Below are 129785 nucleotides of genomic sequence, written 5' to 3'. Positions count from 1 at the left end.
TCTAGCTTGCTTGCTAGCATATATATACCTACCCCTGGAAATTTCCACTACCTGCGTCTGACGAAGTGGGTATTCACCCACGAAAGCTCACGCTCCAAAATGTCTGTTAGTCTATAAGGTGCCACAGGATTCTCTGCTGCTTGTACATTTAATGGAATCCAGTGGGGTTTTCTGCTTCCTGTGTGCACCACTGCTCAAAGGGTATCAGCTGCATTTTGCACTGGCTTTGGCTTCTGAGTAGTTCCAGCCTGCCACCCCATGAAGAGACTTGTGTTTATATCTTTCCTCATTAAAATATTTTAATAAAAGTTTCCCTGTGTTTCTAATTTTAACCTCACCAAAAAAATGGGAGACAGAATGAACAAGTGAAAACAGCCAGTAAGAAGATGACATAGCATCAAGGAATACTATTTATAGTGCTTTTCCTGTCAGGAGACTAGCCGATTATCAAGTCTGGGAAGGTACGTACATAGACTTGGCAACGAACATACAGTTTGAATAACGTACCCATCACCCTGAGCACTATTGAGAAAGACAGACACTGCTCTTTCCAATATGTTGGTTAAATGTGTAGTTTCATGGTCTAAGATAGTAAAAATTGTTTCTCCTATAATTATACAGACTGGTTTATTTTGGTCAACTCCCTATGGTACTGTGGACTCTGCTTGCCAGGTAAGGAACAAAGTCATGTTCAATATCCTAAACTGTTTGTTCTACAGCATGAATGCGCTGCATGGCTGGATATACCACAGCTCTGAGATACATTAAAGAGTTGGTTTGTAGTGAGCAGCATTTAAAGAAAACAAAGAGGTGAGGCTTATACAAGATCCCTGTACCTAAACGAATTAAAGCCCTTGTTAAAGTATTGCTGCTTGAGCACAGTGAATGGAGGAACTGTGCTCTAACAGCAACACATTTATGGACTGAGGAAGGTCCATTCATCCTGCTTTTCAAGGTAAGGAGTGAAGATTCATAAAACAATTGGTGAGATTTTCAATGTACTTTACCTGGAATTGAAGGAAAATAAAAGAATGTAGGTGTTTGTCCTGGAACATTACATTGGAAGGAGCGGTGAGTTTATGAGCAGGGCTAATATTTTCCAGGCACATGGACTGAGGATATAAAATAGGAGACAGTGGCATCATGCTTTTACCTTTCTCTTCCCCCACTTATACTGGAAGCAACAAAAATACTGGGAAGACAAAGGTTTGAACTGAGGAGACTGGTCCCAGGTTTAAAGGGAAAGCCTGTGTACTAAAGATTGTAACCTACCTGCAACATCCAGTGGGGTGAGAAAAACTGCGTGATCCAAATACTGCTTAGTCTAAATAAGGTTTAGATTGCTTATTTTCATTTTCTTTGGTAACTATCTCTAACCTTTTGTGCCTACCACTTATAATCACTTAAAATCTATCTGTCTTTATTAATACATCTATATATTTGGTTGATGTACTTGGAAAATCTCAGCTTAGTTTACAAACGCTAGTGTGTGTCCTCTCCATATCGAGGGAGGGGTAGACTGGGTAATAAACTTACACTGGTCAGGATTCTGACCAAGACGGTACAGTTCTGGAGTGCAAGGCTGGAGGCTTGGGAGATTTGCTGGTGCCTTTTTCTGTGTGATTCATGAGTGCTCAGGTAGCATTCATGCAATCTAGCTCAGTATGGGGTTCCATATGCTGTTGTGCTGTGTGAAAACTGCACCTGGAGGGGCGTGCTGCTTGTCACTAGCAAAGCATTGTGAGACACGGCCCAGGCTGGAGAGTTAAGGGTGCACAGGAGTACCCTAGATCCAGGTTGTACCCTGGGGATCCCGTCAAGGATGTATATCGAATTATAACACAATAATCCTACTCTGAGCTGTCTGTTTACACAAGACTGTGGAGAACAAGGCCCAAGCTGTATATAACGGACTGCATCACAGGCCTTGGCTGGCTAGTTATGCAGGGGATTTCCCAGTATAAGCAGAGCAAACAACTGTAAGCTGCACTCTACACTGTGCATTTCATGCTGGTTCAAGCAGGGGTAAACTATCAGTGCAAGCAGCAGCTTTGCCTGCCTACACTATGGGGTTGCTGCAGTGCAGTTACACCACTGTCTGGGCATCGATGGTGGTAATTGGGGCAAATCCCCCGTGCAGACAAGACCTCTTTCAGGCAGGATTTGACAGACCAGCTGGTAGTATAGAGAAGGTGGAAATAATGAGAGGAATGATGGTCCCCTGGTGAGGGGGCTAGCCTGGTACATAAGAACCCCACGTTCAATTCCCTACTCTGTTATAGACTTTTTATGTGATCTCTTAGTAGCTCAGTTCCTACATCCTACCCTCTGATAATCAGAGCAGAGAGTAGCAAAATCTCCTTGAAGAACCCCCAAATCAACATTCTCCACCCTGACTCTTGTGAAAGCTCCTCCTGGGAAGCCAGGCTTTACAGCTGTTTGGAAACAGACGGGGTATGCAGCCACAGGTCACAAGTAGTTTTCCCTCTTTCACAAGTAGCTGGCATTTTGTGGTAGCTAATTTTAACGTGGACTCATTTCCTAGCTGAAATCCCCCACGGACTACCTGCTAGTCAAAATGGCAGGAATACCCCTTACAAAGACTGATCTCCATTGCCACGAAGAGAGGAGATTTTACTGCAGCCATGACTGGAAACAGCTTGATAATGCAGCTCCAAAGGAAACCAGGTTGCCATGGGACAGCTGGAATTCCAAGCTCTTGGCCTCAACGTTGATGCTTCTGATCTCCATGTGTGTCCCAACATCCACAGGTTTTGGGGCCTACGCTTTGACTAATTCCACCGAAGGGGCTAACTCTACCCCTTTATAGAAGGATTATGAAGAAACTCAAAAAGGAGACGCTTATAGAGTTTCCAAGTCCCTGTGTTGGAAACCCACCTATAAATGCAAGGCCAGAAGGGATCGTTGTGATCATCTAGTCTACCTCCTGTATAACACAGGTCAGATAGAACATCCACAAAATAATCCCTACAGCATATTTATTTTATTTTTTTTTTAGAAAAGCACTCACTCTTGATTTTAAAATTGTTAGTGATGGAAACTCCACCATGATCCTTGGTAAATTATTTCAATGGTTAATTACTCACTGTTAAAAATTTACAACTTATTTCCAGTCTGAATTTGTCTAGCTTCAGCTTCCAGCCATTGGATCATGTTATACCTTTCTCTGATTTGAAGAGCGCATTATCAGCTATTTGTCCCCAATGTAGGTACTTAGAGACTGTAATCAAGTCACCCCTTTACCATCCCTTTGTTCTGCTAAATTGCTACACTCAAAGAGCTCAATCACTGTAAGGCGTGTTTTCTAATCCTATCATTTTTATTGCTCCTCTCTGGACCCTCTCCAATTTATTAACATTCTTCTTGAATTGTTGACACCAGAACTGAACATAGTATTTCAGCAGGGATCATACCAGTGCCAATGCAAAGGTAAAAGAACCTCTCTATTCCTACTCAAGAATCCCCTGTACATCATCCAAGGATCACATTAGCCCTTTTGGATACAGCCTCACACTAGGAGCTCATGTTCAGCTGATTATCAACCACAACCCCCAAATCTTTTTCAGTCATTGCTTCTGAGTCCTCCACATCCTGTAAGTATGGCCTATACTTTTTGTTTCTAAATGCATACGTTACATTTAATCATATTAAGATGCATATTGTTTGGTTGCACTCAGCTTACCCAGTGACCCAGAATGCTCTGTAGGAGTGACCTGTCCTCTTCATTATTTATCACTCCCTCAGTTTTTGTGTCATCTGCAAACTTCATCAGTGTTGATGTTATGTTTTCTTCTAGGTTGTTGATAAAAATGCTAAATAGCAGAGGGCCAAGAACTGATCCCTGTGGGACCCCACTGGAAACACACTTGCTCAGTGATGATTCCCTGTTTACGACTACATTTTGAGACCTATTCTTTAGCCAATTTTGAATCCATTTAATGTGTGCCAAGTTAATTTGATATTCTAGTTTTTAAATCAACATGTTATATGGTACCATGTCAACCACCTTACAGAAGTCTAAGCCTACTACAGCAACACTATTACCTTAATCAACAAATTTGTAATCACGCACACAAATTAGTTTGATAGGGTCTATTTTCCATAAACCCATATTGATTGGCATTAATTATATTAGCCTCCTTTATTTTAAAAAGGGTAAATGGAATGATCCTGGTAATTATAGGCCTGTCAGTGATCATGGGCAAGATAATGGAGCAGCTGATACGGGACTCAATTAATAAAAAAAATATTGTCACAACAGTGGTTTTCTTCCAGTCTTCTGGAACTTCCCCAGTGTTCCAAGATTTATTGAAAAATCTACATCACAGTGATCCAGTGAGCTTCTCAGCCAGCTCTTTTAAATCTCCTGGATATAAGTTATCCAAACCTGCTGATTTTAAAATATTTAACTCAAGTAGCTGGGGCTGTTTGGAACTGTCTCCAGTGCTCTTGGGATGCTTTGGAGTGTTACTATCAGAGTGGGTCTATGTTTGTACAGGTCTAATTCTCTTATTGACACAGAAATAGTGTGAGGCCACTTTCTGGCAGATAGTGGAAGATTGTGTTTTACTTGTGCGTGACTGGATTTAGTTTTGTAATAAAATCATTTAAGAAGGCCTTGCCTGATGCTCATTTTTGGACTCTTAGAAAAGTCTATTTAAACTGTTGCATGACATATTCGCTGACTGCATTTCATAAAACCATAGAAGTTAGGAGAGAAAAAAAAGACTACAGATCATCATCTTTAATCCTCCTCAATGCAGAGAATACTCTGCACCGTATTCTTAATTAGTTTGTCCAGTCTAGTTATAACTACATATAAAAAGAAGGAGCTGTGTAAGGACACAACTTTGAATGGTGTAGAATAAGTAGTGCATGCTAGACAAGTTTATCCACTAAAACTATTAAATCTCACGCACTCTGCTGTGCAGTAGAAGCTCAGAGTTACGAACACCTCAGGAATGGAGGTTGTTCATAACTCTCAAATGTTCGCAACTGAAAAAAAATGTTACGGTTGTTCTTTCAAAAGTTTACAACTGCACATTGACTTAATATAGCTTTGAAATGTTACTATGCAGAAGAAAAATGCTACTTTCCCTTTTTTTTTTAGTAGTTTACATTTAATGCAGTACTGTACTGTATTTGTATTTTTAGGGGTTTTTGGGGTCTCTGCTGCTGCCTAATTGTTTACTTCCAGTTCCAAATGAGAGGTGTGTGGTTGACTGGCCAGTTTGTAACTCTGAGTTCTACTGCAATTACAATCTTACCATTTTTGAGTTTAAACCAACTCTCAGTGGCACTTCTGGTGAATTTAGTTAACTGTTAGTTATGTCCTAAATCAGGAATGGAATCCCTTCTGGATCATGTATAGTATGTATCACTGACGATTACACATTTGTGCAAGCTACATGAAACCTTTGGCCTGTCTAAAACCACACACTACACAGTAATGTCAATTAAATCATTTTCTCTGTATTCCTATATTTGAGCAAGTTTCTTTACCCACATGAGATTATCACAGTCCCACCTAACACGTTTGGATCACAATTTAAGTCCTACTCCAGCTCTAAATGGGGAGGACACAGCAACCACAGTGACTGTTGCAACAATGAGACTGCAGTAATGGTCACAGAGGGTAAAATTTCAAAGAGAACTTCATAATGGGTCATACAGGCCCCACACAGGGAAGGAGGAGTTAATGACAATATGTGGACCTAATTGGCCTTGGCCAGCTACACTTGTAGCAGATGTGGAGAGACAAGTTAAAAAGGAGGAGACGTGGCTCAGTTTAGGGTTAACCAGGAAGAGAAGCACAGATCTACTTTTCTCTTGATGAGGAAAACTGATTTCAGCCAAGAGTCTGGAGTTTTGATAAGTCTCACAATGGATGGGAGTCTGAGACAACCAAGCCCAGGAACACTGGCTGTTTGAAAACAAGCCCCAGGTAGAAGAATGGAGTCCTGTTGAACCCTCTTTAGGTAACATTGGTTTTGGAATCATAGTATTCCTTTATTTTTGGTCTTCAATACCCCAGAAGGGGGGAACTTAAATTCTGACCTGGCTGTAGGGTTGAGTCACAGGAAAAGGTGGATCACAGGAGAACTAGAGCAGCTGTTGGCAGGAGAGCACTCCTGGCAAGGCCAGCTGCTGACGCACTTAAATATTTCAGGTGCTGAAGTCCCCTTTTCAAAAATGACTTACGACTTAAGTACTTTTGAGCACTTTAGCTCCACTGTTTGTAGTTTCTGAGTGGAGGAATCTGACAAACACCCCATGCCCACAGAACAGTGCTTACTAGGCTATTGTACAGAGCCAAATTTTGTGTGTGTGTGTGAGAACCTTCAACAATTGAGATTTATAATGGAAGACCTGAGTCATCCTGAATTAATATGGCCACTATAACATAAATGCACCTCATTTACAGTAGTAGAACAATGAAAAGCCTTGTGACCATAAATATTTTTTCAACATAGCATCTCCTGTGAATGGGGGTAAAATAATATAAGCACAATCTTGGCATCATAACTGGTGCCACTCTAATGTCACATCGCATCCATAGCATAACTGAGAAAACACAAATATTTGCATAGCCATTAGACAACCATTATTAGTAACAATTAAATGCTGAGCAACTAGGACTCACACCAGTTATATTCAGCTGTCCCCTGCTTGTTCTGTAAGATATCACACTGACTCATAGTTAAAGAAATCTATAGACTACTTTGATCAACATTTTTCATTTACACCTTCAATATCTAATAACTTTAGGCAAAAAAAGTTTGCTTCTTAGAATTGTTTGGGATATATGTAAATAAAATAAAGTTGGAAAAACAATTATGTATGAGTCCCAACTTTTCATACAGTTATTTAACTGATGATTAAGGATTGAAACAGAAGAATCTTTTAAAACAAAATAAAGAAATTGCAATTCACAAAGTAATTTCTTTGTCTGATTTAAAGTTGAATTCCTCTGAGGAGTCCAACGTAAGTTTCTCATGTATCAAAAGTCTTCTATATCAAACTATCAGGCAGTGGAAAAGCAACGTGCTTGTTGAATAATACCAACACCACTAAAAAAGCAAATTTTTTTCTGATCACTTACAAAAGGTTTTTCCTGTTAACTGACAGAAAGGTAAAGATTTCAATGCTTAAAACTTACTTTACTTTTGCTTTTCACTTCCTTTATCGCTTCCAGTAGCAACATGGGGCATCGATTAATTTTTTTTTTTTTTAAAGTACCACCACAGTCCTCTTTCTCTAGGGTTTTTCAGATTGCCTGAAAGAATAAGGAAATGTAGTAAACTTTAATCTTTGTAATCTTGCTTTATGAACAATCTTCAGGTTTTCCTGTTGATTTATCAACAGGAAAACCTGAAGATTGTTCATAAAGCAAGATTACAAAGATTAAAATCAGCCTAACATTCAAAAAAGATGTATGAAAGAAAAAAAATTATATTAACTTGAAAAAAATAAGAGATGATAGGTATGTAAAGATAATGTACATTACTGTTTCTATATTAATAAAATCCTGATCTAACCTGAAAATATAGTTCTCTAGAAAACAGAGATTAATAGTTATAGTGAAACCGATGAGGGCGATTCTTCTCAAGGCAATTTCCAATCTTACCAGACTGATCCAAAGTATTCTAAAATATGCTGAGTGAATGGTTCTGCTCTTAGACTGCCACTACTATGAAACAACAAGCTTTTTGTTGAGCTCTTCAGATAGGTCTTAATCTTGTTGAATAATTCATTACATCCAGCCTGGCCCAGCTGTGTTAGTGGCAGGTGTGAAATAGGTTGGTTATGTCAGTTCAGAGTCAAATATACTAGTAATCACATCCCAAAAAAAACACCACTCCTGCTGTGCCGGAATTAATAACACTCTCAGCAAAGAGGCAAATGGGCATGGAGAGTGGATGGCCTTCTAGCTGGCTATGCTTCTTCCAGGGATGAGTATACTGATGGGGTAGCAAGGAGAAGTTTGCACTGCTACTGCTTGAGTTGTACCTCATTTGTATAAACACAGGAGTTCAATTTCTAGATATCAGTCAAGCACCTTTCACATACACTAAATTCATTTTAAAGTGCTAAAGGAATTAAATGAAAAATAAGTCATTAAATGTTCATAAAGCTGCTGGTTTAAAGTACAGCACATGACCTGCTTAGTGGATTGATTTTTATCTCACACAGGTTTAACTTAGCAAACCTGAAAACATTAGACCAATGAAAGGTTTTAGTATGCCTTCTAAACAGACAGCAAAGATAACCTTGTGAACTCAGCTGTCTGTCTAGAGTTGCCTCACTAATGATAATTAGCAACACATTTACAGCATAAGGTAGCGGAATTTGGACACTGTTTATTTGTGCTAATTGGAATGGCACAATGCTGGAAGTGTATGGGTCACAGTGGGAGCGCTACACCTCAAAGGTACAAGTAACCTACACCCAAACAAGACAATCTCTCGTTCATAGGGTATAACCAGCCATCCAACAAAAAAGGCTTGTCTTTTTCTGGGAATAGCAGATTAGGTAAAGGTCATTGTCTTTTCAGGATTTATCCAGAGTCTCAACATGTAACTATGTTGCTACCCCGATTTTACTGAGAGTCTCATGCTGTTTGGAGGTTTTTCTTGAAGACCTGCTCCTGAAGTCCTATGATTATGTCCAATGTTAAACGTTCAAAAATACAGAGCAAATCCAAAGAACCCCAAATGTATCATTATTTTAATCTCATGGATTTGGAAGGTCCTGACTCATGGTTTTTGAACATTTGAGGTTAGCAATGCTGTAAAGGAAAAGTTCTCCTTTTCTGGGGTTCAAGGTGGAAATCAGCATTAGGCAAGTCCAGGTTAACTTTAAATCATCCCTGTTATAGACTGATATGGCTTCCTTTCTCTGGCACCACATCACAACATCTTTCCTGTCTAGAAGCACTGGGACAGATTCCCTACTGAGCCTAGAAGGGTCAGTCCTCATTCAACTTGAACTGTTACTGTTGAGTGAGGTGAAGCACAACCACCCTCCACGGGGGGCTGAGTGTACTATCTCCATGGTCCTCATAGCTCCTGCGGAGCTGACAAACAAGAAATAGACCAGAAATCAAAACCAGGTCTCCCACATAGCAGTCAAGGTCATCATTCCACTCATCGCACCCAGGCATTTCAGCAGATTAACATGCGGTACACAGCCCACACTTTCCATGCTCTTAATTTGTGTAGTTACCAGTGTGCTTATACCTACACAGAGATGGCCCCTTTAAGAGAGGGTTTAACATGTGATAGGTAAGCAGATGTAAGATATCATCAAGAAAAGTATAAATGGCTTTAGTGGCCTGAAAAAAAAATTCAGGGTCTAGCATTGATTTTCAGATGTGATTCATTAGTGAAAAGGACCGACAAGGTAGGTGAAGTAATATCTTTTCTTGGACCAACTTCCATTGGAGAAGCCTTTAAGCTCCAGAGTTGTTCTTCAGGTCTTCAGGGGAAGTCATGCAAAACCTCCTTAAAGCTACAGATTGAGATGAAAAGAATGATGTAATACATTTAGCAGATATTATTAAATACAGAAAATATAGGCCCAGATCCTGCAATCAGATCCAGTAGACCTTTGTGCGGAGCATAGGGCTCTATCAGGTGCAAGTGTCCTTGGGGGAGAACCTTAAAGGGGAGGAGAGGAACTTTCATTGCTTTAGGGCACTATCTGGCAAACACTTGCAGGATTCACTTTTCTTACAAGCTTCTTCAAGTTTGCTTTTCTTTAAATCCCAGTTCCGGGAGTTATGTGACTATGAGCACAGCTTTCATTTTTAAAAAATTAAGTTCCTAGCCCAAATAGTTGCAATTAAAAGTTTGGTAACATTAATCTTAAAGGATCACAAACAAAAGCAATAAAACAAAATGTAGAAGAATTCTTCTTCTAAATCTCGTTATTCCAACCCAATCTCATGATTTTGGGGGAAGTCTGACTCCTGATTTTTAAACCCTTGGAACTGGTGCCTTCACTGAAAGTTACTGAACATGGGAGGTGAGGAGATATTTTGGGGAAGGAAGTGGGGATAAGTTTCCTTTGGCTTCTCCATTAGGAATAAATGGATTAGTTGAGGCTGAGCAAATCCCCTGAAACAATTACCCTAGTGACTGTTCTTGAATTAGTTACAAGCAGCCTATTTAAAGCAGCAAAATATGATTTTTCTGGCCTTTGAAATTAAGATCCATGTTAAATTCACGACAATTAGCTGACAGAAGGGATGTGAAGCTCTTTGGTGCCTGGCATGTCCATGACACTCTCCAGCCAAGTATTAATTAGCGATGATAATTAATCTTCTCAGAGCTGCTGCTGGTGCAGGCAGACAGTGAGGTTGTTTTGTCCAGACGCTCGCCCCTCTCTCATACCCCCAAGCCCCAGCCTTTTCCTCCCTCTTGGCAGGGCGGCGTGGCTAATGCGGGAGGTCTAACCAGAGTCCCCCGGACCCCAAATGCCGATATAGCGGGGACAGGGAGAACTCAAGAACCATCCCCAGCTCAAGAGCAAACTCAGCTACTGCAGCAGCACCAGCAACTATTCTGCAAAGAGCAGCTCCAGGGCCAGGCGGCCGCAAGGGCACGTGACGGCTCCTCGCAGCCAGCCCCCGGGGCTGGTTGGCTGGGGCTCGCCCGCCGCGAACTCTCCGGTCTCCGGCATTGGGAGGTGCTGCTGCGCCCGCTGCTTACAAAGGCGGCTGACGGCTCCTGCGCCCCGTGACTCCGCGCCGCCCTCTCCTCCTGCAGGCTGCATCCAGACGCCTCTTGGCAGGTGAGACGCGGGCTGTGGCAGCCTGCTTGGGACTGGGACTGGGGCGCAGAGCTAAGCCAAGCAGGCGAAGGGCGGCAGGAAGGGAGTGAACGAGCCCAGTGCTGGGTAGCAGATTCCTGTATATTTCTGGAGTTCAGGGGGATGGGATGTGCACCTAGGGAGGGACTTCCCGCTGATCCCCGTCCCCGGGCAAAGGGAACCCCGGCATAAGTGATCTCTTGAGCTTTCCCTCCGCACAGCTCAGAAAAATACTGATCTCTGTGTGTTCGTACTTGCACAAAGCCCCCTTGTGCCCTTCTTTGTTTTTGTCACAAAAATTCCAATTTGTTCCATTGTACCCTATATTGATCTGAAATAGCGTATCATAAAAACGGTTCAAAAATATATTGAAGACAACTAGTAAGAAATGGATGTAACCAGCTGTGATAGATAATAGCTAGCAATCTAGGAAATAACTTCTTGTATTAAATGGGCAAAATATGCAACAGACTTAAGGAATATTTTCCATTTATTTAGCCTATTAGTATGCATCTATATACAGTAGGTGGCCTGTCTCTGAAAAAGAAATGTATTGTTTAGTTCCACTTTCTGACTGTTTTCTACTCTTCCTTAAAGCTCTCTGCCTTCTCTGTTCTCTAGAAGTCAGTGGCTTCAGAACAGGCTGTTGTTCTTTAATCAGGAAAAGTTAAAGCATAAATCTAAAAAGCACTTTTTGAAAGTATCAATAGCAGGCATAAGCAGACTCAGTATGAAATTTGAAAAATGAAAAAATGGTAACAATTTTTTTAACTAATCTGTAACAGTTTGTTTTGCAGTTTACTATTCTAAAATTGGCTTACGCTAAATTAACTCTATGAAATAATGTATGTTGACTTTGGAGTGAAACATGTTTAGTGAAGAAGTATCCCTGCGCACTCGGGAGGCGGGGACAGAGAACTTTGTCACAGTTTAACTTCTGGTTCTGCACAAAACTGTGCCAACTTTTCAATAATGTGAATAAACTTTGGTAGCTCAGTTGAGAACAATCAATAAACATTATAGGAATTTAATGTAAATATACATCTTGGTTAAAAAACAAACTATGTATTTTACTATAGTTTGTGACTTAATGTCAAGGTTCCATTCAGCGGTAAAGCCAACAAATCAAACAATGTGACAGAATTGTAATATATACTAATAATTATTCCACTATAAAACAACACATTTAAATTTGTCTTAAGTACTTTTAGTTATTCCAGTTAAACCTTGCTTTAATTATACATTAACAATTATTAGTGACCCTGACCTATGACTTGATTAGAAACAGGGAATGGTTTGTGGAGGGCACCCCTATATTATATTTTCTTAGCTACTACAAATGTCTTGCAAACTCAATTATCAAAACTTAAACCTCTTCATATTTTGTTTCACAATATTAGTTAAGAGCCATCATAATGGAAACTAAACCCTCCTGTAGGTCCTCAGACACTTACAAAATGCACTTTGTGTAAAACTCAGTAAATTGTTTTAACTTAGCATGCACAAGGATTATGCGAGTTTACACACTATTGGAGTAGCATTCATTGAATAAACAAAAAGGGTCTGTTTCTGCTGTTTTAGGGGAAAAAATGTTCAAAGTCTAAAAATGTTGATGAATCACTGCACTATTTGAATGAAAGACCCAAGGGTGTAGAGGGCTGGCTCAAAACTTTCAATAATACCACTCAGAGAATCTGGGGGAAAGGTGAGTAGTTGACAGAGCAGGTGCACAAGGGATCTCTGTGCTGCCCCCAAATAGAATGCATAGATGAGTTAGTGGAGATCCAGGGTTACATCTATGAGTATAGAGTAGAAAGTTCATTTGCTCTGGATGAGGAGAAGCCTTGTCCTGGTGAGTGAAAGGATCTGTACTATCAGAATCTGAGTTTCCATTTTATACATACACACACACACCCCCTCTACCACTTACAGTTGTGACAATAATCTCCCAAATGCAAACTGGTGCACTGCTGTCTTCCTGAGTTTGCAGACAGACTGCTCCAAATCAGCAGTTGCGGCTCACAGGTTTTCAGGGATCTGTAGTGTGAAATCCACAAGACTTTGATCAGTTTTACCATTGCTGTTCTGAATCCTACTAGCAAAGAAATTATCATGAATCAAGTCAATTTAATGCTGCTGATTCTTAGGAAAGTTATGAGCTGCAGAGTTATTGACTAAGGATCTCTCTCTCTCTCAGGGACAGAGTAGTAGAGACCTCTTCTCTCTCCCCTATTCTTAGGAAGCTGTGAGGAAGGAGAAATGTTGTGTATATCCTTTCCGCTTGCAGCTGTCAGTAGGTACAAGAACAAAGAGGCAAAGCTTCTTCTTACAGGAGCTGTGGAGGGATGGAACTTCAAATTTATAAAACATCTAATAGCCAGATGTGGATATGAAAGACTGAGTCACTGTGCATGAACAGCACATTGGTAGAAAGCCCAACATGTTGCTGTTTCCAAGTAACTGGTTGCAGGGGAGTTGGGCTTCTCACCAAAAGATTGTTGTAGGACCTTGTTAGTGGGCATTAGGAACCTCTTTTACATGTAATCAAATATGTGGATTTGGGTGTTCTTTTTACATTTTATTTGGAAAGGGATCCTCAGTTATGGGCACAAATTGTTAAAATTGAAATCCTGAGTGGCAAAGAGCCAAGTGTTTTTTGCAGGAAGTAGTTATCCCCTTCTGGATCAGGATAATGAACTATTCTTGGAAATTGTAGGGGAGAGTTACAGTAGGTAACCATTAGATTAAGCACTACAGTGATAACCAGAGATTTTAATTTGCCACAGGTCTGGAATATCAAAGCATAAATTTTGTATTTTTAAAGGAAATGCCAGAGGAAGGGGCTTTGTTGACTTTAGCAGAAGATCACTTTTTTTATTCAGTATACACAATTAGAGGATAACAATCTGTTATCTGGTATGAAGAATTTAGTAAGTGAGGTCTTTATTAAGGATAGCTTGGGAGATGATCACTTTTTAATAAGTTTTCACACTTCAACCATTGGAGGAATTTTAGATTAAATTAACTTTAAAGGCAAAATTTGATTAAAAATAAAAGTATTAAGCAAAATTGGTAATTGTTTATAAGCAAGGGTTGCTATAGATCAGGGGTCGGCAACCTTTCAGAAGTGGTGTGCCGAGTCTTCATTTATTCACTCTAATTTAAGGTTTCGCTTGCCAGTAATACAGTTTAATGTTTTTGGGGTCTCTCTATAAGCCTATAATATATAACTAAACTATTATTGTATGTAAAGTAAATAAAGTTTTCAAAATGTTTAAGAAGCTTCATTTAAAATTAAATTAAAATGCAGAGCCCCCTGGTCTGGTAGCCAGGACCCCGAGCAGTGTGAGTGCCACTGAAAATCAGCTCGTGTGCCGCCTTTGGCACCTGTGCCATAGGTTGCCTGCCCCTGCTATAGATGAAAATTGGCTAAAGCTTATTGAAGAGGTATTGGAAATGGCACAGGGGGCACATATGATGTTCCAGAAAACTTAACTTGTCGCCTATACACATTGTGGGGTTTTTTAAAATTTGGAGTAAAAAGTAGATCCTATGGATTCATTGAGTAAAATTCTGCAGAACTGTTAGTTTGATAAGAGGAAAAAATAGGAAATGTAAACGATATTTTGTGGAGAAAAAACAGACCCTTTCAACACATCCAGCAGGCTGAGGAAAATTAGAGGAGAAAAATCACATTGAGGCTTTCCTTGTGGAGTTACTATTCTTCTATCAAGGGAATAGATTTCCCACTGCATAAGAGACCAAGGGCCTGCCCACAAACCCAGCATGTCTCCTAGATTACATATTGTCTGAGGAATCTTCCAGAGGCCAGGCATTCCATACAGAGACCCTCTGCATCAGTTCTGGCCCTATTTCCCTTGGCAGTGGCTGCCTCAACTTTGCTGGGACAAGATCCCTAATTGAAAGAAGATCCCCCAGGGACAAATGGGCCGGATAACATATCCCTAGCTGAATTATTTCCCATCCTGAGCTCTACAGAGCCCGGGGAAGGGGGAAGGTAAGCCACATGCCTCCCTGCCTACCCACTCTGTTGTCCAGCCTACAGACTGCAGAGCACCCTCCACGGGTATTGCTGCCATGGAGTGGCAGAGCCACTGCTTCCATACAGGAAGGGAATATCTGTGGATTTTGAAAGCAGCATGAGGTATAATTTTAAGACAAGAGTCTTTATGTGTAGGACTGTATATGAGAAAATCAGAGGGCAACAATGTAAGTAATTATTGATTTCCTGAAAAAGAAATTATGAATGAGTTAACTGTTTTAAGAGGGCAAGCTTTGCACTTTTATTTAGGTCAGTAGAACCTTGATAATGCTTCTGTGAAGGATGTGTTTGTGGGTGCTAATGAGGTCAAACTGGAGAAAAGATTGTTGAAACAGTGATAAGCATGCATTTGGATAAGCTAAAAGCAGATGACACACTGGGCTACATCTACAGGTGATATGCATTCAGGATTGAGATGAGTCAATAACAGTCCCTTCTTAAAAGGGAAGCTCTAAGAGACTGGAAATTAGACCTGCAAGTCTGACATCTTTATTAAGAGGAAAAATATTCATAGCTTAAAGATGCATTTACAAAAGGGCAGTTGTCTAGGTGTGACAACTGTCTGATAATTCAGTTGCTGAGGTACTGATGCATGCACAAGTGTTTTGTGCCTTGTTTTGTTGTTAATTGTCTGTGGTTGGTTTTTAAGTAAGGGAAGCATGTTTGGAGAATGAACTTAAAGAAACCTAGGGTGAAGTGTAGTTGACAGAGTATAGGAGTTCTGGGCAAATGGGTCCACCTGAAAGAAGGCAGCTGAGGGAGAAGGATATAAAGAGTGTGTCAGAAGTGTACTGGGTAGTAGAGGGTGCAAAAGGAGATGAGTGCAGAAGAGTAGAAGAGAGCTAAGATATTAATCTTTGGGGGAGGTGGGATTCTGCAGGACTGCATGTCCAGAGAAAATGCCCCCCCCCCACGCAGTTTTCCTATGTTTCCCTGTGGAAAACGGGAGGGAAGCTGTGGGGCGGGGGGGGAAAAGACCATGGGCACAGTTTTTTGGCCCCCCCTCCAAACAGAGACAAGCCATGGGGGGGGGCACAGGGTTTTATGCCACTCGCTCCTTCCCCCCCTTCTGCAAGCAGAGAGCTGCCCAGCTGATGGAGGCTCCGTCTCTCCATCCCCTGACTTTGTAGCTGAATGGCGCCTTCTGGGTCCTAGTGCCAGTCGTGTTCCCCGTCTATGTCCTGGGAGCCTTCCTGTTTTATATTCCGTGCAACAGTGAGTGCCTGTGGTGGGGCTGGATAGGTGGGGTGGGGGAATGAGGGAATGACGGGCTGGGGTGGATGGAAGAGGAGGTGGAATAGGGCGGGGGAGAGGAATGTGGGAGTGAGGGGAGGGGGGATGGAGAAGAAAAAGGGGATAGGGGAATCACAAGGGCAAGTGGGAGCCCAGCATGTGGCATACCCTTGGCAGCAACTGTGGCTCCTCCATTAAGCAGGCCCCTCAAACCTTCATCCTGGAAAGCCCTACCCCTATACACCTGGACCCCTCCAACAAGCCCCCCACCCCCAGACCCTCATCCCACTAATCCCTAACTAGCTGCACCTGGACCTCCATCCCTTCAAGCTCTGCTCCCTTCAGCACCCAGATCCCCTCCTAGGCCCCCCACACCCAGAACCCCATCTCCCCACACCTAGCCCTCCCGAGCCCCAACCACCTTCACCTGTGTCCCCTGCAGAGTCCCATTGCCCCTGCATCTGGAACTCCCCAGTGAGCCCAGCCCTTGCACTGTGTCAGAGTCAGGTGCAGCATCACTGCCAAATCCCTATAATGGAGGAGTTGGGGGCTTCAGGGTGATCTCCCACCTCAGTGTAGCCAGTGGCCTGTGCTCTCCACTGCCATGCAGGAGCCACATTCATTTATTGAGAAAGAATTTGCAGAATTTTAAAATATTGTGTGCATAATTCTAAAATTTTTGGCACAGAATTCCCTCAGAAGTAAGATATGGGGGAACTTTATCTGTAGATAATAGGTATCAGTGAAGGGTTTAAGAAGGGCCAAATATGTACCTCACAGAAGCATGTGAGAGCAAATTTAGAGTAGAGCTTTGGAGAGATGGCAGGATTGAACGTTAAAGTCAAGGAGGCATGAGAAGGAGAGGTTGCAATACAGTGCACAGTTGTTCTACATGAGATTATTTGGAGGAGTGGTGAGGTGCCACTGCCAATAATACACCAGTGACATCCAGCTATAGACCTAACTTTCCATGGACACAATCTATGCTTTCACAAGCATGTGACATTGCCTACAGAAGATGAGCACTTGGATCAGAAACAGCTGACTCAAACTTCACCTAGAGTGAAATGTTGCAGATTAGATAGTTGAAATGATTAGAAGTATTAAACAAGCCTCTGTCCTCTCCTTCCATTAAAGAGGTCTGCCCTTTATATCCATTTGTCAAACTGGTACAAAGCTTCTATTTGATCCATTGAACCTTCATAACTGGGTAGCATTGGAGTGAAAAATGTCTTCTATATTTAGTCTAACAGATTTTAATTCTTCTTCCTAGACGAGATTCTGGTGACAGTAATCCATATGTTTATTGCCTCTAGGCTGCATTTCTGTAATTCACTGCATCTAGGGCTAAAGGTGGAAGAAACAGAGATGCTCTAAGCGCTTGTGTACAATCAGTAGCCTATCTCCTCAGAGCCAAATTCCAGAGAAGATTAGACTAATATGATGCCTTGCCACCTTTGGGGCATGATGCCAAACCTCTTCTTTGAGTTAAATATATATGCTCCTTACAAAGATGTGGATAAAGCACAGAATGCTCCATGAAGTCCACTAGAGATTGGCCTATAAAAATCTAGTTACCTGTGCAGCACTTTGATGCTACAGTGATGGATTCCATAGAAAATGCTAAGATGGAGTACTTATATTTTTTCTTTTGATTTGATTTAGAAATGCAATGTAATGTCACTAATTTACATTGTCTAGCCTCTTTTCAATGCTGTAACATTAATAAATATTCCATAGGCAAATCCAGAGAAAAATATACTCCAGAGTCTAGATGCTCTCTTCATTGCTTAGTTCCCACAGAAAGCAAATTTGTTCCATCAGAGCTTGTGTGTTAACCTTCAGGTCACATTCCAAAGCCCATCTGTTTACCACTGGTTTCTTCAGAGCAGGTGGAGTGAGCAGTTAAAGTGCTTTAACATTGATATTGTATCAACCTGTAATACTGAATGTGTTTGAAAGACTGTTTATTCACCTAGAGGAGTGAACAGACACATTTTTCTAAGATAAAATTAACCATAAGAGAAGTCCTTGGTATTGTATATGAATATTATTATTTTAGTGTGATCATAGTAAAAGTTATGGCATTTGTTTTCTTAGGAGAACTACGGTAAAGAAATACAGGAAAAGTTGTCTCAACACAAGTTCACTTTTGAACAAGCTGTTACAATGGATATGAACACTCTTTTCTCCTGTGGTGAGGTGAGTATAGACTTACTGCCAGAAAAATAACTTTTCATTTCATTTATCACTATGTCTGTTACAATTACCTTTAGGTCCAGCAAATTCTTGTTCAAATGTCTTAAACATAGATGGATCCTATGTTGGAAAGCTGCTTATACCGAAAAGTTTAACTGAAAGAAACAAACAAACCCCAGAATCAATCATTTTTGCATTTAAAAAGATAAATCAGATAATTCTTCATTAAATGAAAAAAAAATAGGTAAGAGTTCTGCATTTTTGTGATGTTAGCACAATAAACAGCTTCCCAAGTTTAGTGGCTTTTGAGCTAGGGTAAAATTTTCAAAAGCTCTTAAGTCCCATTTTTGAAAGTAGGAGTGCAAGGTGAGGTTGTCCACTGAAATACTTGCTTCCTTGCAAAAATCTGCAGAGGCATGTAATGGGCATGGCCCCAGGGTCAGGACAAGCATGGTATCTAAATCCACATATGCCCTCTGATAAAACAATACAATAATTGGAGATATACCTATCTCCTAGAACTGGAAGGGACCTCAAAAGGTCATCGAGTCCAGCCCCCTGCCTTCACCAGCAGGACCAAGTACTGATTTTTGCCCCAGATCCCTAAGTGGCTACCTCAAGGATTGAACTCACAACCGTGGTGAAGCCACAGCTCCCTGTACAGATGTGCGCTTCTAGCCATGAACAATCTGTCAGAGAGATTGTGGGGAGGGGAGCCAGCCAGCACACAGGAGCAGATTAATGCTCTTCTGCACAAGATACAATCCCGAATAGGGAGCATTTGCACACTGAGTCAGTAGTTGGCACATTGTTCATACTGTGTTTATATAGTTTGTGAGCTAGTCAACCAAAACCACCTTCTTCTGTTCGCAAAAACTTAACAAAACAAAATCATTTTCAGTCTCTCAATTCTCTCTATTTGTTATATGTTCAGAATGAATAAACAAATATATAGTATATAAAGAGATTTAAATAATATTCTATGTATATTTGAGCACAAGAAATATATGAATAGAACATACATTACTAAAACATGTCAGGAGGAAAAATATTTGAATTCATACAGGACTGTAAAAGAATTCTGTGCAATAGAACCAAGAAAATTAACTTCTATATCACATTTTTTTGTAAATGAAAAACTTCCACAGGGCATCCAGCACAGGAATGTATCTAGAGGTTATTAGCTTCAGGGAATTTTACAAAGACACACATAACACTTGAGGCAAAGGCAAAAAAACTGCTCTTCAGGAGTATTTTTAAGAGCCCTAGGAATAAATAGTCTCTGGCAGAAATGATGAAGCAGTATAGAGTTGTCAACTTGGTAATATTTAAAAACTGGACACTCCAGCAGGAGTGCCAGAACCTCTCTTAACCCGCCTTTGCCCCCCCACAAGGCCCAGGCTCTGCCCTACCTCTTTCCCCAAGACTCCTCCCCCATCCTCCTGTATTCCCCTCCCCCACCCAGGTCAGGAGGGACTTGTCTGCTTTGCTGGGGCTAGGAGCTGCAGCCACCTGATGCAGGTAGGAGGCAGCTCCGGCTGGTAGGAGCTGGGGCAGGTGCCTTCCCACTGCAGTAACCAGACTTTGGATGTCCAGTCAGTAGATCTGACTGGACACTGTCAGGTCCCCTTTTTGACTAGCCTTTCTGGCTGAAAACCGGGCACGGGGCCACCCTCAGGGTGCATTCTACCAGAAGCAGGGAAATCCAGCATTCAGGGCCTGATACAAGGCCTACTGAAGTGAATGGAATTATTTTTGTTGTCATCAATATGCATTGGCTCAGTGCTCAAATTGGTAGCTAAAATCTAACCTTAAAGCCCCGGAGAGTTTCTCCCAGCATCTCCGGTGACATTTTTATAGTTAGAAAATATATATTTGTAACCGAGTCTTCCTGTATGTTTTGAAGTTCCTGCAAACAATATGTATTTTTATACATGTATAACATGATAGTATGAATTATTAAAATATCATAGGAGCCTTCTCAATGGTATGGAATTAATTTTCAAGGTTTTTAAGGCAAATGGTTCAATTAACAATATCAAGTTAATTATTTTGGTGCTGCAAGGGAGATGTAATTTGTAGTAATTTCTTTCTTCCTATAAAATTCTTTGCCGGCTTAAAGGACCCTACTAGATACATACTCATGGATGGGTTCTCCACTCCATCCTCATTTTCTGTCTCAAAAGGACTCCTTGGCTAGCAACACAAAATGCAGAAAAATATTGCTTTTAAGCAGTATATTTTCATGAACTGATTGTCTGTCAGAGAGCAGAAATAGTCCATTTGCTCATTCATATCTTTGGATTTTACTATTTGTAGAGCATATATCAAATATTACATTTTCGTAACATTAGAGTTACAAATTTAAGCACTCAGATCAGGAAATATCAGAACTATATTTTTTTGTGCAACCTTATTTCTGTCCCTTTGCAGGCATGCATTACAACGTAGTCTTTAATTACGTGATCACATTCTGTGTTATATGGGACCTTTGCCTCCTCATGTGTACAGGACTGCTTGTGAAGTTGTTCAGTATTCCTCTTTAGGCCCACCATTCTATGGATAGCCCCAGGCCTTCCTTACTGCATGCTATCCAAACCCTGTACTGAATACAGAATTAACTTCTTCATGGGCTTTTCTATTATGCTTATAGTATCTGAGCTCACAAACAAGACTGAATTTTATCTTCACAACACCACTGATAGGTAGGGGAACAATACTAACCCCATTTGATATATGGGGAACTGAGTCACTGAGAGACTAAGGTCACAGGTTTTAAGTGTCCAACAAACTCTGAGTATCTGAATAGCTGGAAGCCCAACTAAAGACACTCAGCATCTGAGATTATTTTTTTTCCCCAGAGGCACAGTATGTCCAGAGCTCTCATTGATTTGTACTGGAACTGTTAGTACTCAACCCTTCTAAAAATGAGACACTAGCAATCTCAGGTTTGGTACTCACAATAAGAGGAGCACACAGTTAATGGAGATCTCTGAAAGTCTGAGTTTAAATTGCTTGGCTGGCATGACACAGGACCCATTTCTCCTGGGTCCCAGACTTAACCAGAGGTTGGGCATACCTCCAAAAGGGCCCAGAATCAGAGATGCTTATAGCTTTCACCTGGGTGGCACCTCCTAAAAAGTCCAACTCAGACTTACGGCCACACATGCATGCTTGATTGCTGCCTTCAATTTCTCTTCAGTCTGAGAGGAAGATAGCTCATATTCTTTGCTGCAGTCCTGTGGCCTTCTCATACTGCCACTTGTTGCAGTTCTTGTGATTTCACAGGTTCGTCGCAAAAGTGACACACCCCAGGCTTGGGTGTTCAATCAGAGACACGTCTTCCTGGCTGTGTCACATGCACACAGATTTCTATGCAGAATTTGGCCCTAAATAAAGAGGAAACATTTCAACAAATCCTTTCCAGTCCTCTTTGGAAAGTGACACTGGACCAAATTTATCTGTGGGGCAACAACACTATCTCCACTGGAAATACACCAGGGATGAATTTGACTCCTTTAAACACACAAAGAAAGGAGGATTACAATAGTGGTTTCCACTAGCAACACTGTAAAGGACTGTCAACATTTCTCTTACAATAACAGTACAATAGTGTTTCAGCCATAGACATGAATTGCAGCTAGAGACCTAATGTGAAAAATAAATGAATTTCAAGTATCTAAGTCAGATAATGGTGGTGGAGTGAGGGGGAAAGTGTTTGGTTTGCTCTTGTAACTCAAATATAGCTTAGTAAAATTTTGCAGGCAATTGCTATTCTTAACTGTTTGCATTTTTGCCCAAATACATCTTTTTGTGAAGAAAAGCATCTGGTGACGTTCTTGAGATTTTTAAACACATCATAAAACATACCTGTTCTCTGGCATTGTGTGGGGCAGTTGTTAGCTAAATTGAAAATAGCACCTTATTTTTGGTTTACTTCTGAGGTTTTTAATACTGAATTTGGAGAGTACTGTAATGGGCTTATTTTTTATAAATTCTGTAACTTTAGGAGTAAATAACTAGTATAATACAGAGTAATGTGTCAGTGTGACTTCCAAGGACTGATTAGTAAAGAAGCAATGGTGCTAGAATACTTATTATGATTTGGTTAAAGGTCCCTAAGTACACAATTAAATGGGAGACCATAATTGCTGCAGTAATGCTTCATGCCTTAAATAATGTGGAGCTAAGGATGAAGCTACCCAACTATGGATAACTCTCTCTCCTTCCCCTGCCCCCACCCCGCAGTCATTCACATGCACAAAGTAGCAGTGTACTGCTGTGTAGCGTAGAGAGCAACATAGTAAGAGTTTCAGGCTTAACTCTAAATAGAGAGACTTTTCAAAGGTTAAAGCCACAATATTCCTTCTTGTCTATAACATATCAAGGGTGTACAGGAGATAAATAAGACAAATAAATGCAGCACTTCCATGAGGAAAACAAGTGAAAGACACCAATGGAACACAGATACATTTCATTCATTAAATGTCATAATCTTGCTTATTTCATTCATTAACAAAATATTGTAAGAGTTGCATGGTGTGACTGATACCTCAGATTTTTTTTTAAATTTAATATTAAAGCCTGATCCAAAATATATTGGTCATTCTGTTCATTACAGCAGGCTTTGGGTCAGACCCTAAAACATGATTGTCATAAACAGATAGCTAAGGGTTAATGTTCCTTTCACCTGTAAAGGGTTAACAAAGGGAACCAAACACCTGACCAGAGGACCAATTAGGAAACCAGATTTTTCAAAGCTGAGGGAGGGAATGTTTGGGTCTGTGTCTTTGTCTTTGTCTGGCTCTCAGCTATGAGAGGGGATCTTTTTCTGTCTTCAAGCTTCTAATCTTCAGTTTCAAAGTTGTAAGTACAAAGGTAGAAAAAACAATAGGCTGTTTTTGGTTTTTTTGTATTTGCATGTGTGTAGTTTGCTGGAATGTTTTAAATTGGATATCTTTTTGAATAAGGCTGTTTATTTATATTTTTCTTTTAAGCAATAGCCCTGTATTGTCACTTTGATACAGAGATTATTTTTTTTGTCTTTTTATACTAACGCTCTTTTTTAGAACTGATTGACTTCTTTTAGTTAGACAAGGCGATAGAACTCGTCCAGGTATATGTTCTCTCAGGGAGACTGGGATGGGGGAAGAGGAGGAAGGGAGAGTAATTGTCTCTCTATCTTGTTTCAGGATTGAGACGGAATCTCTAGTATACCAGGGCGGGAAAATCTGGAGGAAAAAGATACAAGTAAGAAATCGTCTTATCTCCTGTTTAAGAATAGGATTGGGTTCTTGGTCCCCAGAAGGTTTTGGGGGGACCAGAGTGTACCAGGCACTGGAATTCCTGGTTGGTGGCAGGCTATCAGATCTAAGCTGGTAATTAAGCTTAGAGGAGTTTATGCTAGCTTCTCAGGTTATGAACGCTAAGGTTCAAATCTGAGTAGGGAAAGCTACGACAATGATGGGAAGCTTTTACTTCAGCATATTGTAGCGTATGATGCAGAGTTGCTGTAGAGTAAATCGTATTTGACTAGGCTGTTTCTCAAAGATTAACAAAATTATACTAAGCTGTCCTTGATTCTACCATTTAATCCAGCACTGCTAGTTTAGTATACTGAATATAACAAGATATGGTTATCTGCCACTCTTCTTACTCTTAAACAATGATACAAAGCCCATAAAATTAGTTTTCACAGACCATTCATTCCCACCTCCTTCCCTTTCATGTAAAGAGTTCTGTGGGAGATTTGTGCTAGTGATCTGTATACAGCATCAGAATACTAGCAAGTCCTGGGCAGCAATGGGACGTATATGTAGAGATTTCTATCTAGTTCTGTGTGTGCATGTATGCCCACACACTTCACTAGGAACGCTTTTCAAGAAATATTTCAGTTTTTAAATCTTGTACTGACAGTATTTCATATCCATCCACCTGTAAAGCTAGGCTCTCTTAGTACAATGCATTCATGTATGCAGGTCTGAAGAAGAAAAAAATGAGAGTGCATTTTAGGTATCTCTAAAAATTATCTGAAAGAGCTTTTCCAGTGATGATGATGATGTTTTAAAGCACAACGTCTTGAATCAAGGGCTAGAAGAAGGACCGTGTTTCCCACTGGGAAGCTCCCCCTTTCCAATAATATACAAACTCCCAATTCCAGCCCAAAGTGATCCAGATATCAGCCCCTTAAACTTGCCACTGGTATGGAGTGATTTTGACCTACCTGCACCTCTGGCTAGTGTAATTATGTGGGAACAGCCCACATCAAGGATATCAAGGGAGAAGGAAGTGCTTCTCTAAGAGAGAGTTCTTTGTTCTTTTCTTTAAGAAGACACCTATTGGAAATTACTTAGAAGTTTGGAATGTTTAAAGGAGATCCTGACTGAGATGGATTAGTGAACAAAGTTCAGGGTAGATGGTGGTAAAAAAAAAAAAAAAAAAAAGTATATGATAAATGCTATTTATTACCAGCACCACATGTGGGATAGATGAATGGATAATAGTCTAGATACAAAGTCAGTGGAAATTCTGCCTGAGTAAGAAATAGTCACTGGGATCATAATTTCACATATATGTAGCCATAAGAAGTGCATGTTTTCCTGTGAAATGGTGTTAGAGAATGATTATAATACATCAGTGTTGTACACACCTTCCCTGGACAAGAATAGTGCTGAAAGAGAGACTGGGAAAAAGAAAAATTTTCTTGGAAATTAATTTAATTCTTCTCATGCTGGCAAACTTTAATATGCTTAATGCAATAATTAGACTAATTTTAGTTAATGTAACAAGGAATACAGTATTCCAACAGTTTTTTTATTTCACGGTACACTAATAAAAATATTAACGCAATCTGACATTCTCATACAATAAAAAGTTGCTGAAACTGTTGAAAACATATACAGTAGACATCCCTTCCAAAATTTAGAATGGCCTCCCTGTGCTTTGGTGGAACTGCTTTCAACATTGCTCCCAGGCAAATGGCAAAATGATAAATGTTTGAGTGGAAAACACTCAACTAGTCTAGTTCAAGTTCTGAGTAACAAGAATCAATGTGATCCATCAACTAATAATGCTTGCAATCATCCAGTGTCATGCTTTACGTACTAAATGGCCATGGCATGAACACACAAATTTCTAACTGTGATACTAGAGATTGTTTAATAATTACAAAATATAAGTGTTTTGTTTTGCAGTTTAAAAACTGCAGATATTTGAATTAGCAAGTAAGAGAGCAGTATAAAATAAATAGTATTTTATTATGATATACTGGCAGATGGATAACTGATTTGGTACAGTACGGCCTCCATCTTAATCCCTGAAAAATAATAGAAATCAAAAACCATGTCACCTGTTATCCAAACACCCAGTACTAATGCGAGACTAGGCCATACAATGTATTCTCTCCAGTGCTTTATCCAGTCTAGTTTTTAAATGAGATGAGCAATGGCCCTTCCACTGCTTCTCTTGGGAGACTATTACATAATGCATTCATCTGTTCCTCTTGTTCCTGATATTCAGCCAAAAATGTGTTTTGCTTAATTCATTCCATTATTCCTAGTTTATACTCAGACCACTTTAAACTACTGCACTTCCTTCTCAGCACCAGGTTGTGCAACCCCCTCAGAAATAAATGGGACTAGGGCAAATAAGAACTCCCCAATGTACAGCTTGGACATTTGGGCCCTGGGTAAGTGGTTAAATTGGCCAATTCTGTATGGGGCGGACTTTCTGGGGCTAACTACTTGGCTCATGGCAAGCCCTACTCATAGTAAGACAGTCTCGGGCTTATTTGAATCACAGTCTTTATGTAGAAATAAAACAGTAGGGGGTACTTAAGAACTGGAATGTAGAAGAGTAGATGGCAGAAGTTCTGATGGCATAAAAGATGTGAGTAAGAGGAATTAGGATGTAGTGTTCCCCCTCCCCTTCAAAGTCTGTTGCTTAAATAAGAAAAAATTCAAAGCTGGCACGCTAGAGGTGAACAGACTAACATTTAAAGCATAGCCCTTTGCTACAGGTTCAAAACTGCAGCATGCACATTCTAAGTATAAACTATAGCTCCAATAGTCTCCCTTATCAAGACAATGTGGTGATTGGAATGGAAAACCAGTGGAAAGGAATACGAAAGTCTCTTCAGAGGAAAACAGTGGTACTGTGTGTCATTGATATTACGGTTCCAATATGAGTGTGAGGAACTATTGAATTCTAAATCAAGTCATCACAATCTTAGACTCTATTTAGAACAGGGGTTCTCGAACTGGGGGTCAGGACCCCTCAGGGGGTCGTGAGGTTATTACATGGGGGGATTGCAAGCTGTCAGCCTCCACCCCAAACCCCGCTTTGCCTCCAGCATTTATAATGGTGTTAAATATGAAAACAAGTGGTTTTTAATTTATAAGGGGGGGGGTCACCACTACAATAGTTTGAGAACCACTATTTAGAATTTACTGAGTAATTCCTAAAAATAATATGGTAATTGTTAATCATAAATTGCAAAATGTACTATTCTTTCAGAATATCCGTAACGCAGCTTGGCATGAATGGAAAAGACATTGTATATGTCACACATTCTGATGTGTCTGATAATTGAAGGAGAATTTCATGTTGTACTCAGAAAATTGATAAATCTGTATCTAACCAGGTTACTTTGTTTTGTAATCAGTTGAGAATAGCTATTGACGTCACTGAATAAAAACAGCATCCTTAGATCAAATGCTGAGCTCTGTCCTTAGGACTCCAATAAAGGAGAAAATTCAGACTGCCAGCAGACTGCATGCAATACAGAATTGTTTTGAAAAGAAAGCTAATTGTGAATGCATAAACATTTGCTGTAGGAAAGGCAAAGTTCTGAATACAAACCAATTGATAGAAAAGGTGTATTGGTAGGACATGACTTGAAGGATGTATGCAAATACATATATTAAACACATTTAAACAAAATCCAGGGCTTTCATTTTCTTTATAATTTTTTAATGGATAAAGTCTAATGGAGAATGTATCAACCTATTACCTAAACACAGGAAGAAAAGATGTAGTTAGTAATGATTTTGATCTACCCACATAGTTAAAGCCTCAATGCCAAATTGCAAAAAAGTAACATAAGTAAAATTACACAGCTCTGGATACCAATTAAGTAATTTTGCTCATGTACTAAGACTTCCTGTTCATTCCCCATAAACCTTGTATTTGTGAAAGACATCTAAGATGTAGAACAGATTTCCCCCACTGTTTTCCTGAGGGGGAGAAGGGATTTGGACAGGGCTCTGCTACCTCTCAGGTGAGTGTTCCTAGGCTTTGAGGGAGACCCACCTCACAATGTTCCAATCTCTCCTATTGAAGTTTTCACTTCAATATTTAATTATTCAATTATTGAAGTAACTGGGCCAGTGAAAGAGTTAGAATGACTGTAACTTAGTGATTAGAGCATTCACCTGAGAGGTGGCATAGGCCTTTTCAAATCCCTTCTCTTCTTCAGGAGGTGGGAGTTCAAGAGGGGGTCTCTCACATCATGGGTGAGTACCCTATCCAGTAGTTATAAGGGAGCTCTTCATTTTGGCCCCTACACGCAACTTAGGTGGCCAAGTACCAATCTTCCCCAAGTTTGTGGATCACAAACAGAGCTAGGCACCTATCTCTCTGAGAGGGTTGGGGTTTAGCACACTACCTTCTGGATGACATCTCCTATTGGTTAGCTTAGGTGGTTCCCCACCTAACATGCTGGCTTTGTAGATTGCGATCTAAGGCATGTATCTCTTCCCCTTTCATAGTTAGGCACCTCCGCCCCTATACCCAGACTTTGTGGATTGCAATGTTTTTCCTGTGATTTTTCTAGGCACCTAAAAGTTAGGTGCTTCAGTGCTGCAACACCAAAGTCCCTTCATGGATTTGGGCCTCTGTGTTTTCTCCAAGTCCCAGCTCCTGGAGCAGTGTGACTATGTGATGATTTCAGATTTTATTTCAAACAACTGTCTAGCCCTTATGTTTGCAGAGAAAAGGTTGCAAATGTAAACCCCATAACTCAAAAAAAAAACCCAAAGGCAAAAATTTAGTTTAAATCTCATTGTAAACCAATTTCATGATTTTTTTTATTATTATGACTCATGATTTACCATTTGGAATTGACTGCAAGGCCATTATATTTGTTTACACTTGTAAGATAGTATGTAGGATTTAGACCTCTTTTTAATTCATAAGGCTCTTTGTTTACCTTTTGTGTCAGGTACCAAGTTGGGGCTTGTCTACACTTGGAAGTTTTATTGTGGGAAAGATAGTATGTGAAATTAAAGCACAGTAGCGATTCCTGAATAACTCCAGGTGTAGACAAGCTCTTAGTAAAGTAACATCATTAATCTTTGTAACATTTCATTCTAGGCTTGGACTGCAGCCTCCTGTGGTATGAAATTGCAGACTATAAAGCTGATTGACATAACTGTGCTCTATCCCAAGGTATTCTAGCCTGACTGGTTAATGTGAGTTTGGCTTCTGAGCATTTGAAAAATGTAGTTGACTAAAGCCAAACACAGGTATTGTTAACCTATTAAGGTGAAGAGTCTTTGTAAAAGGAGTTTAGAAGCTGTTCTCAAAAACGGATTGTATCATTATTAGAGGGCACTCCATTTCTATTAATCTCCAATTTGCTATAATAGATTGTCTCCTTCCCTCTAGTAAAATTTTCATCAGCATAGAGAAAGTGTCATTTAGCCAAACAGTTATACATATGCCTGTTACTAGGGGAAAGTGTTAGCTGCATGCTTATGGAGGGCAAATGATCAGCTATTAGGCATGAGGGCCACATGTTAACATGGTGCCTTCTAGTTTTGTAACTGCAATCATTTCCCATTAAGGGAGTACTTGGTCCTGCTTCTGGACTGGAAATGGACTAGATGACTTCAAGAGGTCACTTCCAGCTCTACATTTATATTATTAATTTTGATAGCCTCAGATTTAAATTAACCAATTTACTATAGAGACAAAGTGGGTGAGGTAGTATCTTTCATTGGACCAACTTCTGTCTAGTGAAAGAGATAAGCTTTCGCTACAGGGAACGGGGTGTAGCTCAGAAGCTTTCGTTTTAAATCTCTTCTACCTTCCTTGTGTCTCTACTATGCTGGGACCAACACTGCGAGCAGTTTACTATAGACTTTTAATGCAGGAGTGACATGTTAATAAAAATTAAAGGGGAGAGATGTGGCCAAAACATCACAACCGATATTGGTAAATTCAACTACTAAATGATCTAGTGAGGGCTAGGACCTATCTAAAGAGCACGGAGACTTGTCTTTTTTTTTTTTTTTTTTTTTTTTTTTTTATTGACGTGTTCGTACCTGACCAATGCTTGACCTTTTTAACTTACGTGTGACCTCCTCTGGTTCGTAACGAACCGGGACATAAAGCTATAAACAAGATCATCTCCTTGCATTTAAGAAGGAGGGGCGTGTGCAGCGCTCCCAGGGGCGCACAATAAGCAGTGCTGCAGCCTAGCTAAGCTGGAACGGGCTGTGCGGTTGGCGTGCGCTGGTTGCGAGATGCGGCTGTACGGATCCGTGCTTGCAGCACGCAGGCCAGCCTGGTGCCGGCTGTTGCTCCGTGGTGTGGGTGCATGCGCCCGGGAGTTGGAGGGGCTGTTGTGCACGGGGGTGGCCTTGGCGGCAGGTTGCAGGCACGGGTCCCTAGAGCGCCTCCAGCCTCCCTCCTCCTTTACGCACAGACTCCAGGCCCTGTTTTCATGAATGAAATCCAATGCTCCGCTATAAATAGCACGGAGTGTACAGACGTCACCAGGACAAGAGTGGCAGCGGCTCCCGCCGCGGAGCGAGGAGCTTCGCTCCTGCCTCAGTCTCCTCGTGGGGCGGGCTGGGGAGAGAGGAGCGGGTCGGGAAGCCGCGCGCGCCCTGGCCGGACAGGAGCAGCGCTACCAAGGAGCGCGACAGCGCCATGCTGCCCCCCTGCAAGGCCGCGCTGGCCCCTAGCTCTGCGCGCCCGACCTGAGGAGCAGCAGCCGCTGGGTCCGTGTGTCCCCCCCGCCCAGCCTGACGGCGGCGAGGCAGCGCGGCCCCTCCCGGGTAGGTGCCGAGTCGCCCAGCGCGCGGTTGCCCTAAACTTCTTGGCACGCGGAGACTCCCCGCCAGCCCCAGCGTGTGCGAGCAGCGGGCTGCGGTCACAGCCGGGCTGGCTCGGTGTAACGGAGCCTCAGCTGCGGGGCTAGCTTGCGCTTAGCCGCTCCCTGCGCCTGCCCACGGCGGCTGGCTGGGGCGGGGGCCCCCCGGCAGGTGCACGGCGGCCTGACAGCTTGGAGCAGAGACGCTGCCCCATAGCAGAGGGTCCTCGCCGGGGCTCGCTTTCCCGCCAGTGAACGTGCCACGCAAAGGCAGAGGGGTGCAGTGCGGGCAACACCTGCTTGCACTTAGCACGTGCACTGTAGCTTGTTTAGCAGCCTAGGGGCTGAACGGTGGTTTTGTCCAGCTGTGTCTATGGAGTCTGTTGTGGGTTGCTGTGACAACAGCTAGAGGCTGCCATGAGGGGCTTGAAACGCACAGATTATTTGGTGTCTGATCTGGCAGAGCCTGGTGGGGAGAAAAGTGCCACTATAAACTGATAGGTTAACATCATTGCAGTTTATCTACATAGTGCGCCAGCAAACATCCAAACTAAAGAAATGTCCAGTTATTGAACTGGTGCAAGGTAGTCACCTGAGAGTTCAGACTTGACTTTTGCTGGTCAAAACATCAGCTGTGTCTTTGGAGCTGGCATTAAACAACAATATCCTTGAAGTTCTACATATGGTTACAGCGAGAACTACAAAGTGATGCCAAAATCTTCTCAGTGGCTCTGTTCATCCTCAGCTTGTGTACAATTCCTGGACATTCAGCTGAATCAAAGCCAACCATTCAGCCTGAGGTGGAAATTACTTTGTTCAGTGAGCTCTCAGATATTTATCAGGTTCCGAACTCTTTCTAGGAAAAAGGCATTTGGGGAGAATCCTGCCAAATAGCGTGAGGACTGGAAAATGAGCATGGACTATTTTCAGTTAAAGATTAGTAGAACAGAACATATTAAATGTGAATTATATGTGTGGGTGGTGGTGGTGGGGATACAGTATTACCCATAGAAAGAGAATTGGTTAGTTTCTCCATTATATTTTTTGCACTTCCTGTATGCCTGGTTCTGCAGTTATTATACATGTAAATTGCCAGTAACCTCATCAGGAATTACACTCATGCTAAGGATGCAGAAATGTGCCTATTAACTTTTTTTAAATGCTTAATTGGTGAACTGAGTGAATTTATATATCAGAGTTCCCCATGATCTTAAATATTTTTTTGGAAAAAAACAATGTGGGGGCCTCTACCAGCTCTGGTAAAGTTCCTTTTGCTGCTTCAGGGTACCGTGTTTGGATCCCAGAATGAAAATGACTTATAGTCCAGTGCACATACTAGAGTGGGGGAGACCCTGGACCTAGTCTCCTATCTCTAGTCATTCTTTCTTTATACGCAGTGCAACAATTTCAGCTGGAGAGATTGAGGAGCGTCACATCAGAATATCACATGGCTCAGTGGTTAGATCACTCTCATGAGAGGTTGGAGACGCCTATTCGTATCCCTTCTCCACATCGGGCAGAGAGTGAGGAATTGAACCTGCATTTCCCACATCCACTGTAAGAGCTTTAATCACAGGATTAAAGGTTATCGGGTGAATGGCATTCCTCCTCCAGCCATTTTGTGTGGAGTGAGGCAAGCGCCTAACTCATTCTCTCAAAAATGAACTTAGGTACCTACCTCTCCGTAGGCATCTAACTCAAGCTTTGTGGATCACAGTTTTCCTGTGATTTTTCTGCTTAGGTGCTATGACAGTCAGTACTGCAATGCCAAAGTCTCTTCATGGATCCCACCTCTGGGTCTGTTACCCCTTCACAGAAGTAGGATTTGGTGATGCAGCTGCTCTAGGCCTTCAGGACCAGTGCTGACACCCCAGGAGCTTAATCATATCCTTTCCCAGAGCTCCAGCCTTGTGGACACTCTAGTTTACAGTTTACCATGGCAGGGATATGTGATAGTCGAAGAATACGACTCACAGATTTTTGCAGAGGTTTCTACCACAACTATATTTTACTTAGCACAAGAAATAGACAGCTCTAGTTCAGAGGTGGGCAAACTACAGCCCGCAGGACACATCCAGCCCTTGAGTTCCAAGGCAGGAGGCTAACCCCTGGCCCCTCCCCTGCTGTTCCTCCACCCCCACAGCCTCAGCTCACCTTGCCACCGGTGCTCTGACCCGCCACTTCTGCATGTCTGTCTGAGAGACCCTTTCTTTTCTAACCTCTGCTCCACTTTGTCACGTGATCCCCCATATCACCTCCTCAGGTGATCAGAGTCTTCCAGAAGTGATCTGTTGCTTAGGTACCAGCTCACCTGGGCTGAATGGTTCTTTTGGGTAGTAGCCAACTCTTTGTCCAAGGGTGCTTCTGTGTAAATAGAGGACCATCAAGGTTTAACAGCCCTCCATTGTTAGCATAGTGTCACTATCCCTTGTAGGTTTCAGAGCGGTAGCTGTATTAGTCTGTATCAGCAAAAACAATGAGGAGTCCTTGTGGTATGCCAACATTTTTATGGCTGACTTAGAACAACGCTTCCTCAGCTCTCGTCCCCTAGTGCCCCTACTCTATTTGCACTACATTGATGACATCTTCATCATCTGGACCCATGGGAAGGAGGTCCTTGAGATATTCCACCAGGATTTCAACAATTTCCACCCCACCATCAACCTCTGCCTAGACCAGTCCGCACAAGAAATCCATTTCCTGGACACTACAGTGCAAATAAGCGATGGTCAAATAAACACCACCCTTTACTGGAAACCTACTGACTGCTATACTTACCTACGTGCCTCCAGCTTTCATCCAGACCACATCACATGATCCATTGTCTACAGCCAAGTTCTAAGATACAACCACATTTGCTCCAATCCTTAGACAAACACCTACAGGATCTCTATCAAGCATTCTTAAAACTACAGTACCCACCTGGTGAAATGACGAAACAGATTGACAGAGCTAGAAGGGTACCCAGAAGTCACCTACTACAGGACAGGCCCAACAAAGAAAGTAACAGAGCTCCACTAGCCATCATCTACAGCCCCCAACTAAAACTTCTCCAGTGCATCATGAGGGATCTACAACCTATCCTGAAAGATGATCCCTCACTCTCTCAGACCTTGGGAGACAGGCCAGTCCTTGCTTACAGACAGCTCCCTAACCTGAAGCAAATACTCACCAGCAACTACACACCGTCCAACAAAAATACTAACCCAGGAACCAATTCCTGCAACAAATCCTGTTGCCAACTCTGTCCATGTATCTATTCAAGGGACACCATCATAGAACCTAACCACATCAGCACACCATCAGGGGCTTGTTCACCTGCACATCTACCAATGTGATATATGCCATCACATGCCAGCAATGCCCCTCTGCCATGTACATTGGTCAAACTGGACAGTCTCTACGCAAAAGAATAAATGGACACAAATCAGACATCAAGAATTGTAACATTCAAAAACCAGTAGGAGAACACTTCAGTCTCCCTGGACACTCAATAACAGACTTAAAAGTGTCAATTCTTCAACAAAAAACTTCAAAAACAGACTTCAATGAGAAACTGCAGAACTGGAATTAATTTGCAAACTGGACACCATCAAATTAGGCCTGAATAAAGACTGGGAGTGGATGGGTCACTACGGAAAGTAATTTTTCCCTCTGCTGATACTCATACCTTCTTGTCAACTGTTGGAAATGACTGACATCTACCTTGATTGCATTGCCCTCATTAACACTGCAAAAATAATTTTCCTTCTCTTGCTATTTCACCCCTTCATGTCAACTGTTGAAATAGGCCACTTCCACCTTAATTGAATTGGCCTCGTTGGCACTGAGCCCCTTCTTGGTAAGGCAACTCCCATCTTTTCAAGTGCTGTGTGTATATATATACTGCTTACTGTATTTTTCACTCCATGCATCTGATGAAGTGAGTTTTAGCTCACAAAAGCTTATGCCCAAATGAATTTATTAGTCTCTAAGGTACCACAAGAACTCCTCATTGTTTTTACCCTTCCTTGTAGTTTCAGTCAAACATGGAGGTAAAAAAACAAGGCAGATAAGCTCCTCTTCAAAATTGAGTTTGTAGTTAAGGAAATATATATTCATGATCTCAAACTGGAATTCATAAATTGTCACAGGGTTCTAAAGAAATACAGCAATGTACTAATATAAAAACAAACAGCTATCTCAAGAGAAATTAGCCCCACCTCGGTGAGTTTTGTAAAACTCCTGCCATGTTAGTACTCCAGGCTTCACTATAGTACAGTGGTTCTCAACCAAGGGTACGCTAGATGCCCCTGGGAGTATGCAGACGTCTTCCAGGGGGTACATCAACTCATCTACCTATTTGCCAAGTTTTACAACAGGCTACATAAAAATCACCAGCAAAGTCAGTACAAACTAAAATTTCATACAGACAATTACTTGTTTATATTGCTCTAAGTAAAATACCTATATTTCAGTTGGTTTATTTTTGAATTATATGGTAAAAATTAGAAAGTAACATTTTTTTCAGTAATAGTGTGCTGTGACACTTTTGTATATTTGTCTGATTTTGTGAGCAAGTAGTTTTTAAGTGAGATGGAACTTGGGGTTACGCAAGACAAATCAGACTCCTGAAAGGGGTAAAGTAGCCTGGAAAGGTTGAGAGCCACGACTATAGTATATAGGTTGAAGAGAAATGTTGACCATTTGGTCCATATATCCTGCTAATACGTATTTTCCCAGCAAACAAATGTAAGTACTGGGGGAGCAAGAGGGCAGAGAAGCCCTGAAAATAGCAGAAGCAAAGGAGCAACTCGTTGTTATTTAACCTGCTTTCCCCTGGCTTCTACCTCCACCCAAGCTGCCCAAAGCATGTGTGAGGACCACAGTGCAAAGCATGCTTGGGGCTCAGTCATTCATTCCTGAGCATGGCCAATTAATGGGGAAGAGGAGAGGCTGAGCAGCCAGTCTTTGCAGCTTGCATGCAGGAGAAGAGACTGAAAGCTCACATCAAGAAATCATGGAAATTACTGCTAGTGAGATCAGTGTAAAAAATCCCACTGTTTCCTTGGCCCCCGTGAAAGGAATCAGAATGCGCAGCCCTGCTTAAGGAGCAAAAGGTAGCATGCTGTGTGAATGGAAAGGGGACAGAGCATGGAGGAGATGTGACGCGACCTGGGCTCTTGGTTTCTGGATGCAGATCCACAGGGTTGGAGCTTGGATTCTCCGTAGCCAGTGCTATCCCAGCCTTTCATGAGGATACTAGAACTGATTCCTCCGTGTGGTAAGAAACAACTAGAGGGCCTCAGAGGTTTTTGTTTGGTTTGGCTTTTTTGGTGGTAGGGGGGTGAGGGTGGTAATAAAACTTTTTCATTTCTTTTTTGGCAGAAAGGAAGAATTTTGGTACTAGACATTACAAGCAGAATTCTCCACTGACTTTTGTTGCTGGGTTTGCACTGGGTGTAAGTGCATGACATAGCTCTGAACCTGGTAACAACATTGACCTAAAGTCAGCCATCACAAAACCTTCCAAGTGCTTAATATTCCAATGACTATGCAGGTCTATTGGGTTATTCCTGCCATCATTTAGTTGCATTGCTCATTATTTATATTTCTCTTATACACTCAAAAATAGGAGTGAATAAAACAGCAACTAACGTTTTTCAAAAACATAACGTATAAAACAAAAGGAAAAATGTGAGAAATGTCACTTAGAGCTCAGCAAACAAGGGTATGTTAGCATTTGAGAACAGAATTTTGCTCAAAATCTGCTGAGGATCTTCAGAAACTCCATGCATTGGCTATTGCTATCCTCTGTTGTTTTAACAGGGGCCAGTTAGATGGGGTTGATAGAAGATAAAACATTCCATTATTAATTTAGCATATCTTCCCAACATCCTAACTTAATATCTTCTAAGTAGTCTCTCCTTCAGCACAAAATGGATCAGATCCTACTTTGGTGTAAATTGGTATAACTCCGTTGAAGCCAATGGAGCTATGCCAATTTATACCAACTGAAGATCTGCCCCAAAATTCCTGTTTGCCTTACCTTGTCATGTGATTTAACCCTCATTACACTGATCCCTTGTTGTCTGTCTCTGATACTGGCTGATTCATTGATGCTAACAATGTAAATTTGTTATTACTTCCCTTTTTGCCCTCTGTCATTTGATAATTTTCCTCATCTAGCTTACACCTCATGAAAAGGTTTTGTGACAGTCTTTCACCAGCTGTGCCGTCTTTCGGGTACTTGATACCCTGCTGTGGTTTCTTTCACACTTTATTTGGCATAGTTCTGAATTTATTAACTGAAGTATATCAGACTGCAATTGGTCTTACGGCCCCTTCCTTTTCCCTCCTCTCCTTGAATCAAAGATGCCTGTGATTTCTGCCTTTTAAACGGATGTACCATATCTGAAAGTTCTTTTTCTCCTTTCATATATGCCTATAAATCCATTTAGTTTCTAAAAACAAAAAGGGTTTGTTTTATATTTCAAAGTGACTCTTTTGCTTCCCTGACTCTGTTGCATATCTGCTTAGGATATCAGAATACTGGCAAAAGCCAAACAGTTTTCAATCTAATGCAGTGACTTCAGTTCCTGTAGAATTTAGCACTTTTGCATCACTTCTAAATCTCCGGCTTCTGTGTTTGCATCTTGGGTATGCATATATACACTCTGCTGCACTTCCTAATCACCCTTTGTTGTAGCAGGTTATATATTGTTTCTGTAAAGTACTCATAGTAAGAAAAGTACACTCTTAAAATAGATAGTACTGCCTTGCTGGGAGAGAAACCACAAATGCAGCCACGTCATGTATTTCTAGGAGTCTGTTTCTCAGTGAGTGCTCTTCAAGGTCTCATCAGTAGGTTTTGTGGGTTTTTTTTGTTGGTTTGTTTTTGTTTTTTTTTAATGCTAGCGTTTTCAAAGGCATCTGAGGGAGTGAAGCACCCATCTCCCATTGAATTGCATGAATTCAGGTGCTGCTCTCCATTAGATTTCTTTGAAAATGCTAGCACTAGTCTCAGTAATGGAAGATCTGTTTACTCGAGGGTCTCCCTGTCCCCCATGTCCAAAATTGTCATTTGAGACAGACAGGGTTGGAACTATTGACAGTTCACCTTTGAGAGAGAGGAAGGGAGGGCCTTCTTTGGTGAGCATCTGAGGTTCTCAAATCTTCACTCGCGACCTTCAGCTTGAGGGCTCGATCAAGTCCATAGCACTAAGCCTAGCAGTTACTTTGCCATGAGCCATCCTGTTGAAGTCAATTGTATTCCTCACGATAATAAGTATGAACCCTAGTAGTAAGTGTTGCCAGGATCAGACCTTAATCACTAGGTTGATGCTTGAGACAAGAGGTTCTCAGTTGAGGGGCCATAAGCAGATTTCAAGCAGGGCCAGCGTTAGACTTGCTGGGGCCCAGGGCAGAAAGCTCAAGCTGAAGCCCGAGCAACTTAGCTTTGTAGGCCCCCCAGCCCAGTAATGTGGGGCCACAAGCAATTGTCCTTCTTGCTACCCCCTAACGCTGGTCCTGGCTTTTACATGCAGAAAAGCAGTTGTGGCATAGATGGGCTGTGGAGTTTTTATAGTGTGTTGTGGGTGGGAGGGCGCCTCAGAAAGGAAAAGGTTCAAAACCCCTGTTCTAGATTGTTGGTATGTATTCTGTGCTGGTGGGGGGAGGGTTCATATTTGGCTACTGCTGTAAGAAAAATTGGCATATGTTCTTTATTGGTTAACTTATGCTTTATAATCATCATAAGCTGATCACAGATCTCAAAACATTTTACAAAGGAAATCAGTATCATTACCCCGATTTTACAGATGAGGAAAACTGAGGCACAGAGGTGGAAGTGGCTTTGCAAGGTCACTCAGCAAAGCAGAGGCAGCGCCAGGTCTTTTGAGTCCCTGTCCAGTGCATATCCACTAGGACACCCTGCCTCCCCGTTAGTTAAACTTTAAAAACATACTGCAATCTGAATTGTTTTGTCCTGTTGATTCAAGTATGGTCTAAGATGACTATAAATTAAATTGCGTAGAGATTTTTTTTCTTCCTTTCTTTTGTTCATCTATTTTGTGTACGTGATAGGGAAACTAATTATTATTTCTGGTTGAAAAATGGTAAATATTTTCTGTGAAAAGTTTCAAAAGAAATGGAAAAAAATGGTTGCTTTTTGTTTCTGAAAACTGAAAATATGTATTTTTTAAAAAGAAAATTTGGAAAAAATGAAAATTTTCCACAAAAATATTCACTTTTAATAAAGGCCATTCTTGTTTTTTAGGAAAAAGTTTTGAAATGGAAAAAAATAACTATGTCTATGGATTGTGTACAAAGTGCATTTCTTCCCACGAAGTTAGCCAATCCACCTCTGATCTTGCAGTGAGATCTATGGAGGCATATTTCTGTGGCAATGTAATGCCTCAAATGGGGATAGGCGCACACCTGCCAGGATCTTCCTGTAGGATCATGACCTTAGTACATCTCCTCTGTTGTTTGTGCTGGTCTTTTACCCAGTGACAGGAGAGAGAGAGTAATTTTTAAAAAGAAATTTCACTTGTAAAATCACAGCTGTTGGCAGGCAGGTTCATGGGTAGGAACTGGAACTGCTTAATTTAAAAAAAAAATTTGTTGACTAGATTTTAAGATAATGTTTCTTTAACATGCTTTTGGATAAAAGTGCTTTAGAAATGTAAAATTATATTATTATTAAGACCAGTTGGTTGGAAGAATCTGCGTGTTGTAGTAGCAGCTCGGGTTTCCATGATGATAAAGGATACTCATTCAACAGTGAGGAAAAAGTAAGACAGACCCCCATCAGCAAATGGAGATAGAAACAGGTGGCCGTAAGCATTAGTGTAGCCTATGAACTGGAGTTATAACCTTACACTTTGGACACTGCCTGCTTTACATGCCATACTTCATTCCTACAAATCAAATAGATTTATCTAGGAACTTGGCGCGCTCTCTCCTCTCCTGTTTCTTCTTTGTGTTCACCTGTCTGTTTCCTCTTAGTTTTCCAGTAATCCCAGATGATGGTAATTTAAAATAAAAACATCCAAAGTGGTGTCTAAGTTCCTTCCCGATATTTTCATCATTGATATCAGTCTACTTCATTGTACTCAGAAATGTACTAGCCAGATAAATTCTAAATTGGGTCATTAGTAAAGAGCTACAGTATCTGGTTTATTTTAATCTCAGTTTTGTATAGTGTTGAGTCAACCTAAAAATATCTTCACTAGGCTACTGTTGATCTACTTCATAGAATTCAGGCTTTCTGGGACCAATCTCTGATACCTTTGCTTTAATTAAGGTAGTAAAAATATCAAAAAATAAAAAGGACTTTTTTATTTAATTTACATTCTTCCCATATATTCCTTTTTAGGATTCTCAGATTTCTCTTGTACTTTGTAGGTTTATTATTTTTTTATCTAGACTTGCCTATTCATTTTAAACTTACTTTGTAATTATTATTTTTTTGACACCGTAGGCTCTTTTTTTTACTTAACATCTATTTTGTGACAGCCTCTAGCTTATTCTCACCAAACCAATCATTTACATTTTTAATAATTATGTTAAAGAAAACTGATCCAAATAACAGCGTTTGAGATAGAATTTTAAGTATGAGAAACACTGTTTTAGCACAGACCTCTGTTTGTTTGTAGTTTTAACCAACCAGACACACTGGCTAGCTGTACTACTTCAGTTTCCTTTCCAGCACTTTAAACATTTCTGCATTTCATCTGTGATGCCATGCATGAATAAAATATGAAGTAATTTAATACTTGTGATGTCAGGAGTTACTGCTTATACTGAGACCTGCAAGAAAAGGTATTTTTAAAAGTTTCTAAGTAAATCATATACTACACTTTTTTTTTCATTTGCGTTTTCTCAACTCATTCAGTGCCCTGGGTCTGTCTTTCAGGCTGGGATACATAATTCCAAGAAAAAATGACTTGTCTATAATTTTGGGTAGATAACAAGGTGGTAACCATTGGTTCCTTTGCAGATAAGTCCTACAATTGGAGAGTGGGGCAGCTGAGGAACCCAATGACCCATTGTTCCCAGTGCTATTCACTGTGGCCTTGATCCTACATTTAGATCAATTTGAGCAGACCCTAGCAACTGGTGGAGCCCCTTTGCCTCAAGGTTTCACGCAAAGGATCAGAGTCTTACATGAGATTTGCTCAATGGCCAAGCAGCCGATAGGCGAGCACTTTTTCAAGTAGGTGGGGCAACAGACAGATAGTATGCTTGCAGTTTTAACTTGGGGCAAAAGTGGCCAGCTAGCCAAAAGTCCCTGTCACTCTCCCTAAGATGGCTGCTTTCCTACTGCTTGTGGAGGTGGAATGTATGTTTGGATTAGGATCACACTTGTTAGGACTTCTCTGATGGCTTCATTTTCTCTAATGTACAGACTGTACACATGCTGTGTCATTTTCTTTCATTCCCCGGAGACCTGTTGTTTATGTTAAAGTTGTGCCAAGACACCCCATTGTGCTAGGTGCTGCATAAACACCTATGAAGGCATGTTCCTTGCCCCAAATAACTTATTGTACTCAAAGGCCCCAATCTTGCAACTGACTTTTCAGACAGATTCCTGTCCCCATGTAGAAACCCTCGGCCAGTGGCAGATTAGCCACTGGGCCAACGGGGCCCGTGCCCAGGGGCCCCGGCCAGTTGGGGGCCCCGATCTGCTCCAACCATCCGGCGCTCCTGCCAGGGAGCGGGGGAGGCCATCATGCCTTAACCCCACTCCCCAGTAGGAGCACTGGTTGGGTGGGGGAAGCCCCTAACCCTGTCCCTGGCAGGAGCTCTGGGCAGGTGTGGCAGGGCAAACCCCAGTTTCCTGGGAGGAGTTGCGGAGGGAGACTGGGCGTGGCCAGAGGTGGAAGGGGTGGGGAGGGGTCTCCAGTTGCTCTTGTCCAGGGACCCACAAAAGTTTAATCCGCCTCTGCCTGTGCACATTCAGGTGTGAGATTAGAGCCTAAATTGTGTTCTCACTGTGAGGAAAACCAACTATATGGTGGTGCAGTATGAAAATATTTTGACAGGTTATCCTATACTACATGTCTTCCAAAGTGTAATAGCTACATCAGTAGATCAGTGTGACAGAAGGATGACACAGCTTCACTCTACTTTGGTAATAAATGTCTGTAATTTAGAAGACTCCTTTAGCTCCCTCCCCCACCCCAACCGACACACACACACACACACACACTCTAAATATGGATAAAAATGTAACTTTGCCATTCTCTAAATCCTGCCTCCACAGTGCACATCCAAAATCTTAAGTGGTTGGGTAATATTTAGTCCCAACACTGACTTTTGTTGCTGTAGGTCATATCAACTGAAGTAATGAAAAAGCACAATTAAAATTAGTCACCGTCCAATAGTTACTGAAAAGTTGTACTTATTCTAAAGAATCACAGAAAATAATGGATTTGAGACTGCAAAGAAAGAACAGCAAAACAGCATTTATTTTTTTAAATTGGCATGATGATTTAATGTGTATTTAGTTATGTTGGATGAATGAACTGTGGTTTAGAATAAAGAACATGTAAAGCAGAATCATTCACTATCTTAATTATATCTATTCCTTAATTTTAAATGCTTTCTTGTAAGGAAAAAAAAATCTCTATAAAAGATTACCTGTATTTTGGCAATTAATGAAATCTTCATGTAGGTCTGTCTTTTGTTTGTTTGTTTGTTTAAATCTGTTAGGCAACCCCTACTAAATATGATTGTGCCTTGTATTTTCTCTTATTCTCCTTCCTTACTGATATTCAGCAGCAGACGCTCTGTCAGTAAGAAGATTACTAGAGATTAGGAGAGCAAAATCAGATATTCTGAACGATGACGGTTCATTTCTCTCAGGGAGAAAACAGCAGATTTTACAAGGGACTTATTGGAATTCATTTTTTTTTTTTTTTTAAAAGATCTCCCCCTTTTGTGTCTGCCAACCCTTCCCCATATTCCCACCCACTCGCTGATTTAACACACGTACAAATGTTTATTAAGGAAATCTGTCCATTTTCAGCTTTCCACAAGGACAGTGTTTTTAAAAAACAAACCATATTTCTGCTTTTTAGCAAAATAATTCCAGTATCTTACAAAAAGATTTTGCTAATGAGAAAACATTTGTATATTCAAGTTCTAGTTAGACTGCTTGATTTTAATATAGGCTTTAATCTGGTTTGCAAACATTCTAAAATGTTTTTTGTAGTTGTTTACTTTCATAACAGAAAACTTGTTGACTGTACAAACATATTTTATAAAAACAGAGAGGGTATATGATATATGCATGATACAATAATCACTGAGTTGAATTAGATCAGTATAACTTATGGAGTGCAGAAAGTCAGAGCTCTTCTGTTATCTTACAAGTAAGATATTTGCACATTTTTAGTTGTAATTTATATTGTGTGTATATCTGAGTGATTCAGTTTTCACCATGCTTTATGTACTTAAGAATATAGTTAGAACTTGTCTTTTTAGGTTGACTCTCATTATCCAAAACTCGAGAGGACAAAATGCGAGGCAAAACTTGTAGTACAAAAACAGGTTTATGCCAGAATTCCTAATGTTAAACCCACTGATCTCTAGTCTCCTTCAAAATAAAAAGTAGTTAGTGAAACATAAGTCTTTGCTGGCAGACCTAGCTTCACAAATATTTATCTACAGCAAGAAGGTTTGTGTTTACAGAAAACCAAGGAGATAATAACATGCTAACTGGAATAAACCATACAAGGTCAAAACTGTTTCAGTAACTGTGTGTGGGATATAAAGGAACTATTCATCAACTTTAGTACAACTTGCGTAAGCTTTGTCTTAAGTCTTCATTCTTGTCTTTAGCAAGTGGAAGTGGAAGGATCTGATTGTAAATAACACAACTTCTGTGATATTAGAAAACAAATGTAACTGTTGTGTTGCAGTTTTTGATAAATGGACACTGACATGGACTACGAAAGACCCAACGTTGAAACCATAAAATGTGTGGTGGTTGGTGATAATGCAGTGGGGAAGACTCGCTTAATTTGTGCGAGGGCATGCAATACCACTTTGACACAGTATCAACTGCTGGCAACTCATGTACCAACCGTCTGGGCAATTGATCAGTACCGTGTCTGCCAAGAGGTAAGGATTTTCCAGTTTATTAAATGTGTAGTGCACGCAATAAGTTTGTATTGTTATTGATCAGCTCTTTAATGGTCAAGATGTGGTAATGGGCAACTCAAAAATAAAATATATTTACAAAAACCGTAAGGCAGCTACCATCTAACATGCAAGGCATCCACTTTTTCTCTAAGCCCCACAGTTACATTCCGAATATTTTGTGACAAGAACATATTTAAAATACTCATATTGTGCTTACATATTATAAAATTTAACACTGTGCTAATTTGGTGTAGCATGGCATCATTTCTTTTTTTACAAGGAGAGTAGCAATTTTGTCTGTAGTGAGATTTTTAATTGAGAGAGGAAAATATAATGTCTATTCTGTTTTAGGTACTTGAACGCTCCCGGGATGTTGTTGATGAAGTGAGCGTTTCTCTCAGACTCTGGGATACTTTTGGCGACCATCACAAAGACAGGCGTTTTGCTTATGGAAGGTAAAATGAGCCAAGTCTAGCTTTTACATAGTAGCTGCAGTAATATTTAGCAGAGAGAAATTTGCGGCTCTGAATTTTGAAACATGAGGCTTTATAACAATCAAAGGTATTCATATTTCTGCCTGTTATAAGGAGGATATCAACTGTAAGGATTAAAAAGATACACATACACAGTTTTATGTTCTACATTTATTTGAAGAAAATGTTAAGCCCTGTTCACAATACTGTAATGTTTCAGACTATAAAGAGCGTTCACAAAAATGAGGCTGTGGTTTTATAAAAATGAACACCAATTTTCCTAGCTTGAGTAAATATCATGAAGGGTAATCAATTCACTTATTACTGAGCTAACAAACAGATGTGTTGGGAAAACATAATCTCCTGTGTTGCAAAATATATACGCACGCGCGCGCACACACAACTATAATAAGAGGGTGATCTGTTGAGTTGGGTGGGTCATTCTCGTAGGACCTGATCTAAATCCCAAATCACTAAAAGATAAGTCTCTTTTCCTGTTTTCTTAATTAAAACAAAAGGGAAGGGAAGGGTTCTCTTACATGAATACCAAAGTCTACACAGAGTTTTCATTGACACATTAATCTTGTAAATGTTGAGAATTTAGCAATAGGCTTTTATCAAAGTGAAAAATATGGCCTAATTCTAACGTCAGTGACAGTCTTTCCATTTAATTCAGGGGGAGTTGGATCTGGCCCTTTATCAATGCAAGCAGAAGCACTGCTGAGCAGCGGGAAATTCACTATATCACAATGTGAATCAGCTATCTGAAATGCAGGCACATAAAATTAAAAATGAATGTCAAACTCTTTTTTTATGACTGACGCTCAAATAAGGTCTAATTTTTTACATGAAATGTCAGTATTTCTTTTCCTTCTGAAACTTTTTTGTTTCCTGTCACATCTGCTCCTATCTTATTTCAGCTGATATTTTTCAACAGACCTCTTTTCTTCAGTTAAAAATGTTATATGTATAGTATCTGCCCAGTTTTGCACTTAATGTCTGTAAATAGTTCTTTCTTTTTGGCTCCATTTGCAATGCACCTGAAGTATAGAGAAGCCAGAGTTGTATGAATCAGTGCTAGATAAAATGAGTAACTTCAAAGGGAGTTAGGCTACTCTGGTCTGTGTCTCTCTCTAAAGCTTGCCATAACAAGATGGTCTATCAGCTGAATCCCATGATGGTAATATCTCTTGAAATGTTCACATTGTAAAACTCTATAGGCAAGTTTATAGATGTATGTGTGTAAATCCTTCATGTCCTGTGTCATCTTAAAGGATTGTTTTATGAAGAGCAATATAGTAAAAAGTGCTTTTTATTGCAAAGACGTTGTCCTTTGGCCAGTAGGGTGATTTTTGAAAGACAATTAAGTTCCCATTTTAACAAAGTACTTAAACATGTGTTTAAGTGCTCTGCTGAATCAGGACCTAAAGTACAGCATGTCTTGAGTACATAAGGTGCATGTTTTATGTATGGAAAAAGTTATTGATTTAAGAGAAAACTGACTTTAGTTTCCAAACTCATTCAAGTGTTTATGAAGGTTTCAGGTGTAAACAATTTTAATTTTAATATTTAAAACTTTGTGAAGCCTGACTTTGTAAATGTGGTTGTATCTTGCATTTCCTCTTACTCTTCCTCCCTGAAGTACCAATGTGATATTCTGTAGCAGACACTGTGTCACAGAACATATTAATAGAGACTAGGAGAACAAAATCAGGCATCTTCTGAACTCTGATTCAACATTTACTCAGTGAATGGGAGCATGAGAAAACCGCATACTTAACTTCTAATCTTTCACACATAAAGGGACTTCAGTAACTTGAGTTCAGTGAGACTAGTTACATGAGTGATGTGATTCTCACATATGTTTGCAGGATTGGGCCCATTGTGGGATACATGGGAACAAGGTTTGCTAAAAAGAGTTTAGCTCAAAGAAACTGTTTTAGGGCTTGTCTACACTTACCGGGGGATCGATGCGTGGTGATCAATGCATTACCGGTTGGTTTAGTGGGTCTAGTAAAGACCCACTAAATCAACCGCAGATGGCTCTCCCGTCAACTCCTGTACTCCACTGGATCAAGAAGAGGAAGGGGAGTAGATGAGAGAGCGTTTCCCGTGGACATCGCATAATATGGACCCGTGGTAAGTAAATCTAAGCTACGTCGACTTGAGTTACGCTATTCACGTAACTCAAATTGCATAGCTTATATCAACTTTTCTCTCTAGTGTAGACAAGGCCTTAGAAACCAATCATGCTGGCAGTAGCTTTCCTTCTGCCAAGTCTCTTAATGCATTTATATGTAGTAGCAAAGCTAGTGTATCTTGAGGAAACCATTTGGAATCCATTTTATTAATTTCATTAGTCGAATTTTATACTAGCAGGCTCTGGTTACCCTGTTCAATTCTGTTCTGTTCTAAAATGATTTAATACAGTGTTAACATATTTATAATGTTTCTTTTAACATTTTTTTTACAACTAGGAGCCTTTATAAATTGCAGGTGGGTTTATTGCTTATATACACTTAGAGAATTTGTTTTCAAATTATCTTCTGTATTTTGAAGTGTTTTCTCATAATTAAGTGAAATCTTGCAGAACAGTGAAAAGCTGGCTAGTGCCAGAACGCTCAAGGCTAAACCTACAGATATCCAGTCTTGTCTGCCTGGAAGATTGTTTAATGAGATGTCCCTTCAAATACCCTTCAAAATTGTTGTTGTTTTATGCAAAGTAGATCCTGTTATGCTCATGGTGCATGGAGAGGTCTGAGTCTGTCAGCCAAGACCTTTAATTGTCCTAACTGTGGCATAACAAGAGCTAGTAAGTTACCAATGTATCTGCCTCTCTTTGGGGAAGACTGCTCCATTAATTTTGCAGAATTATATATAAATAGGTTTATGTTGCAGGTGACATGATGAACAGGTGATAGGATTTATCTTGGGTAGCATTTCTTCCTGCTTCTTCATTTTTCATTGAGATGAGTAACAAGATGGAACAATTAATGCTTTGATTTTTTTTAAAAAGGTGGTAGGGGCAGAGTATCAATCCTAGCCTGTATTTTACTGCAAGTTTTAATTACAGATCAAAATCATACAGGACATTGGGAAGGGGAAAGGGAAACTGACAGAAAGATTAAGGAAAAAAAACTGAGAACAAAACTTGGTTGAAAAGATTTCTAGAATGTTCATTTTTTCTTAACTCCGTATAGGTGGGTTTGCTCTGGAGTGGTTCTGTTCTTTCATTTCAAGTAGGTTCCAGTTTGTGGTGATAAATATTCATCCATTCAAATTGTCCTGAAGGATTCAGTTTTATGCAAAATCCAGTGAAGAAATGGTAAAATGGTATGGTCTGAGGTATAAGTAGTGCTCTGATATCCAGATCTATGTCACCTTTTCATCCAACAACGATTCTGTCTCAGTACTGTACAGTAGCCTAAGATTGCAGTCTAGATGGGAGAAATGGCTAAAGCTCAAGCTGCCACCATGTACAAATGTCCCTAAAACATACCCAACTCATTTTATGTAGGCATAACATTAAAGTAATTTACACTATTTTTAATTTTGGCATCGTTCATAACTCTGTAGCATCTTATCTAGTCTAGTTTTGAATAAGAATATCAAGATCTCCTAGTGCTAGAAGTGAAAATGGAAAAAGAATTGGTTTGCCAGATTTTTTTTTTTTAAGTGAGAGCAACATATTTGACTAAAATTCAATTAATTTCTTGCAGTTATTTGATGTAAACAACACTAAAGCGTGTGTGTGCATGCACATCTGTAAGGAGTTAATTCCATTTGTCAGATACTTACTTTCATATGAATATGTGGTCTGTAAACTAGTTCAACCATGATAATTTATTTAATGAAACTTAAGTATAAGTTCTAAACCAAACAAAATCTGTTCAAACCATATGGCTGGAAATCAGCTTTTCCCACACCTCTTACTTATGAACATGTGGATGGGCCATTACAAGGCTGCTGACGGGGCCTTTTTAAACATATGTTGACGATATTGCCTCTTCTGTGACCTGAATTCATCAGTCTTCCAAGTCTGGTATGTAGTCAGTCATAGGAGCACATTCACTCAACTCTTAGGTGATTAAGATTCCCTTTACCACTAAGTTCAACATCACTGAATCCACAGAAACATATCTCCTTGGCATTGTCAGTCTGCATTCCTTGGCAGATGAATTCCTCACCAACATTTCTTTTATTTTTGCCAATTTCTTTAGCTCTGAGGGACCCACAATTTTTCACTCCCATGCAGTCAGCCAAGGTTCCTGCCATAACAACTTCAACATCTTCACAAAGTGTTGGTTCAGTGTGTTTTAGTTTGATCAGTGCCCTCTATTACAGGGGTCGGCAACCTTTCAGAAGTGGTGTGCCGAGTCTTCATTTATTCACTCTAGTTTAAGGTTTTGCATGCCAGTAATACATTCTAATGTTTTTAGAAGATCTCTTTCTATAAGTCTATAATACAGAACTAAATGATTGTTATATGTAAAGTAAATAAGGTTTTTTTAAATGTTTAAGAAACTTCATTTAAAATTAAATTAAAATGCAGAGCCCCCCGGACCAGTGGCCAGGATCCAGGCAGTGTGAGTGCCACTGAAAATCAGCTCACATGCCGCCTTCGGAACACGTGCCATAGGTTGCCTACCCCTGCTCTATTATATCCCATCCATGCTTAAAGTCAAAGGGAGAGCAGCTCCATTGCCTCTGCTTCAAGGAGGTGGAGGACTCAACATCCTCTCGATTTCCCTGTTTTAATACATACTTACAGCATCCCCTCCACCTTGGCTGGTGAGGTGAGCAAGACCTGGTGACTGGCTGAGTTGCTTCTGGGGCCCTCTGCCTTCTCAGCTGTAAACAGAGCAGTAGCACATGAGAAGAGTGGGTGACCCAGCTGGGAGTTCATATCTTTCACTTCCTTTGAAGGAAGCTCTGGCTCACATCCTTCGCTCTGGCTCCTTATTCCCCCAGAGGAAGGTGGAAGAGGGATACCCTCACCTTTCACGGGGGAAGAAAGACAGATGCACAAATCGATACTTTTCTTAAAACTCTGCTGTATGTTTTAAAATGTCTTAAAACTTCTCAGAATGCAGGATGTTGTATAAAAATTTCTCAGATTCTCTGAGCTAAGGCCTCTTCGTGCACCTCAGACCAGCTATATTTATTTCTGCGTCAGTACAGATTCTTCTTCTGATCAAGTATAAATGTGAGAGACAAGGTGGGTGAGGTAATATCTTTTATTGAACCAACTTCTGTTGGTGAGAGAGAGAGAGAGAGAAGGTTTTGAGCCACACAGAGCTCTTAAAGCTTGTCTCTCTCACCAACAGAAGTTGGTATTTCTGAATTGATAAGATGCAATCTTAGGATCTGTTGAACCCACTAGACATCTAAGACTCCAAGATTCTGGGTCTAGATTTCATCATAGGTGTGTAGGGTAGTAGAAATATATATGGGCACAACTATCCACTCAGTCTGAGTGCCGTCGTCCATTACTGTTTGATACCAGTGTACCATTTGAAATGTCATGGCTTCAGCTATCATAAATAATTCATAAAGCTGTCTGAGGTATTGCCAACAATAATCAGATTCTTCATTAATGAAGAAAGATAAAGTTCTGTGATACAGTCACACAAGGGTTTCTTACCACTAAATTCATCTAATTTTGCTTTGCTCTGCTTTCAGGTCTTCCCCAATTTCATTTTTTACTGACTTCCTATATACCTGTGTAAAAATCACACTCTTACATTTAGTGATTGTGCCTAAGCCAGTCATTATTCCCTTTAATCTCTAACATCCTGGCCCCTTTGTCTTCTCACAATCTTCCTAGCTTCCTGTGACTAGCTGTGTGATTCGTTACTCTGTTACCATTTACAACAATCATGGTTTACTCTGTTGTACTCTCAGATGTTTGGAACTCCTATTTCTCTTTGCTTCCCTGACTTTCCTCCTCGTTTCAGACCCTATCTTAAAATGTTCTTTTCCCTTTCTTAATACTGTTGCTTCAAATGATCTGACATTTAATCTCTTCTTCATCTCTTGAAAAATGAATATTTTGTTTATTGTGGATCACTGCTTGTGAACTTGGGGTTTTTTTTGGTGTATTTATTGCTGAGTCTTTCTTTTACTCTTCCTCCTGTGCATTTGATTAAAGTCTATTAAATCTAGAGAGAAACTTTTTTGAAATATTGTCTCTATCCATGGATCAACTGCTTGCAAATGGTAACAAAAGTAGTCTGAAAGTGCTCATTCTCCAGGCTGTCTGCCCTGTCTTCTTTTGGGAGTTCTCCAGCTGCTGGTTTTTATCATGTTCAGGAAGTAGTTCCCAGACCAACACCTGGCTCCATTTCCAGGGTTGTCTGTTGCTCTTTCCAACACTTGTTTCCTTAAAGGGAATGTGTCATGGAACAGGTCCCAGGCTTTATGCCCCATTACAGTTTAAAGTGAACAGGCCATCCAATTACAATACACCTTTAAACAAACATTATCTGATTCCTTACCAGACTCTTCCCACCACATCCTGAGTTTTGGAGTTTGCTCTAAGTTGGTCAGATGGTCTGTTGCAGCAAGAACTGAAACCACTGTCTTCCTGATTGCCGTTTGTTCTTGGTTCCTCATCTTTTCATTCCATGTGGAAACAGAAGGCCCAATTTTTCTTTCCGCATGGTGTACAGAACCTGTAAATTATTCTTTAGTGTCAAAGCACCCATACTATATGGAATTATATTTAGCACAGCATCTCTGTTTGTGAATTAGGAACGAAACACACAAGCAACGTGTTCCTTAAGAAGAAAGACAGATTGAGCCAAGTCCTGTGGAGCTGAATTGTGCAAAATGCCCACTGACTTCAGTGGAAGTTTTACTCAATTCAGGGCTGTAGAATTCAGCCCAAGAGAAAAGTTAAAGCAGTTTGCAGATGAATTGGTTCATTTCTGTGCCCTGTGTTTGGTGCTAAGATTATCTCGTCCTTATTTAAATAACTAAGATGTAATAATGAGTAAACCTAATTCTTAGAGTCAGAAGTAAAATTAAGCATAAACTTTAAAAAATAGCTTTGCCTTGATATTTTGTTCCAGACAACTTTCCAGTTGCCATTAGTGCTGTATCTGGTTGGTTATTTGTCCTGCAGGGAGAATAGCTCTCCAGACTTTTACAGTGGGAAATGAGATATTTTTATGATACCTCAGTCATCTCTCGTTCTTGCTATATGCACCATGAGTACATCAGAAGAAACATTGAAAAGGCTTAAAACATGTAATTTCTGAAGTGGTGTTCATAGTTGGTAAGAAATGAGCAAAAAAGCTTTTTCCGCTTTTTAAACGTAGTCTTGAAATATGTGATTATTATAATTTTTAAAAAGATAGTTGATACTCTTTTGTTGGTGGTGTTTTGTACGAAACCTTAAGTTACAGAATTTTTAGAAATAGGTCTGCATGCTACTCATCACAAAATCTGAATATATTTCAGGGTATTTTGACAGTTTCGCACATAAACACCTGTACTTAAGAAGCTTCACTGCTATCGGTAAAGTATAGAATTAATTGATTCTCCTGCTCACGTACAAGGCACTGCATGGTTTTGGCCTGCCTTACCTGGAAACCTTTAGTTCTTCACATGTCAGGGCACTCCTTGCATTTTAGTTCATCAGGCCTTCCATCTGTTGTCTCTGTGCATACAGGTGATTCATCTTCTGGTCATTACTTATTCTTACTTGTCACTTATTCCTTTCCATCTCATACGAAGGCTGCTATTGCATTTACTAAACTCTGAATCCACTTAAAACTCTGCCTTGCTTATATGTATCTGCATTTTTTTTCAGCTCTGTGAGATGCATGCATGAAAGATGTCTTACAACTGAATGAAAATTTCTTTTACATAGTTGAGTTGATAGCAGTGGTGTTTTATGCTGCCACAAAGGATATCTTGGGTTTAATTCTTGGATTCAGTCTTTCAGTGCCTGAACGAACTGACAAGACTTGGGGAGTCTTGTAGAGCTAGTGTGCTCAATCCAGGCTGAGGGAAAGACTTAATTTGAATTAAGAATAGTGCCTTTCAGATGGTTAAGTGTTACATGGATAATTCTCCTCCAGTCCCACCTCAGGCAGAAGAATTGCAGCTGAGATGCAGGTTTCAAAGGATGTGGTAAAGCTGAGGGAGAAGTTTTGTGGAAATGTTTTTATATATGGCACAAAAATTATTCAGGGAATGGAAGAAAAACTATTGATGATGAATGGACTTCAAAGGGTTCAGTAGTTTAGATAAATTCTAAGGAATGTGAATGTTTGTCTGAAATTACTCAGAATTCTCTGTTTCACAAAACTAGATTCTGAACATCCTCCCTCACTGTAATCTGGTGTTTCTGTTTCTGCTTGCAGGGAAAGCCCATAAGTAGGGAAATTTTAAAAACAAATAATTAAATTAAAAAAATAAAAGGAAGGAAATTACCTGAACTTTTTGTCAAATGTATTCTAAAAAAACATTTGCTGTGGGTACAATAACTTTGTGCTAGACTGAAATATTTCTGATTTAGTTCATCTACCCATAAAATTTTTCTGTCAAAATTGGCTTTTGGATTTCTTTATTAGCCATCTAAAAACAATTGGAATTTTTGGCTTGTCCTTCTAAAAGGAAAGAAGATAACAGGACAGTAGTGCTAGACTTTTTCCCTCTTTTTTTTTTTTCACCTGTGGAGTGTCAGTATTGATTTCTAGATCAATGAGTACCACAGAGGCAGGACTTTTTTCTCAGGCAAATCCTCCTTGTTTTACTGCCTTGCAGGTGCTCTGCCCCTTTCCTGCATCACAGCTCTGCCCTCTGCTTGAAAGGACTCCCTTCTAAACCCATCAATATTTCTTTTTGGTTGGCTGGCACATTACTAGAGAGCAATACAAAACCCCCTTGCTTGGGGCTAAATCACCTGGTGAAGAAGTCTTGCATGTACCACTTTCATTTGCTTCCCCACCAAAATGTCTTGAGACCATAAATTAAATTCTGAAGTGATGAAGCAGAACTACTTCAACATGTTTTTCTTTTAATTTCTACAACAGGTACATTTCAAAATTCAGCCAGTCTTTTAGGCAGAAACCTACGCAAATCAAAGCATCTACTAACATTGGGAAAGGTCTGACCTACAGGGCCATGCAGTTGAGTCATGTATGGTTTTAGCCCTTTCACAAAGTCTCCATGCGGTGTGTCTGATGACAAGCTATTGAATGTCTCTGTTTTCTTGAAATTCTGCCTCAAATGGGGATATTGTTGCCTCTGTGCCAAGCCACAGCAGATGTCTGGGACTTGCAAGTTGGTTTCCCTTTGGAAGAGAAATCAGTGACAGGAAGTCCAGGTATATTTTTAGTACAACTTGTTATTCCTGTGCATGAACAGAGGTGGTCACAAATGGCGGCATGCAAGCAAATGCATCTTTAAAAAATCTGACTCCCAAAAATAATGCCCAGTTTTACAGAGGCAGCTCTGCCTCAGGGATGGACTCTAGTTAGATTAATGCAGAGAGGAAGCTCTTCTACTTGCAGTAGCTCCCCCTGAAATAATGCACATCACAGAACTAACAGTACAGTGTTTCTTTTAAGGGTAGTCCTGCACTTGAAGCAGGTAGCAAGCTAAAAATGCAGCTAGAAGTGGCAGCACAAACAGGTGCCCTGAGTGTGTGCCAGTCTGAGACTCTAGGTACCTACTTGAGGTGGCTAGCCCTCACACTGTTGCAGGCATGCTCTATTTTTATCACACTAGCTAAATGAGGGCTAGCACGAATATGTCTCCCTGAACTGGAAATCACACCCTCAGCTTGAATTGTAAATCTGCCCTAAGACTGAACATGGCTTGCATGCTGAGAACAACTTGTAAGACTATGTAACAGCACCATCTGGCGCTATAACAATATTTTATAGCTGGGGGACCTGTTTGATTGGAGAAGGAAAAACTTTACATTCTAGAAAGAGCAAATTGTTTTCCAGAAAGAATACTGTGCTTGTGTCACTAAGCACACTGATATAATAACCATGTAAATTAGTGGATTTTGTATTTTAAATGTTCAGTAGGTATATTCTTTGTCCATAGCAACATCTTGTGTGTCCATGATTGTTGTTAGGGTCAGAAAGACAGGCTACGACATGCCCATTTTGCTCTTAAAAATTATTTTTCTCATTTCATAGCCAGTATTAGAAAAGCTCCTATCCAGAGCTCTAGTTGCCTCTGACATGATTAAAAGTACAGTAACTTTAAAAAATAAATCAGTAGCTCTCACCTGAAAACCAGAAAGTAATTTAACATGATGAAATCAAACCTAAACAGCAACCTGTTTAATCCGCATATAGTTCTTAGCATGCCCCCCCCACCCCCACCCCCCCCACAAAGTCTGGGGAAGTAGATGGGCCTTTCAGCATGCCCTGATGATCAACAAATTGGGATATTTCAGACTGAGGGATTAGAAAGGAAGAGAAAATTTTAATGTGTTCTCTCATGTAGCATGCCTTGCAGTCATCCAATGAAGAGGTGACATCTATGTGGGTAATGGTAGCTGGATCTCAATCTGAAAGAAATGTTCGTAATTTCCATCTATCAAATTTTTCAGATGTATGTTCCATTCTCTCCTGTCCAACCGCCTGAGCGGGGGAAAATAAGCTGGTTTGCCTCTTTTGGAGGTGCAAAATCCTTCCTTCAGCCATAGTATGTCAGTTATTTTGCAATTATTAGTGCCACCCGTAGCCAGTGTGGATAGTTTGGGTTAATATTTAATATGGTTGACACATTCGAAACCATAAGGCAGATGAGGATTTCAGATCCATATTTAATACAGTGTTGGTTTTTATTAATAATTTATCTCGAACTTTTGATACATCTACAGCACCAGAAAATAAGGATTTCATCTTTGAGTCAGTGACATCACTTAACTTTGTATCCTGTGGTCTTTGCCACTGAATCTCAGTATATGTAATAAGTGTAATTATACACCATCATTAGTAGTTGACAAAAATCTGTATATTATTTACCCAGATAAATTTTATGATGCACTTTGAAGAATGCTCCATAATAGAAGTTCTAAACTAGCCTCTAATGCTAGAGCCAATAGAAAAGCTTCTATCAATTATTCTTAAAGTGGGAAGATTTTTCCCCTTATTTTTCTTCAATAAAATTTTCACCTACAATGTTTAAAATCCACACACTGTGGCATCAATAGAAAGTAGAATAAAACTTGATTGTAAATAAAAGTGGAACTGATTACTCCTTTTTCTTTGTCCAAGCTGAGAGAGTGATGCCAAAGTAAACAAACCACATAAAATCTAACTTCTCTTTGGAAATGTGTTGGGTTTTTTTTCATTTTAATTGTCTTGGGTGATTTTAATAACTTTAGTAAGGATTTTAATGTTTGGGGCTGTTAATGCATGGCTTTCAACCAGTTTCCCTTTTAATTAACAAAAATTTAAGCTGACTGTTGTACTTCAGTGGATAAATAAATGAGTAAATTTGTGTAGTCCCTATGTTACAAGAAGTTACCCAGTTAAAATATGTGCCCAAACAATGTTCTGCTTGTGTTGACAGTTCTTCTTCCCTGCATTTTACCCCCACACATCTATTTTGGTGATCGAAATTCTCCCAGCCTTACTCACTGACTTCAGTGAAGCTGCTTTTATTTGAGTATGGTCAGCAAGATTTGTCTGTCTACTTGGGAGTCAGCACACCTGGATCCTATTCCCAGCTCTGCCACCTGTGGCGTGATCAACTCTCTTGTGCCTCTATTTCTGTTCCCGTCCTTTATCTATCTTGTCTGTTTAGCTTTTAAGCTCTTTATAACAAGGACTGGTTCTTACTATGTGTTTGCACAGCACCAAACACAAAAGGGACCCAATCTTGGTGACGCTAGCCCGTAAGGCAATATAAAGAATAAATCTATAACATATGTGTTTTCCTTCATGCTGTTTTTTTCACTCCACTAGGAATACAACAGAAAATGTTAGATCCCATAATTCTCAACAAACATAATATCATACTGATACAGTTGAAGGAACCAGCTTCCCCCACACCTCAACATTATGCGTGTACTACTTGGATGGTTCATCTAGCTATATATTAAGTTTTAATTGGTAACCTCTAGGGCTGTCAAGTGATTTTAAAAGATTAATTGTGCGATTAATAATCACATACAATTTATTTAAATATTTTTGTGTTTTCTACATTTTAAAATATATTTTCAACTACAACACAGAATACTAAGCGTACAGTGCTCACTTTATATTATTTTATTACAATATTTGCACTATAAAAAAGAAACACAAGAAATTGTATTTTTCAGTTCAGCTAGTAAGTACTGTAGTGCAATCTCTTTATCATGGAAGTTGAACTTACAAATGTAGAATTATGTACAAAAAATAACTACACTCAAAAACAAAACAGTGTAAAACTTCAGAGTCTACAAGTCCACTCAGTCCTACTTCTTGGTCAGTCAATCACTCAGACAAACAAGTTTGTTTACATTTGCAGGAGAGAATGCTGCCCCCTTCTTATTTACAATTTCAACTGAAAGGTGAGAACACGCGTTCGCATGGCACTGTTGTAGCCACATTGCAAGATATTTACATGTCAGATGCCCTAAAGATTCATATGTCCCTTCATGTTTCAACCACCATTCCAGGGGAAATGCATCCATGCTGATGATGTTTCTGCTCAATAGCAATCCAAAGCAGTGCAGACTGACACACATTCATTTTCATCATCTGAGTCAGATGTCACCAGCAGAAGGTTGATTTTCTCTTTTGGTGGTTTGGATTCTGTAGTTTCCGCATCGGAGTGTTGCTCTTTTAAGACTTCTGGAAGCATGTTCCACACCTCGTCCCTCTCAGATTTTGGAAGGCACTTCAGATTCTTAAACCCTGGGTCGAGTGCTGTAGCTATCTTTAGAAATCTCACATTGGTACCTTCTTTGTGTTTTGTCAAACCTGCAGTGAAAGTGTTCTTAAAATGAACAACGTGCTGGATCATCATCCAAGACTGCTATAACATGAAAAATATGTCAGAATGTGAGCAGAAGAGAGTAGGAGACATACAGTTCTCCTCCAAGGAGTTCAGTCATGCATTTAATTAATGCGTTATTTTTTTAACGAGCATCATCAGCATGGAAGCATATCCTCTGGAATGGTGGCTGAAGCATGAAGGGGCATATGAACGTTTAGCATAACTGGCACATAAATGCCTTCCAACACTGGCTACAAATATGCCATGTGAAGACTCTTCTCACTTTCAGCTGACATTGTAAATAAGAAGCAGGCGGCATTATCTCCCGTAAATGTAAACACATTTTTTTGGCTTAGCAATTGTCTGAACAAGAAGTAGGACTGAGTGGACTTGTAGGCGCTAAAGTTTTACATTATTTTATTTTTGAGTGCAGTTATGTAACAAAAAAAATCTACATTTGTAAGTTGCACTTTCATGATAAAGAGATTGCGCTACAATACTTGTATGAGGTGAATTGAAAAATACTATTTCTTTTATCATTTTTACAGTGCAACTATTTGGAATAAAAAACAATAATATAAAATGAGCACTGTCAACTTTGGATACTGTGTTGTAATTGAAATCAGTATATTTGAAAATGTAGAAAAACCATCAAAAATATTAATACATTTCATTTGGTATTCTATTGTTTGACAGTGAGATAAAAACTGATTAATCGCAATTAATATTTTTTAGTTAATCACGTGAGTTAACTGCGATTATTTGACAGCCCTAGTAACCTCTGATCATCAAGCTGAGACTGACTTTAAGTTCTGTCCTGTATCACTATAAAATTTGTTAGATGTTTAGTTACAGTTAGCGTGTATTCAGCTGTCAGATATTGACACAGTAAGATACTCACAGTTTTCTTTCTGGCACCACTAACGAAATTGAATTTAAACAGTAATAGCAGAGATTAAGCCAGATACTTCATGAGTACACACTTTTTCCCCCTTCCTCTCACTTTGTCAAAGTTCCTTAGCCCCCATCACTTCACCTTACTATTTTTGTCAACTGCCAAACTGTGTGATGGTTTTGTGACCTGCACAAATGCCCACTAGGGTCTGGGTTGGCTCTGTCAAACTTATTGCACTTGAGACCATCTGAATTTGGAGCAAGCGCACAAAAGCATATGAAAAGTTAGGGTATATGCTACCTACCCCTCTTTGTTCAACTAATAACTTTTTGAAAAATGTAAAGTTCCTTTTCTTTAGATATTATGGATGTGCTGTAGTTTATATAAGCTATAAATTCAGAGCAAGAGCACTTCTCTTGTATTAAATGTGAGCTCTCAGCAGTATCTGCATTGCATGTGGCTATTTTTAGAAACTGTAAGTCTTGCTAGATATGTGTCCTCAGTGAAATGTAGAAAGCAGCAGTACTGAACAGTTTCATTAATGATTTAAAAGGCCAATGTTGAGATTCACGTCTTGCTTTATCTATTCATTACACAAACTGCATACACAATAAATTTGTGCTAAATTAAAGTTTAATAGAAATGAGATGGGCAGCTTATTGCTCAGTTTAGCTGCTGACTATTCTGTTGATGACTCTTTAGGGATAACAATTGTTTTTAAAAAAATAAGTCCCCTTTCTCTCAATTCTTCTTAAAGCTACTAGTCAGCACTTTCCTTTTCCTAAGAGGGGTATGCAATTTATATTACATTCACGATGCTTCAAGCATCTGTCAGCTGAGGGACCAAGAGCTGGGAGCCAGTTTCTAATAGCAGTCTCTCAAATAACGAACAATGATTTAGGCCCAATTCAGGAAAACCCTTAAGCACATGCTTAAAATTGTGCTTTACGTGTTTTCCTGAGTTGGTCCCCTATCTTTTGAGAGAAGAATGGTACATGAAATGAAACAGTTGTATAGAATTGTTTGCTGCAAAAAATTATCTTGACTCTTACAACTGCATACGCACAGACCCATACACACACACACTGTGACAATCTCTTATGATAAAGTATTTTTCCTGATAGCTACAAATAGTGATTTTTATCAGAATCTCATTTTAGTTGTTGTTTGTTTCCCTACACTGTTATTTTTTGTTTGCTTTTTTTAACCTGTTTCATGATATTGTTTTTGGGGTGGAGGTATTTTGTCCATATTAAAGAAATGGTCGGTGCTGGAAATTCTTCTTCAGTTACAATTTTGAAGACTTTATTAAAGATCTTGGAGGAACTGTCTTGCCGCCACTGCACACAACCATAAATGCATTTCTTCATTACAGTTTCGAGAATGTGACCTGTGTGCTCATTTGGCTATCCTGAAGCTTTTCACATTTTTACTGAACTGCTAGGTGATGCTTTGGGGTTCAACCCAAACCAGTAAGCAGAGGCGGTGGGTTATATTCTTTTGTAGTGCCCGAGCTCCAGCAATATTCAGGGCTGGGGGCTCTGCTCTACCCATATTTGGAGCTGGGTCTTTCCCCTGCGCCCCGCCGCGTCCCTGCCTGGAAGAAAGCAGCACGCGCCTCTCATGCCTGCTTGTGCTGCCTGGGTAGCACATTCCTAAACGGAGCGGCAACCAGCAGCAACTGCTGTCTGCTGCCCCAGGGTCCCAGTGCCCCCATCCACTAATGGCAGGGCAGGCTGCCCTTACCCCCCCCCCCCCCCCCCTAGCCCTGAGCCTCTCCAACACCCCAAACCCCTCATTCCCAGACCTCATCCCCCTGCACCCTAATCCTCTTCCCCAGCCCTGAGCCCCCTCCTGCATCATGAACCCCTCAGCCTCAGCCCTCATTCTCCCACACCCTAATCCTCTGCCCCAGCCCTGATCCTCCTCCCACGCCGCAAACCCCTCATCCTGACAGCCCTCACTCCTGCACCCCCTCCTATACCCAAACTCCTTTCCAAAGCCTGCACCCCCCCTTTGCACCCCCTCCCACCCACAAACTCCATCCCAGAGCCTGCACCCCTCACCCACCCCCTTCCCCAGCCCAGAGACTGCACCCCTCCTGCACCCTAATCCCCAGCCCAGGACCTGCACCCCAGACCTCCTCCCCTCACCCAACCCTCCTCCCAGAGCCTTAGGCAGGTTGGGGGCAGATTCTGGGCACCACCAAAATTTCTACAAACCTGCCACCCACGCCAGTAAGCAGGCCCTGTACCCCTGATGTCTCTGTGCTGTGCAGCTTTTTCAGAGCTTGACACCAGCAGCATGCTCTCACAGCATGATTTAACAGATTAGAGTCTGTTGTTCAAAGTGTTTTTCACCCAGTCTCTTTTCCAACGTGGCTGGACCCTTCACAGAGCTCAAAGTGCTTGGTTCCTTAGTCTCTTTAGGTAAAGGATGCTAAAATGGCTTTTTCTTCTCTCTGCTTATATCTGTCAAAGTTTGCTGATCCTGCTTCAAGAGGCAGGAAGGCTTCCTGGGGATGCAGTCTCCATCGCCCAGTCAAGATTATTAAGTGGTCACATTTCCCCACTTACTCGCCTGGTGGCTTTGTTTACCTTGCATGTAAATGTGCTTTTCTTTGTTTTTGGTCATACCTTGTATAATTTACATTGGAGACACGTTCAAGCAGGTGGAGCAACATTCCTTTGTCTGGAACAGGCATGGCTTAGGCACTGGTTGCCAAATACATGTTAAGAACATATTTCCAGCACACATCTGTGAAGTCCTTTGTGAGTTTACCATATATACATCATGCAAGAAAATAAATCATCAGTGAGTTATTAGTTTTCTAGTGATATATTACATGTCAGCTTTTGGGTATATATCATGACCACAGTGTGCCAACTGGCATTGGGATGCTGTTAGGGTGACAATGACCTGATGATATGAAATTTTGATGTCAGTGACCAGAAATGTGTTTGGAGGTGATGACAATCCGGGAGAGTCAAAATAGAGAATAGCAAACTCTAGCTACTGTAAACGTCTACAGAATAGACCAACACTCTGCTTGTACATAATTTACATTGAATCTGGAATGAAGAAGCTTTCTATGTCTGATATGTTGTGTTCACATGCTGTTGTGTTGGACTGTAGCTTTTATAAACCTGATGATGAATAAGATGTATTCTAATATCAGGGACTTAGTGTGTTTTTGAAAGTGTGGTTGACCAGTGTCAGTGAGGATTAATGAAAATACGTGAAGCTGCAATGGAGAGATTAATTTTTATTACAAGTGTGTGTGTATATATATATATATATTTTGTTTTATTCTTTTGATTTCATTTTAGGTCTGATGTAGTTGTTCTGTGTTTTTCAATTGCTAATCCTAATTCCTTGAATCATGTGAAAACAATGTGGTATCAAGAAATCAAGCACTTCTGTCCTCGCACACCTGTTATTTTGGTTGGCTGCCAACTGGATCTTCGTTACGCTGATCTTGAAGCTGTTAATCGAGCGAGACGGCCTTTAGCAAGGTAAAGTTTTCTAAAAAATTAACATTTTAAAAGGTTCTGGGTTTTAATCAAATATACTATTATTCTGAAAAGAAATTATGCTATCACCCAGGATTGTCTGTTTGCCTTAGTTTCCCATCTTATAAAATGAGGATAAATAACACTGTTTCACATCCTGTCTGTTCCCTTGTCTGTTCATACTGTAAGCTCTTAATTAGTGAAATACTGTTTGACAATGCATTTTCTACAGTGTCTAGTACAGTAGGGCCTGATATTGGTTAAGCCATCTGGGCATCACAGTAATATTTAAATAGTGAGCAGCAGAGATCTTGCGTAAATTCCAGTGCCAAACGCATATGCATCATGCCATAATGTATTATTCCTGCCAATTGCCACTTTAGCCAGACACACCATAACTTTGGTGTTTGGGGGTTAGTTTGGTTTTTGAAAATGTAACCCTAGAGCACGGCACAGAGCAAAGTGGGTATATATTTTACATAGAAAAAAAGAACACATTAAAAGAAAGTCATTTATATTGCAAAGTCAAGCATGCAATAGTTAGGAACACACATATCGACTGTTGCCCTTCTTACTTTAATTCTCTCCCTTTTGCGCATCCAATCTGTGTGTGTTGAATTATTTTCGGGACCTGTAGAAAAAATACTATATGATCATGAAACTTAGAGTGTCCCATAATGTATGGGGGTCTGAATTAAGATTTTGTGAGCAGCTGTAAATCCTGGCATTCTCTAACTTTCAAATGCTTGACTGTCCAATCTAAATAATATCTTCTTCATATCTGCAATATTATTTCCTAATATTTTGGTTTTTTAAACGATTTTTTTTTTGAAAAAAGTATAACAGCCGTCCATCACCAGTCCATCATCAACAGGATTTGAACCCTGAACCTTTAGCATAGACCTTTTACTGCTTGAATTATGGGACTAACTAACTACATTAACTGGCAACAGGAGAAAGCTCTTATCCCAAGAAGGAATGAGCCAGTGGGTCATTTGAATGGTCAAGTTCACTCCTGCCCCATGTGCCCCCAAAGGAATGGGAGTAACCTGCTAGTATTGTATGCTGGGTCTGGGGAAAGGGGATGTGGCCAGGCCAAGCAGACCCAAACCCAGCTTTCTTCTCTTTTTCCCTCCCCACTTTCCTGTAGCTGCCCTGCCAGTTCTCAGGCAGTCAATGTATATGCTGATGCTGCTGGTTTTGGCAGTGTCATGGGCCTGGCTCTTCAGAATGTCGACGTTCAGCTATTATTTTAGCAGGCTGCCAGTTTTTTAAATTCAGATAAAGGTGAATGGGGTTTGAAGGCTTGCTTCATATTGTGAAATAATGTCTACCTATATTTCAGTAATAGGGTTATATTACAAAGTATCTACCAAATATAAACTTTCTTACTAGACTATCTATTAGGTAATTTTTTGAAGTGTCTAGTACAATGGTTGCAGATTTTCAAGGGTCTTCATGAGCCATGCTAGCTACCATTTTTATTTTTATGAACCGAATAATATGGATAATACATGTTCTTATTTGTGCTCTTGATTTTCTGGAATGTGGTTAATGACAGCCCTGCTTTGTGTTTGAATTTTTGTTTTTTGTTGTTTTTGTTTTAATTGTATTTTATTTTAATCCTAGGCCTATAAAAAGGGGAGATATTTTACCACCAGAAAGAGGCAGAGAGGTTGCCAAGGAGCTTGGGATACCATATTATGAAACTAGTGTATTTGACCAGTTTGGAATTAAGGATGTTTTTGATAATGCAATCAGAGCTGCACTAATATCCAGGAGACACCTGCAGTTCTGGAAATCACATTTAAAGAAGGTCCAAAAACCTTTACTTCAGGCTCCGTTCCTACCTCCAAAGGCACCTCCTCCAGTTATTAACATCCCAGAGTGTCCTGTAACCAATATGAACGAGGCTGGATATTTGTTAGACAATCCATTGTGTGCAGATGTTATGTTTGTTCTTCAGGAGCAGAATCACATTTTTGCTCACAAGATTTACCTAGCTACCTCCTCTTCAAAGTTTTATGACCTTTTTTTAATGGAATGTGAAGAATCTCCAGACTTCAGTGAAACACAGTGCAGTACAGATAAGACCAGGAGGGACTTCCTATCTAGAACAAGTCATCTTGAAACAGATGATGACAGGGATGAAGCAAATTTAAAAACTTTTGATGCCAAACTTCCAACACCAGAAACGGATGGGCCCTTAAAAATGCTAGAACTTGAAACTGTGGAAACTAGTTCTACAAGGGGAGCTTTGTCCTCCTTGGGTAAAGGGTTTGTTAGTATGCATAAGGAAATACAAATCAGCCCTGTATCTAATAGGAAATGTCCTGTAACTGTGGTCAAGATGGATTCCTCTGTTCAGCCTGGGCCTTTTAAAACTGTTTTACAATTTCTGTATTCTGGGCAACTGGATGAAAGTGAAAAAGATCTGACAAGATTAGCACAGATTGCTGAAATCTTGGAAGTATTTGACTTGCGGATGATGGTGGAAAATATTATGAATAAAGAAGCCTTTATGAATCAAGAGATTACTAAAGCCTTTCATGTCAGGAAAGCTAACCGGATAAAAGAGTGTCTTTGCAAAGGTACATTTTCTGGTGAGTAAATAAACTTTCATAGAAAAGGCCACAATTCGCCTCTCACTTATGCCAGTGTTATGACACCTGCTTCAATAGTTATTCCTTACTTAAGTCAGTATGAGAGGGGCAATGGGCCCAAAAGTTTACTATATAACTGAAGGCCAACATTTTCAACAATGGGAACCTAAAGTTAGGCGCCTAAAATCCACATTTAGGCTGTTAAATAAGGGGGCAGATTTTCAAAAGTGCTGAGTTCCCATTGTCTCCTGTTGAGGTCAAGGCTTTCATAATTGCTCTTCACTTACCTCTATAAAATCAAAGACTCTGAAAAACATCAAGGAAGCAATTCCTTACTAACAGGTGTGTGCTTCTTGCTATGTCTTGAACTAGTAATAGGTTCCACTTTAAGCACTGACAATTGTAGTTATGATTGTTTCTTGATCCCATGACAGATGTTACATTTAAGTTGGATGATGGAAGCATAAATGCCCACAAGCCACTGCTGATTTGTAGCTGTGAATGGATGTCTGCTATGTTCGGAGGATCATTTGTTGAAAGTTCAAACAGTGAGGTATTTGTCCACTTTGATAATTGTATTTCATGTATTTTTTTATGGGTCGCTATTTTCAGCATTGTGATACTCTGTGAAACAATTATTTATTTAAGACTTAGCAGACAAACTCTTTTGTGTGTTTATGTGTAGACCAGAAGTGTCCTTTATTTATTGGGACATTAAGTTAGAATACGTTGAACAACAGCTTGCCCTCAGCAGTATGTTATGTTGCCACCAGTGCTTGCTGTGTCAGCAACTTAAAATTTTTTAATTTTGAACTCAAAGTTGTTTTCAGGTAACTGGTTATAAGTCAAGAAGTCTCGAGACAGTTTTTTACATTCCTAACTTTAAAAAAATAAGTTTTATTAAAAGTACAGATTCATAAAACATTTTGAAGTTATTTTTCCATAGTATGATCTAATCACTTCTAGTATTTTTAAAAAGAGGAGAAGAAATCCATTTAGGTTAACTTATAAGAGATTGAAACGATTTAACTACAAACCTTTATTCCCCCCCCCCCCCAGCAAAAGTTCTATCTAGATGCCCTGTTTTAAAAGGGTTTGCTCTATCTTTCCTTTAGCATCTCCCTTCAAAAAAAGTGTTTCATTGCCAATTCAGGCACAACTCCTGGGCCTACATAACTACTTTTCAGAAGGAATATTGCTCTCCAAACTGTGTAAGTGTTTATATGACAGCATGACAGCTCCCAAGTAGTCTATGTCCTAGAATGTGTTATGGATTTCTTCAAAAGTGTTTCAAAAAGTTGGGTAAATATATATTTGCATAATCAGGGCCATCACAAAATAAATCATTCTGCTAACCCTTTGAGAGGATTCATGAGGTTGAGTTTAAAAAAAGGCAATATTCTTGTGACCATGTGCCTGGATGGCCACACTGAGAATGCCACAGTCAGGACAGACTGCAAGAAATAGGGCACACAATTCCCAAAAGCTGGAGGTTTCTTCTATAATGAGATTCACCAAACCGGTAACAAAAGAGTTTCTGCAATACCACCCTGGTTAACAAGGAGCAAAGCACAGTCCCCTTTAGGCATTCCAGCCCTTGGCTTCCATCTAGACAGCCAAGTCTAATATAGTGAGAGGTTACTGAAAACCTGATTCACCATGTGTGAGGTTCACCAAACCCAAAGGACCAGGCACTTAACTCCAGGTTAATATGAAACTTAGATCCTACCCAATAATCACACTGATGCCAATCCTTTACTGACTAAAAACTAAAGATTTAATAATATAGAAAAGAAGAGAGTTATTGAATGGTTAAAGAATCATATACATACCAGTGATTTTCAGTGTTCATAGCTGAGGATCATAGCAGCGATAGAATAAACTGCTGGCTTGTAAAAGTCGTTCTGGAATCATCCCAACAAGTCAGAATCCAAAGGCAGCTTAAATGTAAAGTCTGATATAAAGCCTTTCCATGTATTTTCCAGAGTATTCCAAATAACTATTTGGAAGATCACAATCTCAAGGCATAAATTTTCCCTGTTCAAAGTTCAGCAGACTTGAGATGATAGGATCTGGCCTGAGGCTTCTCTTTTATAGCTCTCTAGCAGGCTGACAGAAATTGTCATAGCAGGTAGGGAGGTAAATATTGTTTTAAAAGTTAACCATTTAAACTAAAAATTTATTTAGTGTAAACAGTTAACCGATTAAAGAGTTGGCATGGCATGGTCAGCCTGGGGATTAATGGTTAAGGCAGGTTAACCGGTAAAACTAATGATTACCGATTTTAACGTTTCACATTCCTAATAGCAGGGCCTTCCCATTAAGAGGAATAGGCAATGCAGAGCACCTTTGCTTTGAAGCTAATCTTCTATTTCCTATGCATACATAGGTAAACTAATTCCACTCATTCACATAAGGCAATTAGCAGGTCTTCCATTATAACATAGATAGTTAAGCTGAAGACCATGTAAATCAGTGGTTTTCAAACCGTGGGTTGTGACCCACAATTGGGTCGCAGAATGGAAGGGATTGGGTCATGGCAGCTCTGGTCAGCACTGCTGACAGGGCCATTAAAAGTCCGATTAGCGGTGTTGCCTGGCTAAGGCAGGCTAGTCCCTATCTGTTCTGACGCCGCGCTGCACCTCAGAAGTGGCCAGCAGTAGGTCCGGCTCCTAGGCAGGGGGGCGTGGGGCTCCGTGCACTGCCCCTGCTCCGAACACTGGCTCCGCACTCTCATTGGCCAGTTTCCGGCCAATGGGAGCCTGGAGAAAGGGGGACCGTTCCTATAGGTGAGAGCCATAGGGAGCCACTTGCGCACCTCCACCTAGGAGCCAGACCTGCTGCTGGCCGCTTTCTGGGTGCAGCACGGTCTGTGGTGCCAAGACAGGTGGGAAGCCTGCCTTAGCACTCCCACTGACCGGGAGCTGCCAGAGGTAAGCCTGTGCCCCAATCCCCTGCCCCAGCCTTGAGCCACCCCCAAACCTGGAGCCCCTTCCTGTACCTGAAACCCTTCATCCCTGGCCCCACCCCAGAGCCTGTACCCCCAGTCCAGAGCCCTGACCCCCTCCTGCACCCGAGCCATCTACCACAGCCCTGAGCCCCCTCAACCCAGAGCCCCTTCCTGCACCCCAACTCCTCATTCCCAGCCCCACCCTGCAGCCCTCACCTCTGCACCCCAAACCTCTGCCACAGCCCTGATCCTCTCCCACAAACCCCTCATCCCCAGCTCCATTGAGTTGGGGGGCTTCAACAATTTTCTTCAACTGAGGCACCAGAAAAAAAGTTTGAAAACCACTGATGTAAATAATAATATTAGTTTTCCTGCAGTATCTCACATCTTTGATATTAAGGTTAAGTGACCCTAGGGTGACCAGACTTCTCGATTTTATTGGTACTGTCCCAATATTTACTTGTTTATCCCGCAAATGGTCCCAATATTTTGCCCTCCAGTACATAGGCAGAGGGGGCTCACATCCCTCCCTGCCACAACTCTGCCGCTCCTTCCCCCATTGAAGCCCTGCTCCCTCACTGCGCTGTTGGATCTCCCCCCAAATCCCCACCCTGGCCCCGCCTCTTCCCCAAGCACACCGCATTCCTCCTCCTCCTCCCCCCTGTCGTCAGCTGTATGGCAGCGCTAGTGCTGGAGGGAGTGGGGAGAAGCAGGATGCGGCAGCCAGCTCAGAGGAGGTGGAGGTGCAGTGGAGGCTAGCTGGTGCAGTGGGGCAGTGCGTGGAGCTGCCAGTGGGTGCTGTGCTCCCACCAATTTTTCCTGTTCTCCGGGGGCTCTTATTTTGCTTTTGTTTTTGTTTTTACCTCCGCCACCAGCTCTTGGTTTTTGTTGCTCTGCCAGCACGCCTCCGCATCCCGATATTTCATGTCTCTCATCTGGTCACCCTAAGTGAACCATTCACATACATAATGTAAGGCAATTAAACCAGGAAAGGAAATTTAGTATCTACAAGCTAATTTGGTTACCTTGTTAAACTTCTAACAGGATATTTGTAAACACAGATAAACAGTCCTAGCATCTTTCATATTCAAGTAAATGGTCTTGACTGCAATTGTAATGCCTCCTGTTAAGTTGTTATGGGTCATACACAGGTCAGCTGGTCTGCCAGTGTCACAAGACTATATATGCAACCCAATGTGTTAAACCAGGGGTAGGTAACCTATGGCCCGGGTGCCAAAGGCGGCACGTGAGCTGATTTTCAGTGGCACTCACACTGTTTGGGTCCTGGCCACCAGTCCGGGGAGCCCTGCATTTTAATTTAATTTTAAATGAAGCTTCTTAAACATTTTAAAAACCTTATTTACTTTACATACAACAATAGTTTAGTAATATATTATAGACTTACAGAAAGAGACCTTCTAAAAACATTAGAATGTATTACTGGCATGTGGAACCTTAAATCAGAGTGAATAAATGAAAACTTGGCACACCACTTCTGAAAGGTTGCCAACCCCTGTGTTAAACTAATAGAATGGACCTGGCTTACAGTACATCAACAAAAACTAGGGACTTAATACTGATCCAGTCTTCATGTTCTCTTGTGTAGGGCATGTATGAGATGCTGTGTAAACTGTCTCAACATAGTGGAGTAGGTCATGGCAAAGACCTCTTTTAGGCACTCCAGTCACTTGGGAAGGGCTGTGTGTGCATTAAGCTGATTGTTTGGATCAGTCTTTGCAGAGTTTTTTCTTCAAATTTATTGATTTCCTGATTTTTGTCATGTTGTTGTCGTCTTAATATTAATGGGACTTGCATTAACATCCAGGGGAAAATATGCCCCTTAGTGGTGTTATACTTTTGTTACTGAACTTTTTTGTATTTAATATTCTAGAAGACAGTATTATATTTAAATTGTTCTCATTACTTTTAATATGGCAGTAAACACAGTTCCTTCCCCAGAGGCACACTCAGCAAGTTGGTCATTAAAAATACATACCTTGATTGTAGTAAGCAATACATAGCAATAAGAATATATATTCATTTTACACAAGCCTATTTGTAATGATAAACGTAATAGTCTTAGCTCATCTTTTGCAATTTAATATTTTAAATGTACTAAACTTTAGTTTTCTGGAGTTTGTGCAATATAGTACTTGGATCTAAGAGCTTTAAAAGTATAAATTGGAATGTGTATGTAGCATATTGCCTTGGTCTAGTTTACAGAAACATAATGATTTGCTTCTCAATGAAATTTGCCAGAATTCTGTAGGTAGAACACAGTTTTTTATAAGATAAGCACTAAATGGTCAATATGCAAGTTAACAAAAAAACAACTCTTCTTCGTGTAACTTGCATTTGGACTGACAAACCAGTAGATCCAGTGTGGCAGCTGCTTCATCAAATGACACACGACAAAGGGTCTGATCCAAACCATATTGAAATTAGTTGAAAGGCTGCACCTGACTTCAGTAAATTTTGGATCTAGCCTCTAGTGGCTGCAGGGACAGACATATTAAGTTTGCCACTATTGTATGTGTTTCGTTTACTAGAGTAGATTATTTTGTCTATTTTCTTCTTCACCTACAGCAAAACAAGGGAATTTAATTTTGCTTTGCTACTTTAAAAAAAAATCATGGACTAATATTTTCCAGGTAACTAGTGATTTTTTGTGTGTGACATTTCGGTTGCCTAACTTAAGACACCCTTAATGGTACCTGAATTTCAGAAAATGCTCATCACTCACCTTCTGAAAACCAGATCCCTTAAAGTGTTGCGAGTGGAGCTCTTAAAAATTGAGGTGCCCAAAATCACTAATCATTTTGTGAAAATCATTGCCCTATTCTATAATTTATCTTAGTCCCTTTTATGTGTGAAGGTTTGTATGCCATTACTAACAAAGGTTGAAATAGTAAACACAATTTTCAATGCCTGTTTAAGTGTACTGCTGGGATTTTTTTAAAAGGAGAGTAAGGGAATTAGGCATCCAACTCCCATTGACATGATAGAGAATTGGGCACCCAAATCACGTAAACCCCTTAAATATTCCAGCCTATATTTATGTTAATTGGGGAGGAGTTGGGCTTTCTTCCTTTTTGACACCTGCTATGGCTACATTCATCAGTATTGCATCAGCCACAGCCTTGCTGTTCTCTGCTTTCATTCATTACTAATTAACTGAAAGTGGTAATAGCAATGGAGATGCAAATTAGAGCTATCGAAAGCAATCCCTGTAGAAATAGTAGTACTGCTAGCTATTGAAAAATAATTAGCAGTAGAAGAATATTTTCTGAATTGTTTTTAGCTCAATAGTATTTATATTAGGAGCACCAATTAGCTAATACTAACGAGTGGTCCAAAGCCATAAAGGAACAACCTGCTCACAAGGCTTCTGTGTATTTTTCTCCATTCTTTAGGCTAACCAACATTTGAGTTTTTTATGGAGTGCCTCAGTGTATGTGACTTTGGATGGGAAAATAGAAAGCTTCAACCAGTGTTGATGATACAAATATAACCATAAGCCAGGATCACTTCTGATCAATTAGACTGAAGTACATTAATCTCTGTTTGTAACTATTTTTTGTTTTAATGATTTTTCTATCTGTTAGTTGTCTTACTGCATGTTCTCCAAAATATCCCTACCCAAAGCATTGGCATTTCTTTTCTTAGTGCCATTATCTGATTGCTGTTGAAAAGATTGTGCATCATAGGGAGTTAGACTTCATTATTCAAGGTGTATATGTTTTCACAATGGACTATGGGGATGCAGCTCTGGGACTTATTTGGCAATAACCCACTGACTGCCCCTGAGCACTTGAGTCTATACAAGAAAGAAACAACTCTAATATTCCAGACAGTATTCAAAACAGCAGTGACAGCTACACTGTTTATAAAGAAAAAGTGGTTGCTTTATTGATAGCCATAAAATATTACCATACCAGCCATTGATCTTTACTGGTAACTGCTCTGACATCAAACAGTCCCACCTTTTTAAGGGTGTGGCCCAGATGATCTGCTGGTGCAATTTACATTACCTTTGGTGGAGCTGCATACATTTAAACTGGCTGAGGATCTGACTTCATGTACATACATAACTAGAATCTGACAGATTTGTTGATAGCTCTTGAGCTTTAAATTTAATATGGAGTCTCTCTCTAATATTTTACTATATTTCTAAAACATGCCAGAAGGGAAAAGGATAGCAAGGTGGGAGAGGATGCATATGGCCTGTATGCGCTAAGTGCTTGACTACATATCTTTCACTAGAGAACATTTTTTTAAAATACCTTTTTCCAGGTGGTTCTTCCCAACATAAACAAGACTTCTATGCAGGCAGTTCTGGATTATTTGTATACCAAGCAATTATCATCGAGTCAGGAGTTGGACATGCTTGAATTAATTGCACTGGCAAACAGATTTTGCCTCCCACACTTGGTTGCACTGGCAGGTAAGGATTCTGACGCTTTGCAGGTGCAATGCCTTCATGGACTGCTGTATTACTTCTTAGTGATTTTTGAATATATACAATTTTTTTTGCTATGAATGCTGAAGGAAAGAAATGCTGTTCTTTTATAGAAAGCCAAATTGTATTACAATATGGTATTTTCACTTTTAAAAAAATGTGCTTGTCTTTCTCTTTCCACTCTCTCTGGGACTTGTGCTAAATTAATGCAGTCCTTTTAAAATGTTCCATACTTTAGAAATAGGAAGTGAAAAGCTTCTCTTCAGCTTTAATATAATGTCTGCAATTCATAATGTCCATTCTATTATTTTTAACTTGCAGCAAAACAGTAGGGACACTAAGCTTTCCATTATAATGAACTAGGCTTTCCATGATAAAATCCATTTAGAGACCATAATAACTGAACCAATTTAAAATTGATCTGATTCAAACTCTTTGTAGAGTGCTGTCCAGATCTATTTTTACTGCCCAAACTAGAGTCAGTTAGTTATTCTGCTGTAGATAGGGGGGCTCCACATGCATAATTTCAAGAAAATCAACTTTTCCATCTTTAAGTTACACCAAAACGGCAGCATGGGATACTTTAATACTAAATCCACATGCACCAAACTTCTAGACAGTGATTTTTTTTCTCTTTCCTAATATCATACCAAAAGAGGGTGGTGATTCTGAGAGATGGGAAGACCAAGTTGAACAAATTCACAAGATGAATTTTAGTCATTTTCTTGAGCATCATGTACCCAAATCTTCAGGTAGCTTTAAGTTGTGCAACAAGACATTCAACTGCTGACAGCATTACTGAACTAACTGAGGCCCTGCTCCTACCAAAGTTTTTGTGGGGCCTGATATAGATATCCTTCTCAACATTTGTGGAACAAATGTGCTTTAAATGGTAAGAACATCTTATTCTGTCTCATTTAGTGAAAAATTCATTGTGAATTCAAAGGCTACTTTTTGTCCTGTTGCTAAGATTGCATACAATGGATTTGAATCAGGCCAGCTGTGGTTGTCTCTAACATTCTGTCGGAAGTAATGACTGCTCTGTTGCACCCTCTTCTGGCCAAGTGTGGCTCTGATGAGTCCTGTCTCAGTTCCCTGTTCACTCAGGCTCCTTTTAGAAGTCCACATTGTTGAGATATTCAAACCACTCCCCCTTCTAGGGTCTCATCTATTAAGTCCTGGACAAAGTCTTTCAGAACAGAATTCAAACTTACAAAGTCATCAGCCCAGTTTCATCAGCACCCAGTCCCTCTCCCCGAGGGTCAGTCCTCTCCTTAAAGTTCCGTTCTTTCAACCCAGACCCAGGCTGGACATACCCCCTCCTCCTGAGAGTCTGTCTTTCTGCTCTCCCAGCATCTCTTGGCTGGAGTTTGGCCTTTTCCACAGGCCTTTCCCCTGCTAATTCAGGGCCAGAAGGAGCCTTCTTACTCCTTGGAGTGTCTGCAGACATCTGCCAAGAACCACCTGCAGCTGTACCCACACCTTTTTATAAAGCCAAGGTGCCTCTCATTAATCTCAACTGGGCAGCAGGTAATGGTGCACTGGACCACGATACCTCTCAGAGGGGCCAGTCATCCTGGCACACAGTCCATCCTATTATCAGATGTTGACCCTTCTGGGAAAGGGGTAAGTGGGTTCTGCTGACTTACCGAGGCAGGTGGCTTACCTCATCTAGATACAAGAAACCAGGGGTGGCTCTCTGAGGAGAGAGTGAGTGTATTCTGGAGACTGAGCATTCCTAAGGGGGGGACCATAGGAGCAGCCTCTCCTGAGAAGACTCCAAGTGAACTTTGCTGTCATTATTAACTTCTTCATTAATAGAGCCAAACCATAACAGTGGGGGGTGGGGTGAGGTTTTGATTCTGCATAGTACCTGGACTCTGTTCTAGAGCAGGCTGGGAACAGCACTTACTCAGAGGTATCCTTTATAGGGAATCCAAGGGTTCTAACTACTAGGGAATCAGGAGTGATTATTGCATAAACATAAGTGCACGCAAGATCTGTGTGTACAAAAGGACATATTTACACTTAGGGGGCAAATCCTCAGCTAGTGTAAACTGTCCTAGCTCTGTTGGCTGGGGATCTACTCCTAGATAGGAGGGCAACTCCAGAGACCACAGTGGAGCTGCACCTGCTTACGCCAGCTCTGACTCTGATCAGAAATCCAAATGGATCTACTGCTGGTGCAGTAGTTGCTGTATTTCTCTTTCATGCTAACACACAAATTCTTTGGTTCTTGGTTCCCTAAATGAACTGCATTTATAAATAATGTTACCCTGAAATATGTATTTTTACAGTGTCAGCTATTAGTTTTCTACTTTAACAGAGCAGCATGCTGTGCAGGAGCTGACTAAAGCCTCAGGGAATGGCATTGGCATAGATGGTGAAGTACTCTCCTATTTGGAATTGGCCCAGGTTAGTAGTGATTGATTTTTAACCTTTTTAAAGGCATTCTGCCCAATTGCAGTACTCTGAAAAATGATGGTGTTGAGCATTATATCTGCGTAAATAAAGTCTTTCAAACAAAGGACCCCTTGTTTCCACTGAAAAGAATTGAGGGACCACAGTTATCATACTGTACTCAGGCTTCTCGGCATCTTAATTTTTAAAACTTAATTGCTGAGATAATAACACTGTATCTTTTAAAATGTTTAATGTCCTTTGAAGAACAGATTTACCTTCTCCACATCAGTTGAGAAATCAAGCTCTATATATTGAGGCTTAGTTTAGTGTCTATCAAATACATGTTTCAGTTTTTACTTGTGGGGAAGCCTCTGTAAGGTGGCAGAGCCTAGTGTCTCCGGCCTTGTGTCTCATGTCCTGAAATCCCATGAATAAAGCTCTCTAGCTTTCTCACGCTCAGGTATTCTTAGTGAGTGTCACCATTTTATGCCTATATGCCCCTTAAATCTTTCTCCATTAGGTTGCTATGAATGTAGTACATGTCCTGCATTGGGAGGGCAGAGTTAGGGTATGGCTACACTGCACACCTTACAGCGGTGCAGCTGTGCTGCTGCAGTCGGGCCATTGTAACATGCACAGTGTAGCTGCTCTTTGTCAGCAGGAGAAAGCTCTCCTGGTGACAAAATAAAAGCATCTCCAACACGGAGCGGTAGCTTTGTCAGTGGGAGATCATCTCCCACAGACGAAACACTGTCCACACTGGCGCTTTTTGTCATCAAAACTTTTGTCGTTCAGAGGGATGGTTTTTTTACACCCCCTGAGCAACAGAAGTGCAGTGTAGACATGGCCTAAGTGGCCACCCTCAAGGGCGACATATCTGCAATACAGAGCCATTCTTTATGACTCTGAGCAAATTGCCCATCATGCTACCTTACGTTCAAGCACATCACTTCTCTGCCTGAGCTCCTTGTTTTTAAATATGTGACTGTTTTCCCCTAAAGGACTGTTGCAATATGGTTTCTTCAGGGATGCGATAGTAAAAGATATTTTGCTTGTTATATCAGAAATTGAGTTATAGAGTTTAAGGCCCGAAGGGACCATCAAATCATCTAGGCTGGCCTCCTGTATATCACAGGCCACCAACACCACCCAGCCAAAGTTAGCAAAAAATATTACAGTGCACAAATGATTCTTCAAAACACCCTAATGACTAAGGCTGGCTTCTGCCTGTGCTATTAGACCCTTGCTTTCTTGACCAGCATATAGTGCCCCCTGGCCACTGCAAGCATCTGCTTTCAGCTCTGTCTGGACTCCGAGAAAAGAATGCTAGTTCTGCTAAACTATGGGGATTGTTGGGGTGGTGGTTGGGTATAGAAGTCATCAGTTCAAATCCTGTTATGATTTGATCTGTGTCTTGTGCCATAGAACAATGTGAAGTGTTTATGACATGTTAAGGTTTTAAACAGGTAATCAGAATGCCAAATAGATGCACATGCTTTACCAATCTGGCTCATATTATAGCTCTACTTTCTTATGAGCAGGCTGCCTGTTTCAGGCTTTGTACTGTGCTTTCAACAGTGCCTTAAGCTCCATCACTGAGAACACTTCTCTGGGGAGTGAGTTACTACAGGGTAAGATTTGTAGTAACTTAATGGCTGCTGCAAACCTAGGTTTAAGTGCATAGGATCACAGTTAGATCCCATCCTATGAGATACTGAGTGCCTCCTGCCAGATGCTAAGGGCCTTAAACTCCCATTGAAGTGAAATAAAGTTGAAGCTGTTCACATCTCTCAGGAGGTGCTCACCACATTGCAGAAAGAGTTAGAACCCTGACTCAGCTACTCCCACTGACAATCCCATTTTGACCACTGAGTGCGCCAGTGGATTTTTATGTAAAAGGAACAGTAACTCTAAATCCACATGGTGCAGCTAGAAGCATCTGCTGAGCAGCTGCTCAGTCTCTGCTGAGTGTTATGCAATAATCCCCAATGCTGAGAGCATGGCAGGATAGATTCATTTAGGGATCACGCTTGCCTTAACTTGTAGCTTTTGTGCATGATGACCAGTAGTAACAGGAAATGTAAACTGACTGTCTTTGCTTGTAGTTTCACAATGCTAATCAGCTGGCAGCGTGGTGCTTGCACTACATCTGCACCAATTACAACAGTGTTTGCTCCAAATTCCGCAAAGAAATAAAAGCTAAGTCTCCAGGTAAGACCATCTTCAACTTTCCCCCCATCCTTTCCTGACCTGTTTTCTTTTTCCTTTCTGTCCTTTGAACATGAACAAGTGAATTAGCTCAACTAAACTATGATGGAAATCTAGTGTTCTTTCCATCTTGAGTTCTTCTGATCAGGTAACCAAAGAGTTAGAATCCTCCTTCTGCCTCATGGACCAAGACTTACATATATAACTCCTATCAGCCGCACTGAGAATGGCATGAATGTCTCCCTATGCTTCGCCTCAAAAAATATATTCGGTGTCTGAATGTATTTTACACTATTCTGTCATAGAACAATAAACAGTGTGCTTTGCCTAAGCTGCTTTCATCTGAGCCTCTCAGCACTTTACAAACATTTAGTTAATCCATAACAGCATTGCACTGAGACAGGTGAGTATCCTCATGTCCGTTTTGCTGGTGGTTAAACTGAGGCACAGAAAGGCTAGTGAGTTAACCAAGGTAAAAATGTCTTACATCTCCTACTTTATTTGTGTCCCAGTTTTAGTATCTAAGTATCTTATTACTTTTTTTTTTTTAATCAGATAATCAAGAATATTTTGAGAGACATCGCTGGCCTCCTGTATGGTACTTAAAGGAAGAAGATCACTACCAGCGTGTTAAAAAGGAAAGAGAAAAGGAAGATATTGCACTGAATAAACATCATTCAAAGCGGAAGTGGTGCTTCTGGAATTCCTCTGCTGTAGTTGCCTGAGCAAAGCAAATACATGTAAACACTACAATGGTGTAATTATAACACTGTTCTAAAATTAGTCTTATTGTTAGAAATAAGATGTAGTTCAGGTTCCCGGCACTGATTTTATTCCATGTTATGCATTTATCATTGTTAGGGTCAAAAGCACAAGCTCAGCTATAGCGAGCCTGGAATAGTTCCTTAAACTGATACGTATATTTTTCGTTAGTAAGCAAAATAAGCATCTACCATTATTACATTTCTTTTTATACAAAAACAAATCCAGCATTAATGTTTCAAACTCTAAATTGGGAAATATTTTTATACTGTCTTGTGTATTTTGTTTAAATAAAAATTTAGGGGTATAACTTTATTTTACAGACCACAAAATAACCACATAGCAGCTTTGTAATTAGATTTTAACTATTTTTCTTATGTGAGTACAGCAAAATATAAACTAACATCCCCTCTTAATAGATAACATTCTGTCTTAAGTGACCAATTTAAAAGTACTCAGTGAAAATTATCATCTTAGTTAAAAATGAGCTTCTACTAAGCTACCAGTTTTTGTCCCTACATTCTATACACTCATAACATAATTAGATGGTTATTTCTTCTTTCTAAAGTAAAGGGTTATAATAAGATTAAATGCTGTATAACTTGCAGTTATTTGATCTTTGTTCAACTGAATAATAGGCAGTATGATTACCTGTTCAACTGCAGGAACATGTATTTCTAATATTTGCCATGTAAGTGCATATAATTATGGGCCATGTGAAATCTAGTGATTCTAAGTATTCAGAGGTTTTAAAGGTCTAGATTGAAGAGGATAATTTTTAAATCATTAGAAGCTTATTAATTTATATCTTTATCCAGGGCAAACTAAGTATGGATCTGAATACAAAAAGCAGATATGCTAGTAGTCTTGGAATTACTGTATTATAGTTAGTTACTCTTTGAGAGCCTAATTCTGCAGTCATTCCTCTTTCAGAACTCCTTTTTGCTTCTACAGGAGTTATGCAAATGAAAGGCTGCGCAAACAAGTAGATACATTCCTCTGTTGTTGATGTAGCATCCTGCAAATGAAGAATGATATTTTAATTAGATTACATTCCTTCTGGAAGCAGATATTCGAAGAAAGCACAAAGCTGGAGTCTCAGTGTATAAAATCCCTGCATTGGGCAGGAGGGGGAAAGAACATCCAGTGTTTTGAAATTTCCTTTGGGTTTATGATTTTCTAATGACTGTCACTCTGAACTTACACTGTTGCATTAGAAAAATATCAGGCTAGGGGTGCTTTGAAAAGACCAAACTAAAACACTTCTAAAATTATACTAGAGAACGTATGTAGGCCTATGACTATCTCAGGCACAGTTCTGTAATTGAGGTAATATTATGTTATCAGTTTTGTTAATGCTGTTTTCTGCAGGCAGCTCAGCATACTAATGTGAAAAGCTTTTGATTTTGACTTTTCCTGTATTCATAGACAAGGCAGTAAGTTCAAACCCCAGTGCTCAGAGTCAGGAAAGGTTTCAGACTGCAAGCCATACGTACTTCCAAATACTCAGCTTCAAGTCAGAGCCTGTTCTTGGGAGATGCCACCTTAGGGTGGTAGAAGCTGCTTGGCGTGGGTGCTGAAGAGACTCCTGTAAAGAAAACAGGTAACAGACTCCATCACCTACAAGATTTATCACTGTACAGTGATAAGGAAGGGCTATAAAGAAAGGATGGCTGCAAGTTTATCCGCATTAATTCCTGGCCAGTAGTATTGCAAATTGTGGAGGGATGAAAAAATGAGAGAATAAATTTCAAGACTAGGATGGAATTAACATCTGTTCAGTCATAAAATGTTAACAGATCATGTTTAGTAAGTATTGCTACTAGGTTTTACATAACCAAAGCTACTGTATGATTGTAATTTTGCCAAACTGTAATGGATAGATAAATGAACCTGGGGATATATGCAATAATATCCAGTTGTATTAGTTATCAGCTACTATAACCAAGTGGCTGGTTCATTTGGTTAATGCCGTCTATGGCCTTTAATCTTGGTGGTTATTTGTGTTTTTTATTTTGAAAAAGTCAATAAAACTGTTTAGTTACAAAATGTCTCCCAGTTCTTTGAATCAGCTTTCTAAATACTGTATAAAGTGCTTCACTTTATGGTGTTTGTCAACATTCAATAGTAGTAAAATATGTTTAACAAAACAGTGTATTGAATTTGTGATCACATGGCATATCAAAATTTACAGTTCAGAATGTTATAGGAGAGCCACTTGCATTTGTATTTATTGATTGGAAAAAAGAATATGGTAGGTGCTTGTCACTTAATATAAAGCTACAAACCAAACATTTTCCTGTCACTTTTTCACACTCTTCCTAATACATAATCACCAGACTGTCACCTGTGCGATGAGAAGCAAACTCTACGTGACAGAAAGCAGGAAGACACACCAGGAGTTCTTGTCGGGATTTTGGTTGGTTGGCGTTTTTTGTTATTATGTATACTATGAGCTTGCTAAATTGACTTCTTTTCTGTAGCTGGTTTCCACTAGCAGATATTTTTGAACAAGAAAAATCTCTAATTACAAGTTAGTGAACTTGTAGCAACAATTCCTCTTGATAGATCTATGCAGTTAAATTGACAAAGCTAAAAAGTTACATTTTTTTAGAGAACTTGCAAGATGATGCGTGAAGAGTGCCTTGTTCATATTTTGTTTAAAGCTATTAGACAATACCAAGGGCATTGAAAATAATCACTTTCAGCACTCAATATTCTTACTTAGTGCTAATTTATGAATATCACATGTCATAATAATTTGATTTATGAAGCAAGAATTTTTCCCTTGAATTTGAGATTAGAATTTAGGTAACATATTCAGTAAGAGAAGAATAATGTAGCAACAGAAACAATGCCACTGTGATTATGCTTAAACAGTAACGTGTAGACAAATGTGCTCCTGTTGTTGCTGATTGTTTTTAATAATTCACAGCCCTTTAGACTCCTGGTAAATAATCTGGATGTGACTTGCCATAAAACAGAAGGGGGTTTACCTATTAGTGTTGTAAAATATAGAAACAATTTTGAGAAAACTCATTCTGACTCAGAAATCTGCACTTTGGAGCTAGTCCTGCTCCCACTGTGGTCAATGTGAGTTTTGCCACTGCTTCAGTGTGAGCAGTAGGCCCTTTGTAAGAAGATGTATTACTAAGACATAGGATGAACTAGACTACAGTGCCACAGCTACAACTCTACTTTATTTCCTTTGTTCCTTGCAGGCCTAATCCGCCATGTCCATTAAATTTAGAGTCCCATTGACTTTAATGGGCATTGGATCAGACCCCATGTTAATAAAGGCAGCTGACAGCATATTAAATATGTAGATGTACTATAAAGATTACATTGGAGAGGAGAGTAATCTGGGCTCCCATTCTTATTGTGTTTGATTTAAGTAACATGGCTGATCGAAAACTTGATCTTAATGGGGGGGAGGGGCCTGCGGTATAAAAGAGGAGTAAAAAGGCACAGCCTTGCTTACTATAGTGTTCAAACAAGTTACCAAAGTGTTACGGTTTTGTGTTTCCTTCTGAATGAGAAACAACACATCCTAGAGACCATCCTGTTTGTAAAATGAGCGTTTCTCATTGTTTGAGTGTTGTGTAGTTAGACTGAGAGAACTTGCAAAATCTTGGCCTGTAAGTCAGCTCTTCCTGCTTCCAGCTCATAGCATTAAGTAGCAATATACCATGCTGAATTATGTCTGCTTTGTTGCCTAAACTCTATGATGATGAATGCTTCAGGTCCTCTCAGGATGCCTTAGGAATCGTGGGCTCCTGAGAAAGTTGCTGCCTTGCTTTCAGATGAAAGAGCAGGCCTCAGACCTATGCTGTCTTCCCATATTTCAACTTCATAAGTGAATGGTCAATGTTTATTTCCTGTGGGTTGCTATGTATATGACCTAAATGATGAGATTACATTAACAATGGCTTCATATCACTCATGGCTCTTGCTTGACTTTTTTCACTTACTAAAAATGATTTGGTAATTTTCATTGTTTTAATGGGTCCAGTCCTCATATAGACACAATTCTCATTGAAATTGATATACCCAATCATTTTGGCTTTAAGATGCCAGGAACAGTATTAGCACATTACAATCCGTTCACAGTGACTGAAACCTGTTAAGAGAAGTCTAGGCTGTGTACAGAGTCCAGGATGAGAGACAGTGTTGTACCAGCAATAGTAAGATTCTGTAGTGATATAATTCGCTATTTGTGCCTTTGCCTTCAGCTAGGAGCACATAGCTCATGTCACAGATCGCTTTGCACTGGAAACCACAGTGGTGGAGGCTCTGGCATATTAATACCTGCACTTCAGTCCACTCACTATTTATTGCTTCCATAATACCTTATGTTCTGGAGGAAATCTGACAGACTTTGGATCCATGCTGTAGGAGGCTAAGAAGAAAACGTGAACATCAGAAGATGCAAGAGGATTGTCAATAAACCCAGGGAAATCTCAATCTTTCCCTGAGATGCAGGAAAAGAAGTTAGTTTGGTTTGTGATAGAAAACTTGCTTTTTCCTTTATGTAGTGTAGCATTTCAGTTGCTTTTGTAGAAAGACCATGTGGCCATCGTCCTACGTGATACAGGTGAAATTATTTTGAACGATAAAAAACTCCATGCACAGATTCTGAGTGCCCTGTCAGTTGAAATGACAATGCTAGGTAGACAGTTCAACAGCTCACTCTCCTGCCATGCAGCAGCTCTGAATGCAAATGACAACTCCACACTACTTCAATCTCCCATAGCTCTCTTTAAAGGCCTGGTGGACTAAATGAGCCCTATAACATGAAAGTTCATAAATTTGGGCTATTTTGAACCAAGATCAGAAAGGCATTCCAGAGCCCCAGGATCCTGATAGCAAATTCCCTGCTGGCTGTTCCTGTCTCTGTTCTGCGGAAGGGGATCTAGTATTTGTGTATTACCATTGCACCTAGGAACCCCAGGCATGGACCATTGCAGTAGGTACTCTATAAACATAACAAAAAAAGACACTTTTAAAATCTATTTGGAAACTCAGTGGTAAACAGTGCAGGTCCCAGAGCACCATTTTCCCACAATCAGCACATTGCACAACAGTCTAACCTTGAAATTACGAAGACATGGATGATGGTAGTAAGTGTGTGGACCAACAATATAAAGGCATTAAACCAGGCTTCTGCTTCCTAAAGCTTTGGAATAGAACTATCCCCCTCCAGATTGCAGTTGCATGCTTCAGCAATTATGCACAGTGGCCAAGGTTTAGCACCACTTATTTTACTGGTCTGACCATCCACTTTGAAGAAATACCAATGTAGTTTTCTCCTCCTCCTCTGCTTTCTGCTGTTCTGAAGTTTCTGGATAAGAAAGTGGCTGATGATGCTCACGAGAGAAGATTTTATTCTTTGGCTAACTTTTTCTTACCTCTCACTTAAAAAAAAAAAAAAAAAAAAAAAAAAAATTAAAAATGAATTCTGTATTCCCTTGGGGGATTAATTTTTTGAAGCTGTTATGGCCATTTAGTGCGGATTACATGGTGTTACAGGTATTAGTGTTAAGCATTCTAATTATCTTTGCTGTAGCCCATTGAAGCTGAAAATTCTATTGTCTGTATCTGTGGGTATGTGATAAATTAAATCGTTACATATATATTATCAAGCATATAATTTGGAGGTTCTCATGAATGCTCAGCTGTGAATCCCTCCTAGACTATTAAAAACATTTAGATGTTGAGTATGTATTTAAAAGAGTATGTTTCCTTAGATTTCCAACAAGGTCTCCAATTAGACCTATGTCCTTTTTCCTGCAAAGTGTATTATTGATCTTTGTACTAACTATAGCAGCACTCACACAAACTTTCTTAATGGTAAAGTGACTAGAATATTAATTTGTAGGTAATTAACAGATCAAATAATTTCTACCACATCACCCATTTTATGACCACTATTCAGACAGATGGTTCTGTAAGGAGAAGGGAAGAATGTTGTTTGTTCAGCTCCAACTGATGAGATAAGCCTCAAGCTGCTTGGTTTGGGGTCTTACAAATCTCCCTCCAGTTTATTTAGTTTTATTACAACCTGAACATTTTTGCAGCTGATATGGACTCTCTAGTTCTCAGACTCCTCTTATGGGAGTCGCCTTGTCTGATGTCATGGAGACTTTCTCCTGCCACTATTGTCTGTGCCTCCTGTAGCATTGCCAAAATGTGAACTAAATCCTAGGGTTGTGTAGAGAGAAGGCTTCTGAAACATCAGGCAGGGTCAGAAGACAGGGTACTGGGTTAGATGAACTGTTGGTCTGACCCAATATGGCCACTCTGATTTTCTTAAGAAGCTGACAGGGAAACAAAGGAAGACTGCAAGTCTTGGAATTTAAGGGCATGTTGAGTCATTTTAGGTTAAGCTGATGGACTGGGCTAATTTGAGATAAATAGAAGGGGACCGGTTAGGAGAAATCATGATGAAATGCCTTTTATGACATGTAGCCAATCTGTGACTGCTAGCTGCAAACATCTCTAATGGCCAGAGATGGGACACTAGAGGGGGAGGGTTCTGAGTTACTAGAGAATTCTTTCCCAGGTGTCTGGTTGGTGGGTCTTGCCCACATGCTCAGCGTCTAACTGATAGCCATATTTCGGGTTGGGAAAAGTGTTCCCCCAGGTCAGATTGGCAGAGACCCTTGGGTTTTTTCACCTTCCTCTGCAACATGGGGCACAGGTCACTTGCAGGTTTAACCTAGTATAAATGGTGGATTCTTTGTAACTTGACATCTTTAAATCCTGATTTGAGGGCTTCAGTAACTCAACCAGAGGTTAGGAGTCTATTATAGGATTGGTTGGGTGAGGTTCTGTGGCTTGCAATGTGCAGGAGGTCAGAATAGATGATCACGATGGTCTCTTCTGACCTTAGAGCCAGTGAGTCTCTTTTGCAGATCCATCTCCCTTTGCTCAATCTCTCTCTTTGCTGTCTCCATGACTTCCTCCCACACAGCTAGAAGTGTTACTGGCTCAGTCCATCCACCCTGAGATTCCTTTTCACCTTCAAATAAGTATTGAGGGCCTCTTCCTGCTCTCTGGCATTCATCCATGCAGTGGCTACAACACACCCAAAGCATCAAGTTTTGTGCAGTTCCCTTATTTCATCTTCAGTCTGGTTGGTGAATGGCAGTGAAGTTGGAGCTTTCACAAATGAGTTGGACAGAGTTCATCACTGACAGACCACTTGGGTCATTGAAGAGCTACAGTTTTCACAGATGCCTGTCCTTTCTCAGGTAACTGTTAATGCAAAATAAATAGACTTAGTGGCAGGCTGCAAGAATTGATTGCTGTGTTTAACGGACAGTTTATTTGAACTGAGATTTTTCTTCTAGTCATTGTGAGGTTTGCTTTGTTTTCTGGAAATGAACTGATTGAGAAGAGGAAGGAGAACTGAAAAGGAATTAATGCACCTGGGGCAAAAGATAATTGGGCTCTTAAATTAGCATTGAGGAATTGATATGCTTGTATTATGAATCTAGATTAAAGGCTAAGTAATCATATCTCATGGTCAATAGGGTTCCAGCTGACGCAATATAGTCATTGCTGGCTGAACATTTTTTCTTCAAAGACACTAGAATTTTTTCATAAAAAGTTTCTGTGATGTCTGTTAACACATCTGACCCTATTCTTCCAATAATGAAAGAGCAGTCTTGGAAGGGGGAAAAAAAAAAAAGTAAGTCCATAACAGGTTTACAATTTGTGAGGCCCCAGGGAAAAGTGGGTTTTGGTGGTGAAATTCCCTTCAACACTCTTCTCTCCCTCCCGTTGTGTCTGTTTTCTATAGCAACATTAAGAATATGGGGAAATCACACCGACACAGATTCCAAATAACTGTGTTTATTTACTATGTACAAATATAAAAGCCCTAGCTAGCTATGTTCACTGCTGCTCTGGCAGGTTTTGAATGGCTTCTGCCACTGAAGACACAGGGTACATCTACCAAGGGATAAAAACCCCACAGTTGGCCTGGGTCAGCTAACTTGGGCTTCCATAGCTCAGGCTCCAGGGCTGAAAAGTTCCAGTGTAGACATTAAGCACCTGGGAGGTTCCTGGGAGGGTGGAAGGTCCCAGAGCTCAGGCTCTAGCCCAAGCCTGAACATCTACACAGCAATTTTTAGCCCTGCAGCCCAAACCCTGCAAGCCTGAGTCAGCTGAGCATTGGGGATTGTGATCAGGTAGGTAGCTGCTCAGTTAGCTTAGAACCATGTTCTACTCAGGGCCTCTGTCAGGGACTGCCTGGAGGGCTGAACATTAAGCGGCTGGAAATCCAGAAACTATAAGTTTTTTGCAAAATATGCTCATAAACTGTTTTTAAATTAGGTATTTGGGAAATAACTCCAGCTAAGTTATGTGCAGAAAGATTTGGGGGGGGAGGGGTATTCATGACTTCTCTCTGATACTGGCAATTTAGCAAAGCAGGCTTTTTGCACTTACTTCCTAGAAACAGCTGGTACATGTGGTGCATGACTACCTAAGAAGCTTGCATCTTTAACACTACTGTTTAGAGCAGTAAATGTCAACAGTTATTCAGAGTGGCACTGGCTGGAAGTGTATCCTGGTGGATTATAAACTTTGTTTTCATCTACATTTGTAGACTATGAACAATTTACTTCATGTTCAAAGCAAGTGATGCATGCTCTGTTAGTATACTATTGCCTGAGGCATGTTAATATTGTAAAAACACACAGTTCTTATATAGTGCTTTAGCTCTCAAAGTGCTTTATACTTGCAGCTAAGTATTATTATCCTCATTTTACAGATGGAAGAGCTGAGACACAAAGAGGTGAAGTGACTTTACCATGGTCACACCACAGGTCAGTAGAAGAACAGCAATTAGAATTCAGATCTCCACAGCTGATCAACACTGACTTTATACAAAGAATCAAGAACAAACCAAAGGTTTAGTCATTCAGTTCTTTTTGCCATTTTATTTTCTGCTAGCCCCTTTTGTATAAAAAGTGGATCTTTTCCTTGAAATGCAAGCCGCCTTTTTTAATTGTTTACTTCACAAATTAATGGCAGGTAACCTCCACCTCCAAAAGTCTTGATTTTAATATTAACAAATGAAAACATTTCAAGTTAGACAAAGTCCATCTTTAACTCAGCTCATTGTACATGTACTGTACTGTACTGTGTGATACATTATCGAAGCAGAACAGGCTGACTATGACAGCTGCATCCCACTTGCAAACCCAGGAGAAACTATGCAAGAGTCACACTGAGTTCAGTGGGACTGCTCACATGTGCAAGCAATTGCAGGACCCAGGTTCTAACTTTGCTTTTTGGTGTTTACATTTCAGACCTGTATATAGAAGATTATGTGATTTAATCACTACACATTTTCCCTTGAACCCTTCAGCAATCATTTACTGTATCCTCTCAAGTTGCCTGTGTATTTGAGTGAAGCATTAATCAAATCAATCAAAATAATTGGGCCTTATTGTACTTGACATTTCATGAGAATCCTCATGCTTTAACAGAAGCGGTACCTTCAGTGTAAAGAGAGCAGACTCTGTCAATATTGCTATTTTTGTGCTGTCTGAGGCCTTTTAAACAGTTCTTGGAGTGGCAAACTGTAGAAAACTAAAGGGCTTTTCACTAAGAGCTAGCTAGTTCTTTTTGTCTACTCTGAAATCAGTCATCCATATTGGATTGCAAGAAAAGGGATTAGACCCTCATGCCAGGGGACTGTCCTGTTTCGATCTGTAAGCTCGGAATACAAAGGTCATTGTTCTTCCATTTCCATGATTAAGCTGTGACGGGGCCAGGGACTAGGATCCTATGTACATTTAGTTCTACATTTCAAAAGTCATTGTTGGGAGCTGGGATTTTAGGACTGTTGAAGCCCAGGATGGAAAGGGTGGAGGTTGATTTTCCTCTTACTGTGACATTTAGTTTCTCTGGGGCTATCCATATAGTCTCTCCCTGAGTGTCAATGATCCACCCCATTTCAACTCCATTTTACTTACCCTTTTGCCCTGAATGCTCCTGTGGCACAGTAGCTCTTCCTCTGGTAGAGGCAAGTTGGATGTGACTTCTTGTGTGTGACATAGGGAGTTTGAAGGAACTCCTCAGATGTTGAGTGCTTCACCTCCATAGCTCCTGAGTTAGCAGGGCTGAGGACACCTAGACTTCCTCAAGCACCAGCCTAGCCCAGAAGAGGGGTGTATAGAGATAGAAATATTCCTAAAGGATGAGGTTAAGAATTGGCCAATCAGCCTTAACAGTGTGTTCTCACCTTAGAAACAAGCTGAATCAAATTCATCCCTGGTATAGCTTGACTGCAAACAATGGAGCTACACCAGAAAGGAATCTGACCTACAGCATATGTCAGGAAACTTCTGGAACTTTTATCAAAAAGTTTTTTTCCATTCTCTGGAACAACTTGTTTGCTAAACTTCAGCATCTGAAGTGTCAGAGAAGTAGATGATGGGAAGATCAAAATCCACTCACCTCTAACGCCTCCCTGCAGCAGCAGAAAACTGATTGGAAGGAGATACACTCACCTGATCCTACAAAATCGTTAAGAAAACTTCCCACTTCAATACCACCCTTTACCCAGAGATCTCACATAACATATTTCATTCCATTTTTATCCTTCTAGAATGTGGAAGCCAAGGAGTTAATTTTCTATCCACATTTGATATCTGAACTGGTCATTTAGCTGTTGGCAAGTATCTGCCTCAGGTTTAAGATGTTTTAAATTAATTTTTCATTCATCATATTTTCATGCTCCAGCCTCACTCGCTGATAAGGATTAACCCTAAAAGGGGGCCAGATCAAAGGGACAATGATTATATTCACGTGATGGAAAGGCTGCACAACAGAGACCCCTTTGGCACATAAGAAGCCAATAGATGGGTCTGCCCTAACTCTGTCCATGTTCACTTGGGCATGGTACAGAGCGGATTTGTCTAAAATGTACACACCGCTTTATGCATGTGCCTCCATCCTGACCCACAAGGCCCTTACAGTTGCAACCTTCTGCAGATGCTAGTACTTGTGCTAACTGGAGGAAATGGTATGAGAAGGTTCCATGTGAACAAATGTCTGTTAGGTTAAGGCTATCTCACACCATGATCTAAGGTACAGTTAAACCCATCTCCCCATAGTGAGACAGAGCATTAATCCCTTGTACTACCAAACCCCAGAGCAGTGATACTCCGACTGAGGCTCGTGAGTCGCAAGTGGCTCTTTAATGCATCTCTTCTAGCTCTTTGCAGCACATGATATTAAACCACTGTGTGATTTGATTGGTTAATAATCAGGATTGGTTACTATGTTATTAACCAATTGTAGTTGATAAAATAATACTTGGTCAGTGATTTTGCTATGAGAAATATATATCACTAAATAGTTCTCCTTCCACACTGTTTAAATAGGAATATGTAGTACTAAAGTAAATGAAACAATGAATTCATACTACTGTGGCTCTTCTGGGAAATGTTGATCACTAATTTGTCTCCTGAACCACTGATCTCTGAATATCACTGCCCTAGAGTCATTAACTTTGTGCTCCTTTTTTAAGGTAGCCCATATCCATGTTGGGAATTAGTGAGTCAGCTCCCGGTTCCCTTTGGAACATGCTTTGTCCTATAGTATATAAAAAGTGCTGAGCTCAGTTAACATCTGTGAAGGGGAACAGCTGCACTTTGGTTTTAAATCTAACCTTCAGCCTGTTACTACAGTTACTATCAGTGCAACTGTGTTTTGCTGTCATTTCTCTCTACCCTCTTTGCTTTTAAGTTTTATTGACTTTGTTTTCGCTATCTATACGCAATGCTGACAGAGCATCACTTAGTGAGGTCTATGTTTCTTCCATTGCATTTGGGTGTAATCTTTCATTCTGATGAGCTTTTTCAATTTTCTTTAACCTCTTTACCACTCTACCAGTGGAGCATAATTTACTTTGTTGAGTGGTTTACATGCATTAAAGTGTGCAAAGTTTTATTTATTTGTCTCTGATGGGTTCCTTCCTGGCTAGTGGATCTAAGTGGTTTTGCTAGTTTTCAGCTTTCAGGGTGTAATTAGAGTGGGATTTCAAACTAGCTGGCTTTGGCTAGCTCATGCCAGTGTAAAGTTTCCTCAATTTCTTACAGCCAGTATGTGGCACACCACCATCCTAGGAGGGACTCTTCTCAGAGTGTGGGGATAGTGTTGGGGAAGCTAGAAATATCATTACAATCAGTTTTCGTTGTTGTACATTAGCACACCTGATTCTAGTCCCTTCTAAGAGCTGAAATTTAAAATAAAAAGGAACTAGACGTTTCAGGTTCTGTTCACATTTGACTTCAAAAATGGACAAAGGCTTGAGCAGGCTCTTATTTTTTCCAGCCTCATTCACCCATCCCTTCTTTTAACCTCCCAAGGTATGTGTAGGGAATTCCCCTATCAGATATCTTATTTGGTTTTGTTTTAGAGCAATTGGCATTAAATGTATGGAGTGACTGTAAAATTCCTGGCATCAGAAAGAAGGGTTGCTTAACAAATTGATATTCTGTGCAAGTGATCTCATCCTATGTATTACCTGAACAGTCTATCTCCCAGAGATAACAAAAATAGGGAGTTCCTATAGAGATTCAAGTAGAGCATCAGCTGGACAATATCAGAAGTTATGTGCCTATTAAATACTTGTGTATCCTCACAATTTTGCTTGTGACAGCTCATCTGACAGAGTAGCTAGATATCTTATTGACACTAGGCATGAAACAGGTGATTCCTTATACCTGCAGCTCTGCAACAACCTGGCTGTGATTAGATCTTACTCAGCGAGGTACAGAAAATATCTTCCTGGGGATGCTTAAATTCAACCAAAAAGGATAACCATTTTTACAAAAACCTAGGCCCAAGTTGCAACAATGCATACTTAAAGAGGATATCCAAGTCCTGTATCTGGGCACTTCTGTTGGCGCATCAGACACACATGAGTATTGATTTGATTGTCAGTAATACAGGATTAGTCTCTCTTAGTTTTTCCATTTTTGAAAACTGATCTCAAAGACTTTGAATTTTAAGACCAGCAAGTCTCTCTCGTTTACCAGTTTACATCAGTGTGATACATTTTACTCAGTGCAAATGAGTTCAGAATCAGGCCCAATTTTCAATACATATAAAATAGGTACTTTGATTTTAGAATTTGTCTGGAGAAAAAATAACCAGGGTTAAATCTCTCTAAACAGCAGGTGTCAGCTGAACCCTGGGAGGAAGTGTATATTATTTTTAAAAGATGATTTATCACTGATTGTGTACTCTTGTAACTGCTTGGTTTTAGGCAATAAGTAGGGCCCTATAAAATTCACGGTCCATTTTGGTCATTTCACAAACATAGGATTTTAAAAATAATAAATTTCATGATTTCAGCTATTTAAATCTAAAATTTCATGGTGTTGTAATTGGAGGGGTCCAGACTGAAAAAGGAGTTGTGGGAGGGGGTTGCAAGGTCTGATACTCTTGCAGTACTGATACTCTTACTTCTGTGCTGCTGGTGGCAGCACTGCCTTCAGAGTTGGACAGCTGGAGAGCGGCAGCTGCCAGCCAGGATCCCAGCTCTGAAGGCAGAGTCGCCGCCAGCAGCAGTTCAGGAGTAAGGATGGCAGGGTATGGTATTGCCACCCTTACTTCTGCACTGCTGCCTCCAGAACTGGGCCCTTGGTCAGCAGCCGCCACTCTCCAGCCATCCAGCTCTGATGGCAGCTCAGAAGTAAGGGTGGCAATGCCGTGACCGCCCCCCCCCTCCAAATAACCTTGCGACCTCCCTGCAACTCCCTTTTGGGTCAGGACTCCCAATTTGAAACACTGGTCTCCCCCATGAAATCTGTACAGTATAGGGTAAAATCACACCAAAGACCAGATTTCATGGGAGGAGACTAGATTTCACAGTCCATGATGCGTTTTTCATGGCCATGAATTTGATAGGGCCCTAGTAATAAGGATGCTTGCTAGTGCCAAATACTCTCTCTCTCACACACTCAGGCTCCTTGTCTTCATTCTGCACAGATCCCTTTCACTTTAGTAGTTCATTAAACAATATTAAGGGTGAGTCAAGACTCATAATGATGGCGTTTAAACTGGTTCTGCATGATGTGAATGAAAATATTTCCAGCCCATATATAAAAATTGCTTTTCTTTGGCCCTGCTTTCTGCTGAGCTGATGATATTACAGGGCTGGTGCCAGTTCAGTATCTTCCTTTGCACAACTAGCCGGAACATGGCTTTGTTGGCCAGTTATGAGAGGGTATCGTGTTCCCTGCTAAATATGATGGCTCAGTTTTATTTCATTTAGAAAGGATTTTGGAGGTTATCTGTGGCAGAGGAGAAAAAAATCCTGTCATAATAAAAACAGTAAACTTAAACCTGAATGGATTGTTTAGAGACTGATGCAAGTAATCTGAGCAGCTAATAGCTAAAATGTCAATAGCACCTTTGATCCAATGATAGGAAAGCACATTACTAACAGTAATTAATTTATCTCGCAATGCCTCTGTGAAATAGGTATTATCCCATTTACAGTTCAAAATGGATATTTTAGGTTCATAAAAATACCCTATGCTAACTAATTGTATCTACATCATCCCCAAAAAGCAGTAATGACCGCTATGCAGGGCATTACCCAGACACTAATGGCCAGCTAGTATTAATGGTCCAAGGCATCTCCTAACTGGCCATTAAGGCCTAGGAAATACCCTACGCTTTACTATTTATTCTTTTAATTAAATATCCTTTTTCCTTAGTACAATAATATGGTGAGGGGTGGGAAGTGAAGACTATAGTGATGAGAGGAACTTGGTGGTGTTTTGTTTGTTACAAAAAATGCATTGCATTGTTATTAAACAGTGTATATGTGACTCACCCCAAGGAAACTGGAAGAAGGGGACTTCCAAAAGAGCATTCTCTTGGATGTGAAAGTAGGGCAGAAGTAGACTGTGAGGGATGCATGTGCCTTTTCAGATTAATAAGTCCTGGAAGTCAGATCTGTAGTCCCTGAACTATAGCTGGCTTAATAGTGTTCACAATACAGAAGTTAAAAAACACACAAAACAAAACAAAAAACTACTCAGCTTTGACCTGTTACACCCAGCTTTGAGATAGAGTGAGTTTGTTTGTTCTCTCTCTCAAACCAGCCATCCCTTGAAAGCACCAAGCCTATCAGCTCAGCTTTTATAGCCCTGTAGACTCCCAGAAGTCCTTGCAGCTTTCTCCTTCCCAGTGCTACTGCCAGTCAGGATGCTGCCCATTTATATAAGGTTTCTTTAAGGGCAGCTTCTGTGTTTTCTGCTACAGCTGTGGTGTATTAAGCCCTAGCCTACAGCTTTTATTTGTCATTCTACAAAATAAGAGAGATTTGTTTCCCAAGACGTAGTATGGTCTTAAATGTACAAATAAAAGCAAACAAACACAAACAAAACAACAACAAAAACTAGTATGTTCTGAATGTGCTTCTTGACAGAGACCCATTGCCAGAGTACAGCTGAATCAAATTCCCTTATGGAGATTCTGCTTCTGCTGTAGCACTCCTACAGCTTTTGGGTGAGAGAATCCCAAGGGGATTTGATGTCTTCAGAGATCACAGAGACAAGAGAAAATGGCCAGATAGCCATGAAAAAGACACATTATGTACACTGTCTGTACATAAATATGGCCCATATGCTGCTGCTTCTCCCATGATCCCCTTCTAAGGACTTTCTGGAGAAAAGTAAGTAAAGCATTTTATTATTTTTTAATTTCAGGTCCATTATTTAGCTCACTGTGGGAAAGGGCAAGAGTGCAATAGTTTGTATCAATGCTATCAGCTCCTTGGGTACTAAGGTATGCACTTCTACATGGACCTAAAGTACAGGAGAAAAACTTACTTCTTCCTTGCGAGCTTATTTCTATTAATGGTATGTCTGTAGTGTGTGCTGTGTTTAGTAATACTGCATTTGGTTTCATATGGAGTACAGGAATATAAGGAGAAAATAGCAGCGACATTCACATTCTCTTTTTAAACTAGAAATTCTGAAAAGTATCCTGGAAGTGGCCTTTGCAGTCTGTCTCTGGTGAAAGTTTTTCAGTGTTTTAAGGCATGGAGGGCTGTTCAGTCATTCAGAGAACTGGACTAGATAGGGCATTAGGAGTGTAATTTTGAGTGACACAGAGAGTGGTTCATGCTGTGGAACTGATTGTTTGGATTTTATAAACCATTATTGGTTGGTACAGTTCTTCTTCGAGTGCTTGCTCATATCCATTCCAGTTAGATGTGCGCGCGCCGCGTGCACGTTCATCGGAGAAACTTTTACCCTAGCAACACTCGGTGGGCCGGCAGGTCGCCCCCTGGAGTGGCGCCACTATGGTGCCTGATATATACCCCTGCCGACCCAGCCACTCCTCAGTTCCTTCTTACCGCCCGTGTCGGTTGTTGGAACAGTGGAGCGCAGCTTAGCTGACCTCCGCTTCCCTAGCTACTCGTAGTTATTGTGTATTTAGATATATAGTTATAATCCTTTTATATATATATTTATCTATACTTATGCGTTTTTTCTTTGCTGCATAGTTAGTTTAACCATAGTTAGCGGGGTTCGGGGAGTAGCCCCTCCCCGCAACCGGTGCCGGAGCCCATGCCCGGCTCACCGGTTCTTAGTCCGTGCTTGGCCGGCCTCCGGCTGTTGCTGACAGGAGATCCACACGACTCCTGTTTACAGTGCCTTGGGGGATCGTATTTCACAGCTAAGTGCCCCATTTGCAAGGCATTTAAGCCGAGAACAAAATTGAGCGGCACTTTCTTTTCCCTCCACCTTCTGCACCGAGCGCTGGCTACTCGGCGGACAGAAGCGCCTCCTCGGCACCGGACCCCGCCGGCACTGGCTGTTACCGGCACCAACGTCAACTCGGCATGGGGGGTTAGAAAGCCACGACTCCTCCTGCCAATGCCCGACAGCTCCCGGCACGCGCTGTGGTTGAGCTCCCTGCTCCTGCTGCTTCTGTGCCAACTGCACCGCAGCCAGAGAGCTCGTTTACGTCGGATCGCCAGGCACCAAACACTGCAGAGGCACTGAGGACGCCGGCACCGTTGATTCCGGTCCCGCGGGGCTGTCGAATCCAGTGCCTGCCTGCTCCCCGGCATGGGTCGTGGTTGAGCCTCCTGCTCCTGCTGCTTTCATGCACGCAGCAACTGCCGCCCGCAGCCAGAGAGTTCGCCTAAGTCGGATCGCCCGGCACTGACACCTGCCGCGGCACCGACAACATCGCCTACCGTCGATCCCCAGTCCCACACAGGGCCGTTGAATCCAGTGCCTGACCGCTCCCCGGCACGCGCCGTGGTTGAGCTTCCTGCTCCTGCTGCTCCCGTGCTAACGGCACCGCAGCCAGAGCTCATCTAGGACGCATCGCCCCGGCACGACACCTGCCGTGGCACCGACAACGTCGGCACCGTCGATCCCAGTCCCACAAGGGCCGTCGAATCCAGTGCCTGACTGCTCCCCGGTGCACGCCGTGGTCGAGCTTCCTGCTCCTACTGCTCCCGTGCAAACTGCACCGCAGACAGAGAGCCTGTCTAAGCTGGATCGCCCGGCACCGACACCTGCTGAGGCACCGGCAACGTCAGCACCGTCGATCCCGGGTCCCACAAGGGCCATCGAATCCGGTGCCTGACAGCTCCCGGTACACACTGTGGTCGAGCTTACTGTTCCCTCCACGCCGGAGACATTTCCAACGACGAGGGATCTCATTGCCATGACAGAGTGGATGCTGCCTGAACCCCCGCACCGCCGGTGCGGGTACTACAGTCTCTTGGCAAGCCTCCTTGATACGACCATCCTCTGTCGCGCAGCAGAGCGGCACCGTTCATGATCACGGTCCCGCAGACGGTCCAAGTTCCGTCGGGACTCCTGCTTCCGACGCCACTTGCAGTCCCGACGCTGCTCTCCTCGGCACCGGTCGCACTCGCCGCACAGGTCGGTGTCCCGTTCACCGACCGATAATCCCGCACCGTTCGGCTCCCAGCACCGCTACAGGCACTGTGACTCCTGTAGCCGCTCCCAACCTCGAGATCTCGGTCGACTCCCAGCACCGCTCTGGTCGCAGGTCCGGATCTCGTTCCAGGTACCAGTGCGCCTTGCGGTACCGGTCCCAGGTGCCAAGTTGGGCAAGGTCTGGTAGAGTCAGACTCTCTGCCATGATCTTTCAGCACCTCCATGGCCATCCAGACACGCATCAGTGTCTTCCCACGCGGACAGCTCTTATGCTCAGGACCGCGATTCTGGTGTGCCCACCAACAACCTGAGAGCCCATCAGGCTCTCCTATGGAGGGTAGCACTCAATGCGGACCTCCAGCTGCAGGAGGTCCCGGAGGTAGGGGACCCGGTAGTGGACATTCTATCGCGGTTGCCCCGCTAGAGGGGGCCCTACCCGTTTATTCGGACCATCCAGGCGAATGCCGATACTCTATGGAGGGTACGACTACTGGTCTGTCCGTCCTCCTCCCTGCGCACTAGTCATTCAGTTGGTCAAGAAAAAGGGAACGGCATGGCCAACAGGCGCCAGCCCCCGAAATCGAAGGGGGCTAGGCGAATGACCCTACTCAGCCGCAAGGTGGTAGTATTTCTGCAAGGCTCTTATAGCCTGCGTGGCAAATCAATAAAGCCCTGCTTAGCCCCTATAATCATAACACCTGGATAACGGGGGTAATATTATGGAGCTTCTCCATCAAGACTCCCGGCCAAGAGTTCACTGCCCTCTTGGAGGAAGGGAAAAAGGCGGCTAGAGCTTCTCTTCAGGCCTCGTTACCATGAGGAGCATCTCATGGCTTCCGGTTTCAAACCTCCGGCCTTTCACAACTTACCATTTGTTGGTAAAGCCTCTTTGCGGTGAAATCAACCCCAGGCTACAAAGCCTGGAGGGCAACAAGGTCCTAATGAGCTCTCTCTCGGCATGCATATGCGACGACCTAACGCAGGCCTTTCCGTCCCCAGCCACACACCACCACACTCTGTGCTAGCCACAGATCGGGCTTTGGCAGTCGGCGCTACTGAGGTGGTCGCAGACGACCGTCAGGACCCTAGAGGGCCAAGATCGAGGCCCCTCACAATCACGATCGGGGACCAAAGACGAACTTTCAAAGGTGCGCCCGGGCGGCGTACCGGTACAAGCGGCTTACCACTCCTACTTCCTCTTGGCGTGGTCCAGTTAACTTCAGTTCGCGGTCCCCTGCACATGGTGGAGTTTGGGTGCCACCTCCAATTTGTTCCAACCCTGTCCCTCTTCAGGGACTCCTCTCAGGCGTAATTCCTCTTACAAGAGGCGCAGACGCCGATGGACGAAGGGGGCAACTATTCCCTAATCCCCGACTCGTACGGAGGTCTCAGACCTATCCTACACCTACGAGGACTCAACCAGTTTATGTTAAGGTTGAAGTTCCGCATGGCATCCCTGGGAACCATTATCCTGTCCTTAGATCCTGGAGGCTGGTATGCCGTGAAGGACGCGTACTTTCACATTGCCATCTTCCCTCCGCACAGGAGATACCTCCGCTTTCTAGCCAACGTTGGTATACTTCCAGTTTACGGTCCTGCTGTTTGGCCTTGCTACAGCCCCACAGCATTAACCGAGTGTGTGGCCGTAGTCGCCACCCACCTCCGCCGACGTCGGATATGCGTTTCCGTATCTGGTGCGATTGGCTTATCTGAGGAGACTCCAAGACACAAGTCACTCAGCGTGGGGCATCGTCAAGGACCTATTCACATGTCTAGGCCTGATGGTCACTACGGAAACATCCACTCTGGTTCCCACTTGTCTCGGTCTCCCGGGTCCCACGGCTTCTTGCTAGTTTGTAACCAAACACGCTAAGCTCTGCCTCTGTCATCTCCAAGTTTGGCTCAAATCGGCGTACCACCGGATAGGGGCCCAATGGTCACCATAGTCACCATTCCCTGAGCATCCTAGGCTCCCTAGAAGTGGCTAACTCCCTCCCTGGTGTGGGCAGGGATGCCGCTCTATCTGCCCCAGCCCTCACTGTCCCTGACGATGGAGGCGTCATCTCTCAGCTCAGGTGCTCACCTCAGTAACCTTCGAGCTTAAGGCCTTTGGTCTTCTCAGGGCTGGTGTTCCACATCAGTGTTCAAAGATGAGAGCAGTCTGCCTGGCGTGCCAGGGGTTCCAGCAGCAGCTGCGAGGCTGTAGCGTCTCAGTGTTTACAGCCAGCACAACGGCCATGTACTACATAGACAACCTGGGAGGCACATGGTCCTCCTCCTTTTGTCAGGAGTCCATCCATCTCTGGACTTTTGCATAGCCCACTCGATAAATCTGGTAGCATCCTTTCTCCTTGGCAATTCGACTCAGCAGGGTTTTCCTGTCTCATGAGTGGTCGCCCTGCCTGATGTGATGCATTTTTTGTGGCCAGAAGTGGGTTTTTTTCCCCCACATATGGACCTGTTCGCTTACCGCGAGAACGGAAAATGTCCGAGGTCCTGCTCCTTCTAAGGTCTCTCCCCGGGACCGATCTCGGACGCTGTCTCATGCCGTGGGAAGGGCCAACACCTTTATGCCTTCCGCTGCTTTCCCCCGGCTCATTGGGTCCTGCTCAAACTTCGCAGGAGCAGAGCGCGCATCATCATGATCACTCCAGCGTGTTCCAGGCAGCACTAATACGCCACGTTGCTCGGCCTGTCAATAGCCTGCCCAATTACCCTGCCACTCCACCCAGACCTCGTACCTCAGGACCACGGCAGACTTCGCCGCCTGGACCTGCAGTTTCTTCACCTCACGGTGTGGCTCCTACGTGACTATCAGGGTGGCAGGATGCCTTCCACCTGGTCAACGTACCTGGCCAGTGGAAGCGTCTCTCCTACAGGTGCAAAACACTTAAATCTTACTCCTGCTGGGGTCTCGATCCCCTCTATTTTGGACTACCCTCCGGCCTGCAACAGCAGGGCCTAGCGGTGTTTCGCCGAAGGTACACTTGGCAGCCATCTCTACCTTCCATCCAGGCTAAGGTGGTCGTTCTGTGTTTCTCACACTCTATGGTTTCGGGGTTCCTCAAGGGCTTGGAGCGCATACACCCTTAGGTACGCCGCCCAGCCCCAACCTGGGACTCAACCTGGGTTTAACCAGACTTATGTCTCCTCCATTCGACCCGTTAGCGACCTGCTCGCTGCTATACCTGTCTTGGAAGACAGCTTTCCTCGTAGCCATTACATCGGCCAGACAGTTCGAGCTCAGGGCTCTTATGGTGGTTCCACCGTACTTTATGTTTACAAAGACAAGGTGCAGTTACGTCCACACCCAGCTTTCCTCCCTAAGGTGATTTCGGCCCTTCATGTTACCACACTCAACGTGACGGGGACAACAATTGCACTTCCTGGACATCTGTAGAGCGCTCGCTTTTATGTTGAGCGGACAAAACCATTTTGTAACACACCCCAACTCTCGGTCGCAGTAGCAGTCCGAAGGAAAGGCCTACCTGTTTCCTCTCAGTGGATCTCATCTTGGGTGATAACGTGCACCCGCACTTGTTATGATTTGGCTCACATTTCCCCAAGCCACATCACCATGCGTTCTACCAGGGCTCAGGCTTCATCTGCCGCCTTGCTAACTCGTGTACCTACCCACGAGATCTATCGCGCAGCTCCATGGTCCTCGGTCCATACCCTTGCTTCGCATTATGCTCTGGTTCAATAGTCAAGAGATACTGCAGCCTTTGGCTCCGCAGTTTTACATTTCTGCCATTTTTCACTCCGACCCCACCGCCTACATAAGGCTTGGGAATCACCTAACTGGAATGGATATGAGCAAGCACTCGAAGAAGAAAAGACGGTTACTCACCTTTGTAACTGTTGTTCTTCGAGATGTGTTGCTCATATCCATTCCACACCCACCCTCTTCCCCACTGTCGGAGTAGCCGGCAAGAAGGAACTGAGGAGCGGTTGGGTCGGCAGGGGTATATATCAGGCACCATAGTGGAGCCACTCCAGGGGGCGACCTGCCGGCCCACCGAGTGTTGCTAGGGTAAAAGTTTCTCCGACGAACGTGCACACAGTGCACGCACACCTAACTGGAATGGATATGAGCAACACATCTCGAAGAACAACAGTTACAAAGGTGAGTAACCGTCTTATCTTTGAGGTACATCGTAGCACATCAACCCAGCAAAGAACACAGCAGATGGAGAAGACGGGGGTGCTGCAAGGTCCAGATACAGAACATTAATAAACAGAAGTAGCTATTTCCACATTTCAGTTAATACAAGGCAATGCAACATGTGAACTGAAGTAATCGTTGGAATTATCTGGTCTGTATTACTATGGATTTTAGATCTATGTACAATTGTGGCAGCCCAGGCTGGATTAAAGCTATCTGCAGCCTTCGGCATGACCCAAAGTTCCCCGTCCTCCACCTCCTACTTGGCAATGGGTTGTTGTCAGGGGAGCTCCCTCTTAGACACATAGCAGCATGGACTGTTTTACCCTCAGTAGCAGAGGCCTCTCTCTCTCTCTCCCCCTCTCCCCCCCCCTCAACCACAGCAGGGATCCATTCTCTGCTGCCCCCAAAGAGACAGGGGCAGTAGCAAGGGTGTCTCCCAACAGTCAGGGTGTACCTGCTAGGGTAGGTAGGCCAGGTCTACTGGAATCTTCTCGTGTTGCCACACAGAATCCTTTGCTGGGAATGTGTTGGTGAGGCCTTCAGAGTCTTGGAGTTACCATCCCATTGGGATGCCTGGGGCAGTTCACACCTCTGAGTTGCTTCATCCTCTCAGCAGATTTGGCAGACAACCCTGAATCAGTTACACTTAATCTAAATCTTTAAGTTTTCCTTTGCAACCATGTGGGCTAAAAACTTACTTTTTTTAAATGAAAACTGAGATTCTGACATAATCACCTGACTCCTAGAGCTGGGACCCTAGGCACTACCCTATAGTTCCACTGGCCTTAGTCTGGCTCTGGTAGCTGGTCAGACAGCCTTTCAGAACTAAAGGTGATCGTATGCTTCTGTCTTAAAGTTTGGGGAAAGAAACTTTTAAACTAATTATAATTATAAAGCAGTAATAATGAGCTTACTTTCAAGTCAAGTCATTACACTGCTGACTCGTCTTGCTCAGAGTTAACTCTGACAGCTTGAAAAGTGGCTTGCTGTGCAAGTCACTGTGCCAAAGTCCCACAGATAAACCCGAAGTTTAATTCTTGAGGAGCTGAAGGACTCTTTGAATCTTCCCAAGATGATACTTTGAGAATGGGGAGAGCTGTGGTTATTGCAATAGTGGAGTCTAGCACCAGTCCAAGCTATGGTGAATTCTATGATTCCACGACCTGGAATTTACATTTAGCAATACTGCTATAGATAGCTTACCTTGACAGTGGAGCCCTCAGGAGTGTTTCAGGGTTGTACCACTATACAATGGGTAAGGAAAGAGGGAATGACAGGGCACCTGCGGCCAAGAAGAAACCATCATGTAGGTGTGCAGAAGGTTGATCCTTATTGACTGGCATTAGAAGGAAGCAGAAGGGGAATCAGGCACAGCAGCCATAAATTGAAATTCCAGGAGGCAACAAGAGACCGTCTGGGTGCTCCTGGAAGACCCCAGAAGACTCTTTTCCCTGTACAAGATGACAAGTTGTGGTAGAGGGGAGGTTGTGGGCTCTCTAGAGGGGACTGTTCATAGGAGAGGGTAGTACATTTGTTGAGGTAATGGAAAGACAACAACATGTACATCTCAGGTAAGCGTGAACCAAGCATCCAAATCTGTGAATGCTTATCTAAACCTGAACTCTCCAAACAATCATCTATCCATTACACCAAGAGGGACTGGTGGGACTAGTTAATGTATTTACAGGGCTCTCCACTCACCCAAGCAGTGCCTTCCATGTCTACACTGCTGATTTTAGCAGTGTAGTGTTCCATTGCTAGAGCCTTTTCCTTCTGACTCCTCCTTGCTGGAGTCTCCCTATCACATTGTGGGAGAGTCTCCGCAACAGGGGCCTGCCTGAGCCCAACAGCTCCCTGCTGCTGGAGTCTTTCCCTGAGGCAAGGAAAGGCTTCAGTAGTGGGAAGCTGCTGGAAGTTGTGAGAACCTTTTCCCAGCACAGTGAAAGACTCCAGAAGCAGGCAACAGCCTTAGCCTTTCTCCATCCCCGCCCCCCCACACCGCCAGAGCCTTTCACTGACACAGGCTACACACCGTAGTGTGGACTCAGCCTGCTTTTTACTGCAGTGTGTAGCTACACATCCCCTACACACCACTACAAGAAGTATGCAGTATAGACTTAGTCTTACTCGTATCTGCTTGCTTCAGTAGTTCTCAGGGCCTCCAGAGCAGCTCTGTGCAGCATAAAGCTTCTTTCCCAGAAATAGCTAAGCTTGGGCACCTATTTACAGTGAGGTTTGTTCACAGTCTGTGTGTGGGAGAGGTAACACTAATTAATTCCTCCACTGGTCTGTTTAAAAGCCTTTGGTGAGAACATCAAAAATAGAAGCAATAAACAGTTTTAACAGAACTTGAATTCAGGGAGAAATCAGAATAATGTACAAAAATCTAAGATTTTTGACTTAGCTAATTTGGTCTTCCACAACTAACTGATTCTGTGAAGCAAAGAACTTCAGCATGCTTATTCCTGGCTCTTTGTCCCTGAACAATAACCTTATTTCCTGCCAAGCTGAGGTCAAAATATAACAACATATCATCTCTTATCCAAGAGATCTGAAGTAGCAGAATATTTGTAGCACAGGGTGAAACAGTCAGACAGTGGGGGTGGTCCCCAATGAAACACGAAGGATGGCTGAGGGATAACAGTTGCTGGCTGGGGACTGGTTGTTGAACTGACAGTTAGTTTGAATATGCTGAAAGCTCAGTTTGGGGGTTGATTGTTTTTTCTGGTTACTGCTGAAGAAGCTTTGCTTGCCACAACATTTTTTTGTGGAATGCATGGCCACTTCCTAGATTTATCTAATGTGAAATTTGATTCTAGCTGAGGAAATCACACTGCAGGAATGTGTTTATTTTGCTCTCTGCTGGAGGTAATGCTGAACAGTTTTTATTATCTGGCTCTGTTGAAGTTTCAGCTATGATGTATGTTACAAATGTGATAATCAAAGCTGGCCCATTCTGCAAATAAAGGGAAGGCCAATGTAACTGGGGTGCTGCCGGGGCTCGACCCTCCCTTGTGAGGAGGGGAGCCACGTTGGCCTCGACCTGATGTCTAAGGGTCCGGTCCTTGGACCCGCAGTCCACTTCCTGGGGGGAGTTTGGTCCCTGTGGAAAGGACTGAGTGGTGGCACAGTCAAAAGGGGCCCAGCCCTTGGTTTGGGCGGGGCACCAAGTGCACTTATATTAGTTCAATTAGCTCAGGTCCTTTGGGGCAGGACCGAGTAGTGGCAAAGTCAAAAGGGGCCCAGCCCTTGGTTCGGGCAGGGCACCAAACACAGCTATAGTAGTTCAATTACAATGGCCTCCTTAGGCCGGGGACAGGGGGATTCTGCCACCCGCGGACGGGTGGCAGGGGGAACGCAGGCCCACCCACTCCTCTGCATTCCAGCCCGGGGCCCTAGTAGCGGCTGTCACCGCTAAAGGTGGTCAGTGGGGGTCCTGACCGAAACACACTGACATAGGTATCGGTACCTCTGCAGCCTGACTGGAGTCAGCTGCCCCCGGGCTACTTCCAATATCCCCCTCTGTTCCTACCGGGTTCGTGGTCTCAGTTCCTGGGATGTCCAGCACCATCGGTTCCTCCCAGTCAGGGCTGGGCGGCAGGTCTGGTAGTACCTCTGGAAAGGCGGGCCAGGCCTGGTCTGGGGCTTCCTCGGGGCCGTAGCAGGGACGGGGCGGCTCTGGCAGCTCCTCGTCGCAGCGAGCGCGAGGAAGCTCTGGCAGCTCCGGGCACCGGCCTCCGGCCTCAGCACCTTCCCAGTCACGAGCACAGGCAGGCACGTCTGCTCCTGACGGTGGCTGGGCTTCAACTGAAGGCTGAGGGCCAGCTTTTATTCTTCCAGGTCACCGCCTGACCCTCTGAGGGGCGGGACTTCCGCTCAGCGGCCCCGCCCCTATGAGTGATTGATGGGGCTTGACCCTCCCTTGTGAGGAGGGGAGCCACACCGCCTCGTTACACCAAGATCCTGCAATGAGCTTGCCACACACAGAGCCCTGTGCCCATGTAGAACTCATTGCATGACTGCACTCATAAACCATAAGGACCAGATCCTCAGCTGGTGTAAGTTAGCTTAGCTTTCATAGAGGTGAATGGAGGCATACCAAATTACAGTAGCTCAGGATCTGGCCCTAAATGTTTAAAAGATATTTATCTGATGGAGAATGTTCCCCAGGCTTCAAAATATCCAGTCTATATTTTTAAAATCCATTATGCTATTCAAATAAAAAATCAAATAAAAACCACCATTTGTATAGCACCTAAACAAAAGTAACATTTTGTGCTGTACTGCTGCACAGGTGGCAGACAGATCACAAAGTAAAATCTTTACTTTGCAAAGGAAAGTGTATTTCTGATGAAAATAACTAACTGGGCTATACATTTTAGGAAAGTCTCAATTACTTTCAGATCAAATGACAATATAAAGGTTTGGAGGGTTTATTAAAGTAGTTAATGTTTGTTAGAGCTTTGAAGATGAAAAACACATAAAAGTGGGGGGTTTTTGATATTATCCAGCAACCTTCTCCTCTTAAAGCCAAGATTGTTCTTACCTAAGAAAGAATGTTTCATGCTGCCTCTGACACATCATGAGAAGAAAGTTTCATATTGCAATTTACTAATCTTTTTAATGTGTTTTTAATCCTAAAATTCTAGTGTCAAAGCCAGGATTTATTCAAGTGTTTTGTACTGGGGATGGCAATTTACAGAGAGAAGTTAGTTCTATAGATATATTTTTAAAAAAGTGTTTTCGCCTCACTGAAGTGTGGTCAAATTAGTAATGTCTCTGTTCTCTTTCTCTAGTCTTCCTGTTAATGTGATCAGTCTGCTCTGCAAGGGACTGTTCTAGTTTGTGTCACATACAGCAAGGATGACTGAAAGGGACAGAGCGGTAGTAGGGTTATGTCATTACTCTCTCAGGGCTGGTCTACACTATGGGGGAAAATCGATCTCAGATACGCAACTTCAGCTACGTGAATAACGTAGCTGAAGTCGAAGTATCTAAGATCGAATTACTTACCATCCTCACGGTGCAGCATCGATGTCCACGGCTCCCCATGTCGACTCCGCAACTCCGTTGGGTTGGTGGAGTTCTGGAATCGATATAAGCGCATTCGGGAATCGATATATCACATCTCATCTAGACGCAATATATCGATCCCTGAGCAATCGATTGCTACCCGCCGATATGGTGGGTAGTGAAGACATAGCCTCACATTAGAAATATTGCTTCTGTAGTGGAAGGCTTTGCCTTGTAAATGTTTTGGCTGTGGTTTGGTCCCTGTCTGGGTGTATTGTTCAGTGCTACAGCTGAATTTTGAAGGAAAAGATGTAGTCATGGAGCAAGGCAACTGTGTCATCTGTGTTTCTGATTAAATGGGCACATTTAAGATTAATTGGAATGTCTTTGAGAGAGAGAGGCCCAAGCTGCAAAGGTCAGCTCTGAGTGTGAACTCTCCCACAGTTCATTGGCACTGGGATCTGGAATTTTGGTTTGTCTCATTATTGATCCAGTATGAGCCACAGATCCTAACTTCCTGAAAGTGTGGGGCTATTCAGATCTGGGGTTCTGGTTTGTTTGGACTCATCTTGGCATCAATGTGTTACCCCATCATCAACTTATCAAGACTACCCCTACCCAGAACGGCGTTATCTGTACTCTCCAAAGGACTAAACTTTTGCCCCACCACAGAATCTGATATCATACTAACATGTAGAGAACAAGAAAAATTCTTTCAACAATTCCACTTCAAAGAATTATTTCCCAACAAAGACACCCCCACCGTCCAACTACAGGTTCCCACCTCTCCCAAAAGTCGTAACAAAAAAGAATTGGACTGGACATCCCCCAATGGACAAAATCATATACTTGATCATTGCATTGATTGCTTCTGGAAGAAAAATTGACTGTGAAATCCTTAACAAGCATCACATCCACCACAATCTGTCCATCTCTGAAAGGTCAGCGATATAGTCCCTGGAATCTAACCATCTGGTAATGATCAAACTAGCAGACAAAGAGGGCACCATCATAGTCCCCTAGCATGATGACTACGTCAGTGAGGCCAACTGACAATCTCTAATATCATCCACTATAAAGAACTCAAAGACCGCACACCACAAGTCACCCAGGAATTCAAGGATAGCATCAAATCCTTCTCCAAACAACCCCAAGAGAAACTCTATAACCTCATCCCCCACAAGACCTCCACCACCCCAGGGACCTTCTACACACTTTCCAAGATACACAAACAAGGGAACCCAGGAAAACCCACAGCACTCTTACTGGAGGAATATCAGGACTACTAGAAAGCATCCTCAACCCACTCAATACACAAAAGGACAGTTTCTTCCAGAACACAACTGACTTCCTCCCAAAACTGTGCAACATTAACAATCTCACTCAGAACACCATCCCTGCCACCATGGATGTCACCGACCTACACCCCAGCCTCCCTCATAATGACTGAATCGCTGTCTCCCTCAAATTGACCAGGACAGCACTCATATCCACCCCAATACATTACTAAACTCATCCATCTGGAGAAATGCACCATGAAATCAATGATGCACCTGAAATACTTCGATGATATTTTCATCCTGGAGAGACAACCTAAAACTCCCTCAAATTTCCACCACAATTTCAACCAGCACCACCCACGCATCAAAGTTTCTGGGGAACACACTCACACCAACATCAACTCCCTGGACACCACAAACAAAAATGAAACCCTACAGACAACTATATACAAGAAACCCACAGATCACCACATGTACTTCACAAATCCAGTAACTACCCCAAACACCAAGAAAACTGTTATTTACAGCTAGGCACTCAGATACCACAGAATACGGTCTGAGGCGAAAACCTTGGATAGGCACCTTAACGTGCTTAAAAACGCCTTCACCAGACAGAGACACTCCACCAGAGAAGTAGCTCACATTGTAGAACAGGCCACTCAAATATCTGAGAGAACCTGCTTCAATACAGAAATAAAACCCACTCTGAAGCCTACCTCTAGTTGTCACCTAGCCCCTGACACTGGAACCCCTGTGCAGTATCATTAAACAATTACAAACCATACTAGATGGGGACCACATCCTAAAAGAAATCTTACCCCAATCCCCTTTCTGACATTTGAACAACCTCCCAATCTTGCCAAGCTCATCAGCAGAAGCAAGCTCCCCACAGACCAGGACACATTAACTCAAAGCAGCACCAGCCCCTGTTAGAACAACAGATGCAAACCCTGCAGACATATCTCCACTGCTACGATGATCAACACCTCCTACCATACACCTTTCAACAACCATGGGTCCTATGCATGCCTATCACAACATGTGGTGTACCTCATCCATTGCACTAAATGCACCAGTAATAACTATTATGAGAGAAATGAGATAATCACTGCTCTCTTGATTGAACTCCCGCAGAAAAGTGATAAAAAACAAAAACACCATATCACCAAATGATCACTCCATATCTGACCTCTGTCTTTGTCTTCAAAGGAAGACTGCACAACACCTTCAAAAGCCTGGGAATTTAAATTAATAATTCTTTCTACTAGATACCAAAAAAGCATGGACTTAATAAAGACACTGGATTTATGGCTCATTACCACAATCTGTTACCCACTAACCCTCCTTTGGGTTTATGACTGAAGAGGTGTTAGCTGTTCACTTCACTTCAGCTAGTCTCTTGCAACTTGTGTTAACTCTGTCTGTTCCACCTTGTATTTAGCTATGACACCCTGAGTACATTTCCCAGACCTGAAGAGCTCCATGTAAGCTTCAAAGCTTGTCTCTTTCGCCCACAGACGTTGGTCCAATACCTCGTCTCTCTAAATTGGGTATTGTCAGTTAATTATGACTGCAGGATTCTCCTTGCTAGACTGAAAAGACTGTTACTCACCTTTGTAACTGTTGTTCTTCAAGATGTATTGCTCATATCCATTCCAGTTAGGTGTGCGCGCGCCACGTGCACGTTCGTCGGAAGACTTTTTACCCTAGCAACACTCAGCGGGTCGGCTGGGCGCCCCCTGGAGTGGCGCCGCTATGGCACCGGATATATACCCCAGCCGACCCAGCCACCCTTCAGTTCCTTCTTTTCGGCTACTCCGACAGTGGAGAAGGAGGGTGGGTTTGGAATGGATATGAGCAACACATCTCGAAGAACAACAGTTACAAAGGTGAGTAACCGTCTTTTCTTCTTCGAGTGATTGCTCATATATTCCAGTTAGGTGATTCCCAAGCCTTACCTGGGCGGAGGGGTCGGAGTGAGATGTGGCAGCGTGCAGAACCGCTGCGCAAAAGGCTGCATTATCTCTAGACTGTTGGACCAGAGCATAGTGCGAAGCAAAGGTGTGGACCGATGACCAGGTCGCTGTGCAGCATATCTCCTGGATAGGCACGTGGGCCAGGAAAGCGGCTGATGAAGCCTGAGCTCTGGTAGAACGTGCAGGGAGATCGCCCGAAGGGACATGAGCAGGTCATAGCATGTGCGTACGCATGCATTACCCAAGAAGAGATCCTCTGGGAGAGACTGGTAGACCTTTCATCTGTTCAGCGACTGCCACGAACAGTTGGGGGGATTTCCGGAGGGCTTTGTCCGCTCGATATAAAAAGCGAGCGCCCTAAGGACATCTAAGGAGTGTAACTGCTGCTCCCGTCGAGAAGAGTGAGGCTTCGGAAAGAAGACCGGAGGAAGATGTCTTGGCTGGTATAGAAGGCCGACACTGCCTTAGGAGGAACGCCGGATGAGGTCGCAACTGTACTTTGTCCTTGTGAAAGACAGTATACGGTCGGGTCCACCATAAGCGCTCGAAGTTCGGAGACCCTTCTGGCCGATGTAATGGCCACTAGGAAGACTGTCTTCCACAACAGGTACAGGAGCGAGCAAGTCGCCAATGGCTCAAATGGCGGATGCATAAGTCTGCTTAGGACTAAGTTGAGGTCCCAGGAGGGGCAGGGCGGCGTACTGGGGGGTGAGGCTCTCCAGGCCCTTAAGAAATCTAGTACTAAGGGGTGGGAAAACATGGAGTGGCCACTTTCTCCAGGATGGAATGTGGAGATAGCCGCCAAGTGCACCCTCAGAGAAGATATCGCCAGGCCCTGTTGCTTAAGAGACCAGAGGTAGTTCAGAACAACGGGGACTGAGACCTCGGAAGGAGTAACATTCTGCGTTGTACACCAGCAGGAGAAACGTTTCCACTTGGCCAGGTACATGGACCAAGTGGAAGGCTTTCTGCTGCTAAGGAGAATATGCTGTACTGGAGCGGAACAGCGTAACTCCGACGTGTTCAGCCATGCAGGAGCCATGCTGTGAGGTGAAGGGCCTGCAGGTCTGGGTGGTGAAGACCTGCCGTGGTCCTGCGTTTGAGGTCTGGAAGGAGTGGCAGGAATTGGGCTGGCCATGGACAGGTTGAGCAGTGTGGTGTACCAGTGTTGTCTGGGCCACGCTGGCGCAATCAGGATTAGATGTGCTCTGTCCCTGCAGAGTTTTATTAGGACCTTGTGAACCAGAGGGAACGGTGGGAAGGCATAGAGCAGGTGGTGCTTCCACGACATGAGGAATGCGTCCGTGATCGATCCCAGTGAAAGACACTGGAAGGAGCAGAACACTTGGCATTTTCTGTTCGTGCGAGAGGCGAACAGGTCTATGAGGGGAAAACCCCACCTCTGGAAGATCGAATGAATAAAGTCTGGTCTTATCGACCATTCATGACAGAGGAAGGATCTGCTCAGCTGATCCGGCAGAGTGTTCCGAACCCCTGGGAGAAAGGACGCTACCAGGTCTATTGAGTGGGCTATGCAGAAGTCCCAGAGTCGAATGGTCTCTTGACACAGGGGAGAAGAGAGACTCCCTCCCTGTTTGTTGATATAATACATGGCTGTTGTGTTGTCTGAGACACAACGGCCGTGAAGATGTTGCTGGAACGCCTGGCACATGAGGCGACCTGCTCTCAGCTCTCGGACGTTTATGTGGAGCATCAGCTCCTGCGATGACCAAAGGCCCTGGGTATGAAGGTGACCCAGGTGAGCCCCCCAACCGAGAGATGAGGCATCTGTCGTCAGGGACAGCGAGGGCTGTGTTGGATGGAACGGTAGCCCTGCACACACCAGAGAGGGAGTTAGCCACCAGTCGAGGGAGCGTAGGGTGCTCGGGGGAACGGTCACCAAAACGTCTATTGGATCCCTGCCCAGATGGTAGACCGAATTGAGCCACGTTTGAAGGGGCTGGAGGCGGAGCCTGGCATATTTGGTCACATAAGTACAGGCGGCCAGGTGGCCTAGTAGGCCGAGACATGTGCGAGCCGAGGTGGTCAGGGAGATCTGCAGACCTCGAATCATCGCCGTGATCATCTGGAAACGTGGCTGAGGTAGGTAGGCCCTGGCTCGAGTGGAGTCCAGGGTTGCCCCTATGAAGTCCAGCCTTTGTGTGGGAACCAGTGTGGACTTTTCCGCATTGAGGAGCAGCCCAAACCGGGAGAGTAGGTCCGTGATTATCTCTACGTGTTGTTTGACCTGAGTCTGGGAGGTTCCTTTGATGAGCCAGTTGTCCAGATACAGGAATACATGTATCTGCTGCCGGCGGAGGTGGGCGGCGGCGACAGCCATACACTTCGTAAACACCCTTGGGGCCGTGGAGAGGCCAAAGGGGAGGACAGTGAATTGGAAGTGCTGGTGATTGGCTACAAAGCGAGATACCTCCTGTGTGGAGGGAAGATCGCGATGTGGAAGTATGCGTCCTTCATGTCGAGGGCGGCATACCAGTCTCCAGGATCCAAGGACGGGATAATAGTCCCCAGGGAGACCATGCAGAACTTCAACTTGACCATAAACTTGTTGAGGCCTCGCAGGTCTAGGATAGGCCTGAGGCCTCCCTTGGACTTGGGGATCAGAAAGTAGCGGGAGTAAAACCCTTTTCCCTTCTCGTCTGGTGGTACCTCCTCTATTGCTCCTGCGGCGAGGAGAGACTGCACCTCTTGTAAGAGGACTTGCTCGTGAGAGGGGTCCCTGAAGAGGGACTGGGTTGGGGGTGGGAAGGCGGGGTTGAAACAAATTGGAGGTGGTATCCTTGTTTCACCGTGCGTAGGACCCAGATGTCTGAGGTCAATTGGGACCACGCCGGGAGAAAGTAGGAGAGGTGGTTGGAGAAGGGAGGAGAAGGATCCTGTCCTGAAACTGGTACGCCGTCCCTCGTGCGTACCTTCAAAAGGTAGACTTAGGCCCCGGAGGTGCTTTTGGGGGGCCGTGGTTTTGACCCCCTTGGGGCCCGGACTGGCGTCTACGGCCACCCGCCCGCGCCTTCTGCTGAAGTCTTGTCTGTGCCTGGGGCACAAAGTACGGCTGTGGGGTTGAGGCGGAAGGGTCTGCGTTGGGTCACAGGCGTATGCATGCCCAACGAGCGCATGATGACCCTGTTGTCCTTTAAACTCTGTAACCTGGGGTCGGTCTTTTCAGAGAACAGACCCTTGCCATCAAAGGGTAAGTCCTGGATGGTGTATTGGAGCTCGGATGGCAGGTTGGAGACCTGGAGCCATGAGAGACACCTCATGGTGATACCTGAGGCCAGAGTTCTTGCTGCCGAGTCTGCCGCATCAAGAGAAGCCTGGAGGGAGGTTCTAGCCACCTTCTTCCCTTCTTCAAGGAATGCGGCAAATTCCTGGCGAGAGTCTGGGGGTAGTAGTTCTGTGAATCTACCCACCTCCGCCCAGGTGTTGAAGTTATAACGGCTCAGGAGAGCCTGCTGATTGGCCACCCGGAGCTGAAGTGCGCTTGCCGAATACACCTTGCGGCCCAGTAGGTCCATCAGCCTAGCCTCCTTTGATTTGGGAGCTGGTGCCTGTTGGCCATGGCGTTCCCTTTCGTTGACCGATTGGACAACTAATGAGGAGGGAGGAGGATGGACATATAGGTATTCGTACCCCCGGGAGGGTACCATGTATTTCCTCTCAACTCCCTTTGCCGTAGGGGGGATGGAGGCAGGGGACTGCCATAGGGTGTCAGCAGTGGCCTGGATGGTCTTGATGAAAGGCAGAGCCACCCTAGTGGGAGCATCCGCCGACAGGATGCTCACAACTGGGTCCTCGACCTCTGGGACTTCCTCTACTGGAAGGTTGATGTTGAGCGCTACCTTCCCAAGGAGGTCCTGTTGGGCTCTGAGGTCTATCGGTGGGGGCCCTGATGATGAGGTCCCTGCTACCGCCTCATCTGGAGAGGAAGAGGATGAAATGCTGGGGATGAGGGGGTCCTGAATGTCCTCTTGCTCATGGGTCGGTTCCTGCTCCAGCAGTACCGGGAAACCTGGTGGATGGATCATCTGCTCCTCTGTCCCAGCTGGAGGGGGACGACTGATAGTGGCCTCTGGAGCTCGATGCTTTGAGGAAGCGGAGCGGGTCTGGACCAATGGAGCACCTTGGGCCTGATGGTACGCCCAGGGTGTCCAAAAGGACCACTGTTGAGGTCCCAGGTCCTGAGACCGGACCTCCTGGAAGACCCCGGTAGGCACCTCCGTATCTCGGTCCTGGTTGTAATAACTGTCCGCGTGAGAGGACACCGATGTCTGCCTGGATGGCCATGGAGGAGCAGAGAAACTTTGGGCTGAGGTTCCGATGGATCTCGCTCCCCTCTTTAATGGGGACCGGTGCCGGTATTCATAACAGTACCGGGATCGAGACCAGGACTTGCGACCAGACCGGTGCTGGGAGGTTGACCAAGATCTCGAGTCCCTGCGGCGTGAACGACTCCGAGAGGTACGGTGTCTGGATCAGGGCCGAGAACTAGAGCGGTGCCACGGTAGTGAGGTGGAGAGTGGGAGTCCGACCGGTGCCGTGAGTCTGACTGGTGCCGTGTAGGAGAACGGTGCCGGGACTGCGAGCGGCGTCAAGAGCGGGAGCGGCGTCTCAACTGGGAGCGTCTTCAGGACCGCGATCTTGAGCGGTGCCGGTCCGCTGAGCCGACAGACGGTGGTCTAGTCAGGGTCGGCTTGCCCAGAGATTGGATTACCTGCACCGGCAGTGCCGGGGATAGAGGCAGTGCTGAATCCGTTAAGGCGATTAAGTCTCTTGCCGCCGAAAACCCCTCTGGCGTGGATGGCATGGTGAGCTCTACCACGGTATGTGCCGGGGAGCTATCAGGCGCCGGACTTGACAGCCCTCATGGGACCGGAATCAACGGTGCTGATTTAGTCGGTGCCATGGCGGGTATCGGCGCCGGGCGGTCTGATCTGGGCGCACTCTCTGGCCGCGGCGTGCGCGGTGCCAAAGCAGCAGGAGCCTTGGCCTTCTTCAACCTCGGGGAGAGGGAGCAATGTGGAGCCAACTTCGGTGCCGGTGACGGCCAGTGCCGAGAGTCTTTAGGCATACCGGTACGATCTGGTGCTGTAGGGGCGCTTCTGCTCACAGACTGACCAGCGTTCGGTGCCGAAGGTGGCGGTGTCAGGGCCGCCTCCATGAGGAGCTGTTTCAGTCTGATGTCCCGCTCCTTTTTAGTTCGCAGCTTGAAAGCCTTGCAAATAGAGCACTTAGCTGTTAAGTGCGATTCTCCGAGGCACTTCAAACAGGAGTCGTATGGGTCTCCTGTTGGCATCGGCCTGTGACAGGCCGAGCACAGTTTGAAGCCCGGTGAGCCGGGCATGAGCACCGGCACCGGGAGCGGGGAAGGGCTACACTAGTACACTAGAAGCCCCGCTAACTAGTACTAAACTAACTATACTAAGAACTGACACCTAATTCTAAATATTTACAAGAACAACAACTATGTACACAGTAACAACGAGAAACTACAAGTAGCTAGGGAGGTGGAGGTCAGCTAAGCCGCAACTCCACTGTTCCAAATGACCGACATGGGCGGTAAGAAGGAACTGAAGGGTGGCCGGGTCAGCTGGGGTATATATCCGGTGCCATAGCAGCGCCACTCCAGGGGGCGCCCAGCCGACCCGCCGAGTGTTGCTAGGGTAAAAAGTCTTCCGACGAACGTGCACGCAGCGCGCACACACCTAACTGGAATAGATATGAGCAATCACTTGAAGAAGAACATGCAGCTTGAAAAATTTACAGTTCCTGTTGGTTCGAAGTGCAGCCTGGGTTAAGGAAAAAGGCTGATAATTTTTATTTTGAAGGGGAACACTAGGGGCCAAATCCTGGCATCTTCACTGTGTCAGAACTTCCATTCCATGTGAGGTGTCCCACTGTGCCTTTGTACTTGCGTTAAGGAGACAGTGATGGACTTTGCAGAAGGGTTCTCCATTTACGTGCGTGCAGTATCCACACTTAGCTTTGTTACCTAGAAACCCATTGTGAAGTATGTATTTTTTCACATTTCTCTGTCATACACACTGAGACATTTTTTAATGTTTATCCAGTTGCTATAACGTCCTCTGTTGAAGGCCCCCTTATACGACATACAGATGACATATACTGTACAGCTGTGAACTAACAGTCTCCCATAGGGTATTGTTCATTGATTGTGTGTTAAATGCACCCTAAGCAAGTCCATATTACAAAGACTTATAGGATAGTTAGGTGACAAGCAGTGTATAATTTTATCATTTCAAAGAACAATTAGCAGACAAAGTATGTATCCTATTATACACTTGAGTCAAGCTAATAGGATGTACTGAAAAATGTTAGTGTTAACCTGTGTCAGTTAAATATTTTCACATCTCTACATATTTTGTAAACCCAACTATTGCTCATGTATTCACAAGTACGAGATAATTTTTCAAGGTATGTGTCCATATAATCCCATGCATCAGAGAGTGGAGGATCCAGTCATCTGATAAGTATCTTACTTGCTTCTGCTGTTAGCCAGAGGGTTTTGTCTTTAGATAAATTTCAACAAATATAAACAAAACAATATTTAAAACAAATCTTCAGGATCAGATTCTCAGCTGGTGAAAATTACACCATTTCAAAATCTGGCCCTGCATTTAAGAGAAGCCTAGAAAATTCCAGAGCAATAAACAAGAGAAAAGGTATGTATTATGTACACTGTGCTACTACAAACACAGAACAGAAACTGTAGGTCACACTCTCTTGAGTTCCATAAAACGCACTGGAGAACTGGCCACTGTAGACAATCAGTAAACTGGTGTTACTGAGACTATCAACTGTCAGCTGTCACTTTGATGACACAATATTAAACAAAGTCATTTAGATAATTAATTTTAGCTTTAAAGTGTTTTGCTGAGGCTTTTGAGATGTTTTTGTATGTTAGCCTAAGTGACTTCTCTGAAGAAAAAAAATTTAGTATGTCAGTATGGTGTTGGATGTCTTTGAAGTGAGCAGAATTTAACTGTCCAGATGTTTCATGAAAAGCTTTCAGTTCAGAGAGTATTTTCAGCCTGGCTGCCCACCAGAAAATAAATACTCTTCAATTTTTCACAGAGCCCTAAGAGCTTGATAATCCCTCTTTCTCCCCTCCCCCCCTTTAGCAAGTTATTAATATTTAGACACTATAGTGACATCTTGTGGTCAAGAAAGACATACAAAACAGAAATGTTAATGACGATCAAAAGAGCAAGTATAAGCAAGTATGGTTTTCTGGTTTTGTTTTTAATAACAGTTCAGGATTTATTAATAATTTTTATTTAATAGTTATTCAAAATAGTCTTTTGTTACCTGTTTTTGTTGCTTTAGTTTTCATTGCACTTACCTTCACAAAACCAACCAACCCTATACATGATTTAAACTGGTGAAACTATAAATACATATTTCTGGAAAGCAACCAGAAAGCACATTTTGAAAATCTGTTTTGTTTTATTTTACCATTGAGAACACCATGTGTTAGTCAGGCAACAATTTTCAAGGAAGAATTTCCCTACAAATACTGCTTTCTCTATGCAGAATGTTAAATATTTTAAGATCTCTCAGATATCTGTCCATTTTCTACATTGTTTACAAAATGCATTGTTTCATTTACTTATTATTGCTTTAATCCCCCTGGCCTGCTCCTGACAGGTGCTGAGCACTCATGATTCCAACTGAAAGTCCATGGAGGTTGTGGGTGCCCAGCCCCTCAACCTGATGAGATTATTCATGAAAACTGTAATCCCGTGTCCTCAAATTGCAGTTTTAGAATCAGATAAAGAAAATAATAACTGTTTATTGAAGAAAATGACCCAAAGAGAGGCCCACTTTCTGCATGCAAGCTCAGCAGCGTTCACACGGACCACTTCGCTCTCCTTCCCTTGTTCTGGGTTCTGAGAGCTAGATCCACAAAAGGAATTTAGATCGTCAGAATTTCTGCTCAGCTGCTGCCTAACTCTATAGGTGCCTAAGTTTCTGCCAATAAAATCCCCAGGCACGTACAGATCTGCCACTGGGCATGCACACAGCAGCTTCAGTCCTGATGCCTGGGTTCCCAGCTCTCACCTAAACCCCAAATGGATCCTCAAACTAAACATTCATTCCCTTGCCTATCTTACCTGTGAGGCCCAATCCAGTAGCTTGGCTCAGAGGCTGCTTGAACAGAGTGGGCTCCATGTAAAACAATGCCCTTGGAGGAATGGCCATCCCTCCACTCCTGTTTGCACAATAGCCCAAAGGTTAGAGCACTCACCCAGCATGTGTAATACCAAAGTTCAATCCCCTCCTTCTGTCAGATGTGGAGCAGGGATTTGAACCCACATTTCTCACTACTCAGGAGAGTGCCCTAACCACAGTTATAGGATAATTTGGCTGCCATTCTCTCCTGTTGAAGCTATTCCATTGTGTATGATTAATTAGTCATTAGGACAGTGAATGACTCTAAGGGTATGTCTACACAGCAAAAGAAAAATCCCTGGCTGGTCTGTGATAGTCGGCTTGGGCTGCGGGGCTGTTTCATTGCTGTGTAGACTTCTAGGCTCGGGCTCTCAGCCCCTGCAGGGTGGGAGAATCCCAGAGCTTGAGATCCAGCCCAAGCCTAGAAGTCTAAACACTAGTGAAACAGCCACATGAGCCTGAGTCGGCTAGTACGGCAAGCCACAGGTTTTTCTTTGCTGTGTAGACATACCCTAAGAGACTGAAGGCCCTCCTCCAATGTCTCTTAGATACAATAGAACAGCTTCACTAAGAAAGATAGAGAGATTCCCCACCCCAGAATATCCCATAGCCCATTGGTAAAGGCACTTACTTGAGAGATGGGGATTAAAATTGCAACACCATATCAGGTGGGAGGGTCCCCTACACTGTGGGTGAGTACTGTAGCCACTGGACTACAGGTGGGGGAAGGGCTTAGGCACCTAACTGAAGAACAGGGTTCACAGCTGTGAATCCTAGGCAAAAATAGGGATCTCGCTAAATACTTTAGAGTGGTGGGGCTTAGGCCACTCACATCTCCTATTGGCTTAATAAATTACTAATTTAGTTAATAATTTAATAATTACTTCAGCATTCAGTTAGAAACTGATTTGTACAAAGGGGACATTTTCCAAGTTTAATTTTTAGGACCTGCGTAATGTTATCATTTTAATAAGGATTTTTAAAAATCATTAACCTACATCTCTTTCACACATGATTAGCCTAACCTTATTCTCTGCAGCACTAAACTATGCACTAAGTATAAAGTGGCAGGTAACACAGCAACAGCTGCTTTTTCATTTTCCTATAAATTAAATGGTTTTCTACTGAACTCGGTCTTATCATATGCGGTAAATATTCTTTCCTTTTTCTAATTACAGTGACACCCACTGTTGGAAGAATTTGTTTCCTTTAGCAGTTGGCTCAGATTCAGAGTGCCCCCAACTATGTTTCACAAGATATCCAACTTGGTTTATTCTCTAGGAACACTGTAAGCTCTCTGAGCAGGGACCGACACTTATGTGTTTGCACAGGGCCTAGGACAATCAAACACTACCTTGGTTGAAGCCACTAGTTGCTACTATAAAACAAACAAAAAGTTACCCCATGCTCACCACCATAATATCTGAGATGAAAAGATAAAAGGTGAGTATTTTTTTCCAGAAGTTAGTGATATGCAAGACCCAATAAAACTCCTGAGGACAACAGACAACTAAGCTACCACTTGCTGACCTGAATCATAGTGGTGATGCAGAAAGTCTGACAGATTTACAGACTGATTCAGAGACAAGAAATTGCTTGGACCATAACAAAGAAAGCAAGAGTCTCAAGCTGAAAACATTCTTTATCAGAAGAAGTTTAGAGTGAATGAAGACATTTCCTTACACTTTCCCACTCATTTCCTACGCTCCTCCGAAGCCTCTCATCCTACAGTGCTCTGTCTTTTTGTACATTTGGCTTCCTACCTTCTTTCCTGCTGACCCTTCTGCTTGGGACAGGCTCTTACTTCCTGTCCATCAAGACTTCCCACATTTCTTCTGAAAACCCATCTCCAGGAAGCCTCCTTCCTCCACTCACTAATAATGAGAGGAGACAGATCAGGGACAGGACACAGGTCTGGCACTCCAGAAACTTTGGTTTTATTCTGGACTTTGCCATTGACTTGCTGTGACACGCTGGACAAATCACACAACCTCTTTGTGCCTCAGTTTTCCCTCTCTACAATGAGGACATTTACCAATTTGCCAATGCTACATTCCAGTGGAAGATGTTCGTAGCTTGCAGCCATGCCACCATGTGGAATGTGGATGCATATGCAGTTAAAAGGGAGCTATGTGCCAGCCAAGAGCTTGCTACTTTTAAATATTGGTTGATGTGACCTTCCATGTGTCTTACGAAATTCACAGAGGTGTCATAGAGATTAATGAATATTTACAAGGTGCCATGAGATCTTTAAATGAAAATCTCTAAGTCTAAAATACTGTTACATTATTACTGCATACGCCTGTGATTCAATGGCTTCAATAAAGTGGATAGGTGGCAGATGACTTACACTATACCTGCTATACACCCTGTGCATTCAGTAGAAATGTATTCCATTTTAAACAGATTGACTTTTATTCACTTCTGAAATGATACCAATGATTGATTACCTGAAAACTGAGGACATTCTTTGTGTACAGCTAGAAAAACCATGCTGGCTGTTGCCTGCTGAGCCCGTCTCCAATTGCTGGTTTAGTACATTTCATTTGTCAAAACATGCTCTTAAAACTTATGAATCAGTAAATCCCTGCCATCCAATCTGATGTGCTCAATTTATGAACAAAACCAATACTGTATCTCAGCATCCAGCACTTGCATTGTATATGGAAAGTGTCTTGCTCACAATAAAAACCGGTCAGTTACATTTAACACAGGGCTATAGAGTCTTATCAGTTGCAGTGGGCCAGATCTGAAGAGGTACCAGACACATACTTCACTTTTCCACTTATTTTAAATGAGGGTGCTGATCCTCAGGACTTTTCAGGATTTGGTTATGTGGCACACATGTAAAGACAGTAACAACTCTTCTGCATATTGGAGCGCAGACTAAAATAATCAACTGTAAACAAATGTATTTTCTTTTTCTGTGGCTGAATAATTTTTACTGGCTGAGCCTAATATTTTCTGCCATCAGTGGTGATGAACTCACACTGCCTTTCACAACAGAACTACTCTTGTAGTGATACTGTCACATCATTGTCACATGCAGCAGTATATCCAAACTTACAAAAGTAAATACAATACATACATTCTTCTCTCCACTCTAATTGACTGAAGAGATCAAGGTTGTGACCTTACCCAGGGTATAAGCTAGATGTACAGACAGCTGTGTCCCCTCAATTCTCCAACCAGGGGTGCCTTTTACCCTGCTTCATTGTGAGAGCAACCACTCCTGGTCTCATCACACATAGCCTCCAGCATGTAAATCACTTCCAGCTATACTGTATGAGTGCTATAGCCAGGCACATATGAATTACACTACAGGGCAATACCAGCAAACTCCGTCTCAGACTTTGCCCCAGAAATGTGCGTCTTGTATTGCCCAGCACCTAAGTTCCCTGTAAGTTGCGTGGCTGGGTGGCCACCCAGCAGGCTATCAGTTGCCAGGCAGTTCAGGTGTCCCTCCCTGCACTGCCATGTGCTGCTCCTGCCCTCTGCCTTGGAGCTGCTCCCGGGAGCCTCCTGCCTGCTGTGCAGAGGGACGGGAAAGGAGTGCTGATGTCAGGGTGTCCCTTTCCCTGCACCTCTGTACCCCTTCTCCACAGAGTTGTGGGGGGAGGACATGACAGGGCTCAGGACGGAGGGAGCTGGCTGGCAGTTGCTGCTCTCTGAACTTGCTGATCTACTTAAAAGAGCAGGATACTTAAAGGGGCAACGTGCATCTCTGTCTCACCCGGTCAGAGCATCTCACAGACACACTGTCTTTCAGACTCACGTCCTAACACATACTTGGGTTGTTGTTACTTCTTTCAAAGTGTGTTATTTTAGTTTTTTTAACTGCTCTATGCATTTCATAATTTTTATTTCTCTCTTACGCTTAAATTTAATTCTTTGAGTAGCGAGTTCTAAAATGCCTAACCTGTCCTGGCTGGAGTAATTATCCCTATGGTAACTATTCAAAAATGTAGATTATATCTAGGTTTTTGGTTTCTACTGGTGGTGCACATCTGCACATTATCTCAATATGGTGCACATAACAAAATTCATTCTGCACCTGGATGGAAAAAATTAGAGGGAACACTGCCCAGCATCCTCCTGGACAATACAATCTGTCATTTATACAAGGAAGGAGTAAAAGCAGCAGAATAAGAACACTGGACTTCAAAAAAGCAAACTTTGACAAACTCATAACTGATCAGTAAGGTCCCCTGGGAATAAATTTTAAGGGAAAAAGAAGTTCAGGAGAGCTGGCAGTTTCTCAAGGAGACAGTATTTAAAGCACAACTGCAAATTATCCTGAGGCAAAGGAAAAAGAGGAAGAATAGTAAGAGGCCAATATGGGCCCAACAGGAACTCTTTAATGACCTGAAAATTAAAAAGGAATCCTACAAAAAGTGGAAGCATGGACAAATTGCTAAGCAAGAGTACAAAAGAATAGCACAACCATATAGGGGCAAAAATCAGAAAAGCTAAGACACGTAATGAGTCTACCTAGCCAGGGACATAAAAGGCATTAAGAGGAAGGTCTTTATGAGCAAGAGAAAGACGAAGGAAAGCATAGGTACTCTACTTGGCGGGGAATGCGAGCTAATAACTGATGACAAGAAGGCTGAGGTGTTTAATGCCTATTTTGCTACAGTCTTCAATAAAAAGGTTAATGCTGACCAGATACATGACACAATTAATATTAACAATGGGGAAGGAATGCGAGCTAAAATAGAGAAAGAACAGGTTAAAGAATACTTAGATGAGTTAGATGTATCGAAGTCAGCAGGACCTTATGAAATTACCTCTAGGTACTTAAGGAACGAGCAGAAGAAATCTTGAACTATTAGCAATTATCTTTGAGAACTCCTGGAGGATGGATGTGGTACCAGAGGATTTGAGAAGGAAAAATAGGAAAGATACTGGAATAAACAATCAATTTGTAAGAACCTGGAGGATAATAGTAGTATAAGGAATAGCCAGCATGGATTTATCAAGAACAAATCATGCCAAACAACTTTATTTCCTTCTTTACCTGGGTTACTGGTTGAGGATTAGGGAAAAGCAGATGATGTGATATGTCTCGATTTTATTAGGGCTTTTGACACTATCCTACATGACATTCTCATAAGCAAATTTAGGGTAATTTCATCTAGATGTCATCAGGTGAGTGAACAACTGGTTGAAAGACCAAACTCAAAGAGTAGTTATCAATGCTTTGCTGTGAAATTGGTAGGGTGGATCTAGTGGGGTCCCACACAAGTCAGTCCTGGGACCAGTACTATTCAGTATTTTTATTAGTGTCTTGGAGAGTGGAATGAAATGGGGAGTATGCTTATAAAATTTGCAAATGACACCAAGTTGGGATGGGTTGCAAGTACTTTGGAGGACTGGAATTGAAAAGAACCTTTAATTAGAGAATAAGTCTGAACTGGATCTTGGCATTATAGTGGATTACAAATTGAATGAGTCAATGCAGTGCAGCTGCAAACAAGGCTAATATTCTGGGATGTATTAAAGGAGTATTGTATGTATGACATGAGAGGTAATTGTCCCTCTCTACTCAGCACTGGTGAGGCCTCAGCTGGAGTAGTGTCCAGTTCTGGGTATCACACTTTAGAAGAGACATGGACAAATTGGAGAGGATCCAGAGTAGAGTAACAAAAGTGATAAAAGATTTAGAAAACCTGACCCATGAAGAAAGGGTAAAAAAAATCTAGGCATGTTCAATCTTAAGAAAAGAAAACCGAGATGGGAACCTGATAAGTTTTCAAATATGTTAACAGCTGTTACAAAGAGGACTGATCAATTGTTCTCCATGTCCACTGAAGATAGAACAAGTATTAATGAGCTTAAACCTACAGTGAGAGATTTAGAGTAACTAATCAAGAAAAAACTAACTGTAAGGATAGGTACACTCTGGAATAGACTTCTCTGGAGGTTGTGGAATCCCTATCATTGGAAGTTTTTAAGAACAGGTTGGAAAACACCTGTCAGGGATGGTCTAGGTTTACTTGGTTGTACCTCAGCACAGGAGGCTGGACTTGATCAACTTCTTGAGGTCCCTTCTAGCCCTACATTTCTATGAAAATGCCATTATGGCTAATACTCACATTGCTAAGGTGCTTAGTTGTAGGATTCCAACTAACCCTCCTGGAGAAACTCTAGTGTAGCTGTGATCAGCAGAACTTAGGGATTATTATTATAACACAATAGCAAGTAAAGTTCAGGGCCCTATTGAACTGGGCTCTACACAAACAACAAGGGTAGTCCCCAAAGAGCTTTCTGGTTTCCTTCACACTGGAAACATAAATTGGATCAGATCAATGAATAAAATAGCCTTGAGTTCTGGCTGGAGACCAAAGTGCATCAGAAGCTAATGGAGAATCCATGCTTCTTTTCCGATACCCAGGCTATTAGCTGTAGGTGTTCCTGGTCTGAAATAAGGAATTACTGCTTGAAGAGCTCTGGAGATTCCTGCAGGTACAAGGCGGGATTCTTGGCTGTCTAGCAAGTTCAAAGTACCTTCTGGAGCAGTGGAATACTAGGAGGACAACTCTCCCTTTCCCTCTTTTCTGTATCCTTTATGTGAATTGTCTTGAAAGATAGATTCTTCTCTACCCAGGACATTATTTGCATTGCTAAGGACATTTGACCTCTGGTTACTCCCTGACTTTGGAAGGGATATAAGACAGTCATGGCTCAATGATAAGAAGACTTTCTCTCAGTGCCATAATTGCCTACTACCTAGTTTGTTGCGCCTTCCACTGATGCAGCTGCTACTGGTCATTGATATAGAGAAAATACTGGACTCATTGGACCAGTGTTCCACTCCTCTAATGCCAAGTTTGTGAGTTTTGTGTTTTAGTGCTTTAAAAGAAACATTCTGTGTCAAAATCAACTAAAACAGGGGTTCTCAAACTGAGTGTCGGGAGCCCTCACGGGGTCACAAGGTTATTACATGGGGAGGTCACGAGCTGTTAGCCTCCACCCCAAACCCTGCTTTGCCTCTAGTATTTATAATGGTGTGAAATATTAAAAAAAAGTGTTTTTAATTTATAAGGGGGGGAGGTCGCACTCAGAGGCTTGCTATGTGAAAGGGGTCACCAGTACAAAAGTTTAAGAACCACTGAACTAAAAAGATGTGTACAATGAGATTTTCAAAATTTGTTGCCCAAGTATGCTTGTTTCCATAGGAAGCATGCAAGAGTGAAAGTTGGGTTGTTTAGAAACAGAGGGGTAGCTGTGTTAGTCTGGATCTGTAAAAAGCAACAATGAGTGTTGTGGCATCTTAAAGACTAACAGATGAATTGGAGCATAAGTTTTTGTGGGTGAATACCCACTTCATCAGATGCATGTAATGGCTTGTTTGTATTTACCTTTCCCATTTCAGCATGTTTTTGTATTTACCTGCCCACAAAAGGGCACTCAGATGTGATCTGAGAATGTTCTGTAATTTTGCATTGCATCATGTGTATAGCTCCATGAACTCAAGGAATTCCTGCAGGTGCATTTTAAAAACCTCACATGGGGATGAAAGCTGATGCATGGCACCAGCAGTCCTTGTCCTGAGATAAAAGACGGTTACTCACCTTTGTAACTGTTGTTCTTCAAGATGTGTTGCTCATATCCATTCCAAGTAGGTGTGCGCGCGCCGCGTGCATGTTCGTCGGAAGAATTTTCCCCTAGCAACACCCGGCAGGTCGGCAGGTGCCCCCTGGCATGGCGCCTTTGCGGCACCGCATATATACCCCTGCCGACCCGGCCTCTGTTCTTTTGTGTTATCGACACTGGGGAAGGAGGGTGGGTGTGGTAATGGATATGACAAAACACATCTCGAAGAACAACAGTTACAAAGGTGAGTAACCGTCTTCTTCGAGTGCTGCCTTGATCCATCAAGTAGGTGAATCCCAAGCTTAACCTAGGCGGATTTTGGGGTCGAGAGTTGGGACCTGCCCGAATGCAAAAACAGCAAACAAGAGCTGCATAGTGCCCTGGACTGTTGCACCAAGGCGTAGATGGGCCGTGAAAGGTGATAGCAGTGACGGGACCACGTAGCGCAGGCATTATGTCGTTGGATAGGTACCCAGGACAGAGGCAATCGAGGAGCGCTGAGCTCTGGGTGGAATGGCAGTCACTCGGCCTGGGAGTCGTGAGCTAAATCTATGGCACGTCCGAATGCACGCCGTAACCAGGAAGGAGATTTAGAATGCCAGTTGCTCTTACTAACATCGAGTGAGTGTAGGCTCCTGCTCTCTACGGGATGCGTGAGATTTAGGATAAAAGACTCGGGAGGACATATGCTTGGTTAAGGTGAAGGAAGAGACCACCTTGGGAAGGAAGGCGCGGATGCGGGCACAATCGCTGCACCTTGTCCTTGTGGAATATGCGTGTCAAGGTGGGTCCACACAAGAGCGCGAAGCTCCGAAACTCTCCTGGCGATGTAATGGCCACAGGAACCCACGCTCCACGATAGTATACAGGGAAGAGGCAGGTTGCCAAGGGTTCGAAGGGAGGGCTATTAGAGCGAAGAAACACCAGATTGAGGTCCCAGGAAGGGGCGGGGCGGCGGACCTGGGGGAACAGGCGCTCCAGGCCCTTGAGGAACCTCGAGACTATCGGGTGAGAGAAGATGGAGGAAGGGCCTTCTCCTGGATGGAACGTCGAGATGGCAGCCAGGTGCACGCGCAAGGATGAGAGTGCGAGGCCCTGCTGTTTGAGGTGCCAAAGGTATTCCAAAATCACATGGATGGGAGCCTGAGTAGGTGTTACTTGTTGTGTCTGACACCAGCAGGAGAACCTCTTCCACTTCACCATGTAGGTAGCTCTGGTTGCAGGCTTCCTGCTTCCCAGGAGAACTTGTTGCACCGGGGTAGAGCAGCACAGCTCTGAGCGGCTCAACCAGCTAGGAACCACGCCGTCAGGTGGAGGGATTGGAGGTCGGGATGGAGAAGCCGGCCGTGGTTCTGGGATATCAGGTCCTGATGGATCGGCAGGAGAACAGGGCTGGCTATTGATAGGTGCAGCAGCGTGGTGAACCAGTGCTGGCGAGGCCACGCCGGGGCGATCAGAATTACTTGAGCCTTGTCCCTGCGCAGGACTTCGTCCTTGTCCCTTTCTTGTCCCTTTCACCAGGACTTCGTGTACCAGCGGAAAGGGTGGGAAGACATATAGAAGGTGGGTCGACCAGGACAGGAGGAAGGCGTCCGAGATCGAACCTCGGGTGAGACCGCGAAAGGAGCAGAACCTGGTGCACTTCCGGTTGCTGCGTGAGGCGAAGAGGTCGATCTGGGGAAAGCCCCACCTCCGGAAGAGAGAATGGGCTATGTCCGGGTGGAGGGACCACTCGTGGGCTAGAAAGGACCTGCTGAGGTGGTCCGCTAAAGAGTTTTGGACTCCTGGAAGGAAGGAGGCCACCAGATCCATGGAGTGGGCTATACAAAACTCCCATAGCCTGATCGCCTCCTGACAAAGAGGGAGAGAGCGGGTCCCTCCCTGCTTGTTTATATAGTGCATCGCGGTGGTGTTGTCCGTGAGCACTAAGACACAATGGCCTTTCAGGTGATGAAGAAAGGCCTGACAGGCGAGGCAGACCGCTCGCAGCTCCCGGATGTTTATATGCAGCGACAGCTCCTGAGCAGACCAGAGGCCTTGTGTCCGACGAGACCCCATGTGAGCCCCCCAGCCCAAAGAGGATGCGTCCGTTGTGACCGATATGGACGCTTGCCTGGTGTGGAACGGCATGCCGGCACACACCAGGGAGGGGTCTTGCCACCAGCGGAGGGAGTGCAATACGCTCCGTGGGAGTGTGACGACGACGTCCATGCTGTCCCTGCGTGGGCGGTAAACGGATGCTAACCAGATTTGCAGGGGACGAAGGTGAAGCTTGGCGTTCTTGGTGACAAAGGTGCAGGCTGCCATGTGACCGAGGAGGCTGAAACAGACTCGGGCCGAGGTCGTGGGGAAGGCAAGTAGGCTCTCTGTGGTGGAGTCTATTGCCTGGAATCGGCTGGGCGGAAGCGAGGCTGTCGCGAGCATGGAGTCCAAGACAGCCCCAATGAATTCTATCCTCTGAGTTGGAACGAGGATGGACTTGTCGAAATTGATCAAGAGGCCCAAAGCTTCGAACAGGTCCCTGATAACGGCTATGTGCGCGGCGACCTGTGCCTCTGAAGATCTGCGAACAAGCCAGTCGTCCAGGTAAGGGAAGACGCATATGCCTTGCCGACGGAGGAAAGCGGCCACTACTGCCATACATTTTGTGAAAACACGCGGGGCAGAGGAAAGGCCGAAGGGCAGGACCGTGAATTGGAAGTGGCGGTCCCGTAGCACAAAGCGCAGGTAGCGTCTGTGCGGGGGGTAGATTGATATATGAAAGTACGCGTCCTTCATATCGAGAGCAGCGAACCAGTCTCCCGGATCCAGGGACGGGATAATAGACCCCAAGGATACCATGCGGAACTTCAACTTCTTTAAGAAGGCGTTGAGACCGCGGAGATCCAGGATGGGTCGGAGACCTCCTTTCGACTTGGGGATTAAAAAATAGCGGGAGTAAAAAAACCCTCTGCCCCTGATTGAATATCTTGAAGGTACCTCCTCTATGGCTCCGATTTCGAGAGCGTGTGGACTCCTGGCAGAGGAGAATGCTCGTTGAGAGGGGTCCCTGAAGAGGGACTGGGGAGGTGGTGTGTGTGGGAGGGAGGAGGCGAATAAACTGGAGATGGTAACCAAACTCCACCGTGCGCAAAACCCAACGATCCGAAGTTAGTCAGGTCCCGCTGGGAGGAAGGGAGAAAGGCGGTTGGAAAACAGGAAAGGAGTCCGGGGAAGGACTGGTGCTCTGCTCTCGATCGCACCTTCAAGTTTTGTTTTGGTCCCGGCGGTGGTTTGGTGGAACCATTATTTTGTCCCCCTTGGGAACCAGACTGACGTCTCCGGTTCACACGGCCCTGTCGTCTATTAAAGTCTTGACGGGGGCGTGGTGGGGAGTAGGGGCGCTGAGGTTGTGCCCAGAAGGACCTCCGTTGGGTCTGCGGCGTGTGCATGCCCAGGGAGCGCATTATAATGCGGTTGTCCTTAAGGCTTTGGTCCGTTTTATTGGAGAAGAGACCCTGCCCCTCAAATGGGAGGTCTTGAATCGTGTGTTGCAGTTCGGGAGGTAAGCCGGAGACCTGCAACCACGAAATTTTCCTCATTGTGACCCCTGACGCGACGGTCCTAGCCGCCGAATCTGCGGCGTCGAGCGCAGCCTGCAAGGAGGTTCTGGAGATCTTTTTTCCCTCCTCCAGGAGGCTCTGGAACTCAGGGCGGGAGTCTAGCGGGACCAGTTCCGCGAATTTGGCCATGGACTGCCAGGTGTTAAAATTGTACCTACTGAGTAGCGCTTGTTGGTTGGCTACACGCAACTGTAGACCCCCTGCAGAGTATACCTTGCATCCCAGTAGATCCATACGCTTAGCCTCCAGCGATTTTGGGGCGGGGGCTGACTGGCCATGGCGATCCCTCTCGTTCACAGACTGTACGACCAGAGAGCATGGAGGAGGATGGGTGTAAAGGTAGTCGTACCCTTTAGAGGGTACCATATACTTTCTCTCCACGCCTCTGGCCGTCAGAGGGATAGATGCCGGAGACTGCCAGATAGAGTCCGCCTTAGCCTGAATCGAGCGGATAAAAGGCAGAGCTACCCGCGTCGGGGCATCCGAGGACAGAATGTCCACGACAGGGTGCTCCACCTCGGGAACCTCCTCCACCTGGAGATTGATGCTCAACGCGACGTGGCGGAGCAGGTCCTGGTGAGCTTGAAGGTCGATGGGGGGCGGGCCCAAAGTTGAAGTGCCCGCCACTGCCTCATCCGGCGAGGAGGAGGAGGAGAGACCAGGGACCACAGGTTCCTCCTGAGGATCCTGTTCCAGAGGGGGGACCGTTTCTGGGGCGGCCTCGGGGTCCTGGGTCGCGGTTGAAATGTCATCCTCTGGTGGAGGAGGACGACTGACGGTGGCCTCTGGTACCCGACGGGCGGAAACCGCAGATCGCGACACCGTGGTGGGATCGCCTTGGGCTTGGTGGTATGCCCAAGGCGTCCAGAAGGACCACTGCGGCGGTTGTTCCAGTCCCTGGGGTTCCGGAAGGAAACACTCCCCATAGAGAGCGCTGTCTGGGCGGGAGGAACCCGAGGAGTGTCTCGACAGCCAAGGCGGAGCGGATAGTCCGTGAGATTGGTACCGGACATCACTTCGCGGGGGAGAACGGTACCGGGAATCGTACCGGTGCCGAGACCAGCACGGGGATCTACGACCAGCACAGTGCCAGGAGGTCGACCGGGATCGAGAGTAACGACGGTGGGATGGACTCCGTCGAGAACAGTGCCGGGAGGCCGACCGTCGTGTTGAGTGCCGGTCCAGGGAACGGGACCTGGACCGGTGCCGCGAGTACGACCGGCGCCGAGAGTGGGAACGGTGCCGGGACTGCAAGCGGCGTCGGGAAGGCGAACGGCGATGCGAGCGGGAGCGGTGCTGAGACCTCGACAGAGACCAGTGCCTGTCCGCTGCTCCGAGTGACATTGGTCGGAGCATAGCCGGCTTCCCCATTGACGAAAGGACCCGCACCGGCGGTGCCGGGGGTTGAGGCAGGGAAGGCTCAGTTAGGGCTATCAGTTCCCTCGCCGTTGCAAAAGTCTCCGGCGTAGTGGGAACAGCGAGCTCGACCAAGGCATGCGCTGAGGAGCTGTCTTGCACCGGACTCGATGGCTCTTGCCTGGCTGGAGTCGACAGTGCTGGGATAACCGGTGCCGTGGCAGATAGTGGTGCTGGCCGGCACGGTTTCCCATGCTCAAACTGCGGTCCGGAACTGCAGCCGCAGGAGCCTTTGACTTCTTCGCCTTCGGCGAAAGGGAGCGGTGCTGGGCTGACTTCTGCGCCGGAGACTGTTGGTGCCGTGGTGTTCTGGCGGTACCGGCCGTCTCCGTTGCCGAGGAAGAACTTCTGCCCAGTGCAGACTGCGGTGCGCTCGGTGCCGGAGCTGCAGCAGTCAGGGCGGTTTCCATGAGGAGCTGCTTCAAGCGCGAGTCCTGCTCCTTTTTTGTCCTTGGCTTAAAGGACTTACAGATACGTCACTTGTCCGTAAGGTGGGATTCCCCCAGGCACTTCAGGCAACGATCATGGGGGTCTCCCGTTGGCATCGGCCGACAGCAGGCCGAGCACTGTTTGAAACTGGGAGAGCCAGGCATGAGCCCGGGTCCCGGGAGGGGCGAGGAGGATTAACCTCAGCCCTCGAACTATATACAAAACTACACTAACTACTACTAGTAACTACTAAAATTTAACAGTAAACTATAACTATAACTATGAACTAGAGAAAAGAACGGGTGAAACGCTAGGGAGGTGGAGGTCAGCTAAGCCACACTCCACTGTTCCAACGACCAACACGGGCGGTAAGAAGGAACTGAGGAGCGGCCGGGTCAGCAGGGGTATATATGCGGTGCCGCAAAGGCACCACGCCAGGGGGCGCCTGCCGACCCGCTGGGTGTTGCTAGGGGAAAATTCTTCCGACGAACATGCACGCGGCACGCGCACACCTACTTGGAATGGATATGAGCAAGCACTCGAAGAACTGGCTACTGGGGATCACTCAAAGAAATGAGTGATGCAGTGACAGTTTGGAGCTTTAATTTTACCCAATGGCAAAGATTTATAATCACAGTTATGTCTGTTTTGACTTCTTGGTGAGCAATTGAAATCAAAAGCTCTCTTTGATTTTGAAGAACAGGTAGATAGAACATAACTTGAGAGCACTGTAAGGATTTATGTTTCTTTTGACCAGGTACTGATTAGCATGGGCAACGTACCCTGCTGTGATTACTCCCAGCCACTTGAGATGGGTACAGAGAAGGAAGCATCTTGTACAGGAATCGCAAGCTCTTATACCAAAATGCTTTTTCGTCTTTCTTGTACTAAGAATCTTGTTGGTTTGACGAAAAAATTGAGATTTCATTGTTCCAGATTTTTCCCTCTGCCAGAGGGACAGTCCCTTCCTGGATATCTCTGAATTGTTATGCTGGCTTTGGCAGTGGGGATTGAGATTTTTTCAAGTATTTCACACCAACAGCTTCTCACTTGTAAGTATGGCTGCATTACGCATCTATTTAGGATAAACATTCTTGAGTGTACCATTGTTTCCTTTTAGCCAAGTTAGAACCTATTTGTCACAAATCACATCAAGGGTGTGACCAAGACAGAACAAGCCATCTACCTTCAACCAAGAATAAGGAACCACTCCTTTGCCACAAAGTAGGCTGTCCTTGCTAAATATGGGCATGTATGCAGCAGCCATGCTGCTGTAGCATTGGAGCATAGATCTAGCTTCACTGGGTCTTTTGGAAAGAAGTCATCTTCTGAAGGGGACCATCT

General features: G+C 42.9%; 1 protein-coding gene across 5 annotated transcripts; it reads left to right on the top strand.

Moving 5' to 3' along the window:
- Positions 1–10769: 10769 nt before the first annotated feature.
- RHOBTB1 (Rho related BTB domain containing 1) lies at positions 10770–78945 on the top strand. 5 transcript variants are annotated; one of them, XM_075072583.1, is made up of 12 exons: positions 10770–10815; positions 18230–18331; positions 43334–43535; positions 43908–44011; positions 61214–61399; positions 63026–63999; positions 64434–64552; positions 71243–71393; positions 73735–73823; positions 75917–76022; positions 76575–76759; positions 78210–78945. In XM_075072583.1, the coding sequence occupies exons 3-11, from the start codon at positions 43344–43346 to the stop codon at positions 76742–76744; spliced, it is 2091 nt and encodes a 696-aa protein (XP_074928684.1). In that variant the 5' UTR covers positions 10770–10815; positions 18230–18331; positions 43334–43343; the 3' UTR covers positions 76745–76759; positions 78210–78945. The 5 variants fall into 5 exon arrangements, with proteins under 5 accessions (XP_074928684.1, XP_032640872.1, XP_074928685.1 ...); XM_032784981.2 differs by having other exon boundaries at positions 76575–78944; XM_075072584.1 differs by lacking the exons at positions 75917–76022; positions 78210–78945 and having other exon boundaries at positions 76575–76720.
- Positions 78946–129785: the final 50840 nt, after the last annotated feature.

The sequence above is a fragment of the Chelonoidis abingdonii genome, chromosome 15 (assembly GCF_003597395.2).
Source record: "Chelonoidis abingdonii isolate Lonesome George chromosome 15, CheloAbing_2.0, whole genome shotgun sequence".
Taxonomy (NCBI): Eukaryota; Metazoa; Chordata; order Testudines; family Testudinidae; genus Chelonoidis; species Chelonoidis abingdonii.
This window is presented reverse-complemented; position numbering and strand designations above follow the sequence as displayed.

What these genes read in the sequence shown, in the direction of transcription:
- RHOBTB1 (XM_075072583.1), top strand. Translation starts at nt 43,344, where the DNA reads ATGGACACTGACATGGACTACGAAAGACCCAACGTTGAAACCATAAAA. An exon ending in TTGAAAGTTCAAACAGTGAG is followed by an intron (nt 64,553 to 71,242) that starts GTATTTGTCCAC and finishes ACCTTTTTCCAG; the next exon opens with GTGGTTCTTCCCAACATAAA. An exon ending in ACACTTGGTTGCACTGGCAG is followed by an intron (nt 71,394 to 73,734) that starts GTAAGGATTCTG and finishes CTACTTTAACAG; the next exon opens with AGCAGCATGCTGTGCAGGAG.